At 46.3% G+C, this 144,179-nt stretch overlaps 1 protein-coding gene across 7 annotated transcripts; it reads right to left on the bottom strand.

The window, feature by feature from the left end:
• Positions 1–45,187: 45,187 nt before the first annotated feature.
• BEND7 (BEN domain containing 7) lies at positions 45,188–132,094 on the bottom strand. 7 transcript variants are annotated; one of them, XM_047755591.1, is made up of 9 exons: positions 131,641–132,090; positions 129,308–129,391; positions 103,637–103,939; positions 100,903–101,025; positions 96,399–96,664; positions 83,876–84,101; positions 63,141–63,260; positions 51,411–51,464; positions 45,188–49,472 (listed from the first exon to the last, which is right to left on the bottom strand). In XM_047755591.1, the coding sequence occupies exons 1-9, from the start codon at positions 131,699–131,701 to the stop codon at positions 49,459–49,461; spliced, it is 1,251 nt and encodes a 416-aa protein (XP_047611547.1). In that variant the 5' UTR covers positions 131,702–132,090; the 3' UTR covers positions 45,188–49,458. The 7 variants fall into 7 exon arrangements, with proteins under 7 accessions (XP_047611547.1, XP_047611545.1, XP_047611548.1 ...); XM_047755589.1 differs by having other exon boundaries at positions 45,188–46,184; XM_047755592.1 differs by having other exon boundaries at positions 51,411–51,461.
• Positions 132,095–144,179: the final 12,085 nt, after the last annotated feature.

Raw genomic sequence — 144,179 nt, 5'->3', positions numbered from 1 at the left:
AAGCTAATGATATTTTAATGATCAGTAAACCTTAATCTGGTCCTAAGCAAGACCATGTCTAGGGCTGCATCTTAGAGGAAGGACAGGAGGGTTTTGAGAGGAGACTTCTCAGCAGACAGAGGATGGGATCCTGCCCAGGAAAGGACTGAGTTACGGGAACAAGAGCTGTGAAGAAGCTTGGGTGTTGGGGACTCTTCTTGGGTATTGAAGACTGGTATCTAGAGTTGGTTTTCAAGTCTAAGTACATGAAAAATCAGGATTATGGCTCCACAGTGCCTTACCTTGGCCATTGCTACACCAAAGGTAAACATAGAAGGACAGGATAGGAGTTCCCCTTGTGGCTCAGCAGAAACAAACCTGACTAGTATCCATGAGGTTGCAGGTTTGATCCCTGGCCTCAATTTGGGGTTGCTGTGAGCTGTGGTGTAGGTCGCAGACGTGGCTAAGATGTGGCATGGCTGTGGCTGTGGTGTAGGCCGATAGCTGCAGCCTGATTCAACCCCTAGCCAGGGAACTTCCACATGACAGCTCCTGTGGCCCTAAAAAAAAAAAAGAGGAAGGAACAGGATAGGTGAGGCCCTAACTTTGCAGGACATTCCTTAGCATTTGCCCTATTCAAACTCACCAAACAACCCCCCCCCCTTTTTTTTCTCTTTTCGCTGCCCAGGGGCATATGGAGTTCCCACTTATCCGAGCTACAGTTGCAACCTATGCCACAGCTGTGGCAAAGCTGAGCCTTTAACCCACTGTGCTGGGCTGGGGATTGAACCTACATCCTGGCACTGTAGTGACACAGCTGATCCTGTTGCACCAGGGTGGAACTCCTCACCTAACACTCTTGGCAGTGGATGTGGCCATGCCCCATTGTTGAGCCTTCCCTCTGGACCAGCTTTGTTTGCATCCATGAAAGATTTTTTTTCCTGCTTTTTAGGGCCACACTCGAAGCATATGGAGGTTCCCAAGCTAGGGGTCAAATCAGAGCTACAGCTGCCAGCAACAACCGAAGCAACATGGGACCCAAGCCACATTTGCAACCTACACTACAGCTCAGGCAACGCCGGATCCTTAACCCACTGAGCGAGGCCAGGTATCAAACCTGCAACCTCATGGTTCCTAGTTGGATTCGTTTCCGCTGTGCCACAACAGGAACCCCTGAAAGATTTGCTGCTAAAAATCTCCTGAGGCGTGCTTTAGCTCACATCACTCAAACTTCTCTCTGAGGATGAGAGGTTTATTAAATGACTCCTTGGAGTCCTGACCGAGTATGTTTAACACTTTTTCTAATTTACTGGTTTAGCTACAAAAAGAAACTAAATTAATCTTACATAACTCTATTGTACCTTAAGAAGATGAACTTGTCATCGGTGTGTGAGCTGTAGGAGGAGGGTGCAGGAGGAGACCTGGCTTGCCAGTCATCAAACAGAGACAGGGATAGTTGACAATGCAAGATGCTACGGAGAGGATGAAGGCTTTCAGATAGCACAAGTGGAAGGTCATTGATGGCCCTGGGGTTAAGGTCAAAACTGGATTATAGGAAGTTAAGGAAAGAACAAGTGGGAAGGCACTGAAGACCATAGGTTAAAATTCTCTTTTAATTAGTTGATATGAAGACGGGGGAAGAGGTGGGATGGGTGGTATGAGTGGAAGGGAGGGTTATTTGGGGGACTGGATAGTGTGAGAACTGTCATATAAAGAGGGGAAGGAATGGATATATCTGGAAAGACTGAAGGTAAGAGCAGAGGAGGAGGGAGTTCCCTGGTGGCTCAGGGGCTGAGGATCCAGCATTGTCACTGTGGTGATGCGGGTTCTATCTCTGACTCTGGAATTTTCCACCTGCTACAGGTACAGCCAAAAAAAAAAAGGAGTTCCCGTCGTGGCACAGTGGTTAACGAATCCGACTAGGAACCATGAGGTTGCGGGTTCGGTCCCTGCCCTTGCTCAGTGGGTTAACGATCCGGCGTTGCCGTGAGCTGTGGTGTAGGTTGCAGACGCGGCTTGGATCCCGCGTTGCTGTGGCTCTGGCGTAGGCCGGTGGTTACAGCTCCGATTCGACCCCTAGCCTGGGAACCTCCATATGCCTCGGGAGCGGCCCAAGAAATAGCAGCAACAACAACAACAATAACAACAACAAAAAGACAAAAAAAAAAGATAATGTTCTATAAATTTAATTTATGTATATATATATACATTTTAGGAAAAAAAGATTAAAAGCTGATACACCAATGCATTTCTTTTTCATTTAACAAAAGGAATTGAGCAAGTGATTATTGAGCACCAGTGCCAGTGCTCATGGAGACAAATTCTCTACCTTTATTTTCTACTGAGGCAGTCAGACAATAAGCAACAACAACAAGAGTAATAGTAATGATAATCTAATAAAGTCTTGAACAAAAATAAGGCGGAATAAGAGTAAAGAAGCTGTAGAGGGTGTGGAAGAAGGGAGAGTGGTATCTCAAAATGGTGAGATTACAGATAATTTGTAGTTTTTCTTTGTATTTTTCTATGTTTTCCAAATTATTTACGGTAAAATGCATTCCTTCTCTCATTAGAAACAAAGAAAAGTGATTTGGAAAAACACTGTAAAGTGGCAATGACAGATTGTTAGACTTCTTTTCATTTTCTGCCTAACTTTTTTTTTTTTTTTGGCTGCACCCACTGTATATGGAAGTTCCCAGGCCAAGAATCCAATCTGAGCTGCAGCTGTGACCTATGCCACAGCTGCGGCCACACAGATCCTAAACCCGCTGTGCCACAGCAGGAAATCCTGCCTGGCTTTTTTGAGAAAGGTCTTTGGTTTGCTGTTTACTGATCCACTGTGTATGCATTGTGATTTTCATGGGGAGAATAGGAAAGGGCAGGCGGGTTTACCACTTTTTCTATTTACCTTAGCCTGTAAGCAAAGTGGGTGAAACCAAACAGTGAGCACGTAGCTCTTGGGAAGAAGTGATTGGCAGAGCTCTAAATAATGCCATGGGTAGCTGCCTTCTCACCTAGTTTCCCCTCCTCCTTGGGTTGTGTCTATCCCCACAGTTAAAAAGGGGGTGGGGGGGGAAGGAGCCACTTCTGTGATTATCAGGAAACTCCCTGCCTCCACTGTGGGCCATAGGGTCCAGCATCAGTGCTCTGTGGGGATGACGGCTGAGTCCATATCTGTGGTTGTGAAACTCCCACCTGCAGAGCCCTAATACCCACCCAGTGCCACCACATGAAGGACATCTTCAGCCTTGGCTTGGAGCTCAGGTGACAGAGCCTGCTGCACCTGTCTGAAACCGGATTAGCAGTTATCAAGTTCATGGAGCAAAGTCAGGTGAGGGTGATACATAGCTCAGAAGCAGCTTTGGAATTCAGCACAGAGAATCTTAAGGATTGGACCTAACTGCAGGCTGGCGTTTTTAGAGAAATACCACCAGGGTATACCTAGGAATCAAGGTCTTAGTGTTAGGAGAGGTGGTGGGGAGATAGCGGGGCTGCGTATGAAATTTCTATAGGTTCTATGAAGTTAGTACTATTATATCTCCAGGTGTCTTTATTAGCATGTAGATGTCCTTGGGACATGCTGGTCCCTCCTAATCTTTTGGGATACTCTCCATAATACTTATCTCCCCATCTAGTAGTTTATCGAAAAGAAAGTCTTTAATTCCATAATTAGAGATAAGGATGAAAATGTAAATTCTGTGCCATAGGTACCAAGCTTGACAAGACTTAATTCCAACTGTGGTGTATGTAATGATTGGCTAATGGGGACCTGCTATATAGCACACGGAACTCTACCCACTCTTCTGTGATAACCTTTGTGGGGAAAGAATCTGAAAAAAGAATGGATGTGTATAATAGAATCACTGCTGTACATCAGAAATTATCATAACATTTAAATCAACTGGAAAACTTTAAAATACCTTTTTTTTTGGTCTTTTTTGTATTTTTAGGGCTGCACCTGAAGCATATGGAGGTTCCCAGGCTAGGAGTCAAATAGGAGCTGTAAATGCCTGCCTATGCCACAACCACAGCAACTCGGGATCCGAGCCGTGTCTGCAGCTTACACCACAGGTCACAGCAATGCTGGATACTTAACCCACTGAGCAAGGCCAGGGATTGAACTAGCCAGGTTCATTACTACTGAGCCATGATCGGAACTCCTAAAATACTTTCAATAAAACTTTTTTTTTCTTTTTATGGCCACACCTGCAGCATATGGAAGTTTCCAGGCCAGGGGTTGAAACAGAGCTGCAGCTGTGGCCTACACCACAGCCACAGCAACACCGGATCTGAGCTACATCTGTGGCTGCAGCTTGTGGCAACACTGGTTTCTTAACCCACTGAATGAGGCCAGGGATCAAACCTGCATCCATATAGAGATAACATCAGGTTCTTAACCAGCTGAGCCACAAAGGGAACTCCTCAATAAAACTTAAAATAAAATGACCTGGTTCCAGCCCTCAAGGGACAGTGTAGTAAGAAGCCAGGCCCAGGGAATGTAAATGTGGAATGAGAAGACATGGGAGGCAGTGAACACAAGAATTTGGTCCCTAAAGTCAGTCCCACTTTGTGTCACATAGCTATAATTTGCATACATTATACAGTTAAGATATGCATGCATTTTCAGGGTTGTTTTTGCAGGAATATTTTTCTTTGGGATATCCTTCATTGCATCCATTTCACAACTTAGCTTTTCATGAACGGGCACCACTGTCTGACAGCCCAGGTCACTCAGAGAATTCCAGTGGGCTCTTCACGCCCAATTAGCACTTGCAGCCAAACTGTGGGGTGCTTTGATGTGGAATTTTTTTTTTTCCGTTTTTTAGGGCCACACTGGCAGCATATGCAAGTTCCCTGGCTAGGGGTCCAATCAGAGCTGTAGCTGCTGGCCAATGTGGGATCCGAGCCACATCTGTGACAGCTTGTGACAACACCGGATCTTTAACCCACTGAGTGAAGCCAGGGATCAAACCTGCATTCTCACAAATACTAGCAGGATGTGTAACCCACTGAGTCACAACGGGAACTCTAACCCTAACCCTGAGCCACAACGTGATGTGGGATTTTAAAAGTCACGTGGATCAACTAGTGAATTCATGTATCAGGTTAGTGACTCTAATATTAGATGTTATGTCTGGGTATTAGTTACCCATTGCTGCTATAACAAATCACCTTAGTGGTTTAGAGCAACACAATTTATTATTTTTCTGTTCTGGAGGTCAGAAGTCTCAGGGGAGTTTCAGAAGGCTGTAAATCAAGAGTTGGCAGGGCTGCGTTCCTTCTGGAAGCTCTAGAAAGAACCTGTCTTCTTTTGTTTTTCTGGAAACTGCTCGTATTTCTTAGCTGATCTTTAAAGCGCATCGCTCCAATCTCTGCTTCCATCCTTGAGTCTTACTTTTTTTGACCTTTACTCTCTTGCCTCCTTCTTCTTTTTTTTTTTTTTCCTTTTGGTCTTTTTAGCTATATCTTGGGCTGCTCCCACGGCATATGGAGGTTCCCAGGCTAGGGGTCGAATCGGAGCTGTAGCCACCAGCCTACGCCAGAGCCACAGCAACGCGGGATCCGAGCTGCATCTGCAACCTACACCACAGCTCACGGCAACGCCGGATCCTTAACCCACTGAGCAAGGGCAGGGACCGAACCTGCAACCTCATGGTTCCTAGTCGGATTCGTTAACCACTGCACCACGAGGGGAACTCCTCCTTTATTTTTATTGTTGTAAAGTATGTATAACATAAAACTTGGCATTTAACCATTTTTCGAGTGTATGATCCAGTGGCATTAATTACATTTGTAATGTAGTGCAACCATTACCATTGTCTCCAAAACCTTTCCTCACCCAAACAGAAACTCTGTACCTATGAAACAATAAGCTCACATTCCTTCCTTCTGGCTGATGGTATCTTGAGTCTATTTCCTGTCTCTATGAATTTGCCTGTTCTACATATTTCATGTAAATGAAGTCACGCAGTGTTTATCCTTTTTTTGGTTTTGTCTTTGTTCTTATTTCTTTTTCTTTTTTTTTTCTTTTTTGCTTTTTTTAATGGTCGCACCCCTGGCATATGGAAGTTCCCAGGCCAGAAGTCAAATCAGAGCTGTAGCTGCCAGCCTACACCACAGCCACAGCAACATGGGATCTGAGCTTATCTTTGACCTGCACCACAGCTCATGGCAACACCAGATCCTTAACCCACTGAGAGAGACCAGGGATCAAACCCACATCCTCATGGATACTAGTTGGGTTCGCTATCGCTGAGCCACAAGGGGAACTTCTGTTTTTGCTTTTTTTCACTTAATATATGTTTTCACTGTTCATCCATGTAGTAGGATATTCTAGAACTTCATTCCTTTTATGACTGAATAATACTCCATTGAATGTATATATATCACATCTTGTTCAAATATTCATCACTCTGTGGGCACTTGGCTTACTTCCATTTTTTTTTTCTTCTGGATTTTGTGAATAATGCTACAGTGAACACTGGAGTACAAGTATCAGTTCAAGTTCTTGTTTTCACTTTTGGTTGTATATCTAAAACTGGAATTGTGGGATTCTATGAAAATGCTATGTTTAGATTTTTGAGGAACTACCAAACTCTTCTCCATAGTAGCTGTATCGTTTTACATTCCCACCAGCAGTAGGGGTGGGTTCCAATTTCTCCACATCCTCACTAACATGTGTTATTATCTGTTTTTAGTATTATAATTAGCCTAGTGAGTGTGAACTGGTTTTTTCCTGTAGATTTTTTTTTTTGTTTGTTTTATGGCCACACCTGTGGCATATGGAAGTTCCCCGGCCAGGAGTTGCAGCTGCCGGCCTATGCCACAACCACAGCAATGCTGGATCTGAGCCACATCTGTGGCCTATGCCACAGCTTGTGGCAACGCAGGATCCTTAATCCACTGAGTGAGGCCAAGGATGGAACCCTCATCCTCACAGATACTGTGTTGTGTTCTTAACCCATTGAGGCACAATGGGAACTCTTCTTGTTGTAGTTGTAATTTCTTTCGTGACAGTGATATTGAGCATGCTTTCATGTGTTCATTGGCCATTCATGTATCTGCTTAGGAGAAATGTCTATTTAAATCCTTTGCCTTTTTTTTTTTTTGGTCTGTTTTTTAGGGCTGTACCCACAGTGTGTGTGTGTGTGTATAAAGGTTCCCAGGCTAGGGGTTGAATCGGAGCTGTAGCTGCTGTAGCTGTAGCGCCACAGGCAAAGCAACGCCAGATCCAAGCTGCGTCTGTGACCTACACCACAGCTCATGGCAACGCCAGATCCTTAACCCACCGAGTGAGGCCAGGGATCAAATCTGCATCCTCATGGATACTAGTCAGATTCGTTTCCACTGAGCCACAACAGGAACTCCCCTTTGCCCATTTTTAATCGGGTTGTTTGTCTTTTTATTGTTGAGTTGTAGGAGTTCTTCATATATTCTGGATATCAATTCCTTATCAGACATACAATTTGCAGATACTTTCTCTCACCCTTGGGTTGTCTTTTCACTCTCTTGATAGTGTCTTTTTTTTTTTTTTGTATTTTTTAAGGCTGTACCTATAGCATATGAAAGTTCCCAGACTAGGAGTCAAATCAGAGCTGCTGCTGCCAGCCTACACCACAGTCACAGCAACGCCAGATCTGAGCTGCATCTGTGACCTGCACCACAGCTCATGGCAACGCCAGATCCTAAACCCACTGAACGGGGCCAGGGATTGAACCCTCATCCTCATGCATACTAGTTGGGTTCATGAGTGCTGAGCCATAATGGGAACTCCTTGATAGTGTCTTTTGATGCACAGAAATGTTGCCTCCTTCTTATAAGGATCCTTGTGTTTGCACCCAATAATCCAGGATCATCTCTCTATCTCAGGAGCCTTATTGAATCACATCTGCAAAGTCTGTCCCTTTTGCCACACAAAGTTATGTATTCACAGGTTCTGAAGTTAGGTGGACCTCTTTGGGGAGTCAATATTCTCTCTCTCACCATCCATTTCATAATGTCTACAAGGTCAGAAACTGTGAGCATATTTATAAAAGGTGCAAGCAAGCAAGCAACTTTGACAGAAAGCAGCCTACCTCCTGTGCAGCTGTCATTGAGGGCTTCTGCCCTGAATTGTCTTTTCACTCTGTGCTCAGTGACTTAACTTCCCTGGGTTACTTAACTTCTGTGTTCATTCTTAAAGTGAGACCAGTCTTCCTTCCTCCTTTCCTCCTATGGGTCTTAAAGGGTGACCCCAGTTGGGGCTTTTTTTTTTTTTTTTTTAACTTTCTGCGTGAACCAGAAGTCCCAAACATAAAAGCCACTTTAGGAAAACAGGAGCACAGTCCATGCATAAAGACAAGCCAACAAATAAGGTTTATGTTTGGATCTGTATCCAAAAGACAAATAACAGACCTATAACGATTAATGAGACCATGTCTCAGAAAACCTTTGAGCTCTCTGGAGGCAAAGTGCTTTGTGAATGCAAGCTTTGCTACGCCCTTCCTCACCTTTTCCCTCTGCTAACAGCTGCATCGCCTTTTTATTCCTCGTACCTATCACAGAACCCTGTAATTATTGGAAGTAGTAATTGTGCTTGGGTGGAGAGGGGGCAGAGGGCAAGGATACCTGGGTAAGAACATAGGACCAAATGCTGGCTGAGCATCATGGGAGGGCCTGACCCGCAAAGTCACAGGACATGAGAAGAGAGTTCTTTTTCCTATGTTCCCAAAGGCTTCAAAATAGGTACATGTGTATTAGAGTAAGTTCACCAATAGGAGTCTAGCCTCAAGAAATGCTTACAGTTCGATCCCGGGTTTCGGCACCAAAAAAAAAAAAAAAAGAAATGCTTACAAGTGCAGGCTAGCATGTTGACCCACCATGTTTGGCAGCCTTATTTGTAATTGTGTTTGTAACATTTGTAACCAAAGTGTTGCTTCCAAAATATCAGAGATGGTTAGGTACATCCTGGTATGAAACACCTTGCAGTATTATGCAGCCATTCGGTAGGTTGATGAATAATTTTTAATGATAGGAGATGAGGCTGATCAAGTGTGACAAAAAAGAGCAAGATGGATTTCAAGATGAACTGTGTTCTCAACAGCATAATATTCTGATGGGTAGGAAAAAGAAAAATCACAAGAGGAATGCTCCAAATATCACCACTTGTTATTTCTCCCCCCGCCCCTGAACATTGTTGGGTTCCTAATCCTCTAAACAGCGGTGTCAACTCCTCTACTTGTTATTTCTGCTTGGTGGAATTCTGGGTGTGAGCTTGGTGACCCTGAGAGGCTGGGTCCTCTTGCTTACTGACTGGCTCTTCCTGCAGATAATGCTAACCTGCTGGATTGGTTTTGATCATTCGTCTTGCTTTGTTTGAGACAGGACCACAGAACTGCAGTAGTAGGCACATGGAGGAGAGAACCCTGGCTAACAAGGGCTGAGATTTACCGTGATGGGTGTTGTTTTTGAAAACCCACTTAAAAGGGGTGAGGATGGAAGTGAAGTTGACAAAACAATCTAGTTTCCCTGCCTCCCTTGCCATAAATTTAGCTCTTTCCAATAAGTTAGATGAACCATTTTTGCTTGGCCTTGTGCTGGTGCTGTGTTCAGTAGAACCTCTTTAGTCATTTCCATGCTGTGTGGGGCTGAACTTGGTGTCCCCCGACCCTCTCCCTGTCTCCCCTGGGCATTCATATGTTGAAGCCCTAACCCCCAGAAACCTCAGGATGTGATTTGGAGATAGGGCCTTTCAAGAGGTAATTTAGGGGAGTTCCCGTCGTGGCACAGTGGTTAACGAATCCGACTGGGAACCATGAGGTTGCGGGTTCGATCCCTGGCCTTGCTCAGTGGGTTAACGATCCGGCATTGCTGTGAGCTGTGGTGTAGGTCACAGACACGGCTCGGATCCCACTTTGCTGTGGTTCTGGCATAGGCCGGTGGCTACAGCTCCGATTTGACCCCTAGCCTGGGAACCTCCATATGCCGCGGGTGTGGCCCAAGAAATAGCAAAAAAGACAAAAAAAAAGACAAAAAAAAGAGGTAATTTAGGTAAAAATTGGGAGGTATAGATGGGCCCCTATCCAGTACAATGTGTCCTTTAGAAGAAGAGGTTAGGACACAGACACCTGTAGATAAAATGTTTGTGTCCCCCCAGAAGTCGTATTGAAACCCACCCCCCCAGTGTAGGCTGGACCTTTGGCAGTGATGGAGGTCATGAGGGTGGAGCCCTCACGAATGGGATTAGTGCCCTTCTAGAAGAAGCCTCAGAGAGCTCCCTCACCCCTTCCTTGTGTGAAGACACAGCGAGAAGACAGCCATCTATGAACCAGAAATCAGGCCCTCACCCGACACTAAATCTGTCTTCATCTTGGACCTCCAGCTTCCAGAACTGGGAGCGATACATTTCTGCTATTTATAAGCCACTGAGCATATGGTATTTTGTTATAGCTGCCCAGATGGACTAAGAAAGACACATACAGACAGAAGCCCATGTGAGGACACAGTGAGAAGGCAGCCATCTACCAACCAAGGAGAGAGGCCTCAGCAGAAACCAGCCCTGCCCACACCTTGAACTTGGACGTCCAGCCTCCAGAACTGTGAGACAATATGTTTCTTTTGTTTAAGCCCCTCAGGCTGTGGTATACTGTTATAGCCGCTATGCACACACGTACATATTTAAATGTGTGTATGTCCATTTGGGGGGATCCCAAGCATCTCAAGACAGAGTAGCTATGGAGTGATTTGAGTTAGGAAGATGAGTGTCTGCTGGGGTGGTGGGTGGAGATAAGCAAGTGCTTAAAGCTTGTGCTTAGCAACAAATGAGAGAGGTGCTGATTTTTTTTTTTTTTCTTTTTAATTAGATCTTAGTTCAGGAGTTTCCATCACGGCTTAGTAGAAATGAATCCATCTAGCATCCATGAGGACGCAGTTTCAATCCCTGGCTCAGTGGGTTGAGGATCCGGCATTCCCAGAGCTGTGCTGTAGGTCGAAGACGTGGCTTGGATCTGACATTGCTGTGTCTGTGGCTGGGGCCCATAGCTACATCTCTGATTCAACCCCTAGCCTGGGAACCTCCATATGCCGTGAGTGGGCCTTAAAAAGAAGAATAAAAAAAAAAGAACTTTGTTCAGTTCTCCTGGAAGGTGGGACCAGAGAAAGGCTCCCTGTTTCAGTCCCTTTCTGTCTGTGTGACTGTAACAAGGGCAGGGCTCCCTGATCAGGAGGGGTCTTGGCCCTGCCCACCCAGAATCTGACCCAGCTGAGGTCAGGTCCTTCCTACCACAAAGAAGGGCCTGGGAGTCAAGGAATCCTTTAGAGGATGGTGATGGGTCAAGTTCATTTCCACCTGGCGGGGTCCACATCTACCTTGCAGGAGGTTTGGGAGGTAGAGGGCTGCCTGCTCACCCCCATGGGGCCTGGGCCTCCTACGCTCTGGAGGAGTTATTCAGTCTGAGGCTTCTGCCTTATAAAAATATAAGGCCACTCGCCCTCTTCCATCTGCCCAGGACTTGAGCCAGGAAGGCATTTTGCATCCTTGTCATCTGGCCCTTTCCTGCTTTATGTCCATTTCCATGACCCAGGCCTGCTCAGAGCCAGCACTGGCCCATGGAAATTCCTGGCAGTTTGGGATGTGTCTCTGAGTGAGGGATTTTTTTTTTTTTTTTTGTATTTTTAGGGCCTCCACCCAAGGCATATGGAAGTTCCCAGGCCAGAGGTCAAATCAGAGCTGCAGCAACTCTGGATCTGAGCCACGTCTGCAACCTACACCACAGCTCACAGCAACGCTGGATCCTTAACCCACTGAGTGAGGCCAGGGATCGAACCCAAGTCCTCATGGATACTTGTCAGGTTCATTACTGCTGAGCCACAATGGGAACTCCCTGAGTGAGGGAATTCTGATCTCTAGACTGAATCCACATGGATGGTTTATACTTGCCCTCTGCCCACCAGCCCTAACTTTGCTTCATCAATAAGAACTTCTGCATAACGTGGTCCCACCACCATGTTTGTTCCCAGGTGCAGGCCTTGCATTTCCACAACTTTGGCGCTGCTCCCATCTGAGAGGTTTAATTGAAAACATCACAGAGCAACTCAAAAATAGCCAGGAACTGCCTCTCTCCCACGCCAAGGAATTGCACCTCTCCCCCCCCACAGCCCACCTGTCCTGGATGGGGGCCCAGCCCTCTGGCCTCCTGGGCTGGCTTAGTCCAGGCTGAGTCCTCCTAAGGACCAGGAAAGGGGCTGTGGGGGAGCCTGGCCTTTCCACGCAGTGGGAGACCTGCTGGTATGTGTTTCCTGGCAGTGTCTCTGGACGCAGAGCTCTTTTCTCAGAGATGATACAGTGATCGTAACTGGGTGACTTTTCCTCCATCTCTGGTGCCAGACTCTGTGCTGGGAAGTGATGTTAGAATGTGGTGAAAGGCCAGGACCTAGCTGCTTGTGGGCTGTAAAGTCAGCCTTTAACTTTTAAAATTAGTGTTTTCTTGTGAAACGTGTATTCGAATAGCACATGATAAAATCTCTTTTGGCAGGTGGTACAGTATGTTTAAAAAAAAAAGGGGGGGGAGGGGAGTTCCCATTGTGGCTCAGCGGTAACAAACTTGATTAGTATCCATGAGGACACAGGTTTGATCCCTGGCTCGCTCAGTGGGTTAAGGATCCGGCATTGCCATGAGCTGTGGTGTAAGTCACAGATGTAGCTTGGATCCCAAGTTGCTGTGGCTATGGTATAGGCTGGCAACTGCAGCTCCATTTTGACCCCCAGCCTGGGAACCTCCATTTGCCGCATGTGCCGCCCTAAAAAGACCAAAAAAAAAAAAAAAAAAAAAAGCTTGGGCTCTGGAATCAGAACACCTGAGTCTCATTCCTGGCCAGCCACTTAGATGCTGTGTGAGCTTAGGCCTGTTCCTTAACATCTCTGGTCACCTGTTTTCTTGTTTGTAAAATGGGGTTGATGATGTCATGTCTCCCTTAAAGATTGTTATGAGGGGCTGTATACGTTTTAAATAAGACAAGCACTTAGAAGAGTGGTGGGCATAGAGGAAGCATTCAATAAATAAGTTCTTTTTTTATTGACATAAAGGTGACCATTTTGGCCATTTCTAAGGGCAAGTTCAGGGGCACCAAGTGCATTCACACTGTTGTGCAACCATCACTACCATCCACCTCCAGAACTTTTTCTTTTTGCAGAACTGAAACTCTGTACCCGTTAAGCAATAACTCCCCATCTTCCTCTGCTCCCAGCCCCTGTTCCATGAACTTGACTGTTCTAGGTTCCTCATATGAGTGGAATCACACAGTACTGCCCATTAGTGACAGGCTTCTTGCACTGAGCGTAATGACCTCAAGGTTTGTCCCTATTAGCCTGGGTCAGGATTTCCTTCCTTTTTTTTTTTTTTTCTCTTGGCTGCATCTGCTGCGCATGGAAGTTCTCGGGCCAGGGATTGAACCCTGGCACAGCAGCAACCCAAGTTGGATCCTTGACCTGCTGTGCTACAAGGGAACTCCAAGATTGCCTTCCTTTTTAAGATTGAAGAATATCACACGAGGGGAGTTCCTGTCACGGCTCAGTGGTTAACAAACCTGACTAGTATTCATGAGGATGTGGGTTCGATCCCTGGCCTTGCTCAGTGGGTTGAGGACACAGCATTGCTATGAGCTGTGGTGCAGGTCACAGACGTGGCTAGGATCCTACATTGCTGTGGCTGTGGTGCAGCCTTAAAAAAAAAAAAAAAAAAAGGAATATCACACTGGGGAGTTCCCACTGTGGTACAGTGGGTTAAGAACCTGACTGCAGTGGTTTGGGTCGCTGCAGAGGCACGGGTTCAATCCGTGGCCCAGAACACTTGGTTGAAAGGATCTGGCATTGCTGCAGCTGTGGCATGGCTCACAGGTGTGGCTCGGATTCCATCCCTGGCCCAGAAACTTCCAAATGCCATGGGTGTGGCCATAAAATTAAAAAAAAAAAAAAAAGAATATCCCATTGCATGTTTACACCAATTTCTTTGTCTGCACATGAGCACACAAAATGTTTCCACATTTCAGCTATTGTGAATAACACTGCTCTGAATATGGCGTACACGTATCTGTTCAAGTCGGCTTTCACTTCTTTTGGGTACATACCCAGAAGTGGAATTGCTGGACGTGATAATTCCATGTTTAAATTTTTTTTAGGACCCATCCTCCTTTGTTTTCACAACAGCTGCATCACCATCCTCCTGGTTTTAAGCTCTGTCTACAGGCTGATGAATTCCAGCTTTATACCTACACCTTCATCCTTTCCTGAGCTGGGGGTAGATAGATGTTCATAACTGCTTACTTGACCTTGTCAATGAGATGTCTCACAGGCATCTTGAGATTAAACTTGACCGAAACTGCACCTCTCACCCCATCCTCCTCTTCCCCTTGTTGGCCACTGGCACTACCAAAGCATTCTGTTGCTCCAGATGGAAATCTTCAAGCAGGACCAGCTCCAGAATCTGCCCGTCCTGGTGCAAAGTGAACCCGGGGGGCCCCAGGCAGAAACAGGGAAGCCAGTCCCCCCTTTCCAGGGGTCTGTACCCCAACCTGCAGTGGACAGGCCACCCCGTTGGGGGATTGCGCCTGGATCCAGGGTGGCCAAGAGCCTCCACAGAGGTCCCTGCCAGCCCGGGGTGGGGACTCTGTTGGCTTTGCTCACACAGCTGTGAAGCTGGCCTCGAAGCCTTCGGTGACTCCTTGGTTACTCATTTTTCCCTCACTCTGGATGTTCTGCTCTAAAATCCGCCTCAACCCTTGACGTCTCTCATACTCCAGCCATTGCGAACATCCAAGGCTATAGTGAGCGAGACACGCAAATGGAATTGCGTACGGTGGGAGGTTAACGAATTCGTTTAGTGCATAGTCTAGATGGCTAGATGGCCCTACAGTGGGGAGGGCTGGGGGGGTGCTGATGTGGTTTGAGAAACTGGGGCAGTTTTCTCAAAATTTGAATTAAATGAACTTTATTTTTTACAATAGTTTTAGATTTACAGAGAGATTGTGAATATAGTATGGAGCATTCCCATCGATCCCGAACTTGGTCTCTCTCTTATTATGAACATTACCTGCGACATCTGTCACAAGTAATGCGCCACTGTTGATACTTTTTTTGTTTGTTTGTTTTGATTTTTAGGGCCGCACCCGAGGCATACGGAGGTTCCCAGGCTAGGGGTCCAATCGGAGCAGCAGCTGCCGGCCTACACCACAGCCACAGCAACGCCAGATCCAAGCGGTGTCTGCAACCTACACCCTACACCACAGCTCATGGCAATGCTGGATCCTTAACCCACTGGGCAAGGCCAGGGATGGAACCCGATTTCTCATAGATACTTAGTCGGGCTCTTAACCTGCTGGGTAACAACGGGAACTCCAAAGATCAATACATTATTCTTAATGAAGGTCTTCCTTAGTTTGTACCTAATATACTTTTTCTGTTCCAGGGTCCCCCATGTAATCCTCATGTCTCATTAGGCCCCTCTCAGCTATGACAGTTTTTTGGTTCTTTATTGGTTTTGATGACCTTGACAAGTTTGGGGACGACTAGTTAGAGATATTGTAGGATAGGCCTCTGTTGGAACTTTCTCATGATTAGATTGGAGTTATGGTTGCTGGGAGGAAGACCACAGACATAAAGGCCGTTTTCATCATATCATATCAAGGGTATGGCCTGTCCACGTTACTTATCATGGTTGGTGTTGCCCTTGACCACCTGGCGACATAGTTTTCGCCAGGTTTCTCCCCTGGGAAGCTTTCCCTCCTCTTTTCCATATTTAAGGGGGTGAGTGTTGGCTCGCTTTACCTCCTTGATGATGTGTTTTGTTTTTAATAGTTTTTTTTGTTTGTTTGTTTGTTTGCCACACCTGCAGCATATGGTTCCCGGGCCAGGGGTTGAATCCAAGCTACAGGTCTATGCCACAGCCACAGCAACACCAGACTGAGCTGCATCTGTGACCTACGCTATGGCTCATAGGATCCTTAACCCACTGAATGAGGCCAGGGATCAAATCCACATCCTCATGGAGACAACATAGGGTCCTTAACCCACTGAGCCACAATAGGAACTCCTTAATAGTTTTTTTGAGGTACAATCTATGTATGTATCACCAAATTCACCCATTTTAAGTGAACAGTGCAATGAGTTTTAGTAAACGGATACAGTTATACCAAGGGAAATGGTCTTTGAGCTGACAGCCAAAGGATAAGGAGGGTTTGAGGAGGCAAAGGCAGAGAAGGACTATTCTAAGCAGAGGTAACAGCATGCCAAGCCCTCAGGGGAGCATGGCACCTTCAAGGAACCTGCGTGAGTCCTGAAATACCTAGAAAAAGGCAGACTGTGTCTCTCTCCTTCACCAACTATGCTTCATAAATATTTTTCTCAGAACATTTAAAAGTCCACAGCATTTTGGAGTTCCCTGGTGGTGCATTGGGTTAAGGGCCTGGTATCGTAACTGCTGTGGCTTGGGTCGCAGCTGTGGTGAGTTCGAACCCTGGCCGCAGAACTTCTACATGCCACGGGTGTGGCCAAAAAAAGAGTGCCCAGTCTTTCACTGCCTTAATGTGTAAATTCAAGTTCTCCGAAACACACGTCTGTCTAAAACAACTCAGCCCCTGTTGGTTTATCCAAGATTTTACTGTAACAGTAAGTAAATAATAGGATAGTAAAATTCAGAATGGTCCCTCAGGGGGGAATAAAATTGTTAATAAAATCTCCTCCTTTTTCAGATCTGGTTTAAATGAGAATGTAAAATAACACATACAATTTCCTCTCTAATTTCTCTCCCTATGGAACAAACTCACACAGCAAAGTGAGAAGAAGGGAAAGGAACTCTACGCAGAAATATATCCATATACATGGCGTTCCTGTCGTGGCTCAGTGGTTAATGAATCTGACTAGGAACCACGAGGTTGTGGGTTCGATCCCTGGCCTTGCTCAGTGGGTTAAAGATCTGGCATTGCCATGAGCTGTGGTATAGGTCACAGATGTGGCTTGGATCCCCTGTTGCTGTGGCTGTGGTGTAGGCTGGTGGCTACAGCTCCGATTAGACCCTTAGCCTGGGAACCTCCATATGCCATGGGAGCGGCTCTAGGAAGGCAAAAAAAAAGACACACACACACACATATATCCATATACAAACTTAGGAAATAACCCAGTTAGCAAAAACACCGAAAGGCTAGTTCAGTGGGAAGCATGCACGAGACTGTCAGGACCTCTGTGGAACATTGGAAATCCCTGCCATGTCTGAGTTCCATATTAGTCAGGATAGGTGGGGTCATGTTGCAGTAACAAAGAAACCCCATCTTCTCAGTGCCTTAATAGAACAGGTTATCATCTGATGTAGGTCAAGGACTGTCTCTGACGGCTCTCCTCCAGTAATTGACTCAGGGATCTAGGCTGCAACCAGCTTGCAATGGTGTCATCTTAATCACACAGCCTCAAAAGTTTGCACGGAAGAGGGCCAGTGTGGATGATGATGTAGGGGGTTTTGTGGCCAGGTCTGGAGCTGGTATACATTGCTTCTGCCCACAGCCTTTTGGTCAGACCCAATGACATAAGCCCAACTAAGTGCAAGGGAGGCTGGGAAATGATGTCTTCTTGTTATGCAAGAAGAACATAAAAATGGGGTTTGGTGAACGGAGAGTATTGATTGTCTTTGCCACAAGCTCTTTTCTTATTTGGTACTTTTCAGTTATAAAATAATACATGCTTTTTGTAGTGGGAGAAACAGGTGTATAAGGGAAACCAGTCGTCTCCCTCCTTCCAGTCTCTCCTCAGGTTTCCTTCCCTGCTTATCCTGCCCACCTCTGTTCTTGTCTGTGTGTCTGTGGGATTTAGGGGAAATGAACTCTGGAAGACACTTCTGAACTGGAGGTTTTCATGGTGATGCTTCCAGAGTTGCTGAGAAACACCTGAAGGGAACGTTCATCCGAGAGATGCCTTATGTTGGCAGAGTACAGATAGAATTTTGCTGGGATTTAAAATCTAGTGCTTTGGGAGTTCCCACTGTGGCTCAGGGGGCTAAGAACCTGACGTTGTCTATCTGAGGATGCGGGTTTGGTCCCTGGCCTCACTCAGGGGGTTAAGGATCCAGCATTGCCACAATCTGTGTCACAGATGCGGCCTGGATCTGGCGTTGCTGTGGCTGTGGTGTAGGCCGGCAGCTGCAGCTCTGATTCGACCCCTAGCCCTGAAACTTCCATACGCCGTGGGCATGGCCCTTTTAAAAAGAAAAAAAGAAAAATCTAGTGCTTTGTTTATTGTTTTCTTGGCTCACTACAGGCCTCTGGCATTCACCTCTGCCTCTGGGAAGCCTTTCTGGGCTCACTTGTCACTGTCAGAGGCTCTGCTTTTGAATGGTAGACCCAGCTGGAGCTCTGGCCTCAGAAAGCTGGGTTCAGATCCTAGTTTTGCCTCCTTCAGTCTCTTTGACGTTGGACAAGTAGTAAACCCTTCCAAGCCTTATGGAAGCGCAATGACCTCATATTTGTTTTTGTTTTGTTTTGTTTTGGTCTTTGCAGGGCCTCACCCACAGCATATGGAAGTTCCCAGGCTAGGGGTCTAATTGGAGCTGTAGCTGCCAGCCCACACCACAGCCACAGCAATGCCAGATCTGGAGGCGCATCTGCAACCTACACTACAGCTCACGGCAATGCTGGATCCTTAACCCACTGAGCAAGGCCAGGGATCGAACTCGCAACCTCATGGATACTAGTCGGATTCGTTTCTGTTGTGTCACGACGGAAACTCCTCATATTTTTTTTTTTTTTTAATTTTGTTGCAGTAAAGTTGACTTACAACGTTGTCTTAATTTCTGCTGTACAGCAAAGTGATTCTGCTGTACATACACACAGCCTTTTCCTTTATGGCTTTTCACAGGGTATGGCATATAGTTCCCTGTGCAGTGCAGTGGGACCCTGTCATTTAGCCATGCTGTATCTGCTAATCGCAAACTCCCAATCCTTCCCTCCCTGACTGTATCACGTTAGTGGGCTGTAGTGATTTGAAGCACTCATTTCGGAAGGAAGATGTAGCGGGAAGTGAGGATGGGGAGGTGTGGAGATTATTAGAAACACGTTGAGTCTGATCAGGCCTTTCAGCTCCCAATTTTCCTCTTCATTAGTTATGCATAGCTCCCATCATCAGGGGCAGGGTCCTGCTGTGACAGACCTTTTTTTGTTAATGACCTAGTGGGATGAAAGGTTTAGAGGAGCCGGGAGGTGTCCCCAGAGGATGGAATTGGGTCTGCCCAGGACGTTTAAGTTTGTCTTGCAGTTTAATGCAACAGTGGTCTACAAGCAGAGGCGCTGGCTCCAATTAGGGGCCAGCAGCATATGCTGCCAGTATTGAGAGGGTGGTGGGAAGAAATACTGATAACTGAAGAATATTAAAAAATAAATAAATAAAAAGAGGTCTTGTCAAAGAATTCAGCCAGATGAGGACAAAGGACAGCGTCCAAACATGAAAACTTGGGGATTTACAGGCATACGTTGGAGCGGGCGTGAGTTTGGTTCCAGACCACTGCAATAAAGTGAATATCACAATACACTGAGTTGCACAAATTTCAGCTTCCCAGTGCCTGTAACAGTTATCATGAAGTTCCCTGGTGGCCTAATGGTTAAGGATCTGGCATTGTCAGGGCTGTAGCTCAGGTTTGATGCCTGGCTGGGGAACTTCTGCATGCCATGGTCATGGCCAAAAAAAAAAAGGTATGTTTATACTATACTGCAGTTTATTAAGTATGTAATGGCATACAGCAGAAATTATCACAGCATTGTAAATCAACTACACTTCAATAAAACTTTAAAAATGAAGCAAAAATTGGGCAATAGCCTATGTCTTAAAAAATATACAAACTTTAAGGAAAAAATACTTTCTTGCTAAAATTGCTAGCCATTATTTGAGCCTTAAGTAAGTTGTAGTGGTAACATTAGATCACAGACTACTGTATTGTAATACATACAGTAATAATCACAAAGCTTGAAATATTGCAAGAATCACCAAAATGTGACACAGAGAGATGAAGTGAGCCAATGCTTTTGGGAAAATGGTACCCACAGACTTAATCAAGGCTGCTACAAACCTTCAATTTGTGAGAAATGCAGTATCTTTGAAGCACAATACATTTAAGCACAATAAAATGAGGCCTGCCTATACCCAAATACCTAAAAGAAAAAAAATCGAAGAAGAGTTCATCAGTAAGTATTGAGTCATTAAAACCAGAAATCACTTTAGGTATTTTCAAACAGAGAGGGATTTAATACAGGAATTCTGGTGGGGGGAAGGCTGGGAGAGCAAAAAGGCAGAGAGTGGTGTTACCCGGAGATCACAAATACAGGGAGCCGGGCGAATGTTCCAAGCGGTTAAATGCTGGATGTTAAAGCTCTTTATCACCGGCTGTTCTAAGAACAGTAGCTTTTCTGGTCTTTGTGCCACCCGTTAAGTATGAGTGAGGTTATATTCCCAAGGCTTAATTTTGTGACCTGTACAAACGGGTTCAAGACCACACAGTGTTCTTGGAGTAACAGGTGGACTATGAGACTGGATCTGTGGTGTCTTCACTTTGATAAGCAGGCCATTCATACAGCTGCTCCCTTGGTTTTGCTTTCTCCTTCTTCTTTTTCTTGTTCTTCCTCCTCCTCTTTCTCCTCTTCTTCCTCCTCCTCTTCTTCTCCTTCCTCTCTTTCTTCTTTTTAAGTCATACCTCCAGCATGCATAAGTTCCTGGGCTAGGGGTCACATCAGAGCTGCAGCTGCTGGCCTATACCACAGCCACAGCCATGCAGGATCCGAATCCTCACTGACACTGTGTCAGGTTCTCAACCCACTGAGCCACAATGGGAACTCCTGGCATTGGGCTGTTCTAAGCAAATGACCCAGTAGGGTTCTCCCCGACCCCATCCTCTCTGTCCCCACATGTTGCCCCCTCCTTCACCCTCTGCCACTGAGAGAAGCTCTTTCAGCAGGGAGAGTCTTACTACAATGGTCTCCCAACAGGTCCTCCTAACCCTGGCCTGCCCAAGGAAGGTGACATTCTGGGGAGCTTCTTAAGGACTATGATCGAAAGGCTGCGGTTACCTTGCTTGCGTGTGATCACCGAGAATGCCTAGATTTAAGGGTTCAACCAGGCCGATCAAAGGGACATAATTTCTCCCATGCACCGTGATTGACAGTTTGCAAAGCATTTACATTTTAACACACATTATTAATTTGATCCTCATGTTCAGTATTTTTTCCAGATAACAAAATAGAAACTCAGGGATTAAGGAATTTATGCCTGGTTATATAATAGAAAGCTGGGCTAGGAATCAAGCCCAGATCTTCAGACTCTGACTTCTAGACCTTCCTTCTATTCCAGACTAAAGACTGGCAGTTTTTAATCTACCTGCACTCTTAAATGGTCCTGGGATGTTGCCTCTCCAGGAGCTTTTCTGTAACCAACACTTCTCTCTGAAGATGTGAGCATCTCTTGGTCCCCTGCGCTCGGCTCTGTCAGCAAAGGGCTGTTGGTTGGAGCTGTTCTTGAAAGACGGTGGCCTTGGTCAGAGGTGCAGAGGTGGGTCTTGTAGGTGGCTTGCCCAGGTCACTCTACCACTGGCCTCTGATTCTCGACATACACACCCACAGAGCTGTCTTCTTGGTACAGTACGGACTTTCCAGAAATTAGCCATGTGCCTGCAGGCTTGCTGTGCTTGGGGATGCTGTCCCCACTAGAATGGCTGACAATATGCTGGGGGACTTTCTCATGGCTTTTTGAACAAGGAGGCTGGGCACCCTCAAAGTCTTGTGTATTCCTACCACTGCAGTATGGTTTATGCCACAGTGTTAGGTGCCTTGGAATGTTTTTCACTTCTCACTTTCAAGTAGAAAGATTAGTGTTATGGAAATGCCTAATTTATCCCAGTCCACAGGATTTAAAGGTTTTCCTCAGTGTCTTGAAGTTTTGCACAAAATTCTCTATGAATTTTACCCCTGAAACATGTTAATGCTGAAGCCATTGTCAGCTCCTAATACAGGTGCAAAACACTGAATGTGTTGTATCATTAGCTGCCCGGTAACCCTGATTTCCCAGCTCCTCTCATAGACCACTGCTGATCCCAAGGGGCACTGGTGGCACAACGTGAGGTGGCACTCCAGGCCTTTGCATGAACCAGAGCAATTTCTCTGCTCAAGTCAGCTTATTAGAGACCTCATGGACTCAGGCTGTGTCATCCCACATCGTCTTTATGAGTCTATTTGTCCATATCTGTCCTTGGCTGCTTTTCTCTGACTCGTTGCTTGCTTGCTTGCTTGTTTCCTTGCTTTGGAAGGCTATCCATGACGTATACACAATATTTTAGGAAGGGAGTTGCTTTAAAAAAAAATACCACTACAAATTGCAAAGAGTGGGGAAGAAAGAGTGGCCAGCCTGATGACTTGCGTAAAAATGACTGAGGAGGGAGTTCCTGTCGTGGTGCAGTGGAGATGAATCCCACTAGGAACCATGAGGTTGCAGGTTTGATCCCTGGTCTCACTCAGTGGGTTAAGGATCTGGCGTTGTTGTGAGCTGTGGTGTAGGTTGCAGACGCGGCTTGGATCTGGCGTGGCAGTGCCTGTGGCGTAGGCGGGCAGTTGTAGCTCCCGATGGACCCCTAGCCTGGGAACCTCCATATGCCCTGGGTGTGGCCCTAAAAGGACAAAAAGACAGAAAAAAAATGAGGAATTCTTGGTGAAATATCAGTCTGACTTCGTGATCAAGTGATATAATATATGAAGTGTATAAAAGGGAAGAATTGTCTGACACGGATCTGTTGGAGAGGTACTTTAGAGGCTCCTTGGCCTGCATATTTAAATTCCTAAGAGTATGGCTTTTTCCTCCTTTTGGCTGCATAGCAAACTATTTTCATCCACAGTCGTGCCTTATTGTTCCATTAAAATTGTATTCTTTGATCCATCAATAAATACTCGTGTCTAAAACAAACAAACAAGAGAAATATAAGGGGGAAACTAATAGAAGATAAGGGTTTGGTTTTTTTTAAAGTATGGTTGACTTACAATGTTGCGCCATTTTTTTTTTCTTCTTTTTTTTTTGTTGTTGTTTTTTTGGCTGGGCCCTTGGCATGAGAAACTTCCTGGGCCAGGGATCAAACCTGCGCCACAGCAGTGACAACGCTGGACCCTTTAACCACTAGGCCACCAGAGAACTCCAGGGTTATTTTCATGAGGTCTCTTTGTGCAAAGTCATCTCAGTGACGACCCTGTCTTGCTGGTAAGAATCTCCTCTGTCTAGTACAGGAGTTGGGGAGCCTTCACAAAGGGAATTTTTGGGCCGTGTTTTTAGGCAGAAAAGGGGAGGAAAGTGAGCTCTTTCTGCATCTTGTTGATTCTCACTTGCCTTCAGTTCAAAATACTCCTTATGGGAGTTCCTGTCATGTCTCAGTGGTTAACGAATCCGACTAGGAACCATGAGGTTGCAGGTTCAATCCCTGGCCTCTCTCAGTGCGTTAAGGATCTGGCATTGCTGTGAGCTGTGGTGTAGGTTGCAGACGTGGCTCAGATTCTGTGTTGCTGTGGCTCTGGCATAGGCTGGCAGCTACAGCTCCGATTAGACCCCTGGCCTGGGAATCTCCATATGTCGCGGGAGCGGCCCTAGAAAAGGCAAAAAAAAAAAATATATATATATGTATATATATATTCCTTATGGCCAATTGACCTAGTGTGGGGTGGCACACTCTGGTCCCTTCATCTTGGTCTTTAGAAGACCAGGCAGCAAGATGGTCTTAGGTGAGTTTGTCATCTCCAGTGTTACCTGACTCATCAGTGCTGTCCTTTCTCACCTCTAAGGTGTGTCTTGTGTCCTGGGGACATCCCGTGCAGCCAGCCCAGGGACAGCCCATAAGGTGGCTTGAGTTCCCAAGCACAGCCCCTTGCAGTCCCCGTGCCCAGCTGGAGAGATGATGGGCCCAGTACAGGGGAGCCCTCAGAGGCCTATTTCGGATCTGTGGTCAGCCTGGCGAGGAAGGAACCCCATCAGAAGCTTCATCAAGGAGTTCCCTTTGTGGCTCAGGGGTTAATGAACCTGACAAGAATCCGTGAGGATGCGGATTTGATCCCTGGCTTCGCTCAGTGGGTTAAGGATCCACCATTGCTGTGAGCTGTGGTGTAGGTTGCAGATGCAGCTTGGATCCTGAGTTGCTGTGGCTGTGGTGCAGGCTGGCGGCTGCAGCTCTGATTCAACCCCTAGCCTGGGAACATCCATGTGCCACGGGTGTGGCCCTAAAAAAAAAAGCAAAAAGAAAGAAAAAAGGTTCACCAAGAGGAGTTCCCATTGTGGCTCAGCGGGTTAAGAACCTGACTGGTATCCAGGAGGATGTAGGTTCCATCTCTGGCCTCACTCAGTGGGTTAAGGATTCGACGTTGCCCTGAGCTGTCATGTAGGTCGCAGACGTGGCTCGGATCTGGCATTGCTGTGGCTGTCGTGTAGGCGGGCAGCTGTAGCTCTGATTGAACCCCTAGCCTGGGAACCTCCGTATGCAGGTTGGGCAGTTAAAAAAAAAAAAAAAAAAGTCTCTGAGAGGTGTGACCTGCCAAACCGGTTTGTAAACCAGTTCTAGTCACTTTAGGGCGACTGTTATGTGTTTGGATGAACACAAACCTGGATTCTCAAACCTTTCTCTCGGTGTATTTTCTTTTAACTTTAGACGGGCTTTCGCTTTTCTTCCCTTTTTATCTTTCCCGCAGCCGGCTCTTTGAGTGGCTCCAGCCCAGCCTATTTATCTTGCGAGCTGCAGAAGGCCCGCGCTCCCCCTGTGATTACATCTTTCCTGGGTAATGGGGTTTTGACTGGCCTTTTTATAATGCTAGGCCACAATGGGACAGGAATATTCTCCCCTTATTTTTATCTGGTGCTTTTATTTCCTGAGCTGTTTTGTTAAGCGGGCCTGTTTCTGATTTTGCTCCTGGTCAGGAACAGGGGCCCGGGATTTGGGGGAAGATTAGATGCCCTGGTGCGTGGATGGGTCTTTACAAGAACGAAGCAGGAGTGGATCACGTGCTGGAGCTCAGGGCCAATGCAGCCCTGTCTCCCAAGAGGCCAATCAATTTCAATTAAGAAGATTAAAAGCCCCGAGCGCAGAGAGGGCTGGTCACGGGTTTCTGAAAGCCTCGCTTCTCCCGCAGCCTGAAAGCAGGCTGTGGGCCCAGAAGCGCAGGACAGTGTCCTCTGGGCCAGTGTCAAGACAGCAGTGAGGGGTCAGAAGCAAAAGGAGAAGGTGGCCGAAGCAGCTGGTGACTCTTCAGAGGATACTACTGGCATTTGGGGTAGGACTGACCTGTCAGCATCCTCAGCCCCAGTAAGTATCCAGTCCCAAGCCACTGGGCTGTCCTGACCCAACCGATGCCCTCCCCACTTCAGGGTGGGCTCACCCTGGGCACCCCCAGCAGCTGCCCCTGTTCTGCCTCCTGTGGCTGCCAGCTGGGGCACTGGTTCTCAGGTCTCGGACCCTCCTCCTCCACCAAGCGTCCCTCAGGCTCTGTCTGCCACACCCCTCACTGGATCCAGGGTCCCTGCCTTTCCTCACTGCCTGGGCATCCTAGAGGCCACACCCCCTAGAGCAGGAGGTCCCGTGGAGGAGAGGGGCTTTGGTATCACAGGGACCTGGGGCTGAGCCCTCTTCCTCCTCTTACTTGTTCTGTGGTGGCCCTGAGTCAGCAGATGACCAGCCTGTGCTTGTTAGAGACCAGTGGAGGAGTTCCTATTGTGGATCAGTGGGTTAAGAACCTGACTAGTACCCCTGAGGTTTCAGGTTCAATCCCTGGCCTCACTCAGTGGGTTAAGGATCCAGCGTTGCCACCAGCTGCGCCACAGGTTGCAAATGCAAATTGGATCCCCTGTGGCTGTGGCGTAGGCCGGCAGCTGCAGCTCCGAATTGACCCCTAGCCTGGGAACTTCCATAGGCCCTGGGTGCGGCCCTAAATATTAAAGAAAAAAAAAACCACCTTGGTAGGGGACCACGCCCTGAAGGAAGAGGAGACAGACTCCATGGTATCTGAGATAACCAGCAGCTGAGGTGTCTGTGGTTTCTGTGTTTCGCTCAGAAAGCCTCAAAGGCACGGTCTTGGGGCATCAGGATGAATGTCTGGAGACCTGGGGGCTCTGACTCATGGATGCAGCATCAGCAGAGGCGTCTGTATTCTTTTGCTCAGGCTGCTGTTAAAGTGGCAAGGGCTGGACAGCTTAAACAACAGACATGTGTCTCAGGGTTCTGGTGGCTAAAAAGTGAGGACAAGGGGTGGGCAGGGTTCCTTCTGAGGGTGATGCGGGAGGGTGGGTTCCAGGCTCTCTCCTTGGCCTGTGGGGGGAGTCTTCTCCCTGTGTCTTTGCATTCATTGTCTTCCCTCTGTGCGTGTCTGTGTCCAAATTTCCCCTTCTTGTAAGGATACCAGTCATAATGGATTAGAGCCCACCGGAATCATGTCACTTTAATTACCTCTTTTTTTTTTTTTGTCTTTTTGCCTTATCTAGGGCTGATCCTGGGGCATGTGGAGGTTCCCAGGCTAGGGGTCTAATCGGAGCTGTAGCCACCGGCCTACGCCAGAGCCACAGCAACAAGGGATCCGAGCCGCATCTGTGACCTACACCAGAGCTCGCGGCAACACTGGATCCTTAACCCACTGAGCAAGGCCAGGGATCGAACCCGCAACCTCATGGTTCCTAGTTGGATTCGTTAACCACTGTGCCATGATGGGAACTCCTAATTACCTCTTTAAAGGCACGGTCTCCAGATACAGTCACATGCTGAGGTCCTGGGGGTTTAGGGCGTCAACATATAGGTTCCAGGGCCATCCCTCTACCCAGCTGGCCTCAGTTTTACCAGCAGAGAAATAAGGGGTGAGCCTCGGTTTCCCAGATTCCTCCTGACTTTAAAGCCGATCAAATTTCAGCCTAGAATTGTGCATGGACCTTCCGTAGCTGAATGTGTGACTTAGGCCATGTATTCTTTCCAGGTTAAAATTTATTTATAAAGCACAGATAAAAGGAGTTCCCATTGTGGCACAGTGGAAACGAATCCAACTAGTATCCATGAGGATGAGGGTTCGATCCCTGGCCTTTCCCAGTGGGTCAGGGATCTGGCGTTGCCGTGAGCTGTGGTGTAGGTCGCAGAGGCAGCTCAGATCCTGAGTGGCTGTGGCCGGCAGCTGTAGCTCGTATTTGACCCCTCATCTGGGAACTTCCATATGCTGCAGGTGCGACCCTAAAAAGCCAAACAAATAAATAATAATAATATTTATTTATCTCCCTAGGTGTTGTGAGCCTTAAGTTATGGATGCAGTGATGATGCATTATGAACCGCCCCCACCATCATCGTGAGGATAGGGGACTCGAGGCAGATCAGCCACCAGCACCAGAAAATAGGCTTTCAAACCAACAAGAGAAGACAGGATCATAATACCCTCCTAACAACATTGCCTTATTGATGCAGTGCAAGGAAAACTACATTAGATTCTATTGATTCTCTTTGAGATCTAATAATAGGCTTTCTTCAGATCTTGTTCACATACCTCATACCTCTTCCTCCACGAGTCTATCTCAGGAGCTGAAATCGGCCAGTTACAAACAGCACTGGTTCTGCAGTCATATGCAATCACAGAAGCGAAGGTCGTGTTTTCGAACACAAAAGCTACTACGCTTTCTTTGGGAAACAGGGCACGGCTGGGGAAAAAAAAAAATATCTCGCTTCTCAAGAAAATGGAAAGCATGGCTAACTTCAGATTTATTTGATTACAAAGTCTTTCTCGGGGCTAATCAGTTTTAGAACCCGTTCTTATTGGCACCAGCGAGCCAATAAAAGAACCAGAAGGAGAGAAGAAATAGCACATCAACTCAGAAAAACAAGGTTGTTCATTTTTTAAAAGAGCATTGAATTAACGTTTACACCCCTGCATCAGCTTATTTATACAGATGCTATAGGAGATTCTTTGCATCTGCAGAATTTGTTAGCATTCCGAGTTTGATAGATTGTAACTGACTTGTGAAAAATCATCTCAAGAAAGATCTGCCCCTCCACCCCGGGAAAATATGTAAATGAATAGCCAGAAACGCTCAGCAGAAGGGAGAGGCCGGATTTTAGATGTCACGATGGATGGTTAAGAATTTGGGCTTTGGGGCAGTGGCATGAGGCTCAAGTCTCCTCTGAACTTCACTATCCTCATCCCTAGGATGGGTTCCAAACTCAGGGTTTTCTGTAAATATTCAGTGGGCTAATGCATGCACGGAGGTTCTACATTAACCCTCCCAGAGGCCAAATGAGAAGCCAGGAAATGCAAGCTTATTTATTATTATTGTTGTTATTATTATAGAGAATCTTCGTATACTTTATCCTTCATCTGAGGAAAAATCACAAAAAAGGATTCAATATGCAGAGAAAAACTGATGGCCTAGCAGTTAAAGGATTTGGTATTGTCACTTCTGTGGCATGGGTTCCATCCCTTAGCACGCGTGTTCTTCATCCTTTCTAAAAGAGATGTTACCACAGTTCCTGTTGTTGCTCAGTGGTAGCACACCTGATAAGTGTCCATGAGGATGCAGGTTGGATTCCTGGCCTCGCTCAGTGGGTTAAGGATCCGGTGTTGCCATGAGCTGTGGTGTAGGTCGCAGACATAGCTCGGATCCCACGTGGCAGTGGCTGTGGGATCCGGGCCAGCAGCTATAACTCTGATTTGACACCTAGCCTGGGAACTTCCATGTGCTGTGGATGTGGCCCTAAAAATACAGAAAAAAAGTGATGTTACCAAGTTAATAGGTATTAGGGAGCCCGTGGAGAAACCAGAACCCTCCCACGTTGCTGGTGGGCATGTAAAAGGATGCAGATCTTTTGGAAAACTCTTTGGTGGCTCCTCAAAAGTTGTAAAGAGATGTGGCCCACGTAGATCTGGCCCAGCAGTTCCATTCCTAGGTATATATGTGTCTGTACAAAATACGCATCCATTCGAAAACGTGTTCATAAACATTCACTGCAGGATTATTCACCACAGCCAAAAGGTGGAAAGATACAGCTCAAGTGTCTGTCTACTAAGAAATGGATAAACCAAATGTGGAACAGCCGTGCCATGGAATTTTATTTGGCAACAAGCAACTATGAGGGACTGACATGGGCTACGACATGGATAAAGCTTGAAAACATGATACTGGAGTTCCCGTCGTGGCGCAGTGGTTAACGAATCTGACTAGGAACCATGAGGTTGCAGGTTCGGTCCCTGCCCTTGCTCAGTGGGTTAAGGATCCGGTGTTGCCGTGAGCTGTGGTGTAGGTTGCAGACGCGGCTCGGATCCCGCGTTGCTGTGGCTCTGGCGTAGGCCGGTGGCTACGGCTCTGGCGTAGGCCGGTGGCTACAGCTCCGATTCGACCCCTAGCCTGGGAACCTCCATATGCCGCGGGAGCGGCCCAAGAAATAGCAACAACAACAACAACAACAAAAAGAAAATGTGATGCTAATGGAAAGAAACCAGTCACAAAAGGCTACCTGCTGCATGATTCCATTCATTGGAAACATCCAGAATAAACAAATCTGTACAGACAAAGGGTAATCAGTGCTTGCTTGGGGCTGGGAGGGAGGGCAGAAATGGGTGGAGGGTGGGGTGGGGGGAAGGGAGTGACTGCTGCTGGGTCCAGAGTTTCTTTTTGGACGGATGGACATTCTTTGGAGTTAGTGATGATGGTCATACAACTTTGTGAATATTTTTAAAAGCACTGAATTGTACCCTGTAAAATGGTGCATGTTATGGTTTATAGATTTTATCTGGAAAGAAAATCAGTGGCTGCTTAATGTAGAAAATACGAAAACAAGGAAACAAAAATTGTCATTGCAGCATCCAGAGATAATCGCTGCAAATGCTTGGATGTAGATCCTCCCAGACTGATGCAAAAGTGTACCTTTAAAGAAAATAAAAGGGGACCTTACAGTACACAGTGTTGAGTGATCGTTATGTTTTCATATTACTGTTGCTTTTCCTTTCTGTATTAAGAAATGGCCTCTTAAACATAGGTGGCGTCCATCTCTAAGTCTTCTCAAAAGTCTTGCCTTTCCACATTCCTCTGCCAAGTCGTGTTCCTTCTCGTTCCAAGGTTCTTGGGATTTTTCAAATGAATCTGTTCATTTGGATCACCAGAGTACTTTCAGTGCTTGCTCTCACAACCTGACCTATGTTACAAGCTATTTCATTAATATCCATGATTTCAGTGGAATCCCTAAATCCATATTTCTACCTTGACCTCTGGCCCAGATACTAGTCGGGCATCTCCAAACGCCCACATGAAGTTCCCACTTGGATGTTCCATCACTGACGTTACCCTAAGACTAAAAGCGAACTCATTTTACTTTTCAATGTCCTTGAGATGGAAGTTCATGCCCATGCTTAAGCTTCCTCATTCAAGTCGAGCTTCTTAGCAGCCATGGAAACCTACTCCCGCTAACTTAGGGCAGGTAAGTCAGGAGGGAGATGGGGTGGCTCACACCAGCACCTGTCCACTTCACTTGGTCTTGGTTTCCTTAAACCAAGAAAAATGGGTATAATCTCTCTACCCACCTCATGGGATTGTGAGAAAGAGCGTTTTTTTTTTTTTTAATCTTTTTTTCTTTCTTTTTTTTTAGGGCCACACCTGCAGCATATGGAACTTCCCAGCAATGCCAGATCCGAGCCACGTCTGAGATCTACACTGCAGCTCATGGCATTGCTGGATCCTTAACACACTGAGCGGGGCCAGGGGTCAAACCTGTGTCCTTATGGATGCTAGTCGATTCGTTTCCGCTTAGCCGTGGTTGGAACTGCCAGAGCTGCTCTTTTGGAAGATACTTTGTGAACTCTGAGCCACTCCACAAGCATTAGGTTGTTTCTAAAATAAAGTGAGGTTTTCCTTCAAGTTCTGTTCCTGACTGTTTGTACCTCTGTTCCCTCTCAGTGCTTCCGAATTCCTTCACTGCCCTCACATCCCCTCATTGTCCCCAGGTCCCCTCACTGCCCCCACATCCCCTCAATGTCCTCATATTCCCTCACTGCCTCCATATCTAAGTCATACGGTCTTGTCTGTTCTTTCTTCCTCCCTTTTGCTGCTTCCCGTCATCACTGGCCCCCCAGAACTCAGCTGCATCGATGGAAACCAATTGTTCCCAAGCTCGATTATACATTAGACTCACTTGGGACAGTGATTCCACTTCAGAGGAGCTGTAAGGAGACCTCTGAAGCCATATTCTCAACAGGCTGCGGAGATAACCACAACAGGAACAAACCCACTAACTGAATCTACACATTGAGGTTGTTACTTGGAGCACACTAGTCCTGGGGAAAGGGTTCCCTAGGGAAATGTCTGGAAAACGCAGCCTAGAGCCTCCGCCTCCAGAGATTCACCGTCAAAGAGATCCTGCCGGTAAGCTACTTGGGAAACTGTCCAACCCCGAATATGTGAGATCTATGTGATTGCAAGACGTTTCTGTCCCATAATATTGTGAATTATACTAAGAACTGTGCACATGGTCTTTTTTCTGCAGAGAGCTCTCTCAACCCTTGGAATTTCCAAGTGGTCAGAGCCTCCAAGGTGTCTCTTGTTATGTGGATAATGTGACTTTTGGATGCACTTAAGGATGGGGGTTGGTAGCTATGGAGCCCACCCTATGATTAGAGGGTTGGAACTTTGAGTCCCGCCCCTCAACCTAAGGGAGAGGGGCTAGAGGTTGATTGCCAATGGCCAATGATTCAATCAATCACACCTGAGTAAGGAAGCTCCCATTTTAAAAAAAGCAAGAGGATGGGCTTCAGAGGACTCCTGGGGTGGCGAACACACAGAGGTGTTGGGACAGTGGCGCCTAGAAAGAGCATGGGAGCTCCTCGCCCCTTCCCTGTGCCTCGCCTTACACGTCTCTTCCGTCCGGCTCTTCCCAAGTTACAGCCTGTCGTAGTAAACTACTGATCCGGTGAGTAAAATGTTTCTCTGAGTTCTGTGAGCTGCTCTAGCAAGTTCCTTGAACCTGAGAAGGTTGTGGCAACCTCCGATTTATAGCCAGTTGGTCAGAAGCACAGGTGACAATATGGACGTGAGCCTGGGGTCCGAGTGGGAGAGGGGGCGGTTTTGTAGGACTGAGCCCCAGATCTGTGGACTCGGATGCTGTCTCTGGGAAGATGGTGTCACAACTGAGCTGAACTGTAGGACCAGCTGGGGTCCTGAGAATTGCTTGTTGGTGTGGGGCGCCCCTCCTCCCACTGAAGTTGGTACTAAAGCCCACTTAGTCCCATGACATCTGTGAGAATTCTACCAGGAGAATATCCGGAGAAATAGATTTACGCTTGGGGGAAGCCTGGCCTGTAGGATCAATGCGGAATTCGTTATTCTTGTTTCCGGGGTGTTTGACCACTTGGCTGCAAACTTCCTCCCCTCTCATGCCTCTTTCTATACACTTGGCTCTGAGTATTTGCAGGGGATTGGTTCCAAAATCCTCAGACGGGGAAGTTCCCTGGTGATCTAGTGGTTTGAACTTGACTTTCCCCGCTGCGGCCCAGGGTCAGTCCCTGGTCTGGGAACTGAGGTCCCACATCATGCCGGAGCACCCTGTGGCCAAAGGAATGGTGATAACAGTAACATTTAATGAATAAAACAGAAACAAAATCCTCAGATGCTCAAGTTCCGTAACATAAAATGGCATAGTGTTTGCATACAACCTATCCATGTCCTCCTGCACACTTTCAATCATCTCTGGATTACTTGGAAGAACTAGTACAGTGTAAATGGCCCAGGTACGGGCAAAGTCAAGTTGGGCTTTTTGGAACTTTCTGGAATTTGTTTTCTAAGTATTCCCTATTGTCATTGAGAAGAATTGAGGATACAGAGTCATTGGCGCTTGTTCTGCCTCTGGAATTGCTCTGGGTTCATGTCCTGTCGCCTCATCTACCCCCTGAAAGCAGTGACCATCTGTTAGGCACTTGCAGGTGGGCTCCTTTCCTGGTACAGGGCCCTCTGCACTGTGTGGCTGGTAAGAGCTGTTGGTTTGCAGCATGTGTTTTGGGATTGGTGGTTTGGATTTCTTCTCCAGGTGGTCCTGCTGTGTTTGTGGGGCTTAGGGTCATCCTGGAGGGCAGAGGGCTGGTCAAGGTCGAGGACGAAGTTCCGGGACTCTCTAGGGCTACCATGCCAAGGGGGGGGAGCTCAGGCGCTGAAACGGATTTGGCCCAAGACAGAGTTCTGGGGTTGGTGCCAGCCCTCTAGGGGCCTCCATCCAGCAGCCAAAAAAGAGGGGCTGGGTCTGAACTTTACTCCACGCTTGCCCATCCCCCTGGTCACTGGGGAACTGGCCCTTCCAGTTGCTTCTGTAAGGTCACCTAGTTCTCCGCAATCAGAATGCGCGAGGCAGTGATGCTAACACAGGGCCAGCTTTGAATTTGCTCTGACTCATTCAGGGAGTGAAGCCACTGTGTTATCCTTAGTCACAAGTTACTGATCATCCACGTCACCCCCTGAGATGGGCGCCTCGCCCAGGTCTTTCAGGGCTGTGGCTTCCAAACTTTAAAAGTGTCTTTGTAATAAAATTAGGTCGTGATGATGGTTGGACAACTATAAATGTAATACAATTGATTGAGTAATAAAGTGTATCTTGTGGGAGTTCCCATTGTGGCTCAGCAGGTTAAGAACCCAGGACGTGTTTTCAATCCTTGGCCTTGCTCAGTGGGTTAATGACTGGCATTGCCATGAGCTGTGTGGTAGGTCACAGACACGGCTCAGATCCTGCATTGCTGTAGTGTAGGCTGGCGGCTACGGCTTTGATTCAAGCCTAGCCTGGGAACTTCCATATGCCATGGGTGTGGCCCTAAAAAGACAAAAGCAATAAAAAAATAAAGTACATCCCGTGGGCCTGCGGTCCTTGTAAAGCTCTCCAGGCCTTACCCCAGGGCTGCTGGGTCAGCAGGTCCAGGGCAGGGCTGGAGGGTATGTAGCTCTAACAAGCTCCTAGGTGATGCTGATGCTGCCAGTCTGGGGACCACTGAGCCTCATGCCCTTGGCCTCCCCAGCCCTGCCACCTGCAGCACATGTCTCCCCACTGAAGGAGGGGGTTTCAGTGGCTTTCATCCTTCTGGGGATGGCCTGACGTCCATTTTAGTCTCCTCCAAGCCTTTTGGTGGACAGATGGACAATGAAGAAGGGGAGGAAATTAGGGATACAAAGAGAGCAGAGCTAAGTAAATCGTAGAGCCGGTGTTCGAACCCTGGTCATCCTGATTACAAAATGCCCTCTGTGAACTAGTCTGCTCTGTGCTCTTGGACAACTTTTAACAAAGAACCTGTTGATAAGTTAAAATACTAGCTACTTGCTGGGGTCTTTCTGATAGTGTGTTTGGGATATTTCAAATGAGAAGATTGAATTAAAATGCTTAAAGTGTTCCCGCTGTGGCACAGTGTGTGAAGCATCTCATTGCAGGGATTCTGGTCGCTGAGAAGGTGAGGGTTTGAGCCCAAGCCTCATGCAGTGGGTACATGCTTAGGTCTCAGCTGTGGCTCAGATTCAATCCCTGGCCCAGGAACTTCCATATGCTGTGCGTTTGACCATCAAAAAACAAAGAGGAGTTCCCATCGTGGCGCAGTGGTTAACGAACCTGACTAGGAACCATGAGGTTGTGGGTTCAATCCCTGGCCTCAATCAGTGGATTAAGAATCTGGCATTGCTGTGAGCTGTGGTGTAGGTCGCAGATGCAGCTTGGATCCTGAATGGCTGTGGCTGTGGCTATCGCGCAGGCTGGCATCTATAGCTTCTATTCGACCCCTAGCCTGGGAACCTCCATATGCCTCAGGTACGGCCCTGGAAAAGACAAAAAAAAAAAAAAAAAAGAAAAGAAAAAGAAAAACACTTAAAATGACACCTGACATAGAACAAACAAACGTCTGACACGTTTCACCCAAGTACATCCTATAACACGGATTAGAAGCACAGGCTCTAGCCCAGAATGCCTGGGTTTGAATCTTGGCTCTGCTGTTCACTAGCGTTGTGACTTTGGGCAGGTTAGTTAAGCTTTCTGAAATTCAGTCTCCTCATCTGTAAAATGGGAATGGATAATAGTAATACTTCCAGGCTTACAATGGAGATGAACTGAATTCTTATGTCGAATTCTTATCTATCAAATTCTTAGGACAGTGTTAACATTCTTGGTTTAGGACGTGCAAACCAACACCTTGTAGGGGCAACTCAGATGGGCCCAGCCCTCAGTGGAGTTATTCTGGATACTTTACTGAACATCTGGATGAGGGAGCTGGAGCCACACTCATGGAGTCCAGGCTTGGCTAAAAACAACTCAACGAGCTGGAACAAATTGCCTCGCTGTCTTCATCTGTCAAATGGGGATAACTGAAGTTTTCACTTCACAGGATGGCTTTGTAGATAACATGAGTTAAACGGGCCTTTAAGGCATTACAACTGTGCCTGGCCTGTGCTCTGTGCCCAGTACGTGTTAGCTGGTATCCACAGAGTGGGTGCTACCTGTGGGCCTGACAACCACCAACCTGTTTTTCCAAACCATGTCACCTGTTAGGTCCGTGTGGCCTTGCCCAGGTAGATAAGCACAGCGAGAAGACTGTCATGGCCTGAGCTGCTTGTGTCTTGGGCTCACTTGTTAAAGGAACCTACTCGTTTTATTTTTCGTAAGTAGTCATTCTCCCCAAACGCCCGAGGCCCTGGCGGAATCTTTTTTTGAATTGATGCGTCAGAGACCCTTGGACCTCAGATGGGTTTCTTCTTATCTCGCCACGAATATGTTTTTTTATACATTATCCACTCCAGTTTCCTTTCAAGCTCCAGAGAGAATATCCTTTTCCTGCTAAGCTGCAGAATGATTTTGTTCTTCCCCTTCAAAGTAAATCATTAACTTGCACAGCCCTGTAAATAGGTTCAATGTATATATTATCGGAGTGGCAAGGAGGTACGTGTAATGGGAGTACCAGGAGTTCCTGTCATGGCGCAGCGGAAGCAAATCCGACTAGGAACCATGAGGTTGTGGGTCTGATCCCTGGAGTCGCTCAGTGGAGTGAGAATCTGGTGTTGCTGTGAGCTGTGGTGTAGGTCACAGACGAGGCTCGGATCTGGCGTGGCTGTGGCTGCGGCATGGGCTGGCAGCTGTAGCTCCCGTTGGACCCCTAGCCTGGGAACCTCCATATGCTGCAGGTGCAGCCCTAAAAAAAATAATAATAATGGGAGTACCAAGCTGAAGTTTTTACTGGAGCTCATGTGATACTTTGGAAGGCTGTGTTACAAGAGTTTATACCGGTATTTCAGATATCCCTAACAGTATCCAGGCATCGAGTATGATATACATACGAATGTACAGACCACTGAGCCTTTGGTTTCCTTTACCTTTATTTTTTTCATTTTAGGAAATATACATGTTCATTTTAGAAAATTTACACAAATAATTTTTTAAAATCACATAATACTACTACCCAAAGATAACCACTACTTGCAATCTTTGTTCTTTTTTTCTGTGCATGTGTATAAATATTTTCTTTATAGAATGTGATCAAGCCAGTGGGTAACACATCGTCTATACCTTTTTAAAGCTGTAGAAGGGTGTTGATGTGTGTATGTTTTTGGACTTGCTGTAATTTGTAGTTATACACAATGACTATTTTCTTTCTTTCTTTTTTTTTTTTTTGTCTTTTTGCCATTTCTTGGGCCGTTCCTGCGGCATATGGAGATTCCCAGGCTAGGGGTCTAATCGGAGCTGTAGCCACCAGCCTACACCAGAGCCACAGCAACGCTGGATCCGAGCCGCGTCTGCAACCTACACCACAGCTCACGGCAACGCTGGATCCTTAACCCGCTGAGCAAGGCCAGGGATCGAACCGGCAACCTCATGGTTCTTAGTTGGATTCGTTAACCGCTGTGCCACGACGGGAACTCCTGTGACTTGCCTTTTTAAATCAATTGACAGTTGATCTCTATGTACACTGCTGAAGATGGCCTTATTTTCTAATTTAAGGATACATTATAACTTTAACTACTGATAGACATGTAAATATTTTAATTTTGTAAAATATTGAAACCATGTAGCTTGAATGAATATTTAAAACCATGAATCATGTAGCTTGATCTTTGGGCAAATTTATCTCTCAGACAAATTCCTTCCAATGAAACTGCTGGGTCAAAATTTTTAAACAAATTTGATGTTTACTGTCAAACTGCCCTCAGAAATATTATACCAATTAACATGCCTGTTAGTAGTGGCTAAGAGTTTCCTTCATCATAAAAATTACTGGCGCTACCTTTCTTTTGATATTTGCCAACTGAATAACCACAATCTTCAAACTGCTATTTTAATTTGCATATCTTGGATTTAATTTTAGCATTTTAATGTTTATTGGCCATTTGACCTGGAAGAGTTGGATGATAAATATACTCTTAAAAAACCATTTATTCTGCACATATTTTTCTTTTGTCTTTTGCTCTTTGTAAAATTTTTGAAGTATGGTTTTAAAATTTTAGGTAATCAAATAATTTTTACTTGATAATTCTTAGATCATCATGTTTAGGAAATCCTTTCTCAAACTTATATTTTATTAATTACAAATATTCTAGTATTTTATTTAGTTGTTTTATTTAAATCCTTGAAATATCTGAAGTTAATTGCCACCCATAAAGTTAGGTAAGAGGGTCCAACTTTACTATAATTTTTTAACAGCTTTACTGAGAGAGAATTCACACACTGTGAAACTTATCCTTTTAGAGTGGATGTGTATATGTATATAACTGAATCACTTTGTTGTACAGAAATTATCACAACATTGTAAATCAACTATACTTCATTCAGAAAGAGAAAGACAAATACCGTATGGTATCACTTATATCTGGAATTTAATATACGGCACAAATGAACTTTTCCACAGAAGAGAAACTCATGGACTTGAAGAACAGATTTGTGGTCCCCAAGGGGGAGGGAGTGGGATGGACTGGGAGTCTGGGGTTAAGAAATGCAAACTATTGCATTTGGAGTGGATAGGCAATGAGATGCTTCTGTTTAGCACAGGGAACTATGTCTAGTCACTTGTGAGGGAACAGGATGGGGGATAAGGTGAGAAAGACCTACGCATATGTTAGGACTGGGTCACCTTGCTGTACAGTAGAAACTGACAGAAAACTGTAAACCAGCTATAATGGAAAAAAACAAAAATCATAAACTACTTCAACGAAACCTTAAAAAATGGGAAAAACCTTACCCTTTTAGACTATACACGTCAGTGGTTTTTAATATATTGAGTTGTGCAACCACCACCGCTATCTAATTTGAGAACAGTTTTCATCATATCAAAAGGAAACCCTGCCCCCAGGAGCAGTCTCTCCTCAGTACTGCCCCCCTGCAGCCCCCCACACCCAGCCAAGGCAGCCACTCATTGCTTTCTGCCTGTATGGACTTGTCTAACCTGGACGTTTCCCATAAAAGGAACCCTAGGATATGTGGCTTTTGTGTCTAGTTTCTTTCATTCAACATCATGTTTTCAAGGTTGATCCATGTTAATATGTGGCAGTACCTCATTGCTCTTTATCTCTCAGTAATATTACATTGTATGGATAAACCATACTTATTGCTTTTTAGGGCCTTGCCTGTGGCATAAGGAAGTTTCCAGGCTAGGGGTGGAATTGGAGCTGCAGCTCCTGGCCTACACCACAGCCATAGCCATGGGGAATCCGAGCCACTTCTGTGACCTACACCATAGCTCACGGCAACACCAGATCTTTGACCCCCACCAAATGAGGCCAGGGATCAAATCCACATCCTCGTGGATGCCAGTGGCTTAATCCACTGAGCCACCACAGGAACTCAGATAAACCACGTTTTGTTTATCCATCCATCAACTGATGGACACTCGAGTTTCTAATTTTTGGCTATTATGGGTAATTCTCCAGACATTTGTGTACAAGTCTGCGTGGGCTCATATATTTTCAGGTCTCTCAGATCCATGCCTAGAAGTATAACTGCTAGGTCATGTGGTAACTATGTTTAATTTGTTGAGGAATTGCCAATCTGTTTTCCAAAGAGCCTGCATCACCCGACATTCCCACCAGCAGTCGAAGGTTCCGATTTCTCCTCATTCTCACCACCACTTGTTCGTGTGTGTCTTTCAACTATGGCTGGTTTTGTGGGTGTAAAGTGCTATCTCGTTGTGGTTTTAATGATGGATGTTGAGCACATTTGCATATACTTACCGGCCTACTGGCTATTCATATATCTTCTCTAGAGAAGTCTGTTAATATCTTTTGTCCTTTTTTTTTTTTTGTCTTTTTGCCTTTTCTTGGGCCGCTCCCGCAGCATATGGAGGTTCCCAGGCTAGGGGTTGAATCGGAGCTGTAGCCACCGGCCTACGCCAGAGCCACAGTAACGCGGGATCTGAGCCACGTCTGCGACCCACACCACAGCTCACGGCAATGCCGGATCCTTAACCCACTGAGCAAGAGCAAGGATCGAACCCGCAACCTCATGGTTCCCAGTCGGATTCGTTAACCACTGTGCCACGACGGGAACTCCATTGCCCATTTTTAAGTTGGGTTATTTACCTTATTTTTGTGTGGTAAAAGTTTTCTTGTTTATTCTAGATTCAAGTGCTTTACCAGTAGGTGATTTGCAAATCTCTTATCTATTTCTGAGTTGTCTTTTCACCTGTTTTCATGTCATTTGAAGAACAAAAGGTTTTAATTTTTGTGATGTCCAGTTCATTTTCCTCCTGTCACCCGTGTTTGGTGTCATATCTAAGAAACCACTTCCTGACCCAAGAGCATGGAGATTGATGCCTATGTTTTCTTCTAAGAGTCTAATAGTTTTAGCTTTTACATTTGGGCCTGAGATCCATTTTGAGCTAATTTTGTGTATGTCTAAACTTATTTTTATAAATGCCCAGCTAATTTTCATCAACACATTGTACTGAAGATTTCATCCTTTTCCTAACAATGAACACGGCATCTGTGGTACCAACAGCTGATTGTCCCTCGTATCCATTCTTCCTTTCCTTCTGATAGTAATGGAATCAAAATTCTAGGCAGGCACGTAGCCATCCAGTTAAAGGCTCCATTTCCTAGTTTTTTTGGTGCTGAGTGTACCCATTTGGCTAAGTTTTAGCCAATGGGGTGTAACCGGAAGAGATATATGGGAGTCCCTGTCATGGCTCAGTGATTAAAGAACCTGACTAGTATCCGTGAGGACTCAGATTCAAGCCCTGGCCTTGCTCAGTGGGTTAAGGATCCGGTGTTGCTGTGAGCTCTGGCATAGGTCACAGATGGATCTCGGATCCCATGTTGCTGTGGCAGTGGTGTAGGCCGGTGGCTACTGCTCCGATTCCACGCCTAGCCTGGGAACCTCCATTTTAGAGTGGAGGTATTTTAGGGTGTGGCCGTAAAAATACAAAAGACCAAAAAAAAAGTGATGTATGCAATCCCAAGGTCATGTTTTCATAAGGGAAATGGCTTCCCCTCCATTATTACTCCCCCTTCCATAGTCTTTTTTTTTTTTCTTCTTCTTCTTCTTTTTATGGCCACACCTGCAGCATATGGAAGTTCCCAGGCTAGGAGTTAAACTGGAGCTGCAGCTGCTAGCCTACACAACACAGGATACAAGCCATTGTCTGTGACAGGCAACATAGGATCTGAGCCTTTTCTGTGACTGAATGCCACAGCCACCACAAGACTGGATCCTTAACCCACTGAGTGAGGCCAGGGATCAAACCCACATCCTCATAGAGACATCAGTTTCTTAACCTGCTGAGCCACAACAGGAACCCCTGGTAGTCTTAATTATAGACTTAAGCTAGTGAGCCAGCTTTGACCACATGGATGTGGATGTCTCCCAAGTGGCAAAAAAATATTGGATGTAACTGGGCTTCTGGATGACTACATGGAGCAGAGCTACCTACCACCACCTTAGATCACCTACTCACTTCTAGGCTGTTACGAGTTAGAGGGGGAAAAAAATCTGTTATTGAAGTTGTACCACTTTATTTTGGGGCCTCTTTGTTATAGCAGCTTAACATACATTATACTAATTATTGAGGTACCTTTAATGCATACTGTATATTGACAAGTTTTTCTTTAAACTTCCATCTGTTTTATGGATCTGTCTATTCTTGTATCAAAACCACAGCTTTGGAGTACCCTTGTGGTGCAGTGGGTTGAGGATCTGATGTTGTCCCTACAGCAGTCTGGGTCCCTACAGTGGCTCAGGTTTGATCCCTGGCTTGGGGCACTTCCATTTGCTGCAGGTACAGCTGTAAAAAAGAAAAGAAAAATTTCTTGGTCTTTGAGAGTTGGCTCATTTTCTAAAGCTGTATGTTAAGATGCTAGCTAGGCACGATCAAGGTGCATTTTGGCTGCTGTCTCTTAACATGGTCAGTGGCCAGCATCTGGGAGTTTGTTGGACATTTAAAATCCACCCCATCACCAGGACTGTGGAGCCCCTCCCACTGGGATAAAGGGAAACACCGGCTGTGGTTATGGCTCCCTAGGAACCCTGACCTTATAGAGGTGGGTTGGCCAAGCACACTTGAACAGTCCATGGCACAAACCATAGAAACAAGCCTTCATGTGTCAGAGCTGCCCACAGCTATATGTCCACGTTCCAGGGATTGTCAGTGAGGTAGAAATGGGGGAAGGTGGCCTTGCTTCACACCAATGAAATATTTCTCCTATGGACGGAGCAGTGCTGCTGGGTTCATCGCAGGAGGGGATGGGGGTGTTAAAGGGGTCTGATTTTTCCCTGTCCCGTGGTTAGAAATATATCACTTTTGGAGGATGCTAAATTCCGTCATCTATAGTGTAAGTGCCATCTATTATAATGTATTCTTCTTCCTCCTTTGCTAGAGTACAGCAGAAAATAGTGTTTCTCCCAGAATATGCAATTGGTCCACCACTTCATTGAGCCAATTTAGGATGCTCAATTTCCTTTGTTAGATGGGTTTCTTGCTCCATAGTCCTATCGAGGGCCCTCCACTTTTTGAATCTGGGTGGCACCGTCGTGGAGAGTAGGCACACCTGGAATTCAGGAGCGCTGGTTTCTGACCAGCTCCTCTGTTTAACGCACTCACATCAGCTTCATTTTTGGAACATATCTTAAAGGAATTAACTGAAGTAGCTTCGTTTCAAAGTTTAGGTTTAAAATGTCCTCCAATTTTTTCAGCATTAACAGACAAAAACGGCCAAAAAAAGGAAAACGCGATTAAAAAGGCAGGCCCTTAGGTATCAAGTCTGCTGGAACATCCAGTATGTGTGCAGCACAGGGTACTGTGGGTTATTCTGTGCGGGTTCCATTTCTAGATGGTTCTCCAATTTTTCCATGAGGCTCTTTGACATTCTTTTAATTTCACTGATGACAAACGAAATAAATGATAAATACATATATACATAGAATGTGTGGTTTTAGGGGGAATAAATGATAACATGCTTTTAGAGGTTACAAGGTGCAAAAGGAGTTGGTTTGTGTAAATTTTCAGTGTTTCTCTGAATTGGTAGAATTAGCAGATTCTCACAGAGTGCAACCCAGTAACTCTGGCAGAGTCATTGACAGTTTTGTCACCATTGATGAAGAGCACTGACGAGGAGGTCCCTGTGATCTCAGGCTACGGGACACGGTAGAAGGGAGAGGGTGGTGCCCGTCCCCGTCCACTCCTGCTGCGGAGGCTGGGGCTGGGGGGGTGGGGGGGCTGAAAGTGGGTTTGCCCCAAGGACTAAAATCTAAGTGGCCTTAAAGATAAGATCCCTGACAAGACGACACTTAGATTCCAGAGGTAAAATGGATAATAAACACATAAATAAGCAAGACAATTTCAGAGCCTGGTGAGTGACCCAAAGGGACTGAAAGGCTGTGTCTTGAAGGTACAGTTTAGTTTGGACTTGAGTTACATGGAATGAGTGGGGCTTCAAATCTTGGTGGACTCTAGCTGCCCGGAGTCCTTGATGGGACAAACTACCCAGTTTAAGCTCCTTCCTTTAGTTCAGGAGCCTAGTCCACAGCCTCATGTGCTGGTGTTGCCCAGGGCTTCTGGCTGTGCTCTGACCCCCTGAGCAGTACCAGGCAGAACCTAAGTGTTCAGTGAACACTCCCTGAATGAAGGAATGGTGCACTGGGGCACCTGAACTTGTCTGCTTTCTCCAAGTTGCCCCTCCCCCCGTGTTGCCAGTCATCTTGAGTGCAGATAACACCCACATGGTCCCCAGCCAGAGACCTGGGTGTCAGCTTCCCTCCCTGCTCCCAAAGGGTGCACTCCCGCCCCTGCCTGCATCACTACTGCATCACTGAGTCCTGCTGGTCTTCCTCTTCTGCTTCAGCAGGGGTGCTTTGTCTCTTAGGTCCTCTTTCTCCATCCCTAGCTGTTCCCTCAGCTTCTTAATGGGGCTTCAGCTTCCCCCCCTTCCACTTAACATTCCGGACGTTCACCAGATGGATCAAGACAGCACAGGACTCTTGATCAGACCTTACTCAAATTGCTTCATGCCTTCCCAGCTTCTCGGGAGGGTCTCTAAGGCCTGGCGTAGATAGCACCAGGTTGACAGACCTCCCCTCTAGCTTCGGCTCTCACCCCTTGCATTCCAGCCCCAGCTGTGCTAAACCAACCCAGCATCTACCGATGGTGGGTGTCCAGTAAATGCTTGCACTGGACTCAAGGTGTAGCTGGGAAGGGAGCCAGTTGCTGTCCCATCACTTGGTTTTCAGACTGGGCCCGGGGAGTTCCCTGGTAGCACAGCTGGTTAAAGATCTGGTGTTGCGACTGCCGTGGTTCGGTTGCTGCAGTGGCGTGGGTGTGATCCCCAGCTTGATTCCACATGCCATGAGCGTGGCCAAAAAGAGGGTGGGGGGGGCGGTAGGGGAAGATTGGGCTTATAGGAGAGGCCTTGATGGAGGCAGATGTGTGAGCTTTTATTCTCTGGGAAGGCAAACGGTTCCCCTTCCAATGGAGCCTCCGGTGGTAAGACTGGGTCCCCACACTGGATGAGGAAGACATTCAAGTGATAAAGGAGGCCCAGATCCTTGCTGGAGTGTGGGAATAAGGGCGTCCCAGGAGACCTTGGGCCACGCCCTGGCCCCCATACAGATAACTTCCCGGCACAACGGACATACAAAGCACTGGGAGTGTTACAGTGGGAGGGGCAGGCGGGTGCCAGGCTGCCAGCTCCTAGGAGGTGTGGATACGGGCAAGACTCTGGATGGCAATGGTTTAGATTTTCTTTCTTGGTACACGATTCACCCTGATCCCTCCCCTCCTGCCATCCAGCTGCTTTTTTGTCTTTGTCTTTTCTAGGGCCACACCTGTGGCATATGGAGGTTCCCAGGCTAGGGGTCTAATCAGAGCTGTAGCTGCCTGCCTATACCACAGCCACAGCAACGCCAGATCTGAGCCACATCTGCGACCTACACCACAGCTCATGGCAACGTGGGATCCTTCGTGGTGAGTGAGCCCAGGGATGGCACCCGCGTCCTCTTGGTTGCTAGTCGGGTCCGTTAACTGCTGAGTGGAGATGGGAACTCCGACCAGCTGCTTTCTTAGCGGCAGCTGCTCCTCCCACCACCCTATACCCCCTCCCTGCCCCCCAGCCGCAGACGAGCTAAGCGCTCCCCCAAGATGAGAGCCCAAGAACCAGACCCCGAACCAAGCCCTGACAGAGCTCCTGGACCAGCCTGGGGTCTGCCTTTTGAGGGATGGGGTGCCCCGAATCAAGCCCTGTCAGAGCTCATGGACCAGCCTGGGGCCTGCCTTTTGAGGGATGGGGTGGGGGGGAGTTGCCATGAGGAGTAGCGCCCCCCTGTGTTCAGAGAGAGAGAATAAAGCAATTATGTTTGAATAGCCACTTTGCACTGGAGAAGATTGATTTGTCCTTCCAATGTGTTGTTTCCATAGAAGCAGGGCTTAACCTTTTAAGTGAAGATGATCAAGCTACCTAATTCATTTAAAATTAGGCTTGGAGCATATCAGGACTTACCGTTCAAGTGTTACTGTGGGACTCGCCACAACCACTGATCTGACTGCGGGCAGAGCCTGCGACGTAACACGTTTGAAGATGCTCTCTGGTAGCGGTCTGGTTCATTCGTTTATTTTTAAAAATTAACTTCATAAGGAGATAAGACTTTCTGTGTAAGATCACCAGAGTACTAATAAATGCCTTTTAATTAATGAAGAGCACCGACTGCTCTTCGTAAGCACAGGAGGGCTGGCACACAGGCACGAAACAGGCACGTTCGATTAAAGTAATTTATTGTATTCTTCCAGAACGGACATAAAGGGCATCTTGGGACTTGATAACACAACACATGTTATACAACATTTTCACAACTAGCTTTGCACTGAAATTTTTTTTTAAAAGAACATAGTAATCTTAAAAAATCTAAATATTTACACATTAATAAAACATATATACAGAAGATCAAGACATTATCCATAGAGAGGGAGTAATTTTTTTTTTTCTAAGAAAGCCTATAAAAAGGATTTCTGAAGAAAGTCTGAACAGTAGTCACAGTTAGGTAAACACAGATACGATTTTCATTTACAAAATAGGATGTTACTGTTGCAATTTTATGAAATGAATTTCCAATCTGTGAATCTGTTGCACACATGTGTGAGCTGAGCAGTCCCCACCCCCTCCTCAAGTAGTGAAAAATTCAAGCGCTCGCCCAGTCGTGGCGGGAAGTGCTTTGAAGGCTCCTGGTGGATGCTGAACACACTCCGCCAGCCGTGAGGTAAACGATTCTACCTTTGTTCACAACATATTCATCTTACTGTGAGAGAGTTGAAAGGTCACTAATTAATCCTTTTAATTCCCTTGAGAAAGACTTTGTACAGAGAGGCAGAAGACAAGTTTTTAAACATGTTGCCGAAAAACAAAAGCCCTGCTTCACAGTACCTCAGGAGACCCCCCCATCACGAACAGAGGGGCTACTTTGGAGGGACGGGGTGCCTCACTGGCCTGAAGTGGGAAAGGCTAACTAAACCTGCGATGGACCTTCCTTGAAGCTCCAGAAGGAAGACAGAGAAAGAGACGCACGTCTGTGAGATGTAGCTGTCTGGTGGTTGGGTTGATCCGCACGCCACACCTAGAACCAGCTTTGTCACATTACAGGGATGCCTCCTGCGGCCTTGGGCTGATGAGCTGGTCGGCAGTGGGATTCTGACTCATCCCAGAGCTCCTCTGCCAGCTCAAGGTCAGCTGTTCCACGTGCTACGTCTGGCACAGGTACCTTGGACAGGGGAGGGAGGAATTTAGGTTCTAGGCTTGGCCAGGCCATTGATGGGCTATTCCCTGGCCCTGGGCAACCACGAGCCTCACTCCTCCTGAGCTGTCTCACTGCACACTGAGGGCATTGGACTGAGGAGCCTGATGCCAACACTGGGCTCTAATACTCTGATATAATAAAGTAACTGCCAGGGAAATGTATCATATGGTAACACAGCAAGCCCCCCCCCCCCACCGGGGTTTGGTGTGTCCACTGTCCAAATTTCTTTCAAGCCAACTCTTGGCCTTTGGGTCGAGTGTCAAAGATTCCCGGTGATTTTCTCTACCCAATAAATGAGATGTAAATGCGTGGCCTCCAAATAAAAAGGTACCTTAAATTCACCATCTTAACTAGGGAGAGGAACCAGGTGGTACATATTTCTGTAAAAATATGTGCATGGCAAGACACTTCTTTAAGATGAACCCCCGTTTTCATGTGTTGGTTTTCTACAAAGCGGAGGCAAGTGTACCAGCCCCAGAGGAAGGTGATCACAGGACGTCTGGGGCCCGTTGCCACCTGATGCCGCAACACGAGACCGACCACTCCCTCAAAACCATCGGTGAAAAGAGTCGGCAGGGGTCATGTGGGTAACTGGTTATTTTGAGTTCCTCACCTTTTAATTAGTTGTTTCGTTGCTGTGTTGACACAACCTGCGTGAAAGGTTCTTTCCTAAGAATTCGACTATCATTTGCCCTTATCAGGGACAAGGGATTATTTTGGGGGGAAAACGATGTCACAAGTGATTTTCATCTAATAGATCAGTGCTGAGTTGCCCCCCCCAAACAACTTTTCCATCTTGTAAGCTGATGAAGGTCTAATTAATTTTGGCCTTGACAACCGCTCCTTCGGTCCTGAAAAGAGCTGCTTTCCTTTACAGCGCATCTGGCAATTTACATCAGAATAAATAGGCCTCAAGACTCCATACTAGGTGCACATTGAAAAAGAGACAGGTTAAATCAAATTGCCTTTTTTTTTTTTTTTAATGGACAACGAACCAACCGGATGATGCGCTGGATGTTTAAAAGGGTGAACATTCTACTCTGAAGATGATTTTTTAAAAACCTCAGACCGAACCAGAGGCCTGATGATCCCACATTACAAAGGAAGTTCTATGAAAACTATTCAAACATGACAGGTCACCTTCACGGAACGCCCACACTTTGCAGTACCCTGAAACGTTAGTGGACCTTTTAGGAAATTCAAATGGAGGAGCTGCATGTGCTAAGGAACGTGTCGCTAAAGGGAAGTCTAGGCAGTGAAATCTGTGTCTTCCGTGTTTTCTCTCCTGGTGTCAAATATATTACCTACAACAGAGACAAGAATGTGAAGAGAGGCCACTTCTCTAAGGAAGAGCTGTAGGCTTTTCTACGACACAGACAGGCCCAGAACCTCGTGGGTGCGGTGTCTGTGCTTCATCTCTAAGTCAATTTTTTTTTGCGGGGCAGGGGGTGCCCACAACATGCAGAAGTTCCTGGGCCAGGGATCAAACCCTCGCCACGGCAGTGACAACACTGGGTCCTTAACCCACTAGCCACCAGGGAGTTCCTCTAAATCACTACTTTTTTGCCAAGGCTTTAGTTGTGCCAAATGAGCAATTTTAGCCATTAGACATCTGTGATGATGATTTTTACAGGAAAACTCATGAACGTGGGTTACTATTAGAGTATGTCCGCATCTCTATTCCAGGAATAGAAAATGGCTAAATAAAATATGATTTACCTGTAAAACAGAAGAGGGCCCAGCTATTAAAATAATGCATATGGAGATTTGTAATAAAGTGGGAAATGCTTGTTAAGGTGGTAAAACAACAAAACCAAACCTCAGGAAGCAAAATTGGATGGATCTGACCTCCATCATATAAATAAATAAAACGCAGAGAAAAATCTGGGAAAAAAACACCCAACGATAATGGTTGTCTCTGGGTGATACAAGTAATTTACATTTTCTTCCTTCCACTTTTCTATATTAATTTCTAAAACATATGTAAAATAAATTGATGACCAAAACCAAACAAAAACCTAAGCCTAGGTGCGCTCTGCACTATTCTACTTCACATTCAGAAGCCGCTTTTAAAAATTTTAGATATTACTATTTTGACTTTCTTCTCTGTACTCTCCCCACCCTCCCAAATTCTGCCCTTCATCCTGGATGGTTTTTTCCTTTATCTGAGCACTGTCTCCCCACCCTGGCTGGTGGCCTCTGCCTTGCTCTGGTCTGAGGGCAGATTTTGTTCACCAGAACCTAACTCAGTCAGCACTGATTCCTGGCCTTGCTCAAGTGCACTTACTGAGAGGGTTGAGGGAAAAGAAATAGAAGATGTATTTTTCCACTATGAAATTTATATCCATTTTTGATAAAACTAGACAAATAGAAAATCGCTTTAAGCGCCATGGATTGAGGTAAATGTCATCTGATGCCTGACTGTAACCTTGACCTGGCTGATTCTGGTTCACAGAAACACTGGGGGATTCCTACACCTGTCCCACCCCTCCTCAACACACACGAGTTTAGAAGGAGAGGAAAAAGACCTTGACAAGGTAATAAAGGCATTGCTAAATCCTTAAAAAGGACCAGTGGGTGCCGGCTCAGACCAGATGAGGACGGCCTGGCCAGTAAGTCTCAAATCCAGAGAGGAAGCTGCATGTATGAGAAAGGTGACATTCGTGCTGCGGAGGGTCTCCTAGGACGCACATAAGGAGGGAGGACTCGGTCACAGTGCTGTATTCAAAGCCCCCAGCGCGGGATTTTCACTTGAGAGGCACTCCAGAGACAGGATGGTCAAGATTACTTCAAGCCATTACTGCAAAATCTGGGCACCACTCCACGCCTTCTCTTCTCCATGTTGAAATGCTAAGTGGTTTTATTTATCATGCCGTTTAGTGACTCGAGCAAATATCTATCAGGGGTCCAGTGAAAAGACCTTCGGGGGCGGCCTCCTCCTGCCTTGGGTAGGGCCTCACAGCCGTGGGTCAGATCTGAGGGAGAGCCTGTGGGCTGACACTGCAGGCAACTTCGGGCCGACTTACGACAGACTATCCATGACGACGGGGAGACACTGAAATGGAACCCTAAAGGGATGAGCAAGAACATCCAGCAACTCTTGGGATCTTTGGGAAACATGCAGAGAAGGTGTAAGAAAGCTATGCGGTGCAACGGCTGGGAGTTGAGAGGCCTGGGCTCCGGCCTGGCCACCAACCAGCTGTGAGACCTTGAGAAAGTCATTTAGTGTTTCTGGGCCTCAGGCTTTTTTACCTGTAAAATAAAAGGACTGGATAAAAAGAGGGGACGGGACTAGATGATCTCTAATGTTCCTTCTTTCTCGGAGTCCTGGACATTCTTTTCACTTCCGTGAGGTAGTTCTATCATCCTGTGCTCGAGTTCCTTATCTGAAACATCTCTCTGCTTCCATCCTCAGACAGGAAGATGCAAATGTATTATTACTTCAAGGGGTGGGGTTTTCCAATAACAGTACCGTTTACAAGCCCACTGTGTCAGATGGCAGCCCAGGCTGTGCAAATGCCCTGGGGTCAACGGGACTGGCAGGGGAGGAACCTGGGAAACTACAACTAGACCAGCAAGGTATCCCTCCAGCCTGGAAGGCACAAGTTCATCATTAGCAGCAGCCTTTCGTGCAATGACTGGGAGTGGGTGATAAGATCAAGGCTAAGAGTGGTCCTGATAATTCAGAGGAGGGCAGGTTGGGAAGGAACAGTAGAGATCATGCATTTCAGTTCTCTCGGTTCAGAAATATGGAAACAGCCGAACAAGAAGAGAAGCCCCTTTTCTGTAATTTCTGTAATGACTGTACAGTAAGAACTTGACAGAAGCAGGTTGCTTTTGCCCTCTGTGGCTCATTGCATTTATTTGCCCATCGATCTGTTGCTTAGCTACTCAGCGACAGAGAAAGCATGGTTATCATTTGCAAGGCTGAGTTTTCTGGCTGCTCTGAAGTTCACTAACAATGCCTGCCTCACACTATGAACTCAGGATAAGTACTGGCAATAACACGTGCCCTCGCAGAGTTCCACACAGACTAGCGACTCCTTTAATACTTGCTGGATTTAATTTAAAACTTACCACCCCAAGTGGAGAAAAAACACAGTTTTTTCATTCCAGGTTTTGTTTTGTTTTTTTTTTTGGAGGGGGGCATCTGGGTTTTGCTGTTACAAGAATCTTCAGGTATTTTGAGGACAGTCAATAAAGACCTTTTGAGACTGAGGGCATAAACTCTTTGTCACAGGGCTCACTGATCAGACACCTGGCCATCAGGTGCTCCGGTGGGAGCTGATGCAGAGGCAGGGGACCAGGGTCAGAAGTATTACTTGAGAGTCAAGTATTAGGAAGTGGGTATTCAGTGCATGGCGTTACCCCTGCAGCAGAGGTTTCAGTGAAATGCTATATTCGGCTCCTCCAGTTACATGGCTAGGAGTGCCACCCATGCTAGCTGGCTCATTCAGTCACTCGAAACACAGGATTCACTGGGTGCCTGTTACATGAAAAGCAATGACACTGCTTCTCAAAGCCTTTTGAGGGGAGGTGGGAGATGACAGAAGGGACACGAATTTCATCATAAAACCGACGATCCCTAATCTAAAGAGATGTCAGTTCGTGTTAAAATTTTTTTTTTTTTTTGGAGTTCCCATCGTGGCACAGCGGAAACGAATCCGACTAGGAACCATGAGGTTTCGGTTCGATCCGCGGCCTCGCTCAGTGGGTTAAGGATCCGGCGTGGCCATGACCTGTGGTGAAGGTTGCAGACGCGGCTAGGATCTGGTGCTGCTGTGGCTGTGGTGTAGGCCGGTGGCTACAGCTCTGATTAGACCCCTAGCCTGGGAACCTTCATATGCCTCGGGTGCGACCCTAAAAGGACAAAAGACCAAAAAAAAAATGTTCTTTTTAATGTCCCAAGGTTTATGGAGGCAAATTGGGGTGACACTAAGTTGTCAGGACTTGCTGCTCTCAGGTTTTCAAGGAGATGAAACAGAATGTGAGAAAGCCGTGGCTTTTCTATTCAACGTGAAAAATCCCTCTGAACGCAGGGCATTGAACACCCTGATTGCTGGGGGCTGGGTCTCTTATAGAAGCAGTTTGCTCAAGCATCTGCATCTCTGATGTTAAAAACATTTTCAATGCAAATATTTTCACGTGCTGTATTTTCCAGCGGGTGATGAAAATGGAAATGTGTTTTACCTGTTGGGGGTAGAGAAACGCCGTCCAGCCTTTCATCACCGTCAGCTACCTCTGCTGGTTACAAACATAAAACACAAATCTCATTAGTTTCAGGGAGCACATTCATTTTACCGAATACAGTAATACAATTTAAAAACTCCAGTGTACATAATAGTTTTCACCTTTCTTTTCCCTTCTTGGCTTCAGCTGGTTCCTATTACAGGTTTTAGTACCATTATTTAAACGAAATATTTTTTACAATGATGGTATAAAATCCATTTTCCTGTATTAATTTTTTTATATCTTAAGAACCTTATTCTACCAATCAGTGATGATTTCAGTTCATTTTCCCCTTTTTTATTTTTAAATTTTTATTGGAGTATAGTTGATTTATAATGTTGCATTTGTTGCATTCAGCAAAGTGAATCAGTTCTCTCTCTCTCTATATATATACCCCAATCTTTTTCAGATTCTTTTCCCATATAGGATATTACAGAATACTGAGTAGACTTCTCTGTGCTATACAGTGGGTCCTTGCTGTTTATCTGTTTTATATATAGCAGTGTGTATATGTTAATCCCAAGCTCCTACTCTATCCCTTTCCCCTCCATTTCCCCTTTGGTAACCATAACTTTGATTTCAGCATCTGTGAATCTGTTTCTATCTTGTAAATAAGTTCATTTATATCACTTTAAAAATGAGATGCCACATATAAGTGATTTCATATGCTATTTGTCTTTCTCTGCCTGGTTTGCTTCACTTAGTATGATAATCTCTAGGTCCACCCATGTTGCTGCAAAGGGCCTTATTTCATTCATTCTTTTTAATGGCTGAGTACTATTTCATGGTGTATATACAATGTACGTAGTGTATGTATCTTCTCTTCTTTTTCTTTTTCTTTTTAAGGCTGCACTTGGGGCACATGGAAGTTCCTGGGCTAGGGGCTGAATAGGAGCTGCAGCTGCAGGCCTACACCACAGCCATCGTAACACAGGATCCAAGCAGCATCTGCAACCTATGCCACAGCTTGCAGCAATGCAGGATCCTTAACCCACTGAGTGAGGCCAGGGATCAAACCTGCATCCTTATGGACACTGTGTTGGGTTCTTAAGCCATTGAGCCACAACGGGAACTTTGTGTACTGCATCTTCTTTAGCCATTTCTCTGTTAATGGGCGTTTAGGTTGTTTCTATGTCATGGCTATTATAGTGCTTCAATAAACATTGAGGTGCATGGATCTTTTCAAATTATGGTTTTCTCTGGATATATGCTCTGGAGTGGGATCGCTGGACCATATGGTTGTTCTATGTTTAGTTTTCGAAGCAACTCTATACTGTTCTCCACAGTGGCTACACTAATTTACATTCCCACCAACAGTGCAGGAGGGTTCCCTTTTCTCCGCACCCTCTCCAGTATTGATGGTTTGTAGACATTTGACGATGGCCATTCTGACCAGTGTGAGGTGGTACCTCACTGTAATTTTGATAGGCATTTCTCTAATAATTAGGGATGGTGAGTACCTTTTCACGTGCGTTTAGGCCATTTGTCTGTCTTTAGAGAAATGTCTATTTAGACCTTCTGCTGTCTGTTTTGACGGGTTGTTCATTTTTTGATATTGACCTGAATGAGCTGTTTGTATACTTTGGAGATTAATCCCTTGTTGGCTGCTTTGTTTGCAAATATTTCCTCCCATTCTGTAGGTTGCCTTTTCATTTTGTTTATGGCTTCCTCTGCTGTGCAAAAGCTTTTAAGTTTAATTAGGTCCCACTTGTTTATTTTTGTTTTCATTTTCATTACTCTAGGAGGCAGATCCAAAAACATACTGCTGGAGTTTCTGTTGTGGCTCAGCAGAAATGAATCCAACTAGTATCCATGAGGACGTGGGTTCGATCCCTGGCCTTGCTCAGTGGGCTAAGGATGTGGCGTTGCTGCGAGCTGTGGTGGTGGTCACAGACACAGCTCAGATTCTCTGTTGACATGGTTATGGTGTAGGCCAGGAGCTGTAGCTCCGATTAGACCCCAAGCCTGGGAACTTCTGTATGTCACAGGTGTGACCCTAAAAACCAAAAAAAAAAAAACCCAAAAAACAAGATACTGCTGCAATTTTGAGAGTATTCTGCCTGTTTTCCTCTAAGAGTTTAAAAAAATTTTTTTTATTACTCCATGAATTTTTTTACATTTATAGTTGTACAATGCTCATCACAACCCAATTTTATAGCATTTCCATCCCAAATCCCCAGCGCATCCCCTTACTCCCCCAAACTGTGTCCTTTGGAAACCATTAGTTTTTTCAAAGTCTGTGAGTCAGTATCTGTTGTGCAAAGGAGTTCATTGTGTCCTTTTTTCCGATTCCACATGTAAGTTGATAGCATTTGATGTTGGTGTCTCATTGTCTGATTGACTTCACTTAGCATGATAATTTCTAGGTCCATCCATGTTGCTAAGAATGCCATTATTTCATTCCTTTTAATGGGTGAGTAATATTCCATTCTGTATATGTACATCTTCTTTATCCACTCTGCTGTCGATGGACACTGAGGTTGTTTCCATGTCTTGGCTATTGAAAACAGTGCTGCAATGAACACTGGAGTTACATGTATCTTTTCGAGTCATGGTTTTTCTAGGTAGATGCCCAGGAGTGGGACTGCTGGATCAAATGGTATTTTTAGTTTTCTGAGGAACCTCCATATAGTTTTCCACAGTGGTTGCACCAATTTGCATTCCCACCAACACCATACTAGGGTTCCCTTCTCTCCACACCCTCTCCAGCACTTACTGTTTGTAGACTTTTTGATGATGGCCATTCTGGCCAGTGTATCCTCTAATAGTTTTATAATATCTGGCCTTACATTTAGGTCTTTAATCCATTTTGAGTTTATTTTTGTGTATGGTGTTAGAGAATGTTTCATTCTTTTACATGTAGCTGTCCCATTTTCATTTACTTATGTAGGCTTAAGGATCCACCTAGAATCTGGGGTGAATTGTTTAAATATAATCGATGGCATGGAGGGCAGTGAATTTTCTCTGGTAGAATTTTACTTGTCATCCCCATTCCAGTGGGACAGGCTTAGGAATTTTTTTTTTTTTTTTTGTCTTTTTGGGCCGAACCTGCGGCATATGGAGGTTCCCAGGTCAGGGGTCCAATCGAAGCTGTAGCTGCCCGCCTAGGCCACAGCCACAGCAACGCCAGATCCGAGCCGCGTCTGCAATCTATACCACAGCTCATGGCAACACCAGATCCTGAACCCACAGGGATAGAACCCACAACCTCATGGTTCCTAGTTGGATTCATTTCCACTGCGCCACAACGGGAACTCCCAGGAAATCTTAAAAGTGAAACTTTCTTTTGAGATGACTGGAAATCCAATCTAAAATCAGCATTATTTTGGTCATAAATAAAATTGGAAGGAACAGGCATTTCATCAAAAGATTCATCACTTCTGTGTTAAAATGCAGATACTTGGCTCATCTCTGATATGTTTTGGTCTCCTTAAGAGTTTTCCAAAAGGTAGATCCTTCAGTCACAGAAAAGCTTCCATAAGTACAAAAAAGAAGGTCCCCCTATGTTTCCTGATAACTGATGAGCTTGTCACTTTGCCCACTGTGCTGCGGACAGAGCTACCCGGTAATTCTGGTCCTGCTCCCTTTGTCCCAAGGCTGTGGACCCGTTGGCTGGCAGTTTCTGGCTCTAGGCCACCTTCCTGCTGCCTGCGCATGTGCCCGAGGCCAGCCAGGTGTGGGCTGCCACGTGCAACATGTTGTAAGCACCAAGCTGGTGGGAAGCTCACTGATGCTATGTTTTTGTTTTGATTGCTGTGACTTTAAACACATTTGGCGTTTAGAGATCCCCCCTCGTTCACCACCCCTCCACCATCCTGTCTTCTGATGGCCCCGAGCTGGCCACAGCGAGAGACCCATCCCTCACCTGCCAAATTCACCACAGTGAGAAAACACCCAGACAGGATAGCCAAGATCAATTTTGGTCAGAGAAGAGTAGCAGCCACTAAAAATGATGTCATAGGAGTTCCTGCTGGGGCACAGTGGGCTAAGGATGCAGTGTTGCTGCAGCTGCAGTCAAGGTCACAGTTGAGGCTAGGATCCGATCTCTGGCCCGGGAACATCCACGTACCGTGGGTGTGGCCGCAAAAGAAAAAAATAATGAAAATGATGTTGTAGATGAATGTTTAATAACATAAAACATTCTAGTCAAGTGACGGGATGAATGGTAAGATTAGAATTTTGTAACTAGGTTTACGGACCAAAAAAATCCAAGACCCACACAAATGGTGACAAGGTTTCTCTCTGGGTGAAAAAGCTTATGGGTATTTAAAATTTGGTCTTTGAGTTTTAAAAATTATGTAGTTAAAAAATAACAAACAGGAGTTCCCATCGTGGCGCAGTGGTTAACGAATCCGACTAGGAACCATGAGGTTGCGGGTTCGGTCCCTGCCCTTGCTCAGTGGGTTGAGGATCTGGCGTTGCCGTGAGCTGTGGTGTAGGTTGCAGATGTGGCTCGGATCCTTCATTGCTGTGGCTCTGGCATAGGCTGGCAGCTACAGCTCCGATTAGACCCCTAGCCTGGGAACCTCCATGTGCCGCGGTAGCGGCCCAAGAAATAGCAAAAAAAACCAAAAAACAAACAAAAACATGTTATTTTTATATTTAGAAGACATTAGTCTCTCCTGATTGGTTTGAGTGGATTTGAATAGGCAGATGAACCACATGGAAGTTCCTTCATTGTCTGGGATTTTAAAAATTCTTCAGGAATAACAATAACTATGGTAGGCATCACCCTTTATTAAATATTTACCACCTACCGGGCACTTATTCTGTGCATTGTGTCATCCTACCCATAGAAACCCCTAAAAGGTAGGTCTGTTATTCCCATTTTAACAAAGGAGGCAACTGGGACAGAGGCTAAGAAATTCACCAAAGGTAATAATAACACAGCTAGTAAGTCACTCTGCCAAAGGCATGCCTCTGGTTAATGCCTAGGCTCTTAATCTTTTTGCTATTCAGTCTGAACATACATCACATGCATCCTTATAAGCTACATTTTTTTTTTTTGGTCTTTTCCACGGCTGCACCCACAGCATATGGAAGTTCCCAGGCTAGGGGTCTAATCAGAGCTGTAGCTGCCAGCCTATGCCAGAGCCACAGCAATTCGGGATCCAAGCCATGTCTTCGACCTACACCATGGCTCATGGCAACTCGGGATCCCCAACACACTGAGCAAGGCCAGGGATCAAACCCACAACCTCAGGGCTCCTAGTCGGGTTCGTTAACCCCTGAGCCATGACAGGAACTCCATAAGCTACATTTTTAAAGCTGCAAGCTTTTAGTTCACTGTACACTTTAGTAACTTTACTTGCCACGAACAACTCCTTTTCGCTCAGTTGTAACAAAAATCAGTTCTGGGTAAAAGTGGTTTGTAATTCAGCTCTTCTCACTTTTTAAAAACAAGGCCTATGCAATTATGTGCCATAGTAAACATACACGACCAAAAAATATGTAAATGATTATGGATAAATCAGTAGCTGCCGGCTGCACGAGCCGGGCCAAGTGTCATGGGTGAAGAACACAACTGTCACTTAAATTTAATTATAACATCTGTCTGTAACAATAAGCTCACAATCTCTCTTCCCTGGTGACAGGCAAGTTGCAAAATTTGGGAAAGATTGAGCAAGTCCAATAAAAATTGAATAGCAGCGACAGCTTTACTCTTGGATCAACACACATAAAAAATTGTGATTTCACCGCTGAGGAAATAATCTAATGAAAATGATAAAAATCCACACCAGGAATGGAATCATTCCAGCTATTGAAAAAAAATGATTCTATGTCACGAGAGCCCTGAATGAATTTCTCTTTGGGTTCGCAGAACCACCTTTCACATCTGTGAGGGGTGCTTCTTTTTCTGAGACGTGGCGCGAGCTGCCTTTAGCGGTGAGTTGATTACTTGCCCAGGTAGAGTCTGTATCTTCTTTTAGGAACTGGGCAGAATGTGGTAAAGGAGGTTGACATTGAGGAATATCCGGGAGATGCCCTATTGTCATTTAGATTGGACATGAGATGAAAAGGAGCAAGCGATAGCGCTGACCCAGGCCCTTGGTTCCCTTCACCGTGATGGCAACAACGCAAGTGGCTCCGGTGTCCATCCGCAGGGACCCCAGTCCTGTGCCGCTTGGGGAGAATGAAGGGCAACCGCATTTGATGAACTAGGGAGACAAAGCCTCTGTGGCAGGTCACTGCAGACGTGCTGTCATTTGGGTCTCTCTGGGTCTGTATGCCAGGGTTAGTTTTGTCCTACAGCCACCTCCACGTCTCAGACACTAAGAGAACCTGCCAGAAGGGCAGGAGGAAACTGCCAAGGTGCCGGTCACAAATATCTAGGCAGAGAATCTGACGCCAGTGTCAGAAGAGGAAGTGCCCTAAGTCAAATATGAAGATAACTCGGGAACAGGGCAGATAATCATCTGAGGGCGTAAGATGCTCCCACAGAAAGTGGGGGAGACTGCGATCCACTCGTACAATCAGGCATGCGTGGTGGGAGCGGGCAGCTTGGGGCGCAGGTTCCGTAACACGCCCCCGCCTGCTCCCGCTGCGGCTCCTCAGTGACGGCGCTATTGTGAATTGATACTGTCCTTTTCCCTCAGGCGCCCAAGGAGCTCCGCACAGGTCCCACACCTCCGGGTCCTCCCGCCGCCCCCTGGGGCACAGGGAACCTGGTGCAGACTTGCTAGCCGGCCTCAGGCTAGAAGCTGGTGGCACAGTTGGGACCAGGGTGCGGGCAGCTGGTGGCTGGGTGGTGGCTGCTCCCGCCCTCTGCCTTTCTCGAGGACTAAGTGTTACATTGCAGTCTCTTCACTATGATGAATCTCAGAGCCCTCTGTATTACATTTAGGGTCTTTGCGTTTTGGGTTCAACAACCTGCCCTGAAAAGTAACTGGAGATACAAGTTCCTATGTACTCAAAACAGTCAGGACTGCCAACGCAGAATCTAGGCAACGGAGGACCAAGTTAATACCTACGAGCAAGGACACCACTCAGGCTTATCCCCGAGATGTGATCTGGGATATAAAATTGAGGAACACGCAGCAGTGGGACACTGCTTCATAATGGGTTACTCCCAGGGTTACTGTCTTTTTTAACACCTGTCAGTCAATCGCCTAAAGCGCTTTCCTTGGAGCCTCAAATCTGAGGGGGCAGAGGAATAAAGGGGCCTTTGTGTGGTGTCTGCAGGGACCTTGAGTCTGAGAAGAGATAAGAGACCCGCTGGCAGGCGGTTTTACACTCCCAGGTGTTGCTCAGGTAATCCACCCAGAGTGAGGTCCCAAGCTAGCCCTGACCCAAGCCTCTGAGACTCTGGGGGAGGCTGGGCGAGGAGCAATGTGGGAGGGAAGGGTCAGGACTAAGGAGATGCGGGCAGGGAGGTGAGAGAAAGGCCTTGAGGAGGAAAGAAGGGGCCCACTGGCTGCCCATGTGAGTGGCCGCAGGTGTACCCAGGACATGGCCACTGTGTGGGTTCTGGGGTAGGCAGAAGCATCTGAACCTCAGGAAGGAAGTGACGGAATGTTCTCCAGGATCTCACATGACCGTGATGAGCTAAGACCTTGCTGCTGTGGACTGCTGTCCCTTCAATTCCATTCATTGAGTTGTTGGTTCACTCAACAAATACTGCTGTGTGTCCACGCCTTGCCGCACCCTGTCCTAAATACTTAGGCCGGACACATGTGGCCTCTGCTCCTGAGGAGCTCGTGGAGGAAACAGGTGTGTCCCTATGCAGGTGGCAGAAGATCAAAGTGTCCGGGGCCGCCTGTGATGCCTCCGAGAGAAAGTGACTTTTGTGATGATGCTGCATTGTTTCCTAGGCAGAGGGAAAGCGGGAGTGGGGAGGCCAGTTTATTTCAGAGCAGGGAGGAGGCTGGCGTGGCCGACGGCAGGAGGTGAGGGGGGCGCCTGACCATGAAGAATCATGCATGCCAGCCTGGGGGGTGGGTGTGAAAGAGGTTTTGTTTGGAGGAAGACAGGAAGCTGGGAGTGTTTGACTAGGGGCGGGGTGACCAGATCTCATTCGCAGAGGCACAGGCAATGAAGTCTAGGGTTTCAGGATGCGGCCAAGCCCAGGGCTGAACCCTGGGCGGGGGCACTGATGATGGGACAGTGCCAGTCACCAGGCAGGGTTCAGAAGGAGAGTGGGAAAAAGCACCAGGGATGGAAACCGGGACCCTGGGTTTAGGAGATGGGCAGAAGGGAGAGAGGCGGGGAAGGGGACCAAAGGTGCTGACCGGGAATTTGGAGAAGAAATTAAGAGAACGAGGTCATAGAATCTGGCCCAGAGAAGAGAGTTTCAAAAAGGATGAGACTTGGGGGTCTTGCTGTGGCACAGTGGGTAAAGAATCTGACTGCAGCAGCTCAGGTTGCTGTGGAGGTGTGGGTTCAATCCCTGGCCAGGGCGCAGTGGGTTAAAGGATCCGGGGTTGCTACTGCCACAGCTGTAGCTCAGATTCGATCCCTGGCCATGGGATGTCCATATCCTGTGGGTGTGGCCATAAAATTAAAAAAAAAAAGAAAAGAAAAAGAAGGATGAGACTTGACAGGGTAAAAATCAATACGGAGGTCAAGTCAAGTGTTAATATAAACAAGTGAAATCTGACCACTTCACGGAAGCCGGCAAGGGTTCCTGTGGGGAGTAGGAGGGCAAATGCAGTGGATTCCCAAGTGGTCTGGGATGGGGAGGCGGACTTGGGGAACGCAGACCCTGTGGGAAGAAATCTGGCCAACAATGTCAGGAGGAAGACATGGCAGGGGTTTTAAGCAAGGAAAAAGGAATTGCTTTGTTTTGTTTTGGGGCGGCAGAGAAGGTCATGGGCATTTTTTTTTAACGTGTCAGCGCTTTATTGGTGGCAATACTGACATTATCTAATTTTAACTCTGAGAGCACCGAGAGCTCCATCAATGGAGAATCCAAGGCTCAGAGAGGTCGAGCAGTTTGTCCAGGTTCCCGGGAAACTGTAAGTGGCAGTCAGAGCTAGGGAAGCAGAACTGTTCTCTTCCCTGAACCACACCGCGTTTATCTGCGATGACTTGGAGATGCAGGAGAAGGTGCGGTGAAAACTGGGAGACTGACTGAGGAGCAGGAGCGTGACTCACTATCCAAGCCTGAGAGCCTGTGAGAGGGAGAGGGGCATCGCTGATAATCACACCAGGACAACAGGAGCAAAGCAGCCGCCCTGGCACAGCAGGCTGGCTGGTCCCCTGCCTGAGGACATGACACCTGGCTGCCTCAATGACCTTCACGCTGCCAAGCAGGGCATATGAAGACAGACATCTTGCGCCAGGTATGCTGGCGACACTGATAAAGCCATCCATGTGCAGCAGGTGTCTGGAGCTGCAGGACAGTCCTGAAGCAGGCTTTCCTTTTATGTCCACTTCATGGTTGGGACCCGAAGATGAGAAGGACTGAGTGACCCGTCCAACGTCCAGAGCAGACATGAGCCCTGAAAACCAACTCCACTGTGACTTGAACCTAACACAATAATCCATTTGTCTACCAATGAAAAAAATATATATATATTTTTTTGTCTTTTTGCCATTTCTTGGGCTGCTCCCGAGGCATATGGAGGTTCCCAGGCTAGGGGTCGAATCGGAGCTGTAGCCACCGGCCTACGCCACAGCCACAGCAACGCGGGATCTGAGCCACATCTGCAACCTACGCCACAGCTCACAGCAATGCTGGATCCTTAACCCACTGAGCAAGGGCAGGGACCAAACACGCAACCTCATGGTTCCTAGTCGGATTCGTTAACCACTGCGCCACGATGGCAACTCCCCAATGAAAAATATTAGTCGTCCATTGCTCTTTATAAAAAGAGCATCAGTTAAGTGTAAAAGAGGCTGACTGATAGAGTTTTTACTGCGGTGTAGTGGGTTAAGAATCTTGGGTTGCTGTGGAAGTGTAGGTTTGATCCCCAGCCTGGCGCAGTGGGTTAAAGGATCTGGGGTTGCCACAGCTGCAGCATAGGTCGCAGCTGTGGCTCAGATTCAGTCCCTGGCCTGGGGACTTCCATATGCTGTGGGTGCAGCCATTAAAAAAAAAGAAAAAAAAAAAGTAAACTGGTTAAAAAAGGGGGAAAGAAAGATTTTTAATTAAAAAAAAAAAATCTAGACCAAGCTGGACAGTTAAGAGTCCTGCTAGCTACTTTTGCAGAACTGGGAGGTTTTGCACCCTGAAAAAGCACTTGGGCCCCTGGTGCCCTGTGTCTGGTCACAAGGAGGGCACTCCCAGCCTGAGCCCCGAGCTTCCCTCCCCACAAGGCCGTGCTCCTCGGGGGCCTTGGTCATGGTTACTTCTGCTCACGCTGAGAGTTCAAGTAAGAGGCTGTACTACAGAGGGTCTCACGAGTGTGTGCTGCTGTTCCCAAGGCCTCTGGACCTCCGGGACATCCTGGAGTGTGACATTCTAGCACCTGAAACCCATCTCCATAACTCTCACCGCAGCCACAGAGGCACAGAAGGCTCTTAGCAGGCCAGGGGTCTTGAGGTTTCATCGGGAACTGTTTTTGTTTTGTTTTGTTTTAAATAATATGACGAGGTCGATGGCCTCCTAGGGATGATTATTCCTACATCACGGCAGAAAACTGACCTCAAAAGGGATTCTTCATTGGTAAATTATCCCACTGTCACTTTGGGGGAGCCAAAGATTTCAAATGACCAAATCTAAACAGTCAATAATTCAGCTGGTATTCACTTTTCCTGGAAGAATTATCCCAGAACGGCCAAGTCCAGATTACAAAATAAAATAAAAAAAGAATAAGTATTTGACTTAAAATCCCTTTGTGTTTCATGTGGTAGGATGATGATTATTTTTTATCTTAAGCAGCTAGTACTTTTTTTTATAAAGTCATGCAGATCCAAACAAATGCAAATAAATAGGAAATAGAAACAAGTCACAAAAGAGAGACCTCATTTCACACAGAAGGCCACCAAAGAGATTAGCAGTCCTTGTCATTCGTGCTATTAAAAGTAAATGGCGTGACAGAACTTCCACCGTTTAATCTTTTTTTTTTTTTGGTTTTCAGGGCCGCACCCGGAGCACGTGAAGGTTCCCAGGCCAGGGGTCCAATTGGAGCCGAAACTGCTGGCCTACACCACAGCCACAGCAACACCAGATCCAAGCCATGTCTGCAACCTACACTGCAGCTCACAGCAATGCAGAAATGAATCTGGCTAGGAACCATGAGGTTGTGGGTTTGATTCCTGGCCTCGCTCAGTGGGCTAAGGATCCGGCCTTGCCATGAGCTGTGGTGTGGGTCACAGATGTGGCTTGGATCTGGTGTTGCCGTGGTTGTGGTGTAGGCCAGCAGCTACAGTTCTGATCTGACCCCTAGCCTGGGAACCTCCACATGCCATGGGTGCGGCCCTAAAAAAACAAAAGACAAAAAAGAAACAAAACAAAACAAAACCAGCATACATTATATAAACCTTCTCCTTGGAAGTTCCCTGATGGTATAGTGCCTTAAGGATCTGGTATTGCCGAAGCTGTGGCACAGCTGCAACTGTGGCTCAGGTTCGATCCCTGAACTGGGAACTTCACATGCCAGGAGTGCAGCCAAAAAAAAAAAACAGCAACAAGAAAAAGTTTCTCCTTCAAAAGACAATGAAGCATCCTAGAGCAAAGAATTGTATTTTGCATCATCTAAGAATTCAATAAAGAGCTTCTGCAATTATTTTCTTACAGTTTATTCGTACCTGAGCCTCTTTTTAACCTTCTTCTGGCCAGTTTGATTTGATCCTGCAGAATCTGTACCCAGTCTCTTGGGCCAGGAAGTTTATCCACGTGATTAGCAGTGCAGTATTTTTCTGTGAAGACTGAAAGAAAATGTGACATATTGTTAAATATTTTTACCAAAAAAAAGTGCAGATCTGAAATAGGAACATCATCCCAAGAAGAAGAAAAGAGTGTATTTCTAAAAGATGTCAGCTCTGCAGTGGACAGTCTCAAAATCCACACAACGTTCCCTTGGTGAAGATGGAAGGACTCATCCTACAAAACAGGTCCTCTGCTTCCAAATGGAACCGGTGGGAGATACTAAGCAGTTCTCCACAAAGTTCTCTTTTTTTTTTTTTGTCTTTTTGCTATTTCTTGGGCCGCTCCCGCGGCATATGGAGGTTCCCAGGCTAGGGGTTGAATCGGAGCTGTAGCCACCGGCCTACGCCAGAGCCACAGCAACACGGGATCCGAGCCGTGTCTGCAACCTACACCACAGCTCATGGCAATGCCGGATCGTTAACCCACTGAGCAAGGGCAGGGACCGAACCCGCAACCTCATGGTTCCTAGTCGGATTCATTAACCACTGCGCTACGACGGGAACTCCCACAAAGTTCTCTTTCTAATTGCTCCATGTCCATGTGTATGTATGCGTCTTGCAGACAGAGAAGAAAATGCCTCTAGGGGTCCGCTGGCCCTATGTCAGAATTCTGCAAATGTATTAACACATTTCCCTTTTCGGTAGTGGTGAACTCAAAATCTGATGGGAAAGGGGGACTGCGTGGGGGGCAGTGGAATGGATGGGGAGTTTGGGGTTGGTAGATGCAAACGAATATGTTTAGAATGGATAAGCAATGGGGTCCTTCTGTACAGCACAGGGAACTGTGTCCAGTCTCTTGGGACAGAACATGATGGAGGGGATAGCATGAGAAAAAGAATGTGTGTGTGTGTCTGGGTCACTCTGCTGTACAGCAGAAACTGGCACAACGCTGTAAGTCAACTCTAATAATAAAAACATCTCTAAAAATGTTTAAAAAAGAAAATAATAAATGTGAAAGAATATCAAAAAACTGAATGAGAAATGACACAAAAAGATGACGTTCTCATGGTGCTAACTTGATTGGCACTCAAAACAGATACAACACGGATGGGTCTCCATGAAAGTTCCAGCTCCATTTGGGTCAACCTCCTGCATCTTCTACTAGCAGTGCCTCAAAAAGAGCTACCTGGTATGCAGAGAGGAAACTCTGCAGAGTCCTGTGACAGGACAAGAGGGAGGGGTGACAATTCTCTCCCCACAGCCGCACACTGGCGTGTGACAGCACACATGGCGCTGGGGTTGGAATCTCTGCTCACACTTGGTCCCTGAGCGCTTTTCTACCTGCTTCCCCCATAAGGTCAGAGCCTGCTACGTGGTCACGTCACACTGCCACCTTCGTTTTTAAAATACTGATAATTTTGGAGTTCCTGCTGTGGCTCAGTGGTAATGAACCTGACTGGCACCCATGGGGATGTGGGTTCGATCCCTGGCCTCTCTCAGTGGGTTAAGGATCCAGTGCTGCTGTGAGCTGTGGTGTAGGTTGGCAGCTACAGCTCTGATCTGACTTCTAGGCTGGGAACTTCCATATGCCACAGGTGTGGTGCTAAAAAGCAATAATAATAATAAAAATAACTTTCACATTCTAAAGGTTTCTTTTAAAAAGAAAGGACAGAGGAAACTGTTGACAGCTTCAGCCACATAAAACAGTAACATTTCTACTGCATGAAAAAGTAAGCACTGCACCTGAATGAGAAGAGCGAGTTGCACTCAACTGACCACTGTAGAAAGAGCTCATCCCAAATAAAAGAGCAACTTCAAGTCTCCACAGATAAAAGGACAAAGTATGTTTAGCAAAAAACATTAGGGAAAATATTCAAATAACATGGAACCCCAAGTCGCAAAACACACTTTACACCTACGAAATTAGAAAAATAATTAAGCTAATACGTAATACTGATAAAAGTGTGTGGATCTGCCACATTCAAATATGACTGTTGGCACAAATTGGCAAAACTCTTTTGGGAAATAAGATAGGACTATATGAGAGACATAATACTGTTATCCTCTAGATTGCTAATCTTCCAGAAGTTTATCCTAATTGCAAAGAATGTGAAAGAAGGGGGAAATGTTATAAACCTTGGTCCCTTGGGATCTGGGGGAATGTGTTTCAGGACCCCCATAGACACCAAAACCCAAGGATGCTCGAGTCAATGCACAACCAATGCACATCCTCCCGTAAATGTTAAATCATCTCTGGTTTACTTCTAAGACCGAAGACAATGTAAATGCTACATAACTAGATGCCTGCACTTGGCAAATTTCCGTTTTGCTTTTGGGAGCCTTCTGGAATTTTTTTCCCCAAATATTTTCGATTGGCAGTTGGTCGAATCTGCAGGTGCGGAGCCTGTGGACACAGAGGGCCGACTGTACAGATGTCACTCATCCAGTTGTGCGGGAAGGGATGCGTGGCAGCAGGGAGCAGGTGGATGTGCGGGAGTGGGACCAGGGCTGGGAACCTCCAGTCATCAGAGTCGGACGGTGCTGGCGAATAGGGAAGGGGTGATTAGGACAGAGCCAGGACGGGCATTTCTGGAGAATCCCAGGACCTGGGAAATTCGGGCAGAAGGTCTGTGAGGGGACTGGCCAGATGCATTAGGCGTGGCTTGGGGGCCTGAGTTGGCGGTGTTGGTGGAGCCCCCGCGTGGGCATGATGAGCAGGGATTTCAAGAGACACAGGGACGGGGTCCCGGCTCAAGATACAGGTTTGAGGAGCACAAACATATGTGTGGTAGTTAAAACAAGAGAAAAAACAGTAACCTGGGGGAAGGCCTCTAGTGAACGGAGCGCTGGGCCAAGCGCAGAGCAGAGAGAACCCTGGTGTCTGAAAGGAGGTTAAGGCACAGGAGTCCAGGAAGGAGAACCCGGCCCAAGGTCTTGTGAAGGTGGGTGTGTGTGTGTAAATATGACAAAGTGGGACCCATGATCCCCAGTGCACAAGACAGCCAGAAAGGAGGTGTGGGAATCAAGGGCATTGGGGTGGAGGTGGCCACAGATGACACTGGAGATACTAGGCTTGGTGGGGGGGGGTGAGGGCAGCACCAGGGAGATAGAGGATCCAGGAAGGAGGGCACAGCAAAGAAACCAGATACCGGGGGACCTGTGGGGCTGGGATCCGGGCGAGACATGGGGGTTTACCTCCACCGGGAGGAAAAGGTCCTTCTCCAAAGCCAGAGGAGGGGAAGCCTGGGGTGGAGTCAGAAGAGGCTGCAGGTCAGAGTCCTCATCACTCCTGATGCCTGGATGAGCTCAGTGGTGAGGGGGGTGGATGGTGTGGGAAGGTGTGGAATTGCCCAGAGAAGAGCAGGAACAGGAAGGCAGCAAACAGGGACGCAGGAGGGAGGGCTGCGTGCTGGTGGCGGCAGTGACCGTGGGGTGGCTGTTTCCTCCAGGGTGCCTGGCGGCCTCTGGTTGGGGCAGGGACCCTAGATGGGGGTGCTGGTCTAGGGTGGGGGTTTTGCTGATCAGGTTTGGCAGGAGGTCAGGATACGAAGAAGAAGTCCCTGGGGTGAATTACGGCTTCCTTCACCCGCCCTTCCTTCCTTCCCACCCAATTCTGGGAAGCAAGAGAAGCCAGAAAATGGCTCAGACTTGGAAAAACCCACTGAGATCAGCTGGGTTGGCAACGAGGCGCCAGGGAACAGGGGCAGTTGGGAGTGTGGTGGTGGTGTGTCAAACCCGGGCTGAAAGCAGGGCGTTCGTTCAACAGTGTGGGGTTGAATGCAGTGGAAGTGGAGCCAGTGTGCATGGGGCCTGGACTCTGGCTGGGGTCAGGGTGTCACATGGACCTTTCACGTGAACAGAGACCTCATCCAAGATGGCAGTGGGCCTGGAAGTGAGAGGAAGACGAAAGCTGGGCTGATGGAGCAGCCCCTCCTAGCCCCGACTGAACGAGCCCGGGGATCAAACCCGCAACCTCATGGTTCCTAGTCAGGTTCACTTCCGCTGTGCCACGATGGGAGCTCCAGGAAGTCTTAATAGAATAGAGAAACAAGGTTGTATCACATTCAGGTGCCCACAATAGCACTTCTTAATCAGAGAATTGCCAAAAGGTTCTTGAAACCCTGTTTTAATGAACAGGAAAGAAATATTTGCACTTGGCACCTTATTTGTTTACAGAATAATGTTAACCATAGAACGACTAAATACATCGTCTTAGCAGGTAAACATCTCCCTCCTTGTAATATTATTTATATAATTTCCATGGCAACCCCCTCTTCTTAGATTGGGAGACACATGTACCCAAATTGGGCCACATTAGGGAAGTAGAGATTGGAAATTAACAAAATAGATCTGGATGATGTGACCATCACAGTGATTCTGGCAAATGAGAGCATCAATGACCAAATTTAGGAGAAACAGAGGGAAGCCCCCCCCGCCTCCCCGCCGCCCCAACTGTGTGAGCGCCTTCTAAGCGGATCTTCTCTCTCATCTGGAGGTTAAGTATTCTGCTGCTCGTTAAAAAGGCAACAATTTCAGGTTCTTTTTTTTGGCCTTTCAGTGAAAACTTACCTGGTTTCAATAACAAGAAACCAGGGAAATCACTGCCTTCTGGGCCTGCATCTGAGACCTTTGAAGGCAAAGCATTCAGCTTCCCCCAAAATATCTCTACAAACAAACGTTTCCATCGGGCATATTACTGACATTCTAGTTCATGGATTACACTCAAACTTAAGAGACACTTTTAACTAGCATCTATCTACGGAGGACGAAATCCTATTCTTCCTGTTACACGTGCAGATGAGGCATGAGAACAGGGCCAAAGGACTGCCGCTGTATTGATCTGAAAACGCCCACATGCCATGTGGAGAGAGGTACGGGCTAAGCAGGATGTAGTTTTGCTCTCTGAATCTATAGCTAAAGGTCAAGCTATTATCCTGGTAACAGTTCCATTAGGAGTAATGATGTGAAAAGAGGTATTGCATTAATGCTCTGGGTTTCCTACTATGTTAATAGTGGGTCATTAAGAATCATCGTAGAACAATTTGCATTTATCCCTAGAATGCAAGAGGTCCTAAAAAGAAATCTCCCTCCTCTCTTATTTTAATATTATTAAGGAGAAGCAAGGGATAATTTTAAACAAGTCCAAATAATCTGAACAGGCGGATGAAGGCCAACAAAGAAACTAAGTAAAAGAATGGAAGCATCTACTCGGCTTAATCTAATTTGAGGTCCCAAGGCGCACAGACTATGTGCAGTCCCCAGGGAAATGATACATGTTCAGTCTGATCTGTACAGGAATAATGATTTTGCTCAGATGCTTGCACTCGTTCAAACCGTGCCCTTTAATTGTTTCTACGTGATGAAGAAGCTGGTGGTGGCTGTGTGCGTCCTTCACTGGGAACCGGGCATCTAATATGATCATCAGTGAACACGGCGGTGTGCAGCGTGTCTGAACGTGACGCGATGAGAACTGAGGGGCTTGGCCGTGTTCCCCACACAGCTCTCTGTTCACACGATAGTTCCTAGAGAACTCTTTGTGTGGGCTTTGCTGGCTCTTGACGCTGGGAAAAGCAGGATATGGCACAGAGGTTTAAAGAAAGCCCCTGGATCACACAGACAATTTAAGACGTAGGAGAAGGGAGTTCCCCTTGGGGCTCAGTGGGTTACGAACCTGATTCGTATCCATGGGGATGTGGGTTCAGTCCCTGGCCTCGCTCAGTGGGTTAAGGATTAGGTGTTGCTGTGAGCTGTGATGCAGGTCACAGATGTGGCTCGGATCTAGTGTTGCCATGGCTGGGGTGTAGGCTAGCAGCTCCAGCTCTGTTTCAACCCCTAGCCTGGGAACTTCCATATGCTGCATGTGGTGCCCTAAAGAGCAAAAAAAAAAAAAAGAAGAAGAAGAAGAAACAGCAGAAGATATGAGTAGGTTTCATTTCACTGTGAAACTCACTAACTGGGTTAAAACTCAAGCCAGCAGTGAGAGTCCAGCTTCTGAGGTGTTGGCTTAGTTTTAACTTCTGGTCAGACAGACGGGCAGAAATCAAGGTTTACATCAAGCAGAACTGAAAGTGAGGTCCTTATTGGGTCTGCCAAACTCCCAGAGCTCGTGGGGGCCGGGGGGAGGGGGAGAAAGAGAACTGTCCGCAGTGGGGTTCTGGGGCTACACAAACAGGGAGGGAGCGTGGGGACTAGCCCGCTGGCGGGGACCCGGTGCAGAGACCAGGTTCCCCGCAGGCTGTGCCCACCTCCTCCCATCCCAGTGAGCAGAAAGCGGCCAGCACCCCTCTGGCATCTCCCTCTTCGCTTTGATTCTTTCAGAGCCATCGTCTTGGAGCCTCCGCTGTGCTAAGTACTGTCTATCTCATTTAATCTTGGCCGAAACCGCTGTCGTGACCCTACATGACAGGTGACAAAGTTGGGGGGGGTGTGAATAACTGGCCCAAGATGGCACAGATAGTAGAGAGTATTTTCCATATAAATTATTTAACTTTTAATTTAAAGTTGTATACAAGCACGCGGATTTTGGACAAGAATAATGACGGAATGCTTAGAGAAGCACACTGACAGCTCAGGTAATACTTCCATATGAGACCTGTGAACACTGGTGGTACTTTCAACCACACAAGACAGAGGACCAGGCGGGGCTGTGGGATCATCCCCCCCCCCCCAGCCCCCACTCCCACCCCAGATCAAAGTTGGTAAAGGGGGGGAGAGGGACACGGCCCAGGGAGCTTGGGTGTATGTATACAGTGACAGTGAAATACTGTCATTTTCAGAACAAAGACTGAAAGACTACGCCACACAGACCCTCCTCATTCAAAGAATTACGAAAGGCTGTTCTGGAGGAAGAAAAAACTGAATGTGGAAGGAAAGAATGGGAGGGGGAGGGGAATCGGTAGGACGTGGCCCATAGGAAGAATATGAAGAATTACTGCAACGCCAAATGAATGAGAATTGTGCAGCCATGGCTCAGAGGTAGAGGGAAGATCAGGTGTAAACATGGAAAAAGGGAGCTTAGTCTTATTCATGTTACAAAAAAAAAAAAAAAGTATGGTGTTAAAATGATTTACTACCCATGGAGAAAAACACATTAAATCCCTCCCTCATGTTTTAGGCAAAAGTAAATTCTAGGTGGATAAAAGACCTGAATATGAAAGACACAACTTAAAAAATCTGGTAGTGGGGGAAAAAAAAAAAGAGAATACCATTACCTCATCGGGGCAGGAAGAATTTCTAAAAAAGGGCACAAGAAATGCACAAAGCATAAAGTAATATACCTGACTGTCAAATCTAAAGTTTGGGTATGATAAAGGATTTTGTGGGCAAAGTTTTCACAAGTTGGAAAATGAGAAAAAATGTTTTTAACACCTATAACTGACAAAAAAAATTCATGCAAGCCAATAAGGGAACAACCACCTAATTGAAAAGCAGGAAACGGATGGAAATTCACAGAGGAAGATAATCAAATAGTCATAAATATGAAATGCTCAGCCTCATTAATAGGGAATTCGTCACTGAGGTGCCGTGTGAGACCAATCACACCGGCAAAGAGTGAAATTTGTTAACACCAGACGCTGGCAAGAATGAGGAAAGATGGGATTTCATATCCATTGCTGTTTGATGTCTAAATGATACTGGTCACTTTAGTGGACCCCTTGGCAATGGTTAGTGACACAGATGATGGCTCTATTCCAAGACTCAATTCCGCTGCCGGCTGCAGGCGCCCGCCACAGGGAACCCAGCAAAAGGAGAACCAACCTTCCTCTTAGCAGAAGGGTGAAGAAAGTACTTCCTTTATACAGTGGTGAGCAGTTAAAATGAATAAGCTAGATTTAGAATGTATTGATACGGATAAATCCTGAAAAAAGAGACGCCAGCATGCAAAAAGTGCAGTATGGGGCCATGTGTGTAGACTCACACATTCGCAAAACAACAGCACATGTGATGGATGCACACACACTCAGGCAGTATAAAGGCAAAAGAACATGAACAGTGAAGAGTCATACCAACTTCATGTTGCTCTGGAGCAGGAGGGAGAAAGAGTCTGGTGAAGGAATATTTAGAAAAATAAAGGAGCGGGGTGGGAGTAAAAACTAACATCTGGTTTCAATCTCAGTGGTAAGATGAAGAAAAAAGCTATCTTGGAAAATGTCTTCAGTGCGTTCAAGATGAAGAGGAATGCTTGCATCTGGCCTCTAGACTGCTTCCTACTCACGCGGACAGATGCTTGTTCTTCAATCAATCCAGGAGCAAATCAGGAGCTTTCTCCCAGGATGAGCAATGCCAGCACTGGCCAGTTGCACATGTATGCCTTACACACATTCTCTCTCGGGATGGGCACCAAAAGCTTCCTTTGGAAGAGCCAGGAGAAGACGGGCTGATCTGCCTTGCTGGGAGTAACGTGAGGGCTAATCCATCACCCTGCAGGTCCGGGCTGAATCACCACCTTCCCAGGCAAGGTCTTCCTGAGGTCGTCAACCAGTGGTTTTAAAATAATACCATCTATGGATCGTCTAGACTGCAGACTGAGAAAGGGCAGACACCACAGCTCTCCAGTTTGTGGCTGCCACATAAAAGGCAGCATAAAGGTATGGTCTGCAAAAGAATAAATCTGAGAAAGTCTCTTTCTCTGGTCTATGACTTAACTTGAAAGAAATGAAGGAAGAAATTTTTCAGTAAATAGCCATCGGTCTTGAAAGACCCTGAGTCCTGGGGTTCATTTCCGGTTTGATTTAACAATAAGACTTAGTGAACTTCACCAGTGGTTGTGCCCACATACGAAGTCTTTAGAATCAAAGGAAAGGAGATACAGTTGTGTGAACGAAATACTGATGGAATCAGAAGGTCCTACTGAATTGGGTGGTTGCAGGAGCCTGCAGGCCGGTCAGCTGGTCCAGGAGAGTAACAGCTGACCGTCAGGTAACGGGTCCATTAGTGGCTGGTCCTTGTACAGGGCTGTAACTCTCAGTTGGTTGTTGTAATGAAAAGGACTCTATGAACCATAAAACTGACTCCCAGTCATATTTATTTAATTATGAGAATTTGGACAAAATTTAATGAACTATAGTATTTCTGGACTGGAAAAAGTAGCCATGCCTTACTTTTTTTTTTTTTTTTAAGGAGAAGGTAAGGTTTCAAGACCTTAAGAGGCAGAGTCGGGAATAAATCTACAATCCCTGATGTTCCCCAAACAGGTGGGACTTGGAGGCCTGGACGATCTTGTGGAAGCATAGTGATTCTCAGAGATTTGAGGCCAGAGTAGCCTGGAGGAAAGGCACCATAGACCCAAAACTGCCTCCCTTTGTTCAGTTTTTGCCGCAACCGTGTCTCTGTCTGAAAGGACGCGTCTTTAGTGGTGTCTCACATTAAACGGAGTTAATGTTAATTTACTTGGATTTCAGAAAGCCCTCGGCAGAGCTCATCAGTAACATAGCTCGTGGGAAACACGGAGAACCCCTCCCTCCCGCTGGCTGTGTTGGAACACGTTCGCTTCAGGTGCTCCATGTCTCTCAAGGGGGATGAATTATATCTGCTACATATTAAGATCTGGTTAATAACACGCTTTGATGGAGTGGCGTTTTACTATGTACCCCCTTTTTTGGCATAGAGAGATGTTTCAGGATCATAGATTTGCAGAAATTCTACTTGGAAGGCATCTTGGAAAGAGTAAAACTCATTAATTTCAGAGATCAGCAACCGAGAGGCTCAAGTGAGGCAAAATTTAAAAGATCAGGAATCATCCGTTCAAATGGGTGGGCGGTGGCTTAAAATCACACGTGCGCCAGCACCCAAGCACTGCTTTGAGGAATGCTTCTGTTTATCTGTTCTTTAGAGAAACAAATGGGGCAAAGTGCAGAGTTTTCCTCTTGGCTTTTAAAGCTACGGTTTCTTGGCACGTGAACGTTCAAAGTCATTCCGTGAGGTCCTGAGGCCATCCACTAGCCAGTAACAGCCTGGGACCACAATGAGTTACCACACATTTGGGAAGTCCATGGACCATCCCATCGGAGATGGCCAAGGTGGGAAGAGCAGGAGTGGGCTGGGAGAGCGGTGAGGGTGACGCGGGCCTCGCCCCTAAGGATCGGGTCAGCAGAGCCACACGCCCTCCACCCCTGCTTCCTTTCCCCTGGGCGAAGATGCTGGGTGTCAGCACAGGACGGATACCCCAGAGCTGGGCTTTCAAAATGTCCTCTTCATTTCTGATGGTGACAACTCCCTTCTAACTAAGATTGGCTTTAAGAAAGTTTGGGGCTTATGTTGAGGCCACAATAAAAAAAATTTCCATGCTTTTCCTTGACACCTTCTCTTTGAGGCACCAAAGTGCTAGGATGACGGATGTGTGTGCCGTCGTATCGAGAAGTCTTGCTGGAGTTCCCCTTGTGGCTCAGCAGTCCACTAACCCAAGTATTATCCGTGAGGTTGCGGGTTCAATCCCTGGCCTTGCTCCTGGATTAAGGCTCTGGTGTTGCCATGAGCTGTGGCGTGGGTTGCAGATGCAACTTGGATCTGGCGTGGCTGTGGTGTAGGCCGGTAGCTACAGCTCTGATTTGACCCTTGGCCTGGGAACTTCCATATACTGAGGGTGTGGTCCTAAAAAGCAAAAAAAAAAAAAAAAAAAAAAAAAACTTGCGATGGTAAAAACAGAAAATCACACATGTAACCTACTTTGAGATTCCCTCTTGCGGTTTACTTGAGTCAAAACCCCACACCCTTTGGAGATGATTACTCTTCTGGCGTGAATCAAAGTGAGGCAAACTCTCTGGGTTGTGAATTGTGGAGGCTGCTTTGGTATTTAAGGATAACCAGTGCTTGCAGAGCCCTCATGGAATACCAACTGGGCTTTGTACTCAGGATCCCCTCGATGGTTTTGATCGGCAGGATTTATACCATCCTTGATGGCTCTGTACCCCTTGGGTTTTCTGTGGCTGTTGTTTCTTCCAATCTTCACACTCATATTCTGCCTTCTCGAATTCCAGCTGCCCTCTTCCATCTTGTCACGGAGAAGCTGTGTGTGTATTCTGTTATCCATGCCCTGCATATGTACGAAGTGGTGGAGTTGTGTTTCAATTTTTAAGAAAACACTCTTTTCTTAAAAAGTCACTTTTTCTTAAAAAGGTGACCGCTGGACTCCCTCCACCCCGCTTTCCTTCCTCCCTGTATTTACTGACCTTTAATTATGTGAGCATCATTGTTTCATGTGCCAAGGAATATGCAAAGCAAATATTTCCCATGTAAGATTTGCCCAAGAGGAGCTGCCAACCTTGTTGGGAAGACAAGATACCCAAACACAAGTAGGCTGACTATGTATCTTCATTTTCCCAGGACAGTTCAAAATGTCTGTTGTCCTGGTGATTAACAGCACTCTTTCCTCTCTCAAAAGTGTCCTAGTCTGGACAATAGATGATAGAGTCACCCTCCAGAGAAACCCTGTGTAGCAAAGCCAGGGGTTAAGGTATATGGCTAAGCTGTACACAGGTAACGAGTGCTACCGGAAATCAGTGGCGGCTCAGACATCAGGAGAAAGTCTCATGGCAGAGGGGGTAAGACTTGCGCTGGACCAAGGAGAACCAGTTAGATTTGTCTACAAAGAGAGAAGAGCACTGCAGCCCCGGGGAACACAGCATAACTCCAAGTCCAACATGAGTATGCGAAGCCTGAGGAAGAGTGCCCGCACTGGGCTGGTTCGCTGGGTAGGAGTCCTGGGGGGCAGGGCTGCAAGGAGAGGGTCAAGTTATGGGGTGGCTGGAAGAGGCCAGTGTTGGCCCTTGATTTCAGGTGCAAGGAGGAGGTAGGGAAAATGTCAGGAACTCACTGGACGAGTGGCTGTCAGTATATAGTAAGACCCAGAAGAAGAAAGGAGGGGCAGGGAGGAGGTTCAAAGAATTTTTCTGCAGGACTTTCCCGGAGCTGGACCCGGATAGGGTCAGAGAGGCTGAGGACCAGTGAGGGGAGAGGAAGGATGCAAAGGATCGCCGGGCTGGGTTGGTTAAGTGGGATTTGTGGCAGAGGAAAAAAGGCACTGACAGTGACTGTGAGCTTTCACACTTGAAAAGTAGGAGATCACCGATGTCTCTGTCACAGATAAGGTGTGTGCAAGGGTGCCTAGTGCTAGAAGCCTTGTGCCACCTTTCCAGCAATACCACCCGACTCCAGAAAGGGGTGAGGCCAGGCCCCTGAGCGTCAACTCTCCCTCCTGTACACTCTCTCACTTGCTGCTGGCTTCTGCCTGCATGTCTAATTAGGATCTGCCCACTCTTAGCTGCAGATGGCTGAGCTGGCCCAGAATGGCACAGGTGGTGATGAAGAGGTGTGGAAAGGCAAGTACGGAACATAACGGATACTGGGTTTCCCCTGTGCTCAGAGGGATGGGGCTGATGAGGGGATGCTGAGAAATACCAGCAGCTGACGGTGGAGAGGTACCCAAATCTAATCAAGAACCAAATGCAAGAAAGAACCTGGAAACACAGTCACCATGGCAGAAGACTTGACTGTAGGGAGCAGTCAGTGAGAAAGCCTGACTAATTCCAAGAGGCAGCATCTCTGTCTGCTAAGGGAGTGTTTAATGGGACAGATGCATCCATGCTCGCTCTTACACAAAGATGTCTTAAAGGCAGCCACCATCGGTGACAGCTTTCAGTTCAATTTTAAGTAAAAGTCTATGGATACTGAGGCATTTACTTAATGGAAGCTGACACAGATCCTGAGTTTCTGAGGGCTGACCATCAGTCCCTAGTACCACAAGGACAGCAGATATCCTAGGCCCAGTTGCACATGCACCTATAAGGCAGAGAGCTAAGCAAATGCCAGTTCCCCAATCTCCCAGGTTTCTGCTGCATACCTTGAGTGAGACAGTAACTCTTCATGGAGAGGAGTTAGAACGACTGCCAGAATGCACATATATATGTATGACTGGGTCACCCTGCTGTATAGCAGAAATCTATACAACACTGTAAATCAACTATACTGTAATAAAAGAAATTTAAAAAAATTAAAAACCCCACAATTGCCAGATCACTAGCATCAACTACAGGTCTAGGAGAAAAGCTACAAGGAATGTGATTTGACCAATTTGGGACTTCTTAGACAATTCTGCCTGGGAGAGAAAACTGGAGAGATTTGGCATTACCCAAAGATGCCAGGGAGGTTTTTAGATCAGCCACACAATTCAGGGATTTAAAGAAAAAGGGAGATGGGCTGTGGAGAGCACACTGACTTCCGTGTTGCGGGCCGTGGCCAGCCCACGTGGTGCCATGCTGCAAATGAGGACGGGGCCGCATCCTGAGGACATGCTACTTGCATCTGCCAGAAAACTGACACCATAAATATACAAACCGACATCGTCCACAACGGGAAGGGTGTCCATAACATTGCAAGAGGCAGAGTGGGGCTGGAGTGGCCTCTTTTGACAGGAGGCTGTTTATGTCAACTCTTGGCATCGGTGCTAAAATGCAGGTTGGCTAAGAATTCAGGAACTGGGAGTTGGAGCGAATCCTTGCAAGTTAATCCACATTGGGCTCCTGTGATGGGCTGAAGAAAGATCAATAAAAGCCACAAGCGCCTTCTTCACAAATTTCTCCATGTTTCCTTTTGCTCCTGATGCAGCAAATAGGTGGAGCTATAATTTCAAGGAAGGTGAGGTTCCCTTTCTGAGCTTAGGAAGACCACTGACAAAGTGGGGACAGTCCTACGACTCACTCTGGCCACCAACCCCTAGGATTCTGGTTCATCAAGTCTGGGATGGAGCCGAGGCAGCTTTAAAATGCAGCTTTAAGAAGCACATCTCTGGCTGAAAACCCCTGGGGGGTAAACTCTGCTTGGGTCCATCTCATTGGCATTTAATTCATGAGGTTAAACACCTTAAGGTGAACGGGTTGGTGAGGACTCAAGGCCCAACACTTAGAACAGACTTTAAACAGTTGTTGAGGTCAAAGGCTTTCACCCAATGCTTTTTTTTTTTTTTTTTGTCTGCGCTCATGCTCGGTCCAGGGATCCAACCCATGCCTCAGCAGTGACAACACCGGATCCTTAATCACTAGGCCACCGGGGAACACCCCTGATGCCCTCATTGACGTTTTACCAAACTTATTCTGTAAGTTAACCTCTTCCATTCTCTTTGCATTTGGTACTCTGCTCATCCTTCAAGGTCTAGTTCAGAGGTCACCTGTTCCATGAGCCCTTTGCTGACAGGGGTTTCCAGCCTCTGTCGTTGACGGGCACTTGACATTTCCTCTGTTCCGTCTGCAACGACAGACCTAGATCCTGGCTCCCCGTGGACGTGTCTGCAGCTCCGCTAGACTACATAGTCCTTATGGCCAGGGCCGTGCCCCACTCATCTTTGGCATAGAGCTTTCATGCCTGCTGCTGATTGTGAAGTGTGAGGTCAGCGACAACGCTGCGGACAGCCTGTGTTCTCATGACTTATCCGGTACCGGAAAGGCAGCCAAGACCACGTTGTCTGTACCACGCTATTTGGTGAGGAAGCTGGCTGGAAAGGGGCTTTGAGCCATGGAGGAGGCTGGCCGAATGCCTGCCAAGAACGAGGTGACATTTTTTGCTGTGGTGATGAGGCCTCATGGAAAACTACACGTGTGGTCAGTGATCCACAGCCAGAGTCGGGCAGAAGCCCGGCCCCTCCCTTCCTCCACTCTGGTAACCTGCGCAGTCAATCACTCGAGTCCAGGGAAGCACTGCAGGCACGTCGTGTAACATGACAGGAAAAAAAATCGGGTTAAGCCCCAGAGAGCTAAAGGATGAAAGCAGCTGACACCCGCTCTCTTCTCATTTGCTCCAGGAAAGATGAGGGCAGCCTTCAGAAAAGAGGTGCTCTTTGCGCGGAGGGGGTGCGGGCGCACCTGCGGCACGCGGAAGTTCCCAGGCCAGGGCTTGAACCCGCCCCAGAGCACTGGCCCGAGCCGCTGCAGTGCCAACGCGGGCTCCTTAACTGTGCCACAGGGATTTCCCGAGAGTGGCTCTTAGAACAGAGGAGGAGGTGAACTTGTGTGGGAGCCCGTCGGGTGCAGCTCAAGCAGACTGTGACTTGGCAGAGCCAGAGGCTGGAATCAGAGCCGGGCTGGCACTGCTCTTCCAAGGGTGATCCGGAGACCGTCTGTGTCTGTCCCCTGCAGTTGTCCGTTCAAAATTCAGATTTCTGGGACTCCCCTGCACCGACTGACTCAGTCTCTGAGGATGGGAGCCAGAAATGTGAGCTTTGAACCAACCCCTCAGGTAACCGTGATGCACGCTGGGCAGCCACGGAAGGGGATGGACACGTGGGGCTCTGCGTACGGAACCGCCCCGAGGTTCGACATCACCCACCTGTCACCGGGCCTCACGCGAAGGCGGGGAATGCAGACAACACCAACCACAAACAGGGCTGAGAGACAAGCGATCAATCTGATGTCATTATACAGTGGTTACACACACGATTTTGTTGTAGATTATGCAGTTCTATCCTGTTTGAAGCTGACACGTGAAAATATGAACAGACAAGTTAACAAATGATAATTCATTTTCCAAAAGGATTCCTGAATGAAACCATTCATCAACTGGTTCCACTGGCCAAACACTTCAACTAGAATTGAATTTACACACAATGCTGGATGACCACTCACACGCAGTGGGACTTGCGTGCTTCGCGGTTCTATGCACAGAAACATGTCGTAAATGCCTCCTTCCCTAGAGAAGGGGGTCACGCTTCTACTCCCCTCCCTCCCGTGAGGGACTGATCCTCACTGTCTTCGAAAGAAGACCTGCCCTTGAAGCCAATAAATAAACTGAAGGACACCTCAGCTTTACCCAGAAATTCATTCCGAACATAATACAACCACTGACTGGTCATTTCATTTTAAATCATTGGTATGGCCACCTTCCCAGTGGCCCTTATGAAGAATCCAAAATGCTTGATTTTAAGACAGAAATTTAAAGTCAGGATACTTATCTTTTCAAATAGTCCTCAGAGAAGGAAAGAAGAGCTTTGGAGTCAGAGAGGCCAAGGGGTTAAATCCTGGCTCTCTCCCCATTACTAGCTGTTTAAGTTCACTTAATTTCTCAAAGGCTCAGTTTCCTCTCCCTCAAATGGAATTAAAACCATCAACATCATAGGGGTATCTGAGTCCAAGCTGATGTTTCAGGCTTGTTCTTACACGGGATTCTCAAAGCACCAAGAAGTTACCATCAAGAAATACCTAAGAAATCAGGTGTAGATTCCACCCCCAAACATATTAAAGTCTGTTTGAGAGCAAAGAGAAAACAGCCATCCACTCTTGGGGAACATGCCCAAGGAAATGAGGCATGATATACAATAAAAATGAGACATAAAGGGATTCTTCAGTGGTAAGTAGAGAGAGCCTACATGTCTCTAGAGTTGCTGGAATAAAAGGAGAGGTTCTGGTGGTCTGTTCAGCAGAGCCCCTGAGAGGTGAGGTCACGTGAAGTGTCAGAAGCACAGCTGGGTGTCAGGAGAATCATCACTCCCGCCCAGGGGCGAGGGGGGGATGCTCTGATCCCAGTGGGCTGTCTCTGCAGGTGGCAGGTCATTGGCCCTGATGCTCCCGGGAGCAGCCGTAGTTTGTGCTACAGCGTGGGTTGCATGGAGTGAGCTGGGGCAGTGGAGTGGTTCTTGCACTTGACAAGCAGAGGCCATTTCCTTGCAATGCAAGTGGATCCTAGAATCTAGTGTAGTTTGATGGGAATAAAACCTTCTCACCTAATCGCTCTGAAGCTGAATACAAAATCATAACCCAGGGTTCGAAAAATGGCTTTCCTGCAGCTATACTTTCTGAAGAGCGTTCAGGAATGTGACAATGGTGTCAATATCCAATAACTCCCTAGGACGCCGTGCTCGCTCTCCTGGCACAGGGCATCAGGAACTAGGTAGTCTTCAGCAGGAGCACATGGGTCCTGACCTCCACGCTGCATCAAATCCAACCTAAAGCCAAGATACTAAACTATGCTCAGGACCAAAACCTGAGACTCCACTTAAGATCCTCAGTTGTTTCTTTCCGGAGTTAAATTCAGAGTGCTCAGGTGAATGGTTCTACTTAAGGATCCTTTCATCCTCAACACCTGGGGTCACACCTATAGGTGAAGAATTTTTAATGAATTACCAATGAGTGCTAGCTACCATAAGACAGATGAAACCAAGTGGAAAACATGTTCTCTCACAAGAGGCTTATATTTTATTTTCAAGATACTACGCCACGGGAAATATTAATTATCACTACACAGAGCGACGTTCAGCACCCCATGATAACTCTGCTTTTCGGTCCATTCCTGTACCCAGTTACAAGCGTTTTGCAGGTTTTCCTTCATCTGTTTTCCCACTCTTGTCTTGACCACCTCATCACTTTGTCTGAAACAAAGTCCAGCCCCCCCTTGTTGATTTTACTTTGAAGATTTTGTAAAACCGACCCATCATGTATACTCCGAGGCTGTGGGACTTTTCGGATTAATACAGTATTGGTGCACTCCTCCATAAAGGACAGGGAAGAAAGACTGAATAGTTAATATTTTCAAACTCTTTTCAATGTATGTGGCAGACAGCCGTGGTGACATGAGTAGCCTTGCCACTGCTACGTAGAAAGAAACCATTCTATCACTTTGCCAGATTGCTCAGACTCGAAAGCCTTGGTTAGGGAAATAAATTTCTCCAACTCTAAGAATGGCAAGAAACACTGGGTATGATTATTCTATAAGGCCTTCAATTTGGGGTTGCTCAGATTTCCTGGGTCTCTCCCATGTATACACGTTATTAAATTTTATGTGATTTTTCTCTGGTTAAAAAAGAAAGACCTCCAATTAATAGCTACTTGCAAAAAACACTTTATATTGTAGCATGTGGGTTAATAAACTTTTAGTGAGTGAAAAGATGGTCGGCAGAGGAAAAAAATACTAGGGGATTAGGAGAGTTGTATTCCAATTTATATTCAATTTCGGTTTCTGTTTTTCTGCTTTCATTGGTAGTTTATTAACTGGTAGACATTTATAGCAACGTTTTGATGTCAGTTGTTCCAAATTAGGTGTGGGAAGGCCTGTGCATGGATGTTTAGTACCAGGCCCATTATGCCAATAAATTAAGGGCAAAGGCGGGATGAAAAATAAAAACCTACATCCATTCACTCACCCAACCTGCATTTATGGAAATGGGACTGTGTGCAGAGCTCGCAGTGAAGTGCCACGGGCGTAAGACAAAGCTTGTCCTCAAGGTGCTTGTAAGACATTGTCAGAATAAATCAGGTGAAAACTGTGGCTAATCCAAAGGAGGAGAATATTCTCTTAAGAGAGACAAACCTGATAGCACATTCATACTTTTTTTTTTTTTTTTTGCTTTTTAGGGCCCACACCCAAGGCATATGGAAGTTTCCAGGCTAGGGGTTGAATCAGAGCTACAGCTGCCAGCCTATACCACAGCCACACAGGATCTGAGCGGCGTCTGTGACCTACACCATCACTCACAGCAATGCTGGATCCCCGACCCACGGAGTGAGGCCAGGGTTCGAACCCGCATCCTCGAGGATACTAGTCGGATTCCTTTCCCCTGCACTACAAAGGGAACTCCCTGAATTAATACTTTTTGAATTCATACTTGTTGAATGAATACTTCATACTTTGGAAGATGTAGGAATGTACTCCGTAACCGGAGGGGGAGGATGGAAGCCTTTCGGCTTTCCGTGTTTTTTATGGTTTGGAGTTTTTACGGGCATGTATTATTTTTGTAATCAGGAAAAAAATCAAAATAAGAATATTTCTATGAATCAACACTGCAAATAAGTAAATATCCAACCTCTCTTGACTTAGGTTGTTGGTGCCTTATGAATGGACTTCTGTCTGGTCTCAAGCTATTTTGTTGTGCTAAAAGCATTTCTAATGCCAGCTTTCATTCAACAATACAAGAAGCGTTTAGAAAATTTAAGTTTTTTGATTTGAATGATCTGCTTTACTACGCATTAGAGCAGAAGCCTCATTGCCACTTTTATTTCCTGCTGAAAAGGAGGGATGTGAAGAAGATGAAGGCATATTCTCTATTTCCATTGGTAATGTATTTTTTCAAACTACTGGGGGATGTCTGGCCTCAGCTGAAAATGGTAGAAGAAAACCCATATCAGTCTACTGATAATGATTATTATTATTCATTATCATCTGTGATTAGGGTAACTCTTCTACCATCATTAAAACGGAACATGGCCACTTACGATTCCCTAATTTCTAAACACCTTCGTATTCTTAATAAACTGCCCTGGAAAAGAGAAAAATCAAGACAGTTCCTGGCTACGTGACAGCGTGTTTAAAAGCTTCAGCATGAAAAGCACCACCGGCCTTGACCTTCATGCTTCCAGAAGCCCAGCCCTATTAAATCCAAACGGGACCTTTCTTCACTTCAGCAAGTCCTAGTTACATCACTGACTATTCTTCAAACTCTGTAATCTTGGGTTTAGTGTCGCTTCAGGCTGAATCATTCTTTTCAGAAATGGCACAGATTGGGATATCTCCGCAGCTTTTCTTATTTAATGCAACTCAGCTGTCACTTTATGTGAAAAAAAGTGGGTTGGAGAATGAGAAATTCTCTGTTAATTGAGGGCCGAAGTCCTTCTGGCCATGAACAAAGGCTGCTTGGAACTCGCTAACTCCATTTAAAAATCGTATTATTTTGAAAAGTTAATTGCGGGTTTCCAAGTATCCTCAAAGTGCCATTAAACTCATTTCCTCATTCTGCACGATGGTGGGTGGCAGGGCCGGCCGGGGCGGTGGGGGGGTTGCTCTCTGTGGGTCGTCACCCATTCAACAGCCGGACGACACAGCAACGGGGCAGCGGGCAACATCCTGGTCAGTGATTTTAGTGCCTCTAAGGCCCCCTCCCAATTTCATGTTCCTGGCAGTTGTGTTTATATTTGAGAGTTCACTCATAGTCTTCCTGAAAATCACATCTAAATACTTCTGTGACCTAAAATTGTATGTATCAGAGTCCTAAATAATGGCACTTTAACATTAAGAAATAAGAGAAAAAATTAAATTAAAAAATACATCTAGGATGTGGAAGCGGACGTAAATGAAGACCTGCTCGTATGTGCACCTGTGAGGCTAACCCGATGCGGTGGGATTGAGACACACGTTCCCAGCTGTTAAGGGAGAGACCCGTGGTCGTCTCTGGTCATCTGACTAGCATGACTCCAATGTTACAAGACCAGCGTGGGGTTTGGCGTCACAGTGGGTTCACTTCCATTTAAACTGTCATCAGTGGCAGTGACCTGGTAAAGCCACTTCTGAACTTCGGAGAGAACGGTTTCACTTTATTTTCAAAAAAGCATCATGGCGTTATTCTTACTGAACAACTAAACACCGAAGTATAAATGCTATTTTGACGACGTTGTTAGAAATTACTGAGAGGAAAAACAATACCTTCATTTCCAAAGTTAATCAAGGAAAAAACTTCCTTCTGGTTCTGCAGCAGATCACACTGGCTCTTAAAATATGATTTTTAACAAATTCCCATCACCTGGAAACAGCAAACGCTAGTGGTACTTGGGGTGGAGCTCATACCCAAAAGCCACGCCAGTGGGCAACAGCCAACAGCAAGTTCATTTCGCCGCTGGCTCATGTACTACAGCTTCAGCTACATCTTTATGGAAGGAAGGCAAAGCTTAACAAAGACCCCATAAAATGAAATGATGCAGACCAACCTTTGATTGCACCCACAATATTTTGGTCTAGTCCTTTCCGGTTGTCATTGAGTCCTCTTTTCCTCTTCCCATTGGGTAAGGAGTTAGCCAAAGTCTTGTCATCAAAAAATGCACACACCAATTTTCTAAACAGAAGGCTTCCTGAGCGAGTGTAGTTTGACAGTATAGAGTCCAGCTGAGATTTAGGCATGAACACATCGAAGCCTTCAGCAAGTTGCACTTCTGGCTACCAAAAGAACATAAATACATCATTAAAAGCAAGATTTGAAGCAACCGATTTAAGGCATATGAGCCACAGAAAAACATCACTAGCTATGGCCACGTCCACATAGCCTGCAAACCCCTCAGCCCCGGCTCTGAGGGCCCGTGTGTGCAGTTTACAGAACCACTGACTACTTATAATTCACCAAACAAGATGCTCTAATTCCAATATTAAGAAAAGCAGTGGAGAGAAGTACGTTGAAAAAGCATTCTTGGGAGTTCCCGTCCTGGCTCAGCGGAAAGGAATCCGACTAGGAACCATAAGGACATGGGTTCGATCCCTGGCCTCGCTCAGTGGGTTAAGGATCGGGTGTTGCCATGAGCTGTGGTGTAGGTCACAGACGCAGTTCGGATCTAGTGTTGCTGTTGCTGTGGTGTAGGCTGGCAGCTGTAGCTCTGATTGGACCCCTAGCCTGGGAAGATCCATGTGCCTCAGGTGAGACCCTAAAAAGCAAAAAAAAAAAAAAAAAAAAAAAAAAGAAAGAGGAAAAAAGAAAAAGCATTCTGGGTCTTAATTTATAGATAGCTTTCTCCTACGTTAAATAATTTGACCTCATTTGCTCAAGGACATGAACCTGGGGCTACCAGGTGAACCTGGGGTTGGGATGTGAACCAGGCTTTTTGTACTGTGCCAGTGGTTTTAGCTGTGGAAGTGGATTTTTTTCTCCAATGAAACTTATGTCAACTAATACAGAAAATAAAAATGCTGAGCAGGTGCCCGGGCAGTTTAAATTCAGCCCTGACCCCTGCGTTTGGGAGGCAAATCTGGAGCTCCACCCCAGAGCACCAGAGGAAGGCCCGTATACCAGGCACTGGGCTTTCCTGGCTGGGATACTGGATCAGAACACGGGGCGGCTGCTTTCAGCTTGGACTCCCGACCGGAGAAGCTCAGGCACTGGTGGTACATTTCGCTATGGCGCACCGTGGATTTGACAGCCCCTTCTCCAGCTTTCAACCCAGCTCACACCATTTCCTTTTCGAAGCTCCCTCCTAACGCCTTCTTCCCCAAGGAGGCAACGAGGTGCCGGCACTGCTGCTTATCTGACATACTTACAGGACTGTGTTTATTACACTGTATTATAATTATTTACTAGACGGCAGCCCTTCCTGGTGCTGGGAACCCAGACTTTGTATCTCTAGGGCCTGGCACACAGTAGGCACTCAAGAAATTCTTGTTAAATAAAGTGCATGGGCCATAACCTAAACTATGAAGTCATTCGCTGTGGATCATAACATGGTAACTGCAATAACTTGGAGGTGAAAAAAATGCAGTTGTTACACTTTTCATTAGAAAAAAAAAGAAACCTCGTTTAAGATGTTTTACGAAAGCTTACTCTCAGATATCGTATTTAAAATTTGCAAACCTGGTACTACTTTAGATTTTCTAGACTGTACCGTAAATGTGAGGATCTGGGTTTAGTTTTTCTCCTGGAGAATAGGAATTATTATTTTTGTTTATTCTGTTGCTCCTCAAAATGCCTGGCTATGTCCAAAGGGTCCTGTGATGAGCAGAGCTCAGGGAAGGGCTTAAATTTATCAGATCACATGGGGGAAGATTCCGGACCCAGCAACTCCCAAATGGAATTCTCGACAGGACCATTCAGAAGGTCATCTCCCTTTTCTGCTTTACTTTGCCCCGCGACTTCTGGTGTCAAAATGCTTGGTAAATATCACTATAAAAAGTGCATCCACACTGCTGTCAGATGGTTTCCTGCCTTTTGCCCCTCACAGCTGGTCTCTGGTCTGTGAGGAGGCTGATGGGAGCTGCGGGGGTGTGCCCCCAACTCCTGGGACAGAAGCTGTACACTTGGGCACTCAATGCATGTTTGTTGAACGACTTCATGTAGAAATGTTAGACTAAGCGCGTTCTATCATCAAAATCTAAGATGAAGTTTTATTCACAACCAGAATTTTATTTTGCATACCCTATGGCTGCATCTAGACCTTTTATGCTAAATGAACTGACCACAGATTTTTGCTAAGTGCTCCTATACCATGTGAAAGCCATTACAAAAAAAAAAAAAAAAAAAAGAATTCCAGTCTACTTTCTAGAAACAGCAACTCAGCTCTTTCAGGAGCCAGGGGGGCACAGAAGCTCTTAAATTTGCACGAGTAGAAAGTGAAAGACCCCAGCTCACCTCATGCCTGGATTCTGATGCCACCAAACAGGTGTTTAAAACTCGTTCGCCTGACCTCTAAGATCGCCTGACCTCTAAGACTCCCCCGGCTTTCCCCTCTGACTGGTCCTGTAGAACCTGGACCCGGCTTGAGAGAGACTGACCTCCACTAGCCACCAGGCAGAACTAGCCGCTCTCTTCTTCACACACTCAGAGTACTTTCTATGAGCCATGTTGCTGGCACTTTCCACACTGCATTTACGTAGCTGGGAGTTTGCAGTTCTCATCAGAATGTGTGCTCTTCGGCATTCAGAGTGCCAAACGCCCAGCTAGTGCCCGATAGATTTTTCTCAGAATAAACAAAACACTATGTAAGGATTCGTTCACAATGACTGGTATTGATTTCGAGGTCTTGTGTCCCTACATAAAGGAAGCGGGTGTGAGGGACCCGTGCTAACTCCGGGAGCAGATGGCCAACCGAGAGAACACTGCTCTGACTCAGCCCACCAGTGTTTCCTGCACACCCGCCGTGTGGAAGGAGTTAAGGTCAGGCTCATTAGACAGGACACCTGCATAAACCCCTCTCACCCAGACTGGACAAAGAGAAATGCCACAAGGCAGGTACAGACCATTAGGCAGCATCTGGCTGGAGAGGGGGACAGGGCCTGGGTGGAGGGGGTGGCCGGGACAGCATTTTGTCAGGTCCTTGGAGGAGGATTTAGGAGAGAGATGCCATTGCTGTTGCTTGTTTGTCTTTTTAGGGCCACACTCGCGGCATATGGAGCTTCCCAGGCTAGGGGTCGAATCAGAGCTGCAGCTGCTGATCTACACCACAGCCACAGCAATGCCAGACCCAAGCCGCGTCTGCAACCTACACCACAACCCCCAGCAACCCCGAATCCTTAACCCACTGAGCGAGGCCAGGGATTGAACCCGCAACCTCATGGTTCCTAGTCGGATTCATTAACCACTGAGCCACGACGGGAACTCCCCAAATGAAATGTCATTTGAAAAGCTAGACTTCCTTTGACAGAATTACTATTTGATACCTGAGTAAGGACAGGCAGCTAACACACTAATTTACAGAGTCTATTGATTACTGAAGTAATATGATCTTTAAATGATGACATCCGAAGTATGGGGCAGGATTTACTACACTTGGAGTCATCATTTTAAGAGTGGAGTCTGAATTCCCACTATAAATTTGGATTTCCACGTGCATCTTGCCTATTTTCAGTACCTCAGCCACTTGGCTCAGTAATGTACCAAATGCTGGATTTTCCTGATCTGTTGGTGTTACATCTTACGCCCAGTCAAGTTCTGAAGGCAAAAACTGCGTGTCGTCATGAGAACTCTAGAAAATGTTCCTGGACCCAGGCCTCTGGACATTAACTACCTCGTTTCTCTCCGCGTTTCTCCCTCTGTGGTCTCCTCTTGCTTAGGAGTTGGGGTCAAGATGTAATTTAGCGCGGGGATCATGTAACACCTGGTAAATGAAAAGATGTTCCCCCAAGTCTCCCTGAGCATAGCATGTGCTCCCCTGTCTAATCTAAAGAAAAATACGTGAAACAATTTTAAGGAGATCATAATGAATAAATAATAAATTAGGGATCATAATAAGGGAAAATTTCTGATACTGGCTATTTCATGTCAGGTATTATCGACAGCAAATTACAGGAAGACATGTCAAAAGCTACATGTGGTCATTGGTTAAAAGGGTAAGAAGTGCAGAACAGTCACATTGGGCATTAGCCCCAGATTTTCAATTACAAATCACACACTCATTACACACAATAGTTCAGACACTTGACGGAATACCTAGTCAGGTTTCAGAGTGGCTCAAGACTGAAACCTTGGGGAAAACTACAGATGAAAAGGCAGAATTCTGTCGAGTAAGACTAATTTTGGACTGAAAACATGTAACAAAATTGATGAGAATGTTTAAAGGCTGTGGACTCAGTCTTTCTGTTCATAATACTGTTATATCCAAGGATCCTTTATTCCCACTTAGTATTTTTTTTAGTGGTTTACTAGATGTATTTCTAGGAAGATGAGCTTTTAGTTTATGAGATTTTCAAAAACACAGACCCCCTTCACAATTACTTCATTTTGCTCACAAATGTGATCTGCTTCTGTTTGAAGAAAATGAAGTTCTTTCCTATAATTCAGGTCTGTTCCAGGTAGATTTAGCAAGTATTACAGTTCCCATTTATCAAATGCCATGGCCAATGAGCTGGCTGCCCCCAAGAGCCCACTGGATAGAGAGGCAGGCCTGCTCTTGGGGGCCAGCTGGCCCAGCTCCAAAAGCATGGCCTGGGGTGAGGCAGAGCTGAGAAGCACTGTTTCAATGGGGCAGAGGCTCCACAGCTGACCCACTGTGCAAGAAACATGTTCTGGAGCAAGGACAAGATGCTCAGGCAGGAGTTCTGCCCAAAAGAATGGGAGTTCCCATCATGGCTCAGTGAAAGGAATCTCACTAGCATCCATGAGGATGCAGGTTCGATCCCTGGCCTTGATCAGTGGGTTAAGGATCTGGTGTTGTCATGCTCTGTGGTGCAGGTCGTAGACGATGCTCGGATCTGGAGTGGCTGTGGCTGTGTTGGAGGCCGGTGACTACAGCTCCGATTCAACCCTTAGCCTGGGAACCTCCATGTGTTGTGGGTGTGGCCATAAAAAGACCAAAAAAAAAAAAAAGAAGAAGAAGAAGTACATAGGTGGCACAGTGGGTTAAGGATCTGGCATTGCTGCAGCTGTGGTGCACGCCACAGCTGTGGCATGGGTTCCATCCCTGGCGTGGGAACTTCCACATGCCACAGTTGAGGCCAAAAAAAAATAAAGTACATGGAAATCTCTAGCCTAGTATATACTGAATGTTGCATAGGATAATAATTACAAGAAGTCATTAAGGAGCCAATCATTTATGGATTTCTATTTGACAAAATTTTGGTGGAACTAAGAATTCAACGTTAGAAAAGACAATGCAATTTGGCTCCTCGAAAACTTCGTGTGCTTGCATAATGAGACATTGCCGAGCCTTTCAGAGAGGTTTTCAGCTTCTTCCCTTCTCAGGTGGTAAATTAATGACTCTGAGGACTTCAGCTTGATTTATGCTAAAGATATTTGAGCCAGAATGTTTAATACATAAGATTTTAACCACGGCAGTCTAGCTTCTTCTATCGTAACTCCACTGAAACTGCTCCTCCAAGAAAATGTCCACCTCTGAGAGCCTGTCCTTGACCTCCAGGCAGAGGACCAGTCCTGTTCCGCCAGGGTCCCAAGCCTATGCCAGAGCTTCTGTCATTAGTTTAAGTCTTTTCCTCATATGGTCCTTGAAGGACAAGGACTATTTCATTCATTTCAGCAGCCCTGGAAAATGGTGCTAGAATATGCACGTATTCGCTACCTACTCTATTGCAGGCCCTAGGCTAACACACATTACGTAGGTTTTCTAATTTAATTCCCATCATCCTGTGAAGCAGTCACTATGACTATCCCCAACTGGTAGATGAAAAAACTAGGGCTTAGAGAGATTAGGTAACTTGTTTAAGATTCTCCAGCTAACAAGTGGCGAAGCAAAGATTTAAAGCCAGGCAGTCTGCACTAGAACTTAAACTCTCAAGCATACACTGCCTTAATTTCAGTGTGACACTGAATAAATTAAAAAAGTCTCTGGTTTGATTGATATGCTTTACCAGTTCCCAGTGGATTACTTTATTTACTAGGCTAAGAAGAAATTAAGAAAACAGATTCTGAATTCAGAAGCTATTTATGTTGAAAGCACCAATGCATTTTAAATTATTTATTTATTTATTTATTTTTGGCTTTTTTTTTTTTTTTTTTTTTGCTATTTCTTGGGCCGCTCCTGCAGCATATGGAGGTTCCCAGGCTAGGGGTCGAATCGGAGCTGTAGCCACCGGCCTACGCCAGAGCCACAGCAACGCGGGATCCGAGCCGCGTCTGCAACCTACACCACAGCTCATGGCAACGCCGGATCGTTAACCCACTGAGCAAGGGCAGGGACCGAACCCGCAACCTCATGGTTCCTAGTCAGATTCGTTAACCACTGCGCCAGGATGGGAACTCATAAACTATTTATTTTAAGAATGACATAAACATTAACAATTATCTTAAGTTGATGGATGTCCATAGCTTTATCTTCTGATAACTTTTGCGTAACTAGGGTTACTGAAAAATATTCATAGTGACTACAACAAATAGAAAAACATTTTCTATGTTTTAAAAAGCATTTTAATATATTTTTAAAAACTGATCTCAGTGTTTCACCAAGGCCAAAGAACAAGCCAAACAACAGGCAACAATCAGGAAACAAACCTAAGCCATGTATATCTGCCCTGAAAAACACAGATCAATAAATCCAACTATGTACAAAAAAAGAGTAACTGAAAAAAATTCACAACCATTTTGTCTGAGTACTAGTAGCATACTGGGTCTCGACTAGTAGACTAGTAGACCCAAAGACTAGTAGAGTACCTGGAACTCCTAAAGAAGGATTAAATTTTGTATTGAAACCTAAACTTTGGTTTAGGGCTTCTGCCTTTGCTTCTGGGTAATTCAGGTTTCAACTGTATTTAATGTGCCAATTTATTTCTTATTTGTTTATTTATTTTTGTCTTTTTCGGACTGCACCCTCGGCATATGGAGGTTCCTAGGCTAGGGGCTGAATCAGAGCTGTAGCTGCTGGCCTACGCCACAGCCACAGCCATGCCAGATCCGAGCCGAGTCTGTGAGCTACACTGCAGCTCATGGCAACACCGGAGCCTCAACCCACTGAGCAAGGCCAGGGATTGAACCTGCATCCTCATGGATACTAGTCAGATTCATTTCCACTGCGCCATGACAGGAACTCTCTTAATGTGCTAATTTAAATGGGCCCAGTACATTGCTCTGGCTCTGGTGTAGGCCTGTGGCTTCAGCTCTGATTAGACCCCTAGCCTGGGAACCTCCATATGCCTTGGATGCGGCCCTAGAAAAAGACTAAATAAATAAATAAATGGGTCCAGTAATCCTGCTCCCAAAGAGAAATACTTCCAGCCACTCTTTAAAGACATTATTAGCTCATGTGCATTTGTTCATGTATATGTAATACAACTTTACACAGCAAATATTTATATTCGTCCCTGTAAGGTACTTAGGACTGCTGAGGTTTAAAAAAGGACTGGTTGTGGGAAGGAGTGGGATGAATGGGGAGTTTGGGGTTAGTAGATGCAAACTATTCCATTTAGAATGGATCAGCAATTGAGGTCCTGCTGTACAGCACAGGGAACTAGATCCGGTCTCTTGGGATAGACCATGATAGACGACAATATGAGAAGAAAATGTGTGTATATATATGGATGATTGGGTCACTATGGTATAGAAATTGATAAAACATTCTAAATCAACCACACTTGAATAAAAAATTTAAAATAAATAATAAAGGTTTCCATCCCCTCGACCCCCGAAAAATAAAAATAAAAAAGGACCAGTATTTACCCAGTGCTTAATGTGTACCAGTGCTATTCTAAGCACTTTTCATAGCGGGGTTCACTGACTCCTGGGTGGGCCCACACTCTGAGGTCAGCACTCCCATCACCCCCATTTGACAGAGAGAAACCATGGGACGTAAGCGTGAGTGCACTTGCCTGGGGTCACACAGCTAAGCGTCTAGCCCAGGCACCCCACCCTCCGAGGCTGCACCCTTAGCCATGCAGGTCTCCCCCAGAAACTGGATCCAGGTAAAGAGCCAGCCACGTCTAACCTTTCAGTTCTCCTTTGTGTGACAATGACCTCATGAACAGTTCCTGAGCGGTGGTCATGTCAAGAGCTGGGCTCAAGCTGGCGCCTGTGCCTGTCATTCCGTGGAGAAGGGCACACTCAGCCCTGGAGTGAGAGCTGGCTCCACCCGGCCGGCTGTGTGGACGTGAGCAGGCTACCGAAGCCCTTGAGGCCACTGTCTCCACATCTATACATGGAGGACAATCGTAATACCTCCCAGAGTAAGGGTGAAAGTTAAAAATTATTTGGCAAAGGATACTACTACTGCTATTACTGCTACTACTACAAATACTACTACTACTAGCAGTATTATTTTTATTTAGTCTCTGCTCTTAAGAAATCAGGGAGAAAGAAGGAGAAATCACCTAGATAATTACAAACCAGTACAGAAAGTTCTATAAAGGACTGTTGAAATTATATTGGTGGCTGCAGGGGGTGCAGAGAGAGTAACAGGGAACAAATAAGAAAACGGGATTTAACTGAGGAGGGGGTTCTAACTGAAGCCAAGTCCCAGACCCAAAGTTTTGGAAGGTTATTTTGTATTTTGTGCTTCATGCGAATTTTTACTGAGTACCTTTCATGTGCCGGGCACCGCGGCAGGACCTTCCCGTGTACTCGAGGTCACAGTGTTGACAACACTCTGGGTGCTGCCACTGCGGTGGACGTGGGTCAGGGCCCACTGTTGGGCTGCACGGAGTGGGCATGGCCATTGTGGTCAGAAGATGGGGGTCCACCTGTAGTGACCTACACCCCTTCTGTTCAAGCTTGTGCACAGTTACGCAACTTGGTATTTGGGTGACTCTAAAAGTCAGAGCATAATAAAAAGGATAGCACATCATGAACTTTAAAAAATTGGCAGTAATTTTTTTACACTGAAAAAGCAATAAAGCGCAGGCTTTATGTGTCCTTTTTTCGTTGCTTCCAGCTCTGATCTTTCTCCTGTGCTCCAGAGGTCTAAGGGACCTCTTGAGGACGCTCAACTCACTTTTACTTCCCATCCAGAACTGAAGGCCTGCTTCTGCTCTAGCATTCTCTGTCTCCGTTCAGGAAGTCTGTACCGTCTAGCGACCAACCTAGTTTTCCAAGGTAGAAACGTGGGGGTTATTTTCTCCTGAGTCACCGAGTCCTCTGTGTGGGCACCTCCCGGATGCCTCTCATCTCTCGGTCCCCTCCAGCGCACTGCTCGTGGACAGACCCTCCAACCTCTTGCCTGGCTGCCTGGAATTATCTTCCTCCTGGTCTCTCTGCCTCTGGTATCTTCTCTACATCCATTAATCATCCGTGATGCCGTCCTGCATTCCATCCTAAGAACGGGTATGATTGCTCCTCTATGTAAAACCTGCAATGGCTCCCTAGTGCCCACAAGATAAAAAGGCCAAGGGCCTTGGCGTGACATACTCGGGCTGTCGCTAGCTGGCTCCATCCCGCTTTTATATCATCATCTGCTATCAGTATGGCCTGATATCATAGCTGTTCTAGCAACAGGGGACCACATGCCCAACCCTACAACTTTGCCCTTCATCTTCCCCACACTGGGTAGCTTTTAGAGCCCATCTTCAGATACACAATCCCCACCTATTTATATCTAATCCAGTTATATTACATTTTTCCAATCTGTTTTATAGAGTCATCCCTACAAGATTATTACATGTTCTGTTTTCTCCTCTGGGCTTCCACCAAAGTTTAAAAGGCTCACGGCTAAGAAATAACACAAGACTAGAAGGGCACCTAAATTTAGAAGCCTTAGCACTGATGGTCCCATCACCTAAGGGTACCAGTCCCCCGACCTTGGAACTGCACAGGCCAGCCTCATGAATGCCAGCAAGACTATCCGTGCACAAAATTTCTAACAATGGGACTCACTGGTGGTTCTCTAAGAGCAGTTTGTTTCTGTTGAATAGATGACTCGAATGGCCTATCGGCTGGATAATGTAAAGATACTATCTACATATGTTTCTGCTTTTCTTTAGAAGCATGTTGTTTTTCAGTGATAACACCTGAGTGTTCATGGACAATTCTGAATGGGTTTCATTAAATTTAATAGCTCTCGTTAGCAAAAATCATCATGAAGAACAAGCAAGTTATTTCTGGGGTATATAAATTATAATGCTGATATTGGTAAAGATAAGAAAAATTCTGTTTCACTAATGTAGATAAGGCCTTTATCAGATCTTTTTTAATTTATCTCTGAAGTATGTTTAGAGCTTAAAAATTTTAAAAAGGAACAAGTTCAGTTATTCCCATTAGATCAACCCATTCGGGAGCTGATTTTCACAACTCAAGTGATTGCTTCTGATATATTAATGTCTATCAGAAGAGAAGGCCTAAAAAATTCAAAAAAATATAAAAGTATTATGAAAACTGTTTTAGAATGAATGTACCTTGTGTGGTGGAATAATTTACCTCTGCCTCCAAATGCGTGATGGATGTGGGTTTTGAAACCAGGGCCTAAGCTGCAATAACAATAGGCTGTGAGCAAAGGAGCTGCCCGGTCCAGGGTGGAATGTTATCATTGTTAATGGCTTTTTAAAACTAAGTTTTTGTTTTTTTTTTTTCTTTTTACAGCTGCACCTGCAGCATACGGAAGTTCCCAGGCTAGGGGTCAAATTGGAGCTGCAGCTGTCAGCCACAGCTACGGCAACACTGGATCCTTAACCCACTGAGCGAGGCCAGGGATTGAACCTGCATCCTCACTGATACTATGTTGGGTTTTTAACCCCCTGTGCCACAATGGGAACTCCCTTTATAACTAAGTTTTTAGTCTAAAAGAACTTCTTAACAATTGTGCATGTGTTCATAAATAAAAACAAACAAAAGGAGTTCCCACAGTGGCTCAGTGAATTAAGAAGACAACTAGTATCCATGAGGATGAGGGTTTGATCCCTGGCCTTGCTCAGGGTGTTAAGGATTCGGCATTGCTGTGAGTTGCAGCATAGGCTGCAGATGCTGCTCGGATCTGGTGTTGCCATGGCTGTGGTGTAGGCCAGCAACTGCAGCTCCGATTCAACCCCTAGCCTGAGAACTTTCATATGCTGCAGGCGCTGCCTTAAAAAGAAAAACAAAAAACAAAAAACAAAAAAACCCCCCCAAAACAAAAACTCCTTCACACAGTGACTGGATAAAAGTTCAAATGATTTCCTAGTCTGACAGCGTCACAAGATGATTATTTTTGTTGCTCCCCTCTATTAAAGGCCCATGCTAGCAAAACATCTTTCTGCAACTTGAAAGGGAACACTTTTTAAAATAGTAATTTATTTCTTAAAGTTTAAGAGGTAGGCCCAAACTCCCATCCTATACAGGCCTGTGGGAGTACTCAGCAGGATTTTCACCCTATGCTGTCTGGTAATAATAGATCACTCATTCCTGTTTATTTTAGGAACTCTCCCAGCAAGTTGGGGTTCACAGCATCCAAGTACGTAGATCCAGATGTTTTAAGTAGGGTACACCATTGCAAATATAGCACAAAACTGAAGAAGGTAGTTTATGGCTCCATGACAATAAAATGTAAGTCAGATGGATGTCTCAGATGTCATCCACCACCTTGGGCTGTGACGACCTCCTAGCTATGGTATTAAAGTAGAAAAACCTTTGCAGAGTTAACCTATCATTACACAGAAGAAATGGCATGGCACTGCAGCCTAATTAGCAGTGTCACTTGCACATATAAAACAGAATTAGCACCGCTGCTCCTTTTTTTATTATTATTAGTTTGTGTTTCTAGAAAGGTGTGACCTTATCTGTAGGGTTCTGTTCATTTATGCCCATCCACAAAGAATTTAATTATGTTCTTTCAGCTCTCGACACTGAGGAAATTGAAAACGGCCACTTCAAAATTAAAAATGTTAAGGAAATTAGTGAGCAGAATATTTACCACTCTTCTTTCAGAGAAAAAAAAGAGTGGAAACACGTTTAAGTAAATAAAGCCTAAGATTTTCAGAGGAGGAGTTCCCGTCGTGGTGCAGTGGTTAACGAATCCAACTAGGAATCATGAGGTTGCCTTGCTCAGTGGGTTAAGGATCCGGCATTGCTGTGAGCTGTGGTGTTGATTGGAGACACAACTCGGATCCTGCGTGGCTGTGGCTCTGGTGTAGGCCACCGGCTACAGCTCTGATTAGACCCCTAGCCTGGGAACCTCCATATGCCTCGGGAGCAGCCCTTCGAAAAGGCAAAAAGACCAAAAAAAAAAAAAAAAAGATTTTCAGAGGAGAAAATTCTGGGCCATGAAATTGTTTTCCTTTCCTCTTGCCTCTTGTATTCTGCAAGTTGCTCTGGTTTTCTTGGGCAGAACTAGTTAAGGGCAAAGTGTATTCTTACTGTACAATTCCTGCAAGTTACACGACATTAGCATCAGCAGCCAGAAAACAACTTACATCGGAGGCCGGTGACTCCAGCACGATGCCGAACCCGAGGATGTGGTTCTCCCCCGGGGAGGTGTGCTCGGCCGCGGGGAGCCCTGGATTCTCTGGGGCCCCCGCCGTCTTCTTCTCTGCCTCTAACATGCTGGGCTTCTGTTTCACAGTGATAGGTTCCACAGGCTTTGGGGGCACTTTTTTCTTTTTATTTCTCTTGCGTGAGACAGCAGTTCGCTGGGAGCAGATAAGGGAAATGGGGGGTTGTTGTCTGTTTTGCGTTCCAACTGTGAACAACAAACAAAAACATGGTACAGGCACGTGTGTCTAACTGCGCAGAACACCCCACCTGTCTCTCTGTGACCCATAGACTGAGGCTGAGAAGGGTGCATGCAGGGACAGGCCACACTGAGCTAAAGCTCACGCTCCGCCTGAAGGTGACTGAGTGCAGCCTTAGTGCTGTAGGGAAAACACTGCTCCAAACGCGGGTGGGTCATCACGCTGGGTTCAATGGAAGGGAAGGATTATGAGCTATGAGAAAACACTGAAGTATGATCTTAGGCATCACATGGCTTTTCTTTTTTTTTTTTTACTTTTTACAGCTGCACCTGTGGCACGTGGAAGTTCCCAGGCTAGGGGTTGAATGAGAGCTGCAGCTGCCAGCCTATGCCACAGCCACAGCCACACCCACACCAGATTCTTAACACACTGATTGAGGCCAGGGATTGAACCCACATCCTCATGGATACCAGTCAGATTCTTAACCTGCTGAGCCACAATGGGAAAACTCCTCACAGGAGGTTTTTATACAACTGAGAACTCTGGACCTTAAACAGAAGGGTAGATGTCCATGCTTCCTGGCAAGCCAATCCCAGCAACATTCCAGTCGTCATTTGAGGTTGAAATGATTAGGATCCAGCAACTTACAGGTACCAAAGTTGACAAAGATGGAACAAGATCATCTGGGCCAGGCGATCAAAAGGATTGTTCAGGAATGACTAAGAGCGTGTGCCCGTGAGCATGCGGACCAAGCCTGCCATCAGTTCCAGGTTCTCTTAATCCTGCCTCATAACCCACTACGGTCCCACATCAGCTACCTCCACACACTATACCAATGGATTCCGACCAGGCTGCTCTGGTTTGATGCAGCTAAAAACAGGAAGAATATAATTCTGTACAGGGAAAGCCAATCACTAAGATCCAGAAAGAGTCTGAAATCCAAAGCCAACAAAGATCAAGAGCAGAGTGCTGCGGCCCAATGGGTTAAGAAGCCAATTATAGGAATTCCGTTGTGGTTCAGTGGAAACAAATCCGACTAGCATCCATGAGGACGCAGGTTCGATCCCTGGTCTCTCTCAGTGGATTAAGGATCCAGCATTGACAGGAGCTGTGGTCAAGGTCGCAGATGAGGCTTGGATCTGGTGTTGCTGTGGCTGTGACGTAGGCCAGCGGCTACAGCTCCAATTCGACCCCTAGCCTGGGAACCTCCATATGCCGCAGGTGTGGCCCTAAAAAGCCAAAAATAAGAAAAAAGAAAAAGAAAAAAAAAAGGGAACTACGTGCTAATATGGAATAAGTACTTAAGGAAACCAAGGGTGGCATTTACTGTTTTCATAGGTGCCCTTCGGCAAGTATTGTTTGTTAACCATTTCCAAATACTCTGATGGAAAGTTTAATAAGAAAATAGGCATCGTTACTTAAATCCTCTTGTGCTGACAGGGCTTACTACATATGATCAAAGGATCTAGTTGCTCTTTACAGAAATACACTTCTACATATAAGCCAAATGAAAAACTGAAGATGTTTAAACGCACATAATACGGATCATTTCCTATCAGGTTGCAAATAAAAGCATATTCACACACTGAACTTGATATGTGCATCTCCAGACTGGATAGAGATGTATAAATAAGTATTATTAGAAACAAACTACTTGCACTACAAAGGAGTGCTGGAAAGTTTCTAACCACCTGCGTCGTGAGTGGTCAGGCTCACCAGTTCTTGACCTCGGCCATTAGAATCACCCTGGAGCTTGAAAAAGAAAAAAAAAGAAACAGAAAGAAACAGGCCAGTGCCTCCGCCTCACCCCAGACTAATTTGAATTGGAATTTCCAGGGGTGATGCCTGGGCATCAGGATTTTTAAAAAGCTCCTCAGGTGATTCTAACACGTGAGTCAGACTGAAACTTCATTCTCTCTGAATTCTCACCTGAGGCTACGTCGCCACTGCAAAAAAAAAAAAAAAAAAAATTATCAGTGGTCTCAGACTCAAGTCTCACTTTTCAAAATGAAAAGCAAAAATGTTTTTAAAGAACATGCGGGCTGCCTGAGTTTTCTCCTCCTGCTGCAAGTCTGGACAGAGCCACAGTCTTTTGCATCCAGGTCTTATCGCTTGATCTTATTCCCTGCCTTCTTCCCTAAAGTAAAGGTGAAACTTTCTAAATAGAATTTAAACCTACATTTTACAGGCAATAAACCTTAAGTAAATCTACCCATTCAATACAAATTTCTTAAGTTGAAGGAAATTAAAGGAAAGTAATTTATTCGGTTGATCCTTTCAGCTCTCCTACAGCTTCGGTGTCGTTTACTGCCCTAATCTGCAAAGGTTCAGAAAAGAAAACAGGGGGACATAGTGGCATTTACTTAATAGATTCTAAAAAGGCTTCAGTCAAGGATTTAAATGGTTGCAATTTGTAGTTTGCCATTTCAGTTGTAAGGAGCTTAGGTAACAAAATAAATCATTACCGTTTCATATGCATAGTTTCTTAAGTGCTAACAAATTCTTCCTCTGAGGGAAGAATCTGTACAGAATGCAGTAACCTTTCGTTCTGAGCTCCTTATTTAGGAGAGGTTAACCTTTGCCAGGTTAATAAGAACACGGATTATCCTGGTGGTACAAGGTGAGTTAAATGCTTACTGGCTGGACCAAAATGTGTATTTTTTTTTTTCCTCCCCTTGGATAAGACCAAATCCAGCACACAGAATGAGATGCTGCTCTTCGGAAAGCCTTTCGCCCATTTTACTTTCATGTGATCTTGGGTGACTGATAGGTTTACGTGTTAAACTTTTTACGTCGGACCACATCACCGAATATCAAAATTTTACTAGAGTTCACTAAACCGCACCAAGTACGATTTCTGAACGCTGACCGTTCTGAAAACCTCTATAGAGAAAGAGAGGATGCAGTCAAGTGTGACTGTGCCACTTGCCTGCTCAAGGAGTAGTTTTTCCCTAACGAGGGGGAAGGCTCAATAAAAGGACATATTAATTTCTGTACCTGTGACAAGAAAGTTCTTTCTGCCCCTCAGTTGTGGAGACTGGCGAACACAGCCACTGTAACAGAGACCCAGACGTCCAGACCTCTATGCCGCGCTCCAGCTCTCGACAACAACACTGATGAAACAGCCGAGGCTTGGATCCTACTTTACTGAGTTCATTTCCATTTACCCTCTCCTCCTATTTCCAAAACAACTCTGTGAGATAGATATTAATACTCCAGGTACAGATGACACGTCTGCGGTTCAGCAAAGTCACACAAGCTAAGACAGGAGAAGCGGGGACTCTGACCCCAAGCTGCAAGCTCACGGCTCTTCTGCTCTTCAACTTGCCTAACAGGAGTGAGGCAAAAGTGGCACATAAATAAAAAAGACGAAATAGGAGGTGCCTCTGAGCTTCTCCGCCCTGAATATTAGGGAGAAAAGCCACGAGCGGAGCCTGAGGGCCCACATTTCTTATCAGCTGACGCTCTAGAATGTTCACCAGTGGAGCCTATGCTTCCTAAGGGAGTGTCCCAAAGTGTGTGGCTCCCCGACTGTCACACAGAGCCTTGAGGGGGGGACTTGGGTTGTGGAGATGCACACAAACCCCAAACTGAGCTCCTCAGGAGGGAGAAGGAGTCCTTCTCACCCCCATTCCTGATGCAAACCCCCTTGTTGATCCATATTAAGAAGATGAGCTGACAGCCTCTGCCCACCTTCGGGTATAAAGGTTTCAAAGTTTAATTAGCTGACATCTGTAAAGTACTGCGTGTCAGGGGTGAAGTACCCGGGACGCATGGACGGAAGTACTGAGTAGTATCCACAATAAAACATTTTGTTAGACTTGCTGGGGGGAATGGGTTGTAGAAAAAGCGCAGGACACAGATACACGAGAAGGCGCAGCAAGACAGCAAGGTGGGAAGCGGAAAGTAACCAGGGCACCTTGTGGGGCAGAGGAAATGAATCCAGCTAGTAGCCATGAGGATGCGGGTTCCATCCCTGACCTCGGTCAGGGATCTGGCGGTGCTGTGAGCTGTGGTGTAGGTCACAGACTGTGGCTCGGATCCCGCGTGGCTGTGGCTGTGGTGTAGGCTGGCAGCTGCAGCTCCGATTCGACCCCTAGCCTGGGAACTTCCATATGCTACAGGTACAGCCTTAAAAAGCAACAAAACAAAACAATGCAAACAAAAAACACAAGAAACATCCTGACTGAAGGTGTCACGGATGCAGGAAAACCCAGAGGGCTCCCCGCAGGCCTGCTGTTCCTACCTGCCTGTGCCTGCATCAGCTTCCGCATGGTCCTGAGCTCTTGGAGGATGGCCTGCAGCGTTGACTGGCAGCTACAAGTGCAGCAGTTGGAGCCAACTGACGAGTTCACCACTGGAAGTTCTCCTGAGCATGAAAGAAAAGAATGACAGATGCCAAGCAACAGCAAAAGCACAAAAAGGAAAGCAAGGAAAAAAAAAAAAAACCAACCACAAAGGGGGAAGGTACCCTGACAGGATTCTGAAGCATGTGCAGTTATTATGAAACCTGGCCTGAGGAAAACGTACCCAGGAATTTTCACAACCTGAATTTGAGAGGGCGGGGGATCTGACTTTACCTAATCATCCAGGCTTCTCTCCTGTCAGTGAGGTGTGTGCTGCATCGCCAGGGGTGGGGCTGGGTGAACGTGTGCCCACAATTCGTGGTCCCAGCAGGCCTCCCCACCCCCCCAACCCCCCTCCCCGTCATAGCAGTTCATCTCAGATCACAATGCATAAAAATGCACTCCAGACACACTCATGCTACTGCACAGAAAACGAGTTCTGAGAACCGCCTTGCCAAAAACAGAAACCACCAAAAACCCGGCTAGCTGTGTATGTCCTGAGAGTTCTAAGAGTTAAATGTTTCTAACTATGAAAAAAAAAATAGTTTTAGCATTAATCACAGTATTTCAAAAATTAAGAACTGTCAACACATTAAACTTGCAGGATACTCTCTGGGTGCAGTGTGTTTGGGTGGGGCAGAGCGGGGGCAGCAGGCGGCGTCCGGAATGATACATGTGAACTTGATGGGTCAGAGGGTGCTGGTGTGTGGGATTTTTCTCCAGCTTAATAAAGGAGATCATTCTACATCTTTTTTTCCATTCGATTTCTGCAGTTTTACTTTAGTCTCTTCTTCACTGTTTAAATTGAATATAGCTTTTCCTTCATAAAGCTATTCTATTCTCTTTCCCTTATATGTGAACAAATAGCTTCCTATTATTCCTGGATGAAAATGGGACATTTGGCAAATCCTTCTTTCGGTGCAGTTCCTCTAGCCTCAGTATCCAACTCTGTTACTTTCAAGTGGTCCAGGGTAAGAGACTGCGAGCACTGTCATAGGTGGGAGACGTTAGTTCTAAGGTTTTGGTCCAGTTATATCTTTTACTATCCATCAAATGTGATGGAGTAAATGCAACCTGTATAATTTGTGGGTATTATTGAAATATTCACCAGAGCCAAATCATGAAGTCCTCAAAGATAATGTCTGGAGTAGCACAATTACTTACATTCAAAGTTATGGCAACCTGAGATGTCACAAGTTTAAAACTGCAAATAATTCCAATGATATACCAAGGTTGTCATAGTTATACCTAACTTATTGCGATTGGAAAACAGGCAAGCAATCCACAAAAAAGATCTATTTTAAACAAATACGGGGGAATTTAGGTCTGCAACTTTTATCCTTAATGATATTTTCCAAAGTACGCCCAGCATCCTCGTTGTGTACTGGAAACAGAACATGGGTCACCCCACACTTACTGATATGGAGCTAACTTCATACCTACCTGAGGGCATCTTTATTTCTCTAGTCATCTCTTCTGTGGCAGAAGAGTTAGGAGGGCCTTATAGAATATTCCTAGTCACTATCCTAAGTCTATCTTTATCATTTTTTAAAGGGCAAAACCAACCCTTTTCAGCTTGTTATAAATCATTTTCTAATTTTAAAGGAACTGCCTTTTTATTTTTATGGAGGAGTCTTTAAAGAGCCATCTCCTTCTAACCTGGAAGCATGCCAGCCTGTGAATCTGATACTGGCTTATGTAATATTAAGAGAAGACACCCATATGTCTCTTGGGGTCCGGCCCTGTCTCATCTGCAATGGCTCAGGATGGCTTTTCATACCTCTGAATTGCTTACTGCAAACTGTGTTTAAAAAAATAAAATCACAACAGTTCTCTTTTTCTTGAAGGATGGGGAAAAAAAATCCATAACTTTTCAAGGAGACTGAAAATGCATTCTTCCTTTCTTCTTGGACTCTTTGTGAAAACTACAGATCTGCACATCTGCACATAATTTATAGAACAAGTAACATCCAATGTCACTGGAGGGAAAACGAACGTGAACAGAGAAATCAAGTTTTTCCTTACTCTTTGAAAAACAAAAATTTTGCCACTTGATTCTTTTTTCTTAATGATTAGGAATTTAAATGAAGGACCTTTTACTTTAAGGGAATAATTTTCAACCCGAGTGAAGCAAGTTATAAACTGTGCTTCATCTGGTTCAGTGTCTTGAATGTGAGGTTAAAGTGACACTGTCACTTGGGGCTGGGTCATTGCTCCTCCTGACGCTTCCCCGTAATGAAGAAAGCGCAGGGCTAAGCAAGGGGAAAGATTAATAACACGTCACGTGACCAGGCAGCCCCTTTTCGTGACAAAGGGGAGCCCTTATGCCATGACGTTCAGTCTTTTGTGACAATAATACCAGTATTACCAGCAAATGATGGCCTTAACTTCTCAGAGGGCTAAAATCTCTACCAAGAAATCGTCCCTTCTAACTGAGATGCTCCGGTTCTTCCTGCTTCTCCATTCTGGCTTTTTTAGACTCTTCTTTCCTGTCTTTCAAAGTATCTCAGCTAAGGCAGGTGATTCAGGGAGGGTTTCGTACTCTGAACTCACGGAACATGCTGAATATTTAGACAGAAAACACACTGGGACAACCGCCCCTAGAGCCTTCTGAGGGTCTGCTGCCGGCCATACCGTTGGCGCTCCCGGCGGTGGTGTGGGGCTGACTCTGGAAGGTTCTGGAGCGGGTGCCATACTGGCCCGAGAACTGCCCGCTTTGGGGTGGTAACTCATTCCACGTGCCCCGGGAAGTCGGGTGGAGGTTCTGCGGGGTCTCTGCGGAGTTCAGGCGCTGAGGCCAGATTGAATCCAAGTCCTGGGGTTCTTCTTTTAACTTCTCCCCCTCCTTGCCCACACGCTGATATATCCTGCCAGCACTGTCGTTCAGTAATCTTCTCATTCCTGTAATTTGTTTTTTAATTTCCATGCTTTCATCTCCTAATGGAAACAGGGCCAGAGATATCACTGTAAATTAGCAAAGAAAAAATAATCCACTACCAAAAAAACCCAAAAAAACCAAAAAACAAACCCCCCCCCCCCCCCCACAGCAATCCACCCCTTCTTCCTCCTTTGGAAATGGGGAAAAATTAGTGATTCCAGATGCAAGCTGCTCTTTTAAGATTCTCCTTTCCTCAGAGGATTATTATTATTTTTTGAAGCAAGGTATCTGTATTGCACTGAGGGTATGGAATAACTATTACTTAAAGAGGACTCTAAAACTGTACAGATACAAAATATTTTCTATAAATAATAACATTAGAGGATGCTGAGATCTATTAGGAGCTATTTCAAAATACTGTCTTCTTAAATTGTCATCAGCCAATATCTTTAAAAAATTAAGTAGATTTTTTTCCCCTCTCATCTGGGTATTAAAATAAAAGCCTCATGATAGCGTATATATTCATACAGTCACTCTACTAAATGCTTGAAATTTTAGCTATGAGAAAAGGAAAAGGCCCATGGTACGTTATCTATTCAGAAAAAAACACAGCTCTAGCAAATAAATCTGGCACATTTAATACAAGGATGTTTTAATGCACCTAGCATCACATTAGCCAGATTTCTCTGTAGCATCCATAACTGTACAATGAATGTAGGTATTCTGCATGGTCTAATTAGACATTTATCTAATTAATGTGTGAATGCATTACTAAAGGTAAGGGAACTTTTGTACACTGTTTTGAAATAAGTATCTTGCAGTTTTTAAATGATAGTAAAAGATTGTCTTTAATATTTACCACAAGCCAATGCAGAAGTAACACAGAGATTTCTAGGTTTACAGTACTGCTCTATGTGGGCATATGCCTGAGAGGAGAAATATTTTCATTTGTGACAAAACTCTTTTCACTTCAAACACCTGTGAACATGAAAATATAGAAACAGTAAATCATGTTCCAGGTTTCTGTGAGAATGAATGACCAAGCACAATTAAAGTAATGCAGAGCCAGCAAAATTTACAACTTTCTCTAGATGTCTGGGGAACAGGGTGTGTCTGGAAGAGGCCCCAGAGGAATTCTGAAAGATAAATCTACCAGCCATTGCTGCTGGTCTTAGTGTCAGCATCCAAACGTATCCTTTCCCTGCTAGGTTAACAGCACAGTTTGGGCAAGAAGCAGCTTCCTCCCTGCAGGGTTTTTATCCTTGATCTTCTAGATCAGGGGAGTCGCACGTGCATCCCAGGCTGCAGCACACTGATCCGAGTTGGCACTGCCGGGGGCGGCCGCCCCCCTCCCTCCCAGCTCCCTGGAGAGAGCTGCACCAGCCAAGCCAGGCGGAGGCGGGCACACTGCCTGGCTCTTGGGTCAGTGCCAGCCTATTCTCCACATGAACCCTGACACATCAGAGCAAAAGGGACACTCTCTTTTCAAAGGTCCCAGCTCTGCTCCAGAGATTGAATTCTATGATGAAGTGCTCTCTTTAGGGAGGAAAAAAAAAAAAAAAAGTCATGAGAATCCTGGAACTCTCTAAGGGCAAATCTGCTTTGTCATGACTGTAGTTTTACGGTCCTAGAACTTGGAGCTCTGAAAATTATGAGACTGAAACTACAATGTGAATTCTGCACGTGTTGTATTTGCAGGGTAGACCAGGACCCTAGGTGGAGGAAAGAAGGTGCAGGCATGAAGGGAGACTCTGGCCGTGGGCTGCCCCGGCAGCCTTCAGAAACACTTCCAAAACCAAAACCAAAACCAAAACCAAGCGCGGCAACAAATAGGACCATGAACCCAGGAGGAAGCAGCAAAGGGCAGGAATGGCCACAGAAAGCCCATAGGTGTGGGGAAGGTTGAAAATGGGCCAGCTGGGGGAGCTTCTCAGAGGAGACAGGCTGGGTGTGCCCAGAGGACAATGGTACGTGTATGAAGGGTCTCTGGGGAATTGAACTGTCCTTCTTTTAGCCCTGACCCGTGTGGCCTGGGAGTAGAGGTCCTGGACCCAGATCATACATGCAGGCAATGAGGGGCTCTGTAGAGAGAGGGGAAGGTTTCCATGTGCATTTGGGACAGATGGAGCGGAGGGTCAGGGATGAGACTTAACTAAAAGTGGGGACGACAGAAAAGCTGAGTGGCCCGCAATCCCCTGGGCTGGAGGGGGCTTGAGTGGCAGGCAAGCAGGAGAGCGGCAGAAGCTCAGACCCCAGATGCTGGTGTGGGTCAGGGGACAGGCCAGGCTGGTGCTCCCCAGACCTGGGCTCGCTTCCCAACTGTTCTGACTTGTTACTTGAGACCAGACAAGCCACCTGCTATTCTAAACTTTAGCTTCCTGAAACGTAAAATGAATTCTGAACCAGACCTTTCTTGGCATAACCCCAGGGGGACACAGAGCAGTGTAGGATGCAGGTTATTCCATTTCCAAGACGTCCACAGGGCATCTAATACCTCTAAAAGTCACATGTGTCCTTCTCAGAAAGAGTGGGCTTTCTGACTGCCATAGAGGAGCCCAAGTTCTCTGAATTTAAAAAAAAAAAAAATTGGGGAGTTCCCGTCGTGGCGCAGTGGTTAACGAATCCGACTAGGAACCATGAGGTTGCGGGTTCGGTCCCTGCCCTTGCTCAGTGGGTTAACGATCCGGTGTTGCCGTGAGCTGTGGTGTAGGTTGCAGACGCGGCTCGGATCCCACGTTGCTGTGGCTCTGGCCTAGGCCAGTGGCTACAGCTCTGATTCAACCCCTAGCCTGGGAACCTCCATATGCCGCGGGAGCGGCCCAAGAAATAGCAACAACAACAACAACAACAACAACAAAAAGACAAAAGACCAAAAAAAAAAAAATCGGAATTCTCGCTATGGTGCAACAGGATCGGCAGTGTCTCTGTAGGTCAGGATGCAGGTTTGATCCTTGGCCCGGCACAGTGGGTTAAAGGATCTGGCGTTCCCACAGCTGCGGCATAGGTCACAACTGTGGCTCAGATCTGATCCCTGGCCGGGGAACTACATATGTGGCGGGGCAGCCAAAAAAGAAGAAGAAAAAGTTGAGAAGTATTAAGAGAATGAGTTTGAAATGCGAGTTGACATCTCTGTCTTTCCAGTTCTAATCAGTCAATGTCTTCTCCATTTAAATGCCAGGAGAAGAAAGCTCTCTAAAGAAGCATAGTTCCACAAGGAAACCTGTGCACTCTCCCGATTCCTTTCCAAACTTAACGATGCCTTTACTTACATTCAACTCCAAGGGGCTGGATCTTTTGAGAAAAAAACAAATCTTACTAACATGGATCCATGCTGTGTGGCTGCCTTATAGTTAAAACAGCCTTAACTGAAATTGTTTTGAGCATTTACTAACTATACTTCATAGACAGGATCTATGAAAGACTGAAAGCTGGATTCCATCCTTTGCTAAACGGTAAGACTCTACTAGATCACTTGCCTTTACATAGAGAATTTCCATAATACAGGCAGAGTCTTAAGACACAGAAGTCACCATACAGGGTCTCCTTGAACTTGACCAGCAGAGAAAGTTAACATCACACCATACCTGATTCTTCACGGTTTGGGTTAATAAAAGAAAAAAAGATGGTCATGCCCAAATACACAGTAAGATGATGAACATAACTTGGTTATGTCCATTTCTATATGCTGTCTTTTCACAAAGACCCACAGAGAACAATCACCATATCTTTGCCCTAAATGATACCCTTCATTTGCCCTAAAAATGAACTAGTGTTGACAGACAGCAGGCATTCCAGACACCTTTCTTAAGTCAATGAAAGAAGTGTCATGTTAAAACCAGAATGAAGTCCAGTAGAACTGGTATAAACAAACAATATATCAATAGGACGGAGTGGAAAAACACAAGAAATATATTATTCAATAAACATTTATCAAGCATCTGCCAGGCCCCAGAGAATCAAAGATCATCTCGTAAAAATGAAAGGTACCCCTCTCCCCAAATCTCTCAGCATCTTTTACCAAATCCCTTTATAGAGGTTGGTTGTTCTGAAATATGGTCCTGATTTTCCCCATCCTGTTAACCCTACACCGCTTTTAACCCTGTCTCCAGAATCCAGCTCCAAGTCTGCTCCTCTCTGAGGACGCTGCCTCGCTGCAGCCCCTGGGGCCGGGGAGGACGGCTCCCTAGACATCACTCTTCCGGCCCCAGGCAGAAGCTCACTGTGCCACTTGCTGTACCACCTCCCACCTCCCAGGCTGCTTCCTAAGAGTGGTCTGTGTCCTGGGAGTTTCAGGCTTATAAAGAGAAGTGGCAGGTGAAGAAGTTGAAACACAGAGTGAGGTCATCCCACTAAGAGCCTTGAGTGTCAGATTAAGGAAGAATAACTCTGCCCTGGAAATACAGGGTGATTACTCTGGGTAATTTAAAATTCATGATCTCAAGAGACTTCCTGCTGTGATGTAGCGAGTTAAGGATCCGGCCTTGTTTCTGTGGCAGTTCAGGTTGCTGCTGAGGCGTGAGTTTGATCCTGGGCCTGGTGCACTGGGTTAAGGAACTGGGATTGCCACAGCTGTGGTGTAGGTTGCAGCTGTGGCTCAGATTCAATCCCTGGCATTTCCAATAGGCCATGGATGCAGATGAAGATAAAATAAAATTCATGATCTCTCTTAACATAAAGATGGTAAATAATTAGATCTGTCTTGTAGAAAAACAAATCTGGGAAAGCCCTGGTGAAAGCGGTGTGGGAGAGGAAACCAGCTAGAGGCTACATGCGTGATGGAGGCGTCATGGGTACCAGGACGGAGGGGATGGGACCAAGATGGAGAGAGAAGTTTCACCAGTTAGACTTGGTGATTCACTGGATGCGGGGATGGAGCTTGGGATGTGAAGGAGAATCAAAGGCAACTTCAAGGTTTCTCGCTGGGGACTAAATGGATGCTAATACCAGTCAGAGAATTAGAAGGTTGCAGGGAAGTGGGGATACATGAGGCTAGTTTTTTTTTTTATTAAAGTCGATTTACAGTGTTGTGCCAATTTCTGCTGTACAGCAAGGTGACCCAGTCATTCATACAGATACATTATTTTTCTTATATTATCTTCCATTATGGTCTATGCAAAGAGACTGGATCTAGTTCCCTGTCTGTACAGGAGGACCTCCCCGCCTATCCATTCTACATGTAATAGTTTGCATCTACTAACCCCAAACTCCCCCCACCCCTTGGCAACACAAGTCTGTTCTCCATGTCTGTGAGTCTCTCTGTGTTCTGTAGATAGGTTCGTCTGCACCACATTTTAGATTCCACGTATAAGTGATGTCATATGTTCTCTGTCTTTCTCTGATTTACTTCACTAGTATGAGGATCTCTACTTGCATCCATGTTGCTGTGAATGGCATTATTTCGTTCTTTTTTATGGCTGAGTAGTAGTCCATTGTATAAATGTGCCACATCTTCTTAATCCATTCCTCTGACAGAGGACATTTAGGTTGCTGCCATGTCTTGTCTTGGCTATTGCAAATAATGCTGCAATGAACATTAGGGAGCATGTATCTTTTTGAATTATAGTTTTGTCTGAATAGACGCCCAGGAGTGGGATTGCTGGATCATATGGTAGTTCTACTTTTAGTTTTCTGCGGAAACTCCATACTGTTTTCCATAGTGGTTGTACCAATTTATATTTCCACCAAGGGTGTAGAAGGGTTCCCTTTTCCCCACACCCTCTCTAGCATGTGTTATTTATAGACTTAATGACAGCTATTCTGACCCGTGTGAGGTGGTACCTCCTCGTAGTTTTGATTTGCATTTCTCTAATAATTAAGTGATGTTGAACATCTTTCATGAGGCTAGTTTTTTTTTTCTTTTTTTGGGGGGAAGCCTTACCCACAGCATATGGAAGTTCCCAGGCTAGGGGTCTAATTGGAGCTACAGCTGCCAGCCCATGCCACAGCCACAGGAACACCACATCCGAGACTCATCTGCAACCTCCACTGCGGCACCAGATCCTTAACCCACTGAGCGGGGCCAGGGATTGAACCCAATTCCTCATGGATACTAGTCAGGTTCTTCACCCCCTGAGCCACAACTGGAACTCCTCATGAGGCTAGTTTTGACAAAGAAAATTTAGAAATTCAGCAGGCACCAGGGAAAACGGGGAACATGAAGCTGACGATGCAGCGGTATTCCTCACTATTCCCGGGCAGTAGTAGCTGCTGTTACCACCAATGGGAACTGGCCTCTGGACTGAGGCAGCCCTGAGGTTCACTGACGATATGGAGATACCAGGTTTCCTATTGACGTGACATGTCGGGAGCTCAGAACCCTCATCTCAACAGTAAAGGAGCTCCAACTTCACTTGTTTCCAGGCTGGGAAAGTGAGTCCACCTGCTCCTCCTGGACTCCCTGGCCCATGGCAGCAGCAGTCACCGTGGTCACAACTGCGTCACTCCACCTCCTCATGCTCCCTGACCCTCCATCATTCCACCCCCAGGTGCCACTTGCTCACTCACCTCGACAGAAGGACTGACAGGGCACCGAGGGACAGTCCTCCACTAGCCGGTACGGGTTGGCTATTATTAAAGTATCATGGCCAGTTTCATACCCTTTCGAGAGGATGTTGAGAAACTCGAGAAAATCATGCAAAAGTCAACAAAAAAGATGAAAGGACAAGGAAAGGTTAAAGAAGTTGGGTGGTTCTGCAGAGAAGATAAGTGGCTATTGATAGAATCGATATAATCATCTTCAAATGTACTACAGGTTATTTCGAACACTGTTTTTTATCAACTAGGAAAAGGTGGACTTAAATTTTCAGCTTCCAGGCAGGAGGGGGAGCAGCATATGGCCTGACCCTGCCAGGCTCTGAGGAAACTAGAAAGAGAGAAGCGTCTGAGAAGGTGTGCAGAAGTGACAGTAAACACGCTTTTCTGTCTGGGATAGGGAAAACGTTCTGGAAATGGTGGAGATGGCGGAACATCTCTGTGAATATATTTTTAATTTTTTTCCTTCTTCTCTTTTTTTAAGGGCTGCAGGTGCAGCAAACAGAAGTTCCCAGGCTAGGGGTCAAATCAGAGCTACAGCTGCTGGCCTACACCACAGCCACAGCAATGCAGGATCCGAGCCTCGTCTACAACCTATGCTGGAGCTCTCAGCAATACCAGATCCTTAACCCCCAGAGCAAGGCCAGGGATTGAACCAGCATGCTCATGGATACTAGGCCGTTTTGTTACCCCTGAGCCACAGCAGGAACTCCTGAATATACCTATTAAAAAATCTTTTAAAATTTCTTGCATTTTCAGGGAATGACATGATAAACAGAAAAAAGTTGAGTTTATTAATGAGAATCACAAAGACGACCAGGATTTGTCCTGAATGGTGCAACTCTCTCCTTTTGGATGCTAGAAGTTGGCAGAGCCCTGTTGCAGGAAAGGGTGAACTAGGACCCGTCAAATGATGGCAGTAAGACAGGGAACAGGAAGGAGGAGGCAGGGGCCATCTGGCCAGGGCCGCAGCCCCTCCAGCACAGCGCTCCGCGAGCGAGCCCACAGGCCCAGGGTCTGGAGCAGACCCTGCTCGGAGAGGCCTGGGGGCCGGCACCGTCCTTCCAAACCCATATTGACTTGCAGATGCTATCAAGGTCCCAATTAGCCGTCCCCAGAGACAACAGCCATGTTGACAGGGGACAGTGCAAGACTGAGAGTCTAACCGACCCTTCTAACAAGAATGCTCTGAAAAGCATTAGCTTCTAGAATGGAGCCATGGTTGCCAGGTGAGCCCTTTGCTCCGATGCAGTCCGAAGTGGGAACCTGCCCCCCCTCAAAATTAAGAGGAGCCAAGAGAATGTGCCAGAACCTGCATTCCTGAAACAGTCCTTGGGGTCCATTCAAGAACACAACAGAGTCTAAATGCCACTGAGAAGGAAGGAGGTGAAGACGTGGCTGCAGAATCATTTAACCGGGTGAACCAAATGCTGTGATTAGGAGAAGGTCACCCCACGTGTGTGGCCTCGTGTTGCAGGACCCTGTTCAACTGAAGTTTACGGGTGGAAAATAATTAAGCGGCCCAAGGATACATGGTGTTTTCACTGAAAGGACAACTAGGTTTCTTTCCAATCTATTTAGATAGCATCAGGCTCATTCATCCATTCAATAAATATTTATTGTTCCACTACTAAATATGAGATTCTGTGGGGCCAAAGAAAGGAAAAGAAATGAAAGATCGAGTCGCTCTCCTCCTGGAGTTTGCAGCCCAACATGGGACGCGAATGGACCCACAGCGATTCTAAGGACACGGGTCTCTCTCCTGGAGCGCGGGCAGGCTCAAGCCGCCTGGGCCCCCCGCAGCCAGGCCGGGAGGCTGAACTCTCCTTAGCCAATGCTGAGGAAGTGAAGCCAGGCTGGTCCCAAGACAGAATGCCATGGATCCTGGCTGGAAAATGGGCTTCCAAGCAGAAAGGGCAAAAGGGGCTTGAGACGAGTAAGAAGGGCCAAGGGAGCAGAGAACTACCAGGAAATGAACAAGATGGGCTGTCATGCTGCTTCTCAAATGCACCCCTTAAAGAAATGCCTACAGATAGAGAATAAACAGCTATGAGATGTTGGGGGGGGCAGAGTCCTAAAAGGGGATTAAGGAACAATTTTCTTTGATGACTTCATTTTTATGTTAAAACATAAATGTGGAAGTCCCATTTTGACTCAGTGGGTTAAGAACCTGACTAGTATACATGAGGATGTGGGTTCAACCCCTAGCCTCCCTCACTGGGTTAAGGATCTGGCATCACCACAAGCTGTGGTGTAGGCTGCAGACACAGCTCAGATCCTGCATTGCTGTGGCTGTGGTGTAGGCCGGCAGCTGTAGCTCCAGTTTGACCCCTAGCCTGGGAACTGCCATATGCCACAGGTGTGGCCATAAAACAGAAAAATAAAAAATGAAACAATACATCCAAATATACTTTGCTACCCGCCCACCAAGGTGTGCAGATTCCCGTAGCCTGGGAACAGCACTGGGCCCCTTGGTTCCCCATCTCGGAACCACTGGAGATGGCAGGGGCTACCACTGCTTTTAAATGCACCCCCAGCTACATGCCCTACGGCCACATTTCCAGTGCGACCGGACAGACTAAACCAAGAGAACACAGATACATGCTTTGGACAGAGCCTAAATTATGAGTGTTTGAGGAGGCGAGAGGAAGAGCTCATTTTAAACTGGGAGGGTTATGGGTGACTTCACGAAGACAAGACTTAGGCTGGTCAGAAACAGATGGGCAGCACTGCCACGGGCGCGCTGGGGGAGACAGAAGAGGAAGGGCACTGCACACAGTGCCGTGGCGGAGAAAGACAAAGCGGGCAGTGGCAAATAAGCCGATGCGCTGGACTGAATGGGCACTGGATGGGCAAAGCATAAAACACAAGGATCTGGATGTTTTTACTTCATCCTGAAAGTGATGGGACATCCATGAAGAGAGGGATGTGACATGGCTGGAACTACCCAACTCAGAGCTTATCTATTTTTCTCTCCCCGCAAAGTTCTCATGACACGGAAAATTATATTTTATAATAAATACAACAGGGCTACCCGATCGAATGTTCCTGCATCAGACATGGACTGTAACCCCAGCCACCATGAAGTGGGTAGGTCGGAGGCCACCCTTTCAAGTAAAGTCCGGGAATAATTAAGCCAAAGTGTTAAAGTCCCAAGTACAGGGGAGAGGTCTTACAAAGCCATGAGGATGACAGATATGAACAATGGAAAATGGGCACAGACATGAACACGCAATTCACAAGAGGAATAGTCTACATCTCTTAATATCCCTAATTAGTAATGTGAAGAAAATTAAATCATGTGAAATTCTCTATTAATTTGGCAAAAACTATAGACTGATAACGCCTGGAGTTCCCATCGTGGCTCAGGAGAAACAAATCTGACGAGCACCCATGAGGACCCAAGTTTGATCCCTGGCCTCACTCAGTGGGTTAAGGATCTGGTGTTGCCGTGAGCTGTGGTGTAGGTCACAGATGTGGCTTGGATCTGGCGTTGCTGTGTGGCTGAGGCGTGGGCCAGGGGCTACAGCTCCAATTTAACCCCTAGCCTGGGAACCTCTATATGCTACGAGGGCGGCCCTAAAAAGACGCAAAACAAAAGCAAAAACAAAAAAACAAAGATTGATAAAGCCCTGTTTTGACCAAGTTGTAGGGTTATGGTTACTCTCATATACTGTTGATAGGGGACCTTTTTAGAGGGAATCTGGCAATTCCACTCATGGGCATTTATCCCACAGAAACGTTCAGACGAGGACCCATGACTCGAGCACAAGGACAGTCACGGTCACATCACTTCACTGTGAGACACTGGGGACAACTCAGACGTCGATCAGCGAACGTCAGGTAAGTGATTACGGCACAGTGGGACAATGAGATTACTGTGTATCTTCACATGTCTGCAAAGAGTGAAATGGGCCTTTTTCTAGCCATTTGGAAGTGGGTACAGGGTAAACGATTAAACTCCACGACGGCTGAGACCACGGTTATTTCCTTGACTACTGGAGAATCGGGGGCCCGACCACCTGCCTCCACCTAGGCCCTCAACCCGAGTGAAACCAACAGAGATTTGGTGATGCCAAAAATGTTATACAACATTTTACAGGATAACTCCATTTTCCTTTTTTTTTTTTTTTAAACAAGTGGCAGCACCTGAGGCCCGTGGAACTTCCTGAGCCAGGGATGGAGCCACAGCCACTGCAGAAGCAACGCCGTGTAGTTATGCTGTGAGCCCCAAGGAAAGTCCCATTTTCCTTTTGTGTAACACACACACATGTGTATTCTACCCACACTCTACTGTTGATAGGGGAGAGTGTGACTGGGATGGGATTCTTTTACTTTACACCTTATTTTCAACTTTATAAATGACAACTTAAAAAAATGGGTTTGAAATGAATCTGTATTACTTTTTTCTAAGAGAAAAATAATCGAGGAGAATCATGTAAGGTGGACTATAAGGCGTCTGGTAGTGGCAGCTCTGGACATAAATATCTCCTCTAAGTCACCCAGGAAAGATGGGGCTGGGCAGGAATGGGTGGCCAGAGACGGCAGCTAGAGAAAGTCAAGAAAGGAGGGGCTGCGGGCAGGTGTCTTTTGAAACCCCTGGGGTTCAGGCCGAAGATGACTTTCTCTTGAAGCTCATTACAAGCCATATGTTTTTTAAAAATTTAATTGGAGTATAGTGGATTCACAATGTTGTGTTAGTTGTAGGTGTACAGCAAAGTCAATCAGTTTTACACACACACACACACACACACATCGATTCTTTTCCCATTTAGGTTATTACAGAATATTGAATAGCGTTCCCTGGGCTGTAGAGGATCCTTGTTGATTAGCTACTTTATACAGAGCAGTGTGTACATGCGTTAATCCCAAACTCCTAAGGTACCTCTCCCCCACACCCTTCCCCTTTGGTAACCATAAACTTGACTGCGGAATCTGTGAGTCTGTTTCTGTTTTGTAAATAAGTTCATTTGTATAACTTCTTAAAGATTCCACATTTACGTGATATGTATTTGTCTTTCTCTATCCGACGTACTTCACTTAGTATGATCATCTCCAAGTCCATCCATGTTGCTGCAAATGGCACTATTTTGTTCTTTTTTCGAAAAGCCGTGTACTTTTTAAAGGAATCTGGAAGTACTTAGGGGGGACGTGTCAGTCACTGTTTACAGAGCACTCACTGTGGACCAGGCCCTCTGGCCTGCATGCTGCCTACACTTCATCCTGGTCACAAGCTGAAAGGGTCGGCTCTTGATGATGACCTCTTACCCAGGAGAAAACAGACTGACTTTAGAGATCAGAGATCTACCATGGTCCAAGGCCTGTGAGCTCCACTGCTCTGCTGAAACCTCGGGGAACTGAGCAGCTGAATAGCAGGAAGGGCTCCATTCACAGCACACCTGTGCTGCTGGCATCCAGGAAGCTGTTGTGACCTGCGCTGGGCGCTCTTTGGACTAGTTAGCACCTTAACCATCTACTTATGCTGACAGACATGATGAAGACAATGACACCTCTGGACGAAACAATCTTTACAGAGTCCAGCTTGGTGGTGCTGTTTCAAGTTAAGAAGAAAAAGGCTCAAACATGTCCTTTAAATTCAAGACATGGTTCATGTGAATTCTGTTAGTCCCATAAAAGCCAAATATTAAAACTTGGAAAAAGTAGAATAAGAATTTGTGTTCAGGGAGTTCCCGTCGTGGCGCAGTGGTTCACGAATCCGACTAGGAACCATGAGGTTGCGGGTTCGGTCCCTGCCCTTGCTCAGTGGGTTAAGGATCCGGCGTTGCCGTGAGCTGTGGTGTAGGTTGCAGACGCGGCTCGGATCCCGCGTTGCTGTGGCTCTGGCGTAGGCCGGTGGCTATAGCTCTGATTGGACCCTAGCCTGGGAACCTCCATATGCCGAGGGAGCGGCCCAAGAAATAGCAAAAAAAAAAAAAAGAATTTGTGTTCATAATTCCGTGGGACACAGAGCAAGTCTTTGAAGGCTGATGATACACACAGGAAAAATATAACAAAATGGGAGATCAAGGGCTGCTTCCATATTCCTGCAGTGGCAGAACCAATTGCCTTCATTCAGTAAGAGATAAAATGTCCATAATTTACTGTCTGGAAAGAGACAATCCTTTTCAATGTAACCCGAAATGTTGATCTCCTGCTCCACTGTAGAGAACACTCTAAAAGAATGCATTACAAAGAGCACATCCCACCACAGAGATATCAGTTTACGTATCTATACTGTGGGTCAGTTAGGATGAAAAAGATTAAGGACTGGCAGTATTTAAATTTTTTTGTCTTTTTGTCTTTCTAGAGCTGCACCCATGGCATATGTAGGTTCCCAGGCTAGGGGTCCGATTGGATCTGTAGCCACTGGCCAACACCACAGCCACAGCAACGCGGGATCCGAGCTGCATCTGCAACCTACACCACAGCTCATGGCAACGCTGTGTCCTTAACCCACTGAGCGAGGCCAGGGATCAAACCCTCGTCCTCATGGATGCTGGTTGGGTTCATTAATCACTGAGCCATCACGGGAACTCCTTAAATTTTTTTAATGCTAAAAGTATTCCAACTCAAATACACGTGCTGTTGTGCAGTTCATCGTAAATAAGGATGAGGAAAAATAGATCACACTCACAGCACCTTTCCTTCCGAGGATCTCTAGGAACTCTGCTAACTCTGGGCCCAGAGGCACCTGGAGGCGGGCAGCGGCAGCCTTCCCCGCGGGAGGCCAAGGGGAATCTCTGGGGCTGAGACAACCAAGGCCTACATCAGCAGCTGCCAAATTTCTTTGACTGTGGTTCACAGAAAGAAAACCAGAGTTTCATGAATTTATCCTTCCTGCCTGCAAGACAGTCTGATGCTTTCTATTCTATCCTACTTCTCTTATTATTTCTTCTTTTTACAGCCATACCTGCAGCATACGGAAGGTGCCAGGCCAGGGGTCGAATCCAACTATGCCACAGCCACAGCAAGCCAGATATGAGCCGCATCTGTGACCTACGCCACAGCTTGCGCCAACCCCAGGTCCTTAACCCACTGAGCGAGGCAAAGGATCAAACCTACATCCTCATGGATACTATGTCAGGTTCTGGACCTGCTGATCCACAACGAGAACCCCTGCTTCTCTTATTATTACTGTTATTGTTGTTGTTGTTGTAGTTGATATTGGTTACCATCTGCTAAAATGACTTCAAGATCCACTTCCAGGTCTAAGCCACTGCCTCAAACACACAAGTTTCCTGGGACCCTGGCCCAGGCAGGCGTCTCTTCCTTTCTGCACACTTCCTGGATCCCCCAGCCTCTCTCTGGCTCCAGCGACCATCTGTATGGAAGGACCCTGGCCCTGGTCCCACTTGGGGGCTCCAGACCCACACCTCCAAATGCCCACTGGATGGCCCCACTTGGACATTCCAAAAGCAACCTGAAAATCATGTCCAAAAGTGTATCTTATGATGACTCTTCCCGAGCCTTAATAAATAGCACCAATCCAGCTATCCAAGCCAGAAACCTGGGCCTCCTCTCCTTTCCCCTCCCTCTCACAGCCAATCAATCACCAAGTCCTCCTGATGATAACTTCTGGGTTCTCTTGAATCCTTCCACTGCTCTCCAACTCCCCCTCCCATTATCACTTGATGGGGCTAAGGCCAAAAGCCCACAGTGCAGCTCCTCCCCCTTCCCAGTCCCCTCCCCAAGCCAGCGTGACCTTTCAGAAATGTAAACCCCATCATGTGACCCGCCTCCTTGCTTGGTGCGATGCTGGGGGCGGTCCAGGCCCTGTCCCCCAGCCTTGGCTCCTGTGTCTCCCCTCGTTCTCAGTGGTGGCTCTGACTATACGTGACAGTCACCTGGACACCTTTTACAAAATACCAGAGCCCAGGCCTCACTTTAGGACAATTAGATCCAAATCTCATTAGTGACTACTGGACGCATGCGCCGCCTCCCCCCTCCACCCCATTTTCTTCTCAAGGGTCCAACCCCTTAATCCCCCAGGTAAGGCCTGAGTTCTTAGGATCCTTAACTCCCTCCATCACAACCCAGTGGGCTGTCAAGTTGCCTAGCCTGGCACCAGTGGCTACTCAACAGAGACCCACTAGATGGATACAAGAATGGGTTAATCCTAGTATCAAATAAGCTGGGAAACTACCATTGAGGGAAGCTGGAAAAAGAAAAAACAACAACAACAACAAAAAAAACCCAAAAGCACTACTGATGTACAAGGTGTCAGCCAAGATCTGTGACATGGTGACAGAAATTCTCATTTCCGAGGAGTGTGTGGGGTTGGCAAGCAGAGGCTAATTGGTGCCTATATTCAAGTGTGCCTTAGGAAAGCTTTTCTAAAGGAATATATCCTCAGAGTTTTCCTGGTTCATCAAAGACGCCAGACTAGGAGTCCTTTCCCCCGTTTCACAAGGGATCAGACCAAGTTGCCCCAAAGGACCAAAGGCAACCAGAGGAAGGTGGACCAGTGAGCACGCACAGTCCCTGCTGCCCTCCCCACCCGGCGCAGTTAAACAGTGGGGCGCGAACGCATAGAGGCGTTCCGGAGCTAACCTTCTCCCGGCACCTGCTTCTCAGCTGTATTTCACACGATGCTTATTAAGGCACCCATTAAAGTCTTGCTAGTAATTGAAAAAATTATATATGTGCAAGGAGAATGAGTTAATGTTCACAGAGGCACCTTTACTTTTCCATCTCCTGGCTTCTTATTTTCAGGTGCCTTAACCTTGCATTTTTGTGGGGTTCTTTACATTTTACACGTACGTGTAAAGTCACATTTGAGATATAATTCCATTAGCCGTACCAGCAACTTCGCAGGCTATTATGTTGCACCAACTTTTTCTGTAAAAATAAATTGTTCAGGATATTATTCCTGGAACAGAATAAATTCTTGGAATTACTGAGTAACTTATGTGCCGTACCACTGTTCCAAGAACACATTACTTATTTTATCATGACAAAGTCAAGTTATTAATCTTCTGGCTTCCATTTCAACAATGAGAAATTCTGCGAGATGCGCAGCAGACACCTGCATTGCATTTCGGTTCAACTTTATATCGTCCATAAACATCTCTGTTTTGGACACCTCATCCAAACAAATGCTCGCAGCATACTCTATGTCGCATTCAATTTTATGAAACTATAAAAGTTCCTTGCTGTTAATTACAGAGACAAATGTCTCATCACGCATTTGGTTACCAGATAGTGTAATTAGTTTTCTCCATTAACCTTTCAGATATAAAATTTGATTTCCAAGTTAAAAAAAAAAAAAAAACAACGTTGTAAAACCCTTGGAATTCAAATAACACGGTAGATTTGGATGGGCTTGAAAAAATATGCAATACTAAGAAAACAATTTTACGGATTCTGATTTACAAGGATACTGATTGTCTGGAATCTTGAAAGACAGTGTCCACACTTCTTAATGGTTTTCAAATATATGATCAAATGTGTATGGAGTAAGCTGTCCTCTGTGCGGAAAGGAGGCAGAGCGACCTGACTGTGAATGGAATGTTCCCCTCTGGTCTCTCGCTTCTTGGGATAGTGATGCAGCTGAATGGGTCCATCATAGCCTCTGTCATTGGTCCCCCTTCGTACGGGCATCTGAGAGCGAGCGGGCGAGGGAAGGGCATCCAGTCTATGGCAATACAATGGCTTTTCTCTGCTCGAAGCTAAAGGACCCCCACAGCCCTCACCTGCTAAGGACGACGAGCTAGCTCTCATGTGGTGGGAACGTTCCTGATGGTCACAAAGACTGGGTGGGACACTCTGGGCCTTTATGTATATTTACGCTGCCAGCTGGTCAGAGGGTGGGATCCAGACCTCCTTCAACTCAGACAGTCCTGCCCAAGAACATCATCTCGGCTCAATAAACCATCCCACTTGGATCAGCCGATAACTGGCAGCAAATTACATTTTAACATGTCTTAATATGGTGCTCATTCATTTATTTGAAATGAGCCGTGGGGGTCTACTTGGTGCCAAGCATTGTGCTCTGGGTACTCGGGAACCTCAAAGTCGCCCTGTAGTTATTCCAGCGGAAACTCGAGGGGTCAAGAGAGGATCTTACAGGCAAGGTGGGGTCAGGAGAGAGAATTCTAGGCAGAGGCCAGCAGGATAGATGCTAAGGCCACGGTACTGCAATCTTCCAGGGGAGCCTCCACACTGCAGGGCGTAAGGTGCGAGCTCTGGGGGCGGGGGCTGGGACACACACAAGGGCATCCTGTTCCCAAGGATGGGAACCTTAAAATGGGGGCCTGCCCTTAGCCTTATAAGAAGGAAAAAATATGCGTAATGAAAAATGTGTTCCACGCTCACTGCTGCCATATTTTACCTTTTTTTGGGCTGTGCCCTCGGCATGTGCAAGTCCCTGGGCCAGGAATTAAACCCATGCCACAACACTGACCCAAGCCACTGCAGTGACAACACTGGGTCCTTAAGCCACTGCACCACACGGGAACTCGGTATTTTACTCCTGATATGCGAGGTCCAAGTTGCTACTAAGAAGGATGTGTTTGCCTTGAGGAGCCAGGACTAAAGCCTGGAGGTAAAAGATGTGAACGATAAAGCTTCAAAGTGCCTGATCTCACTATTTTACTTTTAACTTGAAACTGAGCACCTCTCTCCTTCACTGAGCATCCTTGGATGTTTGTGATGTGGCCAGCATGGCACCGGGCAGTGGGGACAGAGAGATGACTGTGAGGGAGTTTCCAACCCCAGGGGAGAGAGACAGAGGTAAACCGGGAGTGCCTTTGCCTTGGGACGGATGCTGTGGAAGGAGAAGGGAGGAGGAATCAGAGAAGACTGCCTGGAGGAAGTTACGATAATGTGGGGTCTTTAGGGAGAAGAGTGAGCCAAGCAAAGAGGAGGCAGCTCAGTGCAGGTGGGGGGCTGCAGGGTCCATGCAGCTGAAGAGGTGGAGGTGAGGCGGGAAGGGCGGCATCAGGAAGAGGCTTGAGGTAGGCAGGTGGCAGTTCCGGCAGGGTCACCCGTCACCTGAGTCCTGACCTGAGAGCCACAGAGGACAAGAGGTTCAGGCCGGTGGGGGCAGGGTGGGGGGAGGGCAGTTCTCCAAGGCCCTCCTGCATCCATCACCAGAGGCCCCGGCATCCTAACATTCCCTCCCAGGTAGTGTTCTCTCCAATAATCTGTTACTTTTAAGAATAACAGACCTGCTGTGTAAACGTCCCAGATCTATTTTTAACCTTGAGATGCGAAACACACTGTTCCCGGGCCTTTCTTTCACCTTACGGATGGATGGCCCTGCTCTCTTTCCTCCAAAAGGAAAAAATCCATATTCCCATGGGAACCAGGGAGGCTAAACTGTTAAAACATCTTAGATTCGGTCCCTCTTGGTGATCTCTTGGTTTCAGTGATTCCGTCATGATCAGTGCGGGAAAAGCCAGCGCTCACAACCTATCTATCACGTGTTTCACTTATAGGGCAGCTGCTGAACCACATTGACCTTCTGTGAGAGACAGAAAGAGGCGTGTGCGGTTGGAGGTGGGGTGGAGGGGAGCCGTCTAATGCACAGATTTTCTCAAATCCAGGTAGAAAAACTTGCTGCACGTGGAGCCTGGGAACGAGACAGCCGGTTCTAAACATGGGCTTGCACACAGGGCAGGACGATCTTCAGCCCTTTATAAAGTTGTGCCAAGATTACAGTGGGGTATGGAGCCAGCAGGACAGATGTTATTTTTCAATTTTGGTTTTCAACATGTTGCTGCTTTCATATGAGAGATCCTCTCATTTTTGGTCTTTTCTAGATTTGCCAAAAAAAAAAAAAAAATAGATTTCAAGTTGCCTCTCACCCACCAACATGAGAAATCCCACCCGCCCCCACCCCCGTTTTTGTCTTTTTGCCATTTCTAGCACCGCTCCCTCGGCACATGGAGGTTCCCAGGCTGGGCGTCCAGTTGGAGCTGTAGCCACCAGCCTACACCACAGCCACAGCCACGCGGGATCTGAGCCGCGTCTGCGACTTATACCACAGCTCACGGCAACGCCGGCTCCTTAACCCACTGAGCAAGGCCAGGGATCAAACCCACAACCTCGTGGTTCCTAGTCGGATTCATTAACCACTGAGCCATGACGGGAACTCCAGAAATCCCCAATTTCTATGTTTGTTCAGTACAATACAAAACCTTCGTCAGTTAAATGAGGCATATTTTTGATTGGCTCACTGTCTCTAAAATCTCAAAGACGGTGGTATACTTCAGAGCAAATATTCAGAGTCCTGCAGAATATCCTGTGTCCACAACAGTCACCGCCGTTAGATAACGCAGATCTGAGTACTGAAAACATGGGTACCTACTGTGAACAAAATGCCGGGCTAAGTGGTCTCAAGGTTCAAAAATGAACCCAGGTCCCACTTGCTCTGTGATCCTCCAGTTTTCATGAGGAGAGGTGCTGCGAAGAAACCATCACAATGCCACGTGGGCACTGTGCAAGGTGAGCTGGAGCACAGCCAAAGCAGGTGCAGAATCAGTGAGGCACTACTAGGCAGTCCGTGGTAGGTGCCGCAGAAGGGAGAAGGGGGTACAAATAAGACAGCGCTTTCTACTTTGAAAAACCATCTCACCGTATTGGACGTCCTCCATGCGGACGAGGGGGCGAGGACCAACGTCCGTGTTTCATTATGGAAGATAAACCCCTCAAGAGTCTTGGCTGAGGTGTGCCCAGCTGTTAACCTGAGATCCAAGGCGAGGTTTTCCGATCTTGGCAGACGTTAAACCTTAGCTCCTTTCTTCCCACGTGGGTCCTGGCCTTCCCCAGGCCGTGGCTCTTGGCGCCCCCATCTCCTTCTACCCATGGTGGGGGGGGTCCCTTGCTCACCTGGAAGGCCAGCGTTGCTGGGAGAGGCAGGTGAGTTCAAGGGAGGTTTGCTGCCTCACAATCGAAGATGGACACGGACACTGGGAGCAGACTGTGGGTACTCAAGACTCAGTTAAGGGGTTTCAACTTGATCCTAGGACCCAGGAGAAGGCAGTCAAGCTTCTGAGCAGGGAGAGGATGACGAGGTATACTAGGCTTGGCCCCGTGCTCAGAAGGGGAGGACGAGGCAGCTCGACATAATGAAGAGAGGACAGGGCCAGGTGTCAAAGGACCCAATTTTATTTATTTATTTAACTTAAAAAAAAAACTATAGTTGATTTACAATGTTGTGACAATTTCTGCTGTACCACAAAATGACCCAGTCACACATATACACACTTTCCCTTTCTCACACTGTCTTCCATCACGGTCTATCCCAAGAGACTGAATCTAGCTCCCTGTGCTGTACAGTAGGACCTCACCGTTTATCCATTCTAATTTTTTTTTTTTTTTTTTGTATTTCCTTTCAGGGCTGCATCTGCAGCATATGGAGTTTCCCAGGCTAGGGGTCAAATAAGAGCTACAGGTGCCGGCCTATGCCACAGCCGCAGCAACTCGGGATCCAAGCCAAGTCTGCAACCTACACCACAGCTCATGGCAATGCCGGATCCTTAACCCACTGAGTGAGGCCGGGGATCGAACCTGCATCCTCAAGCATACTAATTGGATTCTTAACCTGCTGAGCCACAACAGGAACTCCCCATTCTAAATGTAATAGTTTGCATCTACTATCCTCAAACTCCCAGTCCCTTCCACTCCCTCCTCCCTCCCCCTTGGCAACCACAAGTCTGTCCTCCATGAAAGGACCTGATTTTAAAGCAGGGTCAGCTGCTAATTCCTGTGTGACCTTGGGCAAGTCACTGTCATCTCTGAGCTCAGCTTCCCGTTTGTATAAAGGACATAACATCTACCTCCTGGTGTAATGGCGATATTCACCCACTGATTAATGAAAGTATGAGACAGGCCTAACAGCAAAAGCTCCCAAATTTTAGGTCATAAAGTCAGGCACCTCTAAGGATGGCTATGTCTGCCTCCACAGCTGCAGAAGCACAGGTACTTATGTGCACTTAGGTTCAAAGAAGCCATCAGCGCCTAAGTCTCCACAAGAGGCTCTCTCAAGTCTGACTTTGCTTGCACTTGTCTTTGAAGGCATTTCCGGACCTTTGACAGATCCAGGTATATGTCTAGTGCTGTGGGAATGTGCTCAGACACCTTCTGGACCAGGGGCTTTTACACTGTGAGGAGGGCACCCTGAAAGTTCTGCCGAGGCCCATGCAGGAGGATGGGCATGGCACAAGGGGCTCTGGGGCCCCTCTACTGCTCCCGGCAGCCCCACTCCCCTTCCACCCCTGTGCCTATGGGGGCCGCACCTGGGAGTTCAGTTGAGTGAGTCTTTTATGTGGTTAAAGGGTTTTCATGGTTTTGGGGACAGACCGACCCTGGTTTGTATCCTGGGTTTGGCACTGAGGTACTCTGAACTCCTCCAATTCCACACCTATAAAGTGGGACTAATGATAATACCTTTCTTGGGACAATAACAGGATAACATACCAAGTTCTCAGCATGATTCATGGAACCCAGTACACTCAGTGAATGACCCCTACTCCTGTTGGCAGCATTCCTAACCCCAAGAGAATCTTCAAGGTTCTGGGGAGCCTGGTGTGGGCAGCTGTCATCACAAAACCCACTGAAAAGAGATTAAGGAGTTCCCGCTGTGGCACAGTGGGTTAAGAATCTGGGGTTGTCTCTGTGGTGGTGCAGGTTCGATCCCTGGGTCGGTGCCATAGGTTAAGGATCCGGCGTTGCTGCAGCTCTGACATAAATCGCAGCTGCGGCTCAGACTTGATCCCTGGCCTGGATTAAATCCACATGCTGCTAGTGTGGTCAAAAAAAAGAAGAGAGGGAAAATTCAAAATGTCAGAGATCTCAACCCGGCTCACTTGGCTTGGGTACCGTACCCTGTGGAGCATCTTCTGAAAGTTGTATAACAGGACTGAATACTAAAAAGAACCACCAGAACAGGGCCTGGCATGTAACTGGGATACAATAAAGATCTGTTGAATGAATAAGTGAATGAGACCAAACACCTAAAAAATAGATATGTTTCAAACTTATCTACTATAATAATTAATCTAGAATGATATCCAATGTATAAAAAGAGATCGTATGTATTTATTGTTAGGAATAATAAACTGTCTCATCACAATACTTCCTAAGGAGTTCCCTCCATGGCTCAGCGGTTAACGAACCCAACTATGATCCATGAGGATGGGGGTTCGATCCCTGGCCTCACTCAGTAGGTTAAGGATCCGGCATTGCTGTGAGCTGTGGCGTAGATCACAGACGCAGCTCGGATCCTGTGTGGCTGTGGCTGTGGTGTAGGCCGGCAGCCGCAGCTCTGATTTGACCCCTAGCCTGGGAACTTCGATGTGCCGCAGGTGCGGCCCTAAAAAGCAAAACAAACAAACAAAAAAACCGAAAAAAACTTCCTAAAAGCATCTTGTTGCCAGGTGAGGTTTCTCTGATGACAATCCTTGGATTTGCCCAGCTCAACCAGGCAGTGGGAAAGGATCTTTGGACAGGAGACCTGGGTTAACTCCAGGCTCTGATACTTATGAGCAAGTCACCGAGTTCTGAGCTTCAGTTTCCTCCGAGTGATGGGAAGAAAGACACCGCCATGACCACCCCACAGGTTCTCTGTGAAAACCCCGGGATGCCAGGTGCCCAGGTGCTTTCTAAACTACAAAGTGCAACCCTCACTTAGAGTCTGATTATAGGAACGCTTGGCCCTCTGCTGAGGCCCACACAGCCCCTCCCGCCTGAATCTCCTCCCAATTCCCTCTGCCTGTCCACATCCTTCCCTGGTGCCAGGTCTCACCTTTCCAGAGTTTTCCACCCACCCTCAATGTGACCCTTCCCTTCCAGCCTGCCCCTAGAGGCTCACCACCCTAAAGGTTCACGGGTGTGACTCATCGCGCACATGCTGTGCCAGTGGGCATTCACTGCAGGCACCTGTCACTGGAGAGACCTGCTGCTGCTGACCCAACACCTCCAGGTCTCACCCACAAAACATGGCCTGTAATGACCCTCCCGGATTTACTCTGAGGAGCAAAGGAGATCGTTCACGTAAAGGACTCAGCCCAGTGCTGGGCGCACAGTCGTGCTCAGATGGCGGCAACTGTCACGAGCGATGGAGTTTGCTCCTTAACTGTGCCCTGAATTTGGCCTGTCACCCCCACTGGGTTTAATCCTAAGCAGGGTCCCTGTCCTATCCATCTCTTTGGTTTCCCCTGACCCCACACCCATTCCAGAAAAGTGCTGAGTTCGTTGTCTTGTCTCAAAAAACACCTGTTGAAATTGATCAAAATGAATTAAGTTGTTTTACTCCAAAATAGTGCTCAAATCTTTACAGTGGCCTGTCATGGCCAGCTTGACAAAGCCAATGTCCATAGGGTAAAGGAACCTCCCCTGACCCTGTTATCAGGTTCAAAACGTAGGAGGAAAGCCTGGAGCCCAGAGCGCTCAGCCATGCCATTCAGACCACGGAGCGCCCCAACCTCGCTGGCGGTGCCGCGCTGGTCAAATACCCCAGAGAAATCGATTTGGGGTGGGAACCGCTGCCAAATTCTGGAGCGTTCTCTCTCCCTGAGACATGAACCGTAGTAATCTTATAGGTGCAGAGGGAATCAAAGGCGACGCGAACGTTTGCACACAGAAAATTCCACACAACATCCCGAGGGCCATGTTTGAGGTGAAACCGTTCTGCTCTCTTGCTAACAAACTCCTGTGGGTATCAGAGAGCTCACGCAGACTCCTACACCCTAAGGAGTAACATTACGGATAAACGCTAGCCATTAACAAGACAAATGTGATTTACATTCCAGAATAATAACTATAAAGAAAAAAATGTCTATTTTATAACACAGTCAATGACAGAATTCTGAAATTTATTTGCTATCAGTAACGATTCTCAATTATTCCAGACATCAGGTTTGCGTCATTTGCTCTTCTGCTTTTTTTTTTTTTTTTTTTTCCAAATTGACCTGGAGATCACAAAATAGAAATGTTCTTGGGGAACCATATCACACTTTCCCCAGAATGAGCAAAAGCCTGAGACGTCACCCCGGCGCACGACGATGCTGTTAAGTCTCTTAATGCCTAAGGCCTCCTTGACCAACAACTCAGAAACTTATCCCAAGCCTGCCCCTTCACTGGCCTTCTCTTATCCAGCTAGGAAAAACCAAAGCAGCCAGGCCTGCCCCTTCGAGAGTTTGCCTTGTACTGAATCCCGAACCCTGGTATCTTCCTTTGCTCTCGGACCCCAAATCCACTCACCGCTCAGTGTCCCCACCATTTTCCAAGCACAAGGCAGAAACGGGGAGAGCCTGCTGTGTTGGAGACGAGCTAAACCAAGGACGTGATGTGTTATTTTCAGGATAAATGTACATGTGCTCCTAGCAGGCAGGTTCTTACTTCAAATGGTTAAATCGAGCGGCGCTTTGGCAGAGAAGTCTAACCGATCTAGTTTAGGGAACTGAAAATAAGGGACTCTCACTAAGTTGAAGGAGATGAACAGGGTGCAGCCCAGGGATATTCTCCTGCTGGGTCACAGCATTCCCCTTGGCTATGAACCTTTCGGGGGTGAGACCTCTTAACAGCAGACAGGCACCGACAGCAGTGCTGGCCTCAGTCACGCTCTGCCTGGGTGGAGAAACCACACGCCCACAAGGCGCTCTTGTGGATGAAATGTCATTACCTCTCCCCTTTTCCCTCTGTTCTGTGCATGTGCGACTTCTCGGTCCTTTGCCAACCTAAGCTTTCTCTTCCTCAAAGCAGAAGAGAGGGGACATCCTGCTGTCTGGCTTCGTGACCGTACTTGGCGGTACACCGGGACTGACACCCATGCTGCTTCCGTAAGACCTAGCAGCTCTCTCCAAAATGTGGGCATCCTGGCCCTCGCTTTCAGTGGCTCTCGCCAGGTGGAGTCCCACTTTCTGCCTCCAGCTCTCCCGCTCCCACCAGGGCTTGAGGGGGTATGGGGGATGGGCAAGGTGGAAGCCAAGCACGCCGACTCGCCCCTCCATTCTGACCTTACCGGTACCGGGTTCTTAGCAGCCAAAGCATAAAACCTTGGATTTTTGGCCCATGGTCCGCAGGCAACAAACTGTACAGGCAGGGTCCCTCCGGTACAATATTTGTACCAAAAAACACACCTGGAAAGAGTGGCATCATTTGGGGGGACTGACTCATCCACCTATCCCGCAGCTACATCCGTCGGATGGTCTTGGAGAGCCTGCTTTGCTCTCCTTGGTCCTGCGGTGGGCTGGGAACAAGGGTGCTAAGAGCGAAGCCTGGCTCCTTTCTCCGACCATGAAGGTGGGTGGGACATGAGCACAAAGCTGGGAAAACGAAGAGTGGCTTGGTGATAACGAGTCCTACCAAGAGGTGGTTAGGCAGACCATCACACTTTTTATTTTCCTTCCGCTTTTTTGGCTGGTGAGTTAATTTAATTTTGTCATGGCAGGATTAGCAACCAGGCCACAGAGGTGAAGGGACATTATAATAAGACAGCATATTAATCCTCTATCCCACCCAAGGCAGAAGCAAAACCAAACAAATAGCGGCTTCCTGGAAATTGAATTTCTGTTATCCAGATGTCAAAGATGTAATACCCCAATTACACAAACTATTGCCAGTGAAGCATGCCAGCGAATATGCAATGTAAATGGGGTGAGCACAGAGCCACAAAACTGCACGGTCAGCATCTGGCTCTGGGAGTGAGTGATAATTAGCACTGTGTGTAGACACTAATAAACATTTATGTCTGAAATTACAACTTTTAGCAATGTTAATAAGGGATATATTGGCAATCTGTAAAATAAAAGGTCTTGAAAAGAATGTCATACATTAAGCAATGGCAGACATTTCCCGTTCTGGCACAATTTTTTTTTTTTTCTTCTTTCCTTCCCCCTAACTGCAAACGGCCACACTCTTTTGCCGAGAAATTAATTGACATAAGAACCTACCTAAAAAAATAGGTTGTGTCTCTTTGGCCTCCCCAGTAACATCGTTGCTGAATTCTGAGATCTTATATACCTCGTGGTGATAATCTGGGGTGAGAAAACAACCAAAAATTAGAATTCTAATGACCTGCAAGATAGGAGTAAGCAGGAACAGCTAGAATCTCATTATATATGGCAGGTATAAGCTATACCTTGATTTACAAATAGAATTTTTGAGAACTCTGTTAATCACAGAATTCGTGGTCACCGGTAACCCCTAAAACTTTGCTTACTCTGGAGAAGTACACAAACTTGAAATTAATACTCTGACTTTAGAAAACACATGCCAATTACACAGTAGGCTTCTTTTCTTCCAAATGATAAGTGTGTTTATCAGGAAAAGAAAAAACTTTGCTCGATCACAGGTCAGGGGAAGCGTCCAAATTTATCTCTACAACCCATCTTCATGTGTAGATGAATATATGCTTTAGAGTTACCTGGTACTTTCAGTTTACCCAGAAAAAGTCCCAGCCTCTGAGCAGCTTACGGGCAAGCACACATGAAAAATACTGATTTGTTATTTCAAATATAGTATAATTTGGATAAGAAAGCAAGGTTCCCATCTTTCACACAAGCGAGTCTTGCATTTGGCTGACTGCACTTGAACATGCAATTATTTATGTTCTAAAAATGCACCTGCAGAGCAGAGAGAAGAATCAGACCCAAAGTTGTTTGTTTTTTTTTTTTAAGGAAAAAGACAAACTTTCTATGTCAGTCAAACTTTAAAACATAGTATTTTACAAGCTTCTCTACAGAGGCTGCTGTGCTTTGGCAACTGTCTATTACTAAAAAATAGGATTACTTAGGTGAGAAACTAGAGGTTCCTTCTTAACAGCCATTTCCTTTTTTGGGCCTTAGACCTCACAGGACAAGGTCTACAAAACTACTGTCACTTTTGATAAAGTGGTAGATTCCCTGAGGTCATAAATAAGAAAGCAGCCAACACTCCAGAATGAATAAGATAGACCAATAGGCCAGTCACATATGGATCAACTTCTAAAGTACAAATGACTGAGTAATCAACACTTCTGGGGGGGAAAAAAATGTACATAAAGGGGAAAGCCAAATATTTTGAGTACATAAAACTATGTCAGGCCTTTTTCATTCAACAGTATCCAAACTAAGTCGGAGGAAACAGAGAGAAGTAGGTCTTCAAGATGCCTATGATCAAACCATTTTCAGACTAACCGGAAGCAGGATTTATTGAATCTAAATCATAGTTAGCTCAGCTTAGCTGGAAATTGCAATTGCCCTCTAATTTTCATCAGCTTTCATGTGACTTCTCCAGGTTGTTACAACAATCGCCCTGCTCTCTACTCTGATGCCAATGCTAGATAAAACAACAGAGGAACAGAGTGGACAGGTTCCCTGGTTTGCTTTTGACTTCAAGCTGATTCAAAGAGGATATTTAAACAGGATCATCCCAAACTCAATATTAAGACTTGAGACATTACCCCGAGAAAAGGCTACCTGCTTCTAATTTAAGGTGACACGATCCATTTTTACGTCTGCCCTTAAGTTCTCCTTGTTTTTAAAAAGTCAAATCAGGAAAAATAAAGACTCTAACCAGTCACAGAACAGAGGCAGGACTATTCAACTTTCCCCTTCCCTGGAAACAAAAACAAAAACAAAACAACACCAAACCCCAAGCCCAGAGATTGTGGTATACACCTGTTAAATCGTCAGGGAACGGCTGGATTTTTTTTTTTTTTTAATGATACTTATCTGACTGATAAGTGATCTATTCTAAAACCTTTCCAGCCCAAATCATGTATCCAGAAAAGATGCTGAACGTCAACAATTCTCATTTGGGCTTGGACACCTAATGAGCTTCTTTCTCGATCTTAAAAGAGCCACCATCACCTTTTTTTTTTTGTCGTTCTCTCTGGGGGAGGAAAAAACAAACAAACCCCAAACCACCACAACCATTGGTCCGGATTGGTGTCCGAACGGCCTAATGGCAAGGCGTTCACCCCCCACCCCGCAGCCGAGCCACAAGAGTGGAATACCAAAGAGGGCTCTTCGCTCCCCAAGTGTCATTGTTTGCTAATTTCCTGATGTGCCCTCCGACTTGTTTACGCGGAATCATATCCTGCCTTCCCCCCCCCTTCCCCGGCACAACTTTCCCCGCCGCCTGGCGGGTGCGGCCGCAGCCCCCTCGGGCGGGGACCCCCGGAGTTGACCGCGCGGCCGCGGCGAGGGGCGAGGGGCCGGGGGCTGTTTACGCGGCGCCAGATCCTCCCTCCGCCGCCCGCACGCCCCCCGCCCGGGCCGGCTCGGCCCGGCCCGCCGCTTACCTCGGCTCACCAGTTTGAAGCTCTGCGATTTCCTGCTCCTCTTCCTCTCCGAGAACTCCATGGTGCCGCGGGCAGGCAGGGCAGGGGCTGCGGCCGGGGGCGGCCGGCCGGGCGGAGGGAGGGAGCGGCGGCCGAGGCGGCGGCGGCGGCGGCGCTGGCTCTTGTCACCCGGCAGCGGGAGCGCGGGGACCAAGGTCCGTCTCTTGGATCCGCAGGGGGGAGGCACAGGCGAGGGAAAAACCACTCGAGCCCGCCCGGGGGCTGCGGCCGGCGGGGCTGGGTGGGAGGCGCTCTCCCGGGAGAAGTTGCCCCCTCCTGGCCGCCGCTCAGCGCGCCCCCCGAGCCCGGCTCATCCCCGGCTGCTGGGCGAGACGCCGCCGGAGCCGAACTTTCCGTTGGGGAGCGAGTTGGGGGCGGGGAGGGCGGGCCGGGGCTGCCGGCGCCCTGGGCGCTCGCCGCGGGCCGGCCTGGGCGCAGCTCCGGACGCGGCGGCGGCGGTGGCGGCGGCGAGCGCGGCCCCGGGGACGCGGCCGGCGGGCGGGCGGGCCGAGGGCGGCGGCGGCGGCGGCGGCGGCGGGGTGCTAGCCGGGTCGGGGCGCTGACCGCCCCCGCGGGAGGAGGGGCGCTGCGAGGAGGCGGCGCCGCCGGGACCCCGGGGCCACCTGCTGGCAGAGCGCGGCCGCCGCCATCCCCGGGGGCCCGGGCCGCCGCCACCCACCGGCCTGGCCTCGCGGCGCCCCGAGGAGGAGCCGGAGGCCGCGGCGCAGCGCCCTCGGCCCGGCTGGCCGCCCTGCCAACCTCCGGGGACGGCGGGCCGTGCCCGGCGCGGGGGGTCGGCGAGTCGGGGCGCTGCTGTCGGGGGCTCGGCTCCCTGCCCGGAGCTTGCCCGCCGCTCCCCGGGGCCGATCTCGTTCTCAATAGCCCTGGGTGTCTGAGACCCTCGTGGCCAGCTCACTCCTCGCCTTGAGATTCAGGGTGTCGGAGGGCCAAACTCCCTGGTTTCAGGCAAGTTTGGGGGTGGGGGTGGGGAACCAAACCAAAAACTTACCCATCTGCGCTCTGCAAGGAGGAGAGGTTTTAGAATTTACGGATGAAGCCGAGTATGGAAAAGAGTAAGCTTCAGTTCTTTACCACCCCAGTACAGGAGGGTTGCAAGAAGATCGGGAGTTAGAGTCAAGGAGAGAACTTGGAATGTGGGGCTTGGGAGGGCGGAAGGGGTGAGCCGTGCGACGTCAGTGGGTGCAGGATCGCTCTGCTGACTCTGAGGGAAGAAATGGCCAAGGCAGGTGCCGAGGGCTCTGCCATTTCGTGTAAGGACTCCAGAATAATTGGCAGGAACGCAAAGCTTGTATTCGTTTTATATAATATTCTTTTCTAGGGAGCGAAGAGCGCACCATTGCTTCCTCACAACAACTTCATTGTGCGGATGGAAGAGAATTTTATACCACCTGGGAATGGCAGTACAGAAAGGTGATCTGACAAGCCTAAAAGTACTGCCGCCAAACTGATCATCTCTAGACCAAATACAAAGAGAGAAAAGAGATGGACGACCCATCTAGCCCTGTGACAAATTCAGGTGGCCTCAAAAGAGTACAGAAGAGTAAGGGGAAAGGGTATGTTGATAAATGTGGTAACAGGTTCCACCGTGAGTCTCATTCAAATGGGGGAGACAGCTTCTCAGGATCCACTCTTATTTAAGAGGGGCAACTAGGAGGAAGGGGGAAGCGGGAGGCCACCTGCATAAATGTACCTGCACCAGGAAATCAAATTAAGGAACAAGGTAACCCACCAAATACTGGAAGCAGAGCCTGGTACACCTTCTGAGGTCTTATGTTAGGTGGTATATATGCAGCAAGTGGGGGGGCTGTTTATATATACCTGGCTTGGAGATGAGACAGAGGACTGTTCAAACCCTTAAATAAGAGGTTCTGAACCTATTGGGTCACTGTCTCCTCGGAGATTTTATGCAGAGCTCAGGGCCTTTGCCCAGAAAACATGTGTAGGACAAACAAAATTTTGTGTAGATTTTTTGTGTGTGTGTGAGTTCTAAAAGGTGGCAGAAAGAGTTAAAGGGATAACAAGGGTTAGTCAACCACCGATTTTGGTTCTCTACCATTTAACACCCCCTCCCCGCCTTAGAACCAAACACCCAAAGATGTTTTGAAGGTGTCTAAAGAAATAAAGAGTATGATTTTGTTCCCTGGGCTGGGACCCTTATTTCTTTTTTGTAATGCCTCTAAAAATATTATTCCAGAAGCCGCAAGGCTGAACACTATACTGATTGAGAAACATTGAGGATCGTTCATGCCTTGGAGCATAAAATGAGATTTTATTATGCTTAAGCTATGATGAAATCATTGAAGGTGCCATACTAAGAAGCAGATCCCTAGGGGGATTTTAACAACTTAGCATTTTCAGTTCAAGAGGGGATATGAATTCTATTTGCTGAAGAAAATATTTTTGATACAGTTATGAAGAAAATTTTTCATTTTAATAATATTTTAAAATAATGATCATTTTCCTTGACCCCTTCTTCCTGGCTCAACATGAATGGTCTGTGTGCAGTTTGGTCTACAGAGGTCATAGGTCAGGCCTGTCCTATTAACATGTAGAGAAAATCAATATTTGTTTATTCTCCACACTGTGCAAATCACCATGCCTTCATATAACAAAAAAGTGTATATTCATAGTTGGCATTAAGCAAAAATTAATTGTGATATTAGAAAGAGATTGCTTTAGGTGGTAGATACTAGTTGCTTGAGCTGCCATAACAAAATATGATAGACAGGGAGGCTTCGACAATTACAATTTACTTTCTCCTGGTTCTGAAGGACAGAAGTCTCCGATCAAGGTCTGGCAGAATCAGTTCCCGGTGAGGGCTCTCTTTCTGGGTTATAGACAGCCGCCTTCTACATGACCTCACATGAGAGAAAGAGATCTCTTCCTCTTCTTATAAGACACCTATCCCATCGCTAGGGCTCCATCCTCATGACCTCATCAAAATCTGATAACCTCCCCAAGGCCCCCAACTCTCGGTATCATCACATTCAGGGGTTAGGGCTTCAACATCAGAGTTGGGGGTCGGGGGGACACAATCCAGTTGGTAGCAGTATTGTTTCTAGTTAATTGAATATAGTTTTTCAATATAGTTTTGGGGTGTTGTGGAGAGTTCTGTAGGAGATCTATTAAGGTCATTTCTCTGTCTCAGTAGTTCCAGGTTCTCCAAAGGTTTTAGAGCCACAGGTTTACATGTTATTAAAGCTCAGGGGAAACTAGTCAAATAGTCCTTGACTTGAGGTAGGCCAAGTATCTTATCATATAACCATTCTAAAACTCAGTTGATTATAGAGAAAGATTAAACATAGGTTTTAATCTTTGCCAAAGACAGGTAATTTGGCCAGAGAACACCTAAGCAAACTTAGCCCTAATTTTTAAAACTCCCTTTCTGAAAACTCTGTCCTGAGATGAATAACCATTATGAAAACCTCCATCTTTATTTAGAACCCTGTTGTCCAACAAATATAAGGCAAGCCATGAATGGAATTTAAAGTTTTCTATTAACTACATTTTAAAAAGGTAAAAATAAATGGGTTTATTTTAATAATGTATCTATTTAGCCAATATATTAAAAATATTATCATTTTGACATATAATCAATGTAAAATAGCAATGAAATTTTTTTCAGTGAGATAGTTTTCTCTTTTTTTGTACGATGTTTTGAAAATGGTCTGTTATTTTACACTTAGAAAACAAATCAATTCAGATTAGCCAAATTCTAGTATTTAATGACCACATATGGCTAGTGCTGTCTCATCAGATGGCTCAGATGTAGAGGAACTATATGATTGGAACCATGCTATGTACATAGATGTGGCTACAACCCAGTTATTGTTTAATTGTTTTACTAATAACCCTCAAAACAAAGGAGACAAGCAGGGTGGTATTCGGGCTTGAGGCTGTTTATAAATCTTTCATTGGACTGTCTGGAATTGAAAATCCTGTCAGTGAGTAGATTCTGCACTCTTTGAGGAAGATTTAGTAAGTATAAATACTAACTTTGCAGTTTTCTGACGATTGCCCATCAAAAGGGTCATGGAAAGAGTAAGAGGCAGCCCTACTTTGGCCCCAGTTTGTCAGTTGGTTGCTGGCATAGCTCAGGTTTCCACTTTCATACACTTTATGGGTTTTAGCAATTGTAACTTAAAGGAGGTAGTATTTATAAGATATTAATTAAGTGAAAGTGAAATCTTGGAGGCACTACCAAAAATGTTACCTAATGTTTATATGGGGCATCTCCTATAGGAATTCAAGGATCTCATGCTCCTAATTGCTATAGGAGGTTGGTAGATATTAATATTCCAGTTTTGCCAGTGAGGAAAATCCGTTGTCATAAGACCTTTTTTGGGGGGGTCTTTTGGGGGCCGCACCTCCAGCAATATGGAAGTTCCCAGGCCAAGGGTCTAATCAGAGCTGTAGCTGCAGGCCTAGACCACAGCCACAGCAACGCCAGATCTGAGTCACATCTGTGAAATACACCACACCTCACGGCAACCCCAGATCCTTAACACTGAGCAAGACCAGGAATGGACCCCTCATTCTCATAGACACTAGTCGGATTTGTTTGCGCTGAGCCATGCTGGGAATTTCCTTTATGTTCTTTTTTTAACTACCTAACTTCTATAAAGAATATGACTCTTAAGTGTTCACTTTCATCAATATTTCTTTTACTTATGTCTACCTCCATGTAACTGCCCTCCCCCCAGGTTAAGAGAGAACATTTCCAGCACACCAGCCGCTCCCTGACCCCACACTCCCTGCAAGCAGATAACCCCCCAAGGACACCATAGTTCTAACCTCTATCACCATAGCTTGGTTTGGTGTGTTCTTGAACTTCACATAAATGGTGTTGTACAGTGTATGCCTTTTTGCATCAGGCTTCTTTGGCTCAACATTCTGTCTGTCAGAGTCATTCGTTTTGGGTAAAGTAGGAGTTCATTCTTTTTCACTGCTCTGTATTACTTCATTATATAAACATACCACAGTTCTGATCCGTTCTGTTGCCAGACATTCTTGTACGCTTTAGTTTGTGTCTTTTGATGGACAGAAACACATCTTATCTTGTGTATATGTTCATGAGCGGAACTTCTGAATCATAGCATATACATATGTGTGCCTTTAGCAGATAATGTCAAATAGTTTTCTTAAGTGGTTGCACCAGTTTACACTCTCACCAGCAGTGTGCGAGAGTTCTGGCTATTCCATATCTTCACCAACACTTGGTATCATCGGGGTGTGGTGCTCTATCATTGCCTTATTGGATTTTATTTTGCCTTCCCCGATTGTCTGATGGCATGAGGTACATTTTCATGCTCTTGTTGGTCATTTAGACATCTTCTTCTGTGACGGGCCTAATTCAAGTGTTTGGTCCATTTTTAAATGTTTGAGTTAATCTTTTTCATTAATTTGAAGGATTGCTTTCTATATTCCGGATGTAAATCCTTTGTAGGATATTTGTGCTGCAAATGTCTTCTAAACCATAGCTTGTGTTTTCATCCTGAATGTCCTCAAAGTTCTGAATTTTAATGAAGGAGGGTTTCCAGTTGACTCCTGAACAACCCAGAGGTTAGGGGCACCGACCCTCCACGCAGCCATCAATCTGAATATAACTTATAGTCAACCCTCCACATATTGTATAGTTTCCCCATATCCACGATTCCCCCCATCTGACATTCCACATCCGAGGGTTTAACCAATCGCGGTCATGCAGTGCTGTAATGCTTATTCTCGAAAAAAATCTGAATGTGAGTGGACCCATACAATTCAAATCAGTTTTGTTCAAGAATCAACCATATAGTTTTTGTTCTGTTTTGTTTTGTTTTTTTACTTTTTTGGGCCACACCTGTGGCATATGGAAGTTCCCAGGCTAGGGGTTGAATCAGAGCTACAGTTGCTGGCCTACACCACAGCCACAGCAACATGGGTTCTGAGCCACGTCTACGACCTACACCACAGCCACAGCAATGCCAGATTTGAGCTGCATCTGCAACTTACACCACAGCTCGTGGCCATGCCGGATCCTTAACCCACTGAGCGAGGCCAGGGATTGAACCTGCATCCTCATGAATATTAGTCGGGTTTGTAAACCACTGAGCCACAACAGGAACTCCTAGATCTTTTAGTGTCATGTCAAGAAATTATCTTCAAGATGCATATATATTTTTTTAAAACTTGAATTTGTCAATGTGTTAGTGTCCTGAGTCTGTTGTAACAAATTACCACAAGCTTGGTGGCTTGAAATAGCAATAATTTATTCTCTCACGGTTCTGGGGGCCAGAAGTCAGAAGTCCGTTTCCCTGGGCCAAAATCTAGGTGGCAGCAAGGCTGTGGTCCCTCTGGAGGCTCTGGAGGAGGACCCGCTCCCGGCCTCTTCCTGCACCTTGCCTCTCTCATCTTCTGGGGGCTGCAGGCAATCCTTCACTTGTGGCCACACCACTCTAGCCTCTGCCTGTCTCCACGACACCTTCTCTCTGTGTGTGAAGTCTCACGTGGCCTGTCACTTTTAAGGACTCTGTGATGATGTTTGGAGCCACCCTGGTTATCCAGGGTAGTCTCCACATCTTGAGATCCTTAACCACACCCACAAAGACCCTTTATTCCATATAAGATCATATGCTACTGGCTCCAAGGATGAGGACAGGGATCTCTGGGAGATCCAGTTTCCCGTCTCCCAGTCAGACCGACTCCAGAGAGAGTAAACTTCTAGGGAAGACAGTGGTGGGAGTCCCCGGTGTGGATCAGTGGGTTATGAACCTGACTAGTATCCATGAGGATTCAGTTTTGATCCCTGGCCTCTCTCAGTAGGTTAAGGATCCTGTGTTGCTGTGGCTGTGGTGTAGGCCAGCAGCTGCAGGTCCGATTCGACCCCTAGCCTGGAACTTACATATGCTGAAGGTGCGGCCAAAAAAAAAAGAAAAAGAAAAGACAGTGGTATTACAGACAAAGTTCTAACCCAGAGTTGGGAGACATGCATACAACTACCCAGGTATAATTTTAATGTCCGTGGGCCTCAGTTTCTGCATCTGTAGGAGTCGTAACTATGCCCTATCACCTCCACAAAGTGGTTTGGGTGAAATCCTGCATGTGAAAGTGATGTGCAGTATTAACATTTGTGGTCATGAGGTTTTAGTCCATGCCACACTTGAAGAGGCGCAATCGAGTAACTTACTCCTGTGTCACAATTCTCATTTTGCCATTCAATGAAATTCCTGGGTAAATAAATGTTTCCTGTGGCATTAGTGGTATCCAGGCTGCAAGGGAAGTTAACCTGGATTTTCCTCCCACATGTTTGAGACAATAGAGCGTCCAAGTTTGCAGTGTGTCCTCTGGGATCAGACCTTCTGGGTTTGAAGCCCAGCTCCATCGCTTCCTAGTGGCCCCATCTTGGGCAGTCGGGGGTCTGATATAATGTCTTCCTAGTACCATATCCAGGGGCAATTTAATGTAGAGAATTGTTGACTCTTAGAAGGAGCTTAGCTACTCAAAGGGGTCGAAAGCATCCGAGAGGTGCAGAGGTTGCAGCCACTACCTCTCCGCTGAGAGAGAGAAAGAGGAGGGGAGGGGCCCATCCGATTCCACCCCCACCCCCACCCCCAAGGCCGGGAGTCAGCCCCTTTCAGAGAAGCTGTGGCTCCTTCATGAACGTGGAGCCTGCTGGTGGGGAAGGACATTCCAGAAGGTGGGGCCAGAGCTGGTCTGCAGAAACAGCTGCCACTGAGGACACTGGGACCTGAAGTACCGCTGGACTCCTCCAAGCTGGAGGTCCCATGCTCAATACTAGCCAAGGAGGGTCCTGCTGGGGCCGCAGGCTGGCAGTGTCCCTCTGGTGCCCTCTGTTGACAGCCTCACGTTCCAGCAGCTCCAGCTCGGAGAAGGGTGGGTTTGGAGCTGAGAGACAATCCATTAACTGGCAGCTACTTGCTTAATACTCCTTGGCCTTCTGGCAAGAACTGGAAGCTGGGGGTGAGAAATGTACCCTTCCCCTACATAGCATTATTGTAAAAAGCAATGAATTAAAGCATGTACGTGCTCAGACCGGTGGCTAACACAGTCTATGTCACCTATTCCAACTGGCTCTCATTGATACTAGGCCCATGTTACGAGTTGATATGAAGAGAAAAATGGGACGCTGCCTCTGCCAACAGGAACCTCATCTTTAAGACCTTCATCAGGTGGTCAGATTTGTAGATGCTTCCCAGTTATATTTTGAGAACTATCTCAAAGCCTATCTTTAGGATTTAAAGAACTTTTTCCCATTCTATTTTGACTTTGGTGGGGAAGGTTAGCTCCTTTGAGCAGAGAATTACTTGTGCTGTCTTCCTGTTTGATCCCTTAACTAGAGAAATCAGTGCCAAATAAATGAATTTTTTCAATATTCATTAACAACCTACTATGTCTCAGACAGCCTCTAGATCCCGGGAATACAGAAATGAACAAGACAAAACAAAACAAAATTTCTGTCCTCATGGAACTAATTTCTAGGTGGGACTGGGGGAGAGAGGCAATAAACAAAATAAATAAAAATATGGCCTAAATGATAAATACTGTGAAGAATAATAAAACTGGGAATAGATATGAACTTGATTGTTTCTCTAAAGCCTCACTACTTAAAAAGAATTGTGTGTGTGTGTGTGTCAATGACAGTTTCATATATATCCTATGATTCTCTATCAGTTGTGGAAGCCAAAACCCCCGGCATCCCAGGAGAGCCTGTGCTGGGAATATGTTCCTTCCCACCTAGAGCTTTTGGTTACATTTGAGTTAGGTTCTCCTTTATTTATTTATTTATTTTTATTTTTTGTCCTCCCCACGGCACATGGAGCTCCCTGGCTAGGGATCAGATAGGAGCCACAGTCACGACCTATGCCGCAGGTGTGGCAACACTGGATTTTTAACCCCTACTGTGCTGGGCCAGTAGGATTGAGCCCACGTCCCAGTGCTCCTAAGACACTGCTGATCCTGGTGCATCACAGCGGGAGCTCCAGTTTCTTTTAAAAAATGTTCTCTTTAGGAGTTCCCATCGTGACTTATCAGTAACACACCTGACTAGTATCCATGAGTACCCAGGTTCGAGGCCTGGCCTCCCTCAGTGTGTTAATGATCCGGCATTGCCGTGAGCTGTGGTGTAGGTCACAGACGTGGCTCAGATCCTGTGTGGCTGTGGCTGTGGTGCACGCCAGCTGCTGCAGCTCCAATTCGACCCCTAGCCTGGGAACTTCCATATGCTGAGGGTGCCAGTGTTAAAAAAAAAAAAAGGAGGGGGAGGGAGTTCCCTGGTGGCTCATCAGGTTAAGGATCTGGCATTGTCACTGCTGTGGCTCAGGTTTGATCCCTGGCCCGGGAACTTCTACATGCCTCAGGGGTGGCCAAAAAATAATAAAATTAAACAAAATCTTCCCTTCACAATAGAAAGATGTTTACTTCTTCAGTCAGTTCATACTCATGGTACCAAGTTGCACAAACACTCAGTGGGTGAAAAGTCCTCTCCCAATTGGCAGTAGTCTTAGCTGCAAGATTGGTGGTGATTATGTCTGGTGAGTAGCTAAACCCAATCTTTTTCACCTGTATGTCTGAATGTCAACATTTCCTTAAATCTGAGTAGGTCCTCTGTGTTAAATTCTCATTTTAAAATTCTTCCTCTCTTAAATATTCATGGGAATGGCTAATCACCATCGTATGAAATAAAAGTAGAAATTTTAGACTAATCTCTTCCATTTAATTCCTCTATTCCAAAGACCTGAGAAACAGGTCTGAAAATTATAGGAACCACAAATTTAAAAAGTGTTAGTTTGATATGTCTGAAATTAATGCTTTAATTTATTCACCACAGAATGTCTTCACACATCGCTGTTTTCTGTAATTTATACCATATACTGTCTACTCAAGTTAATGTGTGAAGCATGGTTAAATTATGCCTAAAAGGGAATGTGAAAACTATCTGCAATATGGTGATGGTGAAAGGGTCTAAGTAGGAGTGATGGGGCAAAATGACAATAAGACAAATTGAAATAGAAATTTCAGAATCACTGTCAGGCCTCAAAGTTGTACCTAACTGGTACAAGTTCTTCAGACAAAGACTATAAAACATTTATAAGAAGTCTACTGGAAAATGGATTAGATAAAGTTCTAGGAAAATTCAGAGTTCCCACCGTGGCACAGCAGAAATGAATCCAACTAGGAACCACGAGGTTGCAGTTCGATCCTTGACCTTGCTCAGTGGGTTAAGGATCTGGCATTGCTGTGAGCTGCGGTGTAGGTTGCAGATGCGGCTTGGATCCCGCGTTGCTGTGTAGCTGTGGCATAGGCCTGCAGCTGTAGCTCCGATTAGACCCCTAGCCTGGGAACCTCCATATGCCTCAGGTGTGGCCCTAAAAAGCCAAAAGACAAAAAGAACATATTTCGATAAGGAATACCGAATTGTACGTGTGGCCCAAAACGTGGACTAGATCTAATGGGCTTTTGTGTGTTTCATATCCTCAGTTTTCAATCTTTGGTTAATCATGTCAAAGAAGATTTGAATTAAAGACCTAAATATAAGACCAGATACTATGAACCTCTTAGAGGAAAACATAGGCCAAACATTCTCCAACATAAACCACAGCAACATCTTCTCAGATCCACCTCCTAAAGTAATGACAATAAAAACAAAAATAAACAAATGGGACTTAATTAAACTTAAAAGTTTCTGCAGAGCAAAGGAAACCCTAAACAAAAGGACAAGACAACCCACAGAATGGGAGAAAATCTCTGCAAATGAATCAACTGACAAGGGATTCATCTCCAAAATTTATAAACACCTTCTGCAGCTCCATACCAAAAAAACAACCACATCAAAAAATGGGCAGAAGATCTAAACAGACAGTTCTCCAAAGAAGACATACAGGTGGCCAAAAAGCAGATGGAAAGATGTTTCAACACCACTCATTATTAGAGAAGTGCAAATCATAACTACTATGAGGTACTACTGTACACCAGCCAGAATGGCCATCGTCAAAAAGCCTACAGATAATAAATGCTGGAGAGGGTATGGAGAAAAGAGAACCTATTACACTGTTGGTGGGAATGTAAATTGGTGCAACCAATGTGGAAAACAGTGTGGAGGTTCCCCAGAAAACTAAAAAGAAGATTACCATTTGATCCAGCAGTCCCACTCCTGGGCATCTATCCAGAGAAAACCATGACTTGAAAAGATACATGTACTCCAATGTTTATTGCAGCACTATATACAATATCCAAGATATGGAAACAACCTAAATGTCCTTCAACAGACAAGTGGATAAAGAAGATGTGGTATATATACACAGTAGAATATTACTCGGCCATTAAAAGGAAAGAAATAACAGCATTTGTAATAACATGCATGGACCTAGAAATTATGCTAAGTGAAGTCAGTCAGACAGTAAGACAACAACATTAAATGCTATCACTTACACGTGGAATCTAAAACAAGGACACAATGAACTTCTTTGCAGAACAGATACTGACTCACAGACTTCAAAAAGCTTATGGCTTCCTGATGAGACAGGTTGGGGCCTGGGGGAATGCGCTGGGGGGTTGGGATGGAAATGCTGTAAAATTGGGTTGTGATGATCATTGTACAACTACAAGTGTAATAAAATTCATGGAGTAATTTAAAAAAAAGAAGATTTGAGATAAAGATCAAATTAAATTCTTTAGAAAAGGGTGACGTATTTTGTCCATGATTTCATTTTGTCTTTTCCCTCATGTATGTGACATGCTGACAGGACTCATTCATTTTCTGTTGGCTAATTTAATGCTGGCCAAAGTTTGGTAAAGCCACAGTGATCCTTCTGGAGTCTGGAGTCTGTTCTCTGCTCCCCTGACCTTGTGCTTCTGGCTCATTTTGTAGGAATCTGGGGTCAGAAATGTAAAGGCAGGATTCCTGGTCTCTATGATTCAGTCTTGTTTGATTTTGGAGATTAATAATATAATCGTAAGTAGTGTTTTTAAATGTAGCAATTTGGAGATTGTATTCATTAATTCACTGAAACTCTGTTCTATATGCAAAGCACTTCTAGGTTTTAGGCCCCTAGGAAATACAGATCTGAGAGACTGCTCCTGCCTTCAGTGAATGTACAGTTTAGTTAGCTGCTAAATGAGAAGGAGCTGCTATCTTTTTCTGCCCCCATCTCTTCTTTTTTGGCCACAATCACAGCACATGGAAGTTCCCAGGCCAGGGATGTAATCTGAGCTGCAGCTGCAGCCTTTGCTACTGCTGTGACAACATCGGATCCTTAGCCCACTGTGCCCTAACAGGAACTCCAGAAGCTGCTGTCTTTATGTGGGCCATCACTTCTAAAACACTGAAGGAAAAATAGGAAGTGGAATTAAGGTGATTCAGATGGAGAATGTTGGGGGAGGGGAGAAGGGAAGTGCTGGCGGAGGTCTCCAGGTTGGTAAATATGGGTTCATTTCCCTCTGTGATGCTGAAGGGACTTATTTTTACTCTTGTATTAGGGTTC

This window comes from Phacochoerus africanus, chromosome 12 (genome assembly GCF_016906955.1).
Source record: "Phacochoerus africanus isolate WHEZ1 chromosome 12, ROS_Pafr_v1, whole genome shotgun sequence".
NCBI lineage: Eukaryota > Metazoa > Chordata > Mammalia > Artiodactyla > Suidae > Phacochoerus > Phacochoerus africanus.
This window is presented reverse-complemented; position numbering and strand designations above follow the sequence as displayed.

What these genes read in the sequence shown, in the direction of transcription:
- BEND7 (XM_047755588.1), bottom strand. Translation starts at nt 131,701, where the DNA reads ATGGAGTTCTCGGAGAGGAAGAGGAGCAGGAAATCGCAGAGCTTCAAA. An exon ending in GCTGATGCAGGCACAGGCAG is followed by an intron (nt 96,665 to 100,902) that starts GTAGGAACAGCA and finishes TGTTGTTCACAG; the next exon opens with TTGGAACGCAAAACAGACAA. An exon ending in TGGAGTCACCGGCCTCCGAT is followed by an intron (nt 84,102 to 96,398) that starts GTAAGTTGTTTT and finishes TTCTTTTGGTAG; the next exon opens with CCAGAAGTGCAACTTGCTGA.